This window comes from Acomys russatus, chromosome 32, assembly GCF_903995435.1.
Source record: "Acomys russatus chromosome 32, mAcoRus1.1, whole genome shotgun sequence".
NCBI lineage: Eukaryota > Metazoa > Chordata > Mammalia > Rodentia > Muridae > Acomys > Acomys russatus.
The window spans coordinates 6,258,811-6,392,038 of record NC_067168.1 but is presented as its reverse complement, the minus strand read 5'-3'; the positions used below and the strand labels follow the sequence as shown (position 1 = coordinate 6,392,038).

The 133,228-nt window shown below is 44.1% G+C and overlaps 1 protein-coding gene across 1 annotated transcript; it reads right to left on the bottom strand.

Moving 5' to 3' along the window:
- Nucleotides 1-12,321: 12,321 nt before the first annotated feature.
- On the bottom strand, nt 12,322-54,523 carry Gclc (glutamate-cysteine ligase catalytic subunit). The gene is made up of 16 exons (XM_051140071.1): nt 54,094-54,523; nt 33,747-33,859; nt 32,505-32,687; nt 29,567-29,680; nt 27,963-28,021; nt 27,735-27,868; nt 21,671-21,745; nt 21,217-21,333; nt 20,244-20,382; nt 19,707-19,819; nt 19,034-19,126; nt 18,641-18,745; nt 14,148-14,229; nt 13,965-14,068; nt 13,775-13,895; nt 12,322-12,907 (listed from the first exon to the last, which is right to left on the bottom strand). Exons 1-16 carry the CDS (start codon nt 54,241-54,243, stop codon nt 12,696-12,698), a joined length of 1,914 nt encoding a protein of 637 aa, XP_050996028.1. The 5' UTR covers nt 54,244-54,523; the 3' UTR covers nt 12,322-12,695.
- Between the last annotated feature and the right edge of the window lie 78,705 nt (nt 54,524-133,228).

Sequence of the window (133,228 nt, the reverse complement as noted above, 5' to 3'; positions counted from 1 at the left end):
GGTAGACAGCCCTGCCCCCCCCCCATGTGCCAGCTCTTTTGCACTGTATCTATTGCTGAACACTCTGACACTCCATCATCTCTAAGCACACTGGCAACATGGCGGCAACATCCACCTATGAATGATGCGACCAGGAGAGAATAATGTCATGTGACCATGAGATAGTGATTCTCCTTGTAGACTCCACAGATGCCCACAAAGGCCATGAGGAAGAAGCACAAGATACTCACAGGCAAGAGGGAGTCAGGGCTTGCTTTCTGGGATCATCCGCCGCCCCCCCTCCCCGCGCCACTGAAAACCCAGTGAGGTCTGAAACTACATGACTTGAAGTTCTCAGTCTGCCACCCCCACTGATTTCATTAAAAGTGCCTAGTGTGGACACACACCCCAGGCTTCTCTGTGTTCATGAGAGTGAGTTGATGAGGTGAAGATTTTCTGCCCCCTCAGAGGGACCAGTGGCTGGTGGAGCTGTGGCTTGTTGGAAGGGACGTGTTTGCTTTGCACCCCTACACTCCAGCAAGCGACTTCAACCGCATGAGGCACTCGCCCTTCCCTGCAGACACGGACCTTGGTCTCACAGTCCTGATGCCTCTTGCTCCAGGGAGACCATCTCCTGGCTGACTCCTCTTCTTTAGAGGAATAACGAAGCCGGGGTCAGGCTCGTGTTATGCTGGGCATCTGGCCAGATGAACAGTTCCTGCTCGAATGACTTCATCAGCCAGATATTATCACTTCTCTGTATGCGGAGAACAAGGGGAAAAAAATGGGGTCACAAAGCAGGGTTAAATTGCAGAGAATCTGTTCATTTTGATAGCAAGGAAGATTCTTTTACACACACACACACTCCGTTGAACTTTGCACAGAAGGATGATATTTTTTTTTTTTTGGCAGGAGACTCATCTATCATCTGAAGTAAGTTTACACCAAGTTACAAATTTATTGGGTAGGACATTGGTCAGCCCTTTGGAATATAAGGAAAAGTTGGACAGCTGTGGCCTCAGCCTCAGGAGTCCTGGGGCTTTCTCCCTAAGAACCGTCCACTGCCGGAAGCACTAACCTGTGCCTACATGTTGACCCACACTCTCAAAGCACAGAGCCTCAGAGCCTCTGAGGGTTCTTTCCCCGTGTTAGGCATTTGCCTCTAACCCCGTCAGCCATGACCAAGAGTCATGAAGGGAAAGCAAGACCTGAGGTTCCGATCGCCAAAGAAACCAAACCAACAGCTACAATAACAAAGACCCTATCTGCGCTGGGTGTCTACTGGACTCAGCTATAACTGAGCAAATGCTTATGATCTAGTGTGTTTGGGGGATGGGGGTGTTTATTATTTCCCCCATCAAAGCACCTGGAGAACCGTGCCTTAACCATGGTTTTTGCTGTTAGCGTAATTCCCAGGCAGGGGCTCATAAGGTCATACACAACTAAGAAAAATATGTGACATTTCTATAGTCCAGTTGTCCCTTTGTTTACAGCCATAGGAGCCAACCAGGAAAGGAGAACTGGACTGTTTATTCTCAAATGCTTGCTTTCAGGGGGCAAAGGAAATGGGAAAAACATTTGTAGACAGGCCTATTGTGTTTGCTGCTGGCTGTTGTCCAAGTCTTATGAAAAGGGCTCTCTCTCTCACCAAATAGATGCTTTGTTTCTCCCATAAGAAACTGTTTTGTCTGTCTGGAAATTGTGCCGCATTTCTTTTGTTTCAAAGGTTAACAACTCCGATGCTTGAGGCACTTGGTCCCCCTTCGGAGCAACCTGATTTTGCTGCCATTGCCAGCAGGTGAGTTCGCTGTCCCGGAAGGAAGGCTGCAGGTGTCTTGACCAGTCTTACACTGCCATCATGGGGCAGCTGCTGGGATTTCAAGGCATGTAAGTATTTATAAGTATTAAAAAGGCATAAAGTTTTGTTATAGTCTCAAAATGTCCATTTTCAGAAGTGAAAGTGAGCAACTTTACATTACATTGTCTAACTCAAATAATATTATTGGATTTACATTTATAATTTACCAAAAATCACGAGGGCGCAGCTTGTCATCTGGGAGCGTTTGGAGGGGTAGACAGCTTCTGTGTCTGGATTTTTAAAAATACGAAAACAGTCTCCAAAGATCCGTATAGTGATGTCCTGACTCCCAAATGCACTAATGCCCAGAGGGAACTTGGAGAGGTAACTGGATCTAATCTTCTATTCGTGAGGTCATAGGTGGATGGGTCATAGTATATGGGGCTGAGCTGAAAGAAGCAGGTTACAGGGAGAGTGCCGTTGAAGGCGATGTCTTCCCTCACCTCTGCTCATGCTCCCTGACTTCTGCCTGTCACAAGGTGAGCAGCTTCGCTCTAGCACATGCCCAGCCATGATGCTGCCTCACTAAAGCTCAGAAACAAGGTAGACAGAAGCCTGTGGAAACTACAGACCCAAAGAATCCTAGTGTGCTTTGTCTGTGTTTCTCAATACAGTGGAAGACTACTAACCTGACTAAACCTACAGACCAGGCATTTCAGTCGTTTAAACTATGAGTGTAGCAAACCTCTGATAGGATAGCTCTGACTTAGTGGTAGAGTACTTCCTGAGGCCCTGGGTGGTGATGGCCTTTGCTCATGAGCTTGCACACACACGCCACTGACAGAACCCATTTCACAAGGTTTTGTGTTGACTAAATGTTTCAGTCATTAGTATTTGGAAATTACTCAATGAATGGCTGCTTTGTTGCTATTATCTGACAGCAACTTTGCCTTTGAGCAACGTTATGCAGGAAGAAGACTGCTTTGGGTAGAGTTACCAGAGACCCAGTGAGGCTGGTACTCAGCATGCTGCTGGAGAGGATGCTCCAGAAAGCCTTGGGAACTTGGAAAAAAGAATTAATGGCACCAGAGATGATGCTAATTGTCAAAATGGAAATGAAATAGAAATTTTTTTTTGCCTGATTCTTTAGAATCAGGGAATCATAAAAAAAAAAAAAAAAAAAATACCTCATCCTCCTCCCTGCCAGGGAGCAACCAACCAAGTGTTTAAGTCACTTTCAAACTAAAATGTGAACTTCTGAAAGTATGACTAGAACCTAAGATTTTCCACAAGTCATCCAGTGTTTTATGTGGCATCAAGATATCACTAATGATCACCAATCAAGATTGCCTTCAACTGGGCAAGTTACTAAGTTCTTTCATCTGGCTATTAGTCCCCTTACCAGAAACGGCAATTGTGAGACCCTATTGCATAAGACTGTCAAAGATCAATGAGATGGTGGGTGTCAAACGTGTAGAACTGTGCATCACTTGTTAGCCAGTGTGAATGTCAGCAGGCATAATCGTAGACTAATACAGTTATAGGAAATAATACTAAAAAACCCATGTACTTTTGACCATATGGTCTCCAATGTATGTGGGTGTCCAGGCTGTACAGTATAATCACTGTGGTCTTACCTGTACTGTTCTTTGTGTGTTATCACACATAGTTCTGTCACTTTGGTAGGCTCACATAGTCACAATTCTAGTCAAGACACTGAGCAATTCCATCATCCACAGAATCTCTTGCACTGACCCACACACTCTAACCACACTAATTCCTCTCCTGTGGCCCCATTGTCCTGAGACTCTAGGGACCTAAATGGCACAGGGCTTTGTTTACTTCCCACGATTCAGTGGGGATTCATGAGAGATTGCAGCTCAGCTCAACAGTCCATGCCATTTGCCACTAGCTCATCTTGGATGGTACAGATGTGCCGCTGTTTGCTTACTATCCCTTGAAGGATGGCTGAGTTGCTTCTTGTGTTTGGCTACTAGGAGTAAAGCTGCTATAGGTAGGTCTTTGTGTAAACAGGAGTTTCTATCTTTCTGGGACAGACGCCTTAGAGTATAACATCTGGGTTGGACGATAATTACATGCTTACTATCAGAAACTGTCAAACTGTTTCCCGTAGTGGCTGTTACCATTGTCCTGACTAGCAAGGTAGTTATCTGTCTGTCTTTCTTTCTTTCTTTTCTTTTCTTTTTTGTTTGTTTTTTGGTTTTTGGAGACAGGGTTTCTCTACGTAGCCTTGGCTGTCCTGGACTCGATTTGCAGACCAGGCTAGCCTCGAACTCACAGAGATCTGCCTGCCTCTGCCCCCCAGAGTGCTGGGATTACAAAGGTGTGCCACCTCTCCTGGCTACTATTTTTTATTTCAGTGTTTCTCGTTGGTGCATAGCAACATTCACTGTGACACATCCTTTTGCCTTTTGGTAGCAACTAGTAGCGTTGAGCAGCTTTTCATGTGCTTATCCACTGCTCGTCTTACCTCTTTGCTAAAATATTCCTTCATATCTTTCACCTGTTTTATAATGGGATTGCAGTTCCCTAAGGAGTTTTTGTGAGCTCTCACTATCGATAGCTCTTTACGTGTTAGCTACAGAGACGCTGGATGTTTAATTTTTAGTCTAAAGTACCAACGTTGGATTGCAGCATTACCCACTTCAGTAAAGCGTACAGCAGCCACCATCCAAAGAGTGCACAGACATGTGACTCAGACCCCACATGAACTGTGGCAGTGTAGATCCACGCCCAGCTGTGATATGTTAGAAATGCGCATCATGACCATCGAGACATAGGTAAAGATGAACCTTTAACAGAAACCAATGAGACGTAACTGAGTTAATAGAGATGAGAAAGATTACGTAGCCCACACCAGGAAGAAACGTGAGTTAAAGGAAAAAGCAAAACCCAAAAGAAAACAAAAGAGGTCGGTGCACCTAGGCCTGGCTGAAGCTGCCATCATAGATGGCCGCAGATAGAATACCTCAATTAAAATGTTTCACAAATTGAGTCCTAATTAAGAGATGTGACTTAGTTAGAAAAACCAGATAGGTATGTAAAAGAATGGAAAAATGTCATATAAGTGCCAATCTGAAGAAAGCTGATATGACTATATTAATCAAAATAAAATGGCACCAGAGAGAGAAGACCCAATACCATTACAGTCAGCTGTAGTACAATTTACCAAGAAAGTGCATTTCAACCCTAGCTGCTGAGGCAGCACCCACAGGTGCGAGAGAACAACAAGAGGTAAATCTGAGAGAGTATTGAGATGTTATGCATTTGAAAAGGAGAAAATGGTGGTCTAGAGGAAACAGGTGTCAGCCGTCATATAAGAAGTCCTGGGGGGACTCGGAACCAGAGCCCCTTTCGGGACTCAGACAGGCTTTGGCTGGAGCTGCTGGGGCCGCTTCGGAGGAAGGTATACTCTAAGAGAGCACAGGCCAGCTGTGGCCGCCCAGGACTTGAGGACATAGCATCACACCTTGGCCATTTTACTGTTCAAGCAGACAAATTTGTTTTGTTTTGAATTCCAAACCAGTAGGCACCAGGATTTTTCTGCTGCGTATACCCAACAGCTCTAAACATGTCCAGCATCTCCGTCTCCCAAAATAGGCCGAGAGCATTCAAAACATGTAATTCAATTATGACACCAAGTAAACCAAGAAGAGCTCTAGGGAAATCACTAGGCCCATGTTAAAGAGATGACTAAAAATGAGAAAGCGTTTTTTTGTCACTGGCTCCTTCCCAGCACAGCTGGGGTCCTTTTCTTGTTCTGATTTCTCATTGCATTGTTGGAAACGTCTCCGATTTCAAAGGAGGCTCCTAAGAAGATGAATTTGGCTGGCTAGAGTCCTGAGGGTGTGTCACAGACAACCGAAGAGCACCCTCTGAGAGGGCAGCAGCAGAGGAAGGACAGCTCCACAGAGAAGGCTGTGTTTATTTTGAATTTCACATCCGTGTCCTCTTAGAAACACAGAGGTTAGATTTGCTATTTATCTACTCATCAAACTAGCATATAAACTTATTATGGTTTTGTTAAGAACATAGTTAAAACCATCTTTGTCTGTCTTAGAATAATGTGAGGCCTGAGCTTGCTAATGGGCAGGCTATGGGCAGTTCAGATAGAAACCTAGCCCGGACTGGCCTAGCTATGCTAATGAACTAACTCTAAGGAGGTGTGACTTGCCAGTGAGCCAGCCCAAAGCTGTGAGCCCTAGGAACAGAAAACCATGGCCGCTTCGGCCCCCCCCCCCCCATGAGATAACACAAAACTTGGACCTTTGGAAATGGTCTCTAGGACTGCACTGCTGTGCTCTCAGGACATGGCTTCCCCAGCCCTGTTTTGATACCCATCTGCAAGAGGCCTCAAGGCTCTGTGTACGGAATGTGGCTGGGCCCCCACAGGCCTGCCTGTCAGTGGTCTCACTGACATCCACCAGTGACATCCTCCTAGCCAGTCATAGCTAGACTTCAAGATGAACGTAGGCCAATCCTGCCAGCCTCCAAAGTGCCCTCACCAGAAGAGTCCCCAGTGGAACCCTGTAGCGGCATTTTTGCCCAATCAACTGTTTCTTGCTTGGTGGCAAGTCTGTTTAGCCTTTGTTTGTTTTTTTGTTTGTTTGTTTTGGAGACAAGGTTTCGCTGTGCCCTGACTGTCCTGAAACTTGCTCTATAGACCAGGCTGGCCTCGAACTCAGAGATCTGCCTGCCTCTGCCTCCCAAGTGATGGGATTAAAGGCGTGTGACACCAACCCACTCCTGTTTAACTTTTATATGTTGTGACGTTATATGGGATGTTTGTGTGAATAAACTGAGCACATTCAAAAGACAAATCCATATAAATGCTGGGTGGGCATGGCTGGTAATTCCTCTGCTCAGAAGACAGAGCTAGGACAGTCCCGGGGCAAGCTCACTAGTGACTAGCCACATGGATGAGTTCTGGCCTTGACTAAAAGACCTGCCTCGAATATGGTGGAAGAATGATCAAGGAAAATTTCCAGCATCAACCTTAGGCTTACACCACACACACACACACACACACACACACACACACACACACACACACACACACAGAGTCACATATACACACATGTATGTGGTTGCCCCCACACATGTAAAAACTCATATACACATGCACATATACACACACACACACACACACATGAAAGAACAACCTCAACAGAAATATTCACTTTGGAAACTAAGTGTGGTGGCACATTTGTAATTCCCGCACTCAGTAGGTAGAGGGGTGAGTTGGAGGCTAATTTAGGAGGAGGAGCAGGGGAAGAGGAGGAGGAGGTGGCGGCAGTTACTCCGTACATGTACCCCAGGAGGACCATGGAGTAGGTTTTGCCTTCCCCCTCTTCACTCTGTAAGTTTGACCCATTCTTTCAGTTTGCCATGGAGTGTGTAGAGTGCTCTCATCCTAGCTGTGTAGCACATTGACTCATCACCCAGATTAGGGAAGAAACCAAGCCTAGCATGCCAGAGTTGATGGCTTTCCAGCCGGTGCTGTTCCCTCTGGAGGGGACTACTAGGGATCCAGTACCACTCGCCTTTACATATTGAATCATAATTGGAGTTCACACAGTGCACGCTGTATCTATCTGGCTTCTCTCACTTGGGGACAACATCTGTTACAACAGTGTAGTTCACTTCACATCTTCCATACTTGTCTATAACACATCCCAAAGATGCTCAGAGGGAGAAGGGATTATCACATTTTGGCCTCTGCTTATCAGGCAGCTCAAGGATGCACCTTTCCCAGGCAAAGCTGGACCAAAGTCTCACTTCCAGTCCTGATTTTCCCATTGCCTTCCTGTTGCAGACTGAATGTGTATCCCCTCAAATGCTTAGCTCCCAATGGGATTTACATGGCGGTGGGACCTTAAGGAAGTAATTAGGTTCCGATGGTGGCAGCAGCCTGCGTGGATTGGATTAGTGCTATTATCAGAAGAGACCTGCACCATGAATCAGAACAGAACGGAGTTAATCTGCAAGTCAGGAAGAGCTCTCACCAGGAGCCCCACGTGCCAATGCTCGAGCCTGGATTTCCCGTCTCCAAAGCCAAGAAACAATGGGCTGTCGTGTTGTTCTGGCATCTAAACCGAGGCAACTTCTAACTTCTACTTTCCTAAGCATCATTTGGTGTGAACTCCGAAAGTGTTCACGGAGAAGACGCAATGCCTGCAGCACAGAAGAGGACGGCAGATGGTGGATCTCAGGCACTTGTCCTCAGAGGAAGATGATGATGCTAACTAATCTCAAGGGGAGTCATGGCTAGCATCTCCGACAGCCTTGTGGCCAAGCGGCTCGCCGGAAGCTACCTTCAAAAGGCCCCGGCCTCGCAGGCTCGCGGACACCTTCTTTCTCCATTAACCCTGAAGGATCTTTCACTTTTCCTTTGCAGATTCCTAGCAAACTTCCTAGCACCCCGAGACTTGGGCCTAACCATGCCCAAACCCAGATGTCTGTGACACCCAAATTTTCAATTAGGGATTGCTTTAGGAGGCCAGCAGGTGCTCAGTCTTTGAGATAGAGGCACCTTGGAAACAAGGGGAATCTCCTCATCACAAGGATATGCCCATGGGACCAAGAGGTTAGGAGCTTGTAAGAAAGGCAGTATCAAAGAGAATGCGGAGTCCAGGCTTGGCCATGGTTTTGGCATTTTTGATGTTAATTTTTATTATATTCTTTGATTATGTATAGAACATACCTTGGTCCTAACCACCTATCCATGCCTGCAGCTCTCCACAGAACCCCTTATTACATCTCCCTGCCAACTTCAGCTTTGTAACTACGTATTTGTTTTTAACTCAACTAATGCTGTCCATATGTGTGGTCATCGACTGGACCTACCAGTGACCACACTCCCAAAAAGTAACTCTCCCCCAGCCGCCTCCCCACCTGCAGCATCCGTCAGCTGCATATAGTTCCTCTGTTAGAGGCGGGGGCCTAGGAAGACCTTCCCTTCCTCTTCCTGGAATTTTGAGCTGTCTTGACTTGAGCAGGTAATTGACAGCTGCTGTGAGTTCCTGTGTGCAACAGCCATGTCACGTCCAGAGGACAGCACTTCCAGCCCTCCTTATAGTCTTATATTTTTATGATTTTTTTGCTCCTCTGAGCCCTAGGGCAGGGCTGTTGATGTAGCTATCCCATCGATAGCTGGGCACTCCACTGTTTATCCCAGCACTCCATCTGACCACTATCCATGGCAGGAAGAAGCTTCTCTGAGACCGAAGGCACCATCTATGGGTATAAAGCAGAAGGCTGACATAATGATTTAGAAAAGCAGTGCTAGGTTCTCCCCTGGGCTTTTTAACTGACCTGGCCCTGGGTTTTGAGCATCTTTACAGCATCAGGCATGCATGGACTCCCTCCTGTGGAGCAGGCCTCAAATCCAATCATGTCTTACCACTGTTGCTCCAGTGGGCACATCTGGCCTGGCAGATGGGCACTGTAGCATGCAAAGTCTAGTTTACCATCGGAGATGATTGGTGTCTTTTTCTCCCCCAGCAGCGTACACAGCCCCTTCTGGAGCTGGAAGAGCAAGCAAGCGAGCAGGGAGAGAGAGCTTCCTGGTCAGTTTAAGATTAAGTTTTCTGTGTCCTGAAGTCAGAGTGTGGACTCTTCAACAATAAGGTCTTACCGCCTTCCTGGGGGACCAAGAGCAACAGCGATGATCTGCATCAATTTGGGCTCCTCTGGGGCCTCTTGGACCAGTAACTCACACAAAGTAACCCATGCCTGGCTTGAAATTTCCACTTAATAACTTGTTTTCACAGCATTGTTCACTAATATGTGGTATATCCATCCAAACTCCTTTAAAATTATGTTGTATTAGCTTACAAACCAGTGGGGTTTCACGAAGCTTCTTAAAAAAAAAAAAATATATATATATAAATATACAAATATATATATATATTTTTTTAACCAAAGACAAGTATCTTTTGCTCATGTCAGTGTTTATGTTTATAATTCAGCTTACAACCCTGAACGCTGTGTTTGAATGGTAAAGCTCATGAGTTGTGGGCCGCACTTGCTGTCTCGGAGTGGAAGGGAAAAGCATGTGGCAGAGAACAATCTAGACACATACTGAAGGCATGTGTTGATGGTAATGCCTTGTTATTCATGTGATCTGCAGACAGACCAGCATTACATAAGGAGCTCACTAGTAACAGAGAACTGTAGACTCCACCCCAGGTTATGTAGATTAGTGTTAAGTGCTATCAAGGACCATTTTAAAAAGTTATAGCTCTCAGTGTCCTGCCTAGAGGAAAGTGAGCAAATCAAAGTTCTGTAGTGGGGGCACATCCATTCATTAATGTACTCTGCACTTGTCTTTTCCTTTATTTACAGCTAAAATTTTGATGAAAGCCCAGTACTCTAAAAGGTGCTCTTGTCTTCCATTTTAACCTTTCAAACCTGTGTACCATAATCTCGAACTAAGCACACCCATTTTCTTTCTTAAACTGTCACCGTAAATCAAACATGCTTGCAAATGTTCCTGAAGCACTCTTCTGAATGAGGTTCTTGAGCAAAATAAAATCCTTTCCTGTGCTTCCTTTGCCTGAAGAGTGCACTCTTTGAAAGCAGCTCTCCAGCTACAGGTGCTGTGGCTCTTCTTTATGGCGGGGAGCGCTGCACTTGTCTAAGTTTTGATGCTCCAAGGTGTTGACCAATAAAAACAGATTACATGAGCCAGGTGTGGTGGCGCACGCCTTTAATCCCAGCACTCGGGAGGCAGAGGCAGGTGGATCACTGTGAGTTCGAGGCCAGCCTGGTCTACAAAGTGAGTCCAAGATAGCCAAAGACAGAGAGACCCTGTCTCGAAAACAAAACATTACATGACGTTGGCGTATTAGGGATGAAGTATGAACACTGACCCAGACAGGTTGACACAACTCTGTAATGTTGGATGATGCTTTAGTGTCAGTGTCTCCAGTGTGGAATGAACCTCTCAGGCCACAGCTGGCCCAGAAGCATGAGAGGGGCTGAGAGTAAAAGATAAACTCACTTTCAAATTACAAAGCAACATATCAGCTACAGTTTAGGTCTTGTGTCACTCCAAGGGGGCTGGATGTGTATGAAAGCTACTGAGGGAGACCCATCGGGTGGCGTGAACGCTGGCTGAGGGAGGCCCATCCGGTGGTGTGAACGCTGGCTGAGGGAGGCCCATCCGGTGGGTGTGAATGCTGGCTGAGGGAGGCCCATCCGGTTGGGTATGAATGCTGACTGAGGGAGGCCCATCCAGTGGGTGTGAACGCTGGCTGAGGGAGGCCCATCCGGTGGGTGTGAACGCTGGCTGAGGGAGGCCCATCCGGTGGGTGTGAACGCTGGCTGAGGGAGATGCTTATGACTTTATTACCAGTCCTCCTCTTAGAGAATTGAAGAGCTGCAATGATGAAATGACATCACACAATCTAGCCTAGTTAAAAATCCTCCCAACCCAAGTTAGGCATATTGTCATATGCTTTTAACAGTGCTAAAGAAGTAGAGGTAGGTGGGTCTCTGAGTTCAAGGTCAGCTTGATCTACATAGTGGGTACAAACCAGCAGCCAGATGACATAGTTTAAAAAAAAACAAACAAAACTAAAGCAACAACAAAAATGTCCCCCCAACCCAAACTAAAATCCCTTGAAGCCACTCATACATGCACTATCTTTTGAATATGAATTCAATTCTTTTATTTTCTTATACTACATTTTATCCTTTTTACAACCTGGTTTACATAAGAGAACTGTAGAGAAAAAGAGGATTTTTGAAAACTTTCCAAAGTAAATGAGATATAGAGCCAACCTCAGTCTTTAAAGTTTTAAGCTGAAGCCGCTTTATTGCAATCTTTCAAAATTAGCATTACAGTGTAAATATTTATATCCATAAAGCCTGGCTTAATCTACAGTACAGTTATTTCAGATGTAGTTAATTAGTTAACAGTGAAAAAAAATAACACAAAGCTGAAGCAATCTATGAAACAAATTATTTACAATTAAACATCTAGGGTCCTGATTCACAAAAATTAGTGCATTTCATGATTGATTTGTGAGTTTTAAGGAGAAAGCAAGCAGAATGCAGAATACTCCCCAGGAAAGATCTGGAATGAAATGAATGACTGGGAGAAGACAGCCTGCCAACATGCTCACTGCAAACTAGAGAAAGAGCAGCGAGAGCCTGGCTGCTGCACTGCCTGACAGTCACTAGTGCAGCCTTCAGACAACAGGGAATGGAAGAGCAGACAGCGTTTCTGACAGAGCTCTTGGTGTGCACACAAGGAAATGACTTCCCTTTTCAGATGAAGCAGAATCACCAATATGCTCTATGCACAAACTCTGGGTCTGTATGTAGACAAATCCTGAAGCAGCTCCTTTCTAAGAACCAGCAGAGTTCAGTTCAGTGGCGAGAGCATGGGCTGCTCTGGAGAGGAGACATCACAGGTGAGGTGCCTCACACCCTCGCAGGGTCAGTGCAGTCCAGTGATTTCACATACATAGCAAAGGAGGCAACTCAAAAAAGAAAAAAACACTTCCTCGTAACTATTTTTAAGTAAATTTCAGTGAATCAGGTCCCAGGTAGTATTAAAGAAGATTTACAGTAAACATTTGAAACTCTGGAATGCAGGTATTATTGTACAATTACATTTACAAAACTGCTTAGACAGTAGTTGCTCCAGAGTAGAATTCAGAAATGTACAAGCCACTATGACTTTAGATACAATGTTATTAAAATACATTGTTAATCATAAAAATACTTTGTATACACATATACAAACTCAGATTTACCTACTGAAGGAAGCTTCTAGTTACTTCTAGCCACTGGCGCAGGTCTGGGTCTTCACAGCCTCTGAGCCGCCAGGAGTCAGTGCTGCCTCTGTCACTCACCAACAGCGACACACCCCCTTCCTACTGGACGTCTAGCTCGAAGAGTCGCTTTTGCCTCCACTGTACTTTGCTTTTCTAAATCCTGATCCGAGTAGCTCTGGACATTCACATAATTCATTTGCAATTTGGTTACATTTCAAAATGAGGCTATAGTTTATCTCATCAGTTATCACACTGTCTTGCTTGTAGTCAGGATGGGTTGCGATAAACTCTCTCATCCACCTGGCAACAGTCATCAGTTCTCCTGAAGAAAAAAATTACGTGTTTCAAGAAGTAGATATTTAATGATTAGTGAACACACGCCTCTAAAATGAGATCAGCATGACCGTGGGGTGTCACACGGCAGGGGCTTTCATTCATTCAGCAGATTCCTGCGGGGATGAATGGCAGGTCGCAGGACAGCAGCACGCACATACATACGCAGTCATACGCTATCCACAGGCCGACACTTCCAGCCCGTGAGGGGCAGAGGGTCAGCATTGCTTCTGAGAGCTGGGCTATTCCCTTCTTGGGCAGAGGGCTACAGATGATGCTGTTATGTATCGACCTCAAAGGACTCCAGGTTCCCGGCAGCGATGAGTACATGGAGCAAAAGGGGAGCTGCAGGTACAGCCTTCTGGCGGCGATGGCCTCTGCCCAGTTGCTGTCAGCATCCCCACTGAGCTGCTTCAAGTAGCAGCAAGGCCAGTGAGGTGTTGTAAATGAGATCTCAAAACTGACTCAAAGAAAGGTCCTGGGGATAGCGCACACGCACGCACGTGCCCTGTACCGAAGGAGCTGATGGCTGCACACATGCCAGTGGTACAGTCTGATTGAGCCTGACAGAAGTTCACAATGATGTGCAATACACATAGATGACACCAGACTGACACTGTAGCCACCACACCATGAAAATGCCACATTTTAAAATGCATCACTATTTCATAAGCCAGAAAGGAAGAAAAAAAAAAGTCCTCCCAGTTTACACTGGGACCCTAAGGTTGTAAAGTGTATGCAACTGTAGAGCTAGTAAAATGTGTAAAACAGCTGAAATGGGATTTACTGTCTATCAAGCATGTTACAAAACTGAACATCACAAGGAGTCAAAGAAAAGGAAACAAATCTACTATACCAGATGCTCTCTTCTTAATTAGCTTTAGGTAGTTCAGAATACTGCATCTGGTGTCCACATCTACTTCCATGTTTTCAAGATAGGAGTTCAAAATGGGGATGAGTCCAGGAAACACCCCTTCCTACAAGAAGAACACAGTATAAACTCTGCCAGCGGGCACACGCAGCGCAGAGCCCCGCTCAGGCCGTACCTTCCCGTTGATGATGGTGTCGATGCTCATGAGAGTGTACTCCTCGGCAGCCGGCTCAGCGCTGCTCTGGGCCTTGCTACACCCATCTACCACAGCGTTGCCACCTGCCAATCAAGGGGGCACAGACGAGCGTCAGCAGCTTGTTCAGCATAAACTGACCCTAGAAACCCGAACATGTGATACCTTTGCAGATGTCTTTCCTGAAGTAAAACATCCCCTGAAGGACAGCATCTCGCTTCTGTGCCACTTTCATGTTTTCATCAACCTAATGGAGAAAAACAACAACAACACAGGATTAAGTCAGAGCATCTTGGATCAAACAAGCCAGTGCCTTCACTGCTCCCCTTAGAATTCTGTTCCCTTCAGTTCTTCCCGGGAAAGGCAGACCACATGCCCCATTACAGAGTATCTGTGCAAAAACAATAGGAATTTAAGGGAAGTTTGCTTTACTAAGCAAACCAAATAGAAAGTGCACCTAAGATCCTGGCTCCCCAAGTCTCAAAGTCAATGCTCTCCCTAGACCTACGTGAGCAAAGGGCATGAGGCTGTTCGGTGTGTTCGGCGTGGCAGTCACTAATGCCGTTTTCCTACCTGATAACTCATTCATGAATTCTCAATTACTTCAATAATTTTTAAGACCTGAAGGTAAACTTTTTAAAGTATTTTAGTAGCTGCATTTTCTACAGTGTTATCTTTATCTTTCCCCCTGCCCCCGCTCCATTTTATATGTATGGGTGCTTTGTCTGCACGCGTGGCTGCCCACCATGTTTGTGCAGTGCTCTGGAGTGGTAGAAGAAGGCGTCAGATCCCATCACACTAGAATTTCAGATGGGTGTGAGCTGTCATGTGGGTGCTGGGATCTGAACCTTGGTCCTCTGAAAGAGTAGCCTGCGCTCTAACAACCGAGTGACCTCTCCAGCTCTCTGTAACGCTACCTTACATGCAGCCTCAATATATGATACAAACCCAAGCCAGAGGGCAGGGTGGAGGCCAGAATTGATGATGGGGAACCTTTCTCAATCACGGCTCTCTATGAACTTGGAACTCTTAGTTTCTGCTAGACTCGCTGGCACTGAGCCTGGGCTCCACCCAGAGAACTCAGGTTACAGGGGTGCCCCCGCCACACCCTGCTTGTGGTGAGGGTCCGCACACCGTGCCCAGTGAGCCATCTCCTAGTTACCAAGTCTTCTGTGATTATGTAAGCTCCTTCCACCTTCATTATGGAAGAATACTATTGTTACTCCTCTGATGCTTTAAAACCATAGTGCAGGACCTCCTCAATAGGACACTGAAATAACAGGCTAAAATGCAATGTCATTGCGGGCATCTCTAAGGTCCTATAATACTTGATTTTTATTAGTTTTGCCCCACCAACATACACACCATTAATTTTCCTGCCATCAGTCATTCAAGTTTCAGCTTACTTCAAGATCTACTATGAAAAGCATTTTAAACTGCCAATAGGGAGTTTTTCTTGAGTATTACATTGTTGACTTTTAGTGGGAATGCATTTTGGATAATGTCTGTTTTTGAGAAGTGAAGATTTTTCTTGACTTATTTTTATCAGTCTTCAAGGCATGTGAACAAAAGACACACTTTGGCACGACACATCTGATCTAGCCTATATGACAAAACTTGCTAACACATCATTTCCTTCCTTATGGCTCTTCAGCCAGTGATTACACAGAAGAGAGTCTTAGCACTTTACCTGTTACAGAGGGAACTGTATGGCCCTATTCCCTGCGTGGAAGGAAGCCCTGAAGCCATAAGCATCCTGTTCAAAGTATGAACAGCTTACAAATTTAGTTTCCATCTCAGGCGTTTCCTGCCCATCATATTAAATGCCTTTAAGAATGTCACCGCCCTGGCTTCTGGGGTCTCAGGTCACCAGGCCTGGGGCAGTGCCTTTACCTGCACAGCCGTCTCTCATTTCTCTCTCCTGCAGGCTGGCTTCACACTCTCTTCCTTACATCACTTTTATAATACTAAGTTTTCTTTCTTCATTTCTTGCTCTTGAGCCAGTCACTTAGAATTAACACTTTTAAAATACTGTTTATTTTTCTTTCTTTCTTTTTTAGGTTGACGGGATTTTGCTTATGAAGCCAAGGTGGCCTTGAACTTGGGATCCTCCTGCCTTGGCCTCCCCAGGGCTTGGGGTGTGAGGTTCACTATCACACCCTGCCACGGATGAGTAATGGCTAAGTATTTGCTTCTAAACCTATGTGGTGGTAAGAATCACTTACATAGACAGCAAGGGCTCCGCCAGTGAGCTTTACTCAGAGATGTTTTATTTTAAATTCAAATTGTTTGTTTGTTTGTTTAGAGTGTGTATAGGGCAACACATGTGCCACATGATACACAAATGGTAGTCAGAGGACAACTTGCAGGGGTCGGTTCTAGTGTTCCCCCACGTGAACTGCAGGGATCTGAACTCAGGCCACTGGGCTCACTGACACGCACTTTTACCCACTGTGCCGTCTTGTAGGCCTGCTTTCTTCTATCTTTTTAAAGAGATTCACTATTTTTGTGTTTTGCCTGCATGATTTTAAGTGTACTATGTGTATACAGTGCCCACTGAGGCCAGAAGAGGGTACTGGACTCCCCCAGAAGTACAGTGACAGCTGGTGGTGACGTGTGGTGCTGAGAACCAAACCCTGGTCGTCTGTAATAGCAGTTAGTGCTGTTAACTGCTGAACCATCTCACCAGCCCATTTTGTTTTAAAATAGTAGTTTTGAAAGTATTATTCTCTGAATGTCCAGCATTAGAATGTAGTTGGCCAAATCTGAATATCTGTGTCACCTCTAGACCCATGCCATGACACCCGATCCAGTGTGACAGGATAGAATCCTGGGTGGCTTTGCCCTTCTCAATGGAACAGACCGTATTCAAGATCTCAGACTACAATGAGGTGTCACTGAGTTGCACAGTCCCTGCTCCCAGCCTGCGGTCCTAGGAAAAACCACAAACAAAGGAGATCTCCCCAAAGCTAGCCAGGCCCCTCTGTCACACAGGGACAATGTGTCATTTAAGAACGAGAAAGTGGCCCCTACCACACAGCACCTGCATGCTGTGATCAGGAGCGTCTAGTCCCAAGGATGGTGAGGTACCAATTTCCACAGTTAGTACCATTCAGTTTTTGGGCACAGCAGCTTGAAGAGACTGACAATGCTAAACAGGAATTCCAGAGCACTTTTAGATTTAAACTAATTTTTCTTAGAAATCACTTAGATGGGAGCTGGCAAATGGCTCAGGGGGTTAAGGCACTTGCTGCTAAGCCTGACAATCTGAGTTCAATTCCCAAAACCCACATGGAAGGAGACAAAGAAGCAAGTCTTGTGACCTGTCCTCTGACTTTTACACATGAACCATGTGGTAAATACTGCCTCCCTGCCTCACCCAGCCACACAGCTATGGCTGTCTTGGAAGAAGGACCTCCACTGACAAACTGCCTCTATTAGAGTGGCCTGCAGGCAAGTCTGGGGGGTATTTTCTTGATCACTGATTGATGCAGGAAAAGGGGCAATCCCACCATGGATGGTGCCACCCTGGACAGATGGTCCGATGTTATATAAGAAAGGAGGTTACTAAGCAAGAAAGCCTTGAGAAATTGACTTTCCTCATGACCAAGTATGACTGAGAATCCTAAGATAAAATAAACCTGTTCTCCCAAAGTTGCTTTTGGTCATGACGTTCATCACAGTCACAGAAAGCAAACTAGGGACAGGAAAGATGAGGTCACTTCCTGGGGAGCGAACACAAACAATGCTCTTTCTATCTCTCTGGTATTACACTCAGTAAAGAAGCGATGCCAGTTCCTTCTCTCCCTGGCAGGTGTGCTGACCAAATCTCTCCTGTCAGAACACCTCTGCTGAGATAATTCCGAGCTCTGGGTTCTGGGTCAGCTGTTTCACTGAGGCCTGTCCAAGTGAGGAATCCTCTCCAGGGATATCTTTTCTTAACAGACACTTGGATGAATAGCTCACAGACTTTCGCTGGGTGGATTTGACCTAAGCAGTATACACACCCACAGTAACACAAGCCTCTGGAATTCCTGCCAGGCTTGCTATGACACAGCTGCTCCAATTCTTCTATGCCTTACTCCTTGACAGGAGTCCACGGCAGCAGAGCCCTCACTCCACTTAGTGGTTCTCCCATCCGATATTATGTCAAGAGGACCACGTCCCCAAGCCATGGCCTTGACAACCTTAAGGGCTTCTCTAAACCACACAGCTCTGTGGCCCAAGCAAGGAGATGCTTAGAAGCTTGGCTGGCAGCTTCCTTCAGAAAGCCCCTTCTCTGCTCTTCGTGGGGTGGGGATTTGTAACTCTTAACTTGGTAATCCAATGACATCACATCCTCCACCAACACGCCAAGTTTGGTTGCACTAGGACCTTCCCTAATTCTACCAGCAAGCCTACCAGTCACCCTAATTTTGACATGGTAGACCAATGAAATTGTCAGGGAGATGGCTCCACCTTGGGAGACCACCCAGCCACGTTTTTAAACAAAGTCTTGAATTCAGTCTAATGAGTAAAGCCAGAGTCAAGGCAGACACTTTTTATCCTAATGGGTAAGAGACGTCAGTGTAAAGACGCGCTGGGTCTGGAAAGCGAATGCAAGCCAGCAGTTAAGTCTGCATGGTCTGTGTTCACTGCTGTAATCACAGCGTGTTTACCTTGGACAGTGGAATGAGGAAATCCAGTTTGTAGGAGAGGATGACCCTGGTGAGCAGAACCACAAACACCACATAGGCAGAGTTCTCAAAGTCTGTTAACTGCACCTGTAGTCGGAGACCAGAAATGATAGCAATCAACCACCTGCCCAGCTCCCAGCCCTGGCCCTTCACACCACAGATTCCCGAGCACTCTCATCTTCCCTGTCTGAGGCTGCAAGCCCTCTATCCAGGCCCATGCTCTGATCTCAGCTCTTAGTAGCTTTGGAGCTGCTATTCATTCATAGGCATGCTTGGATTCTACTGCCTCTGCGTAAGCTCAGAGCCCTCCCAGAGAGCACTAGAAGGGCGGGGAGCAGCCAGGCAGCACCTTCTGAGCTGAAACCCGAGGCTCACCTCCATGGGTCGGAACTCGACTCGCCATCCGATGTCTGAGTTTGGAGGAGGAGGCTTAAACCTCATTGTCTGCCAGTTTGTGGACTGAATATTCTGTAACACAAAGAAACAGGATAAAACCATCTTTCCACACTTCTAGAACACATTTGGGTGGCATGTATTTAGTTAGGGATGAAGAATGTTTCCTGTCCATTCACACCTAAACTTCCCAATTTACAAAAACAAAAAAGTTACAACTTAAAGACTGTTGTCTGTGGCCTGTTAGAAAATGAAGTGTGTTTCCTGGACGTCGGGAAATGTCTTCAACACTTATCTTTGTGCAGTTTATGTTTTGATTTCATAGAATTGGAGAAATAACTAGTAAGAATAATAAAGAGTACTTTAAATTAATTTTTAGTTTTTTGGGGTTCTGTATTGCACTAGGTAATGAAAGATGGATTTTTGGGTGCAGTGGCAGATGCTTGTAATCGCAGCACTCAGGAGATGGAGGCAGGTGGATGTCTGTAAGTTCAAAGCCAATGTGGTCTACAGAGGGAGTCTCAGGACAGCCAAGGCTGTACAGTAAAATCCTGTCTCAAAAAAAAAAGACAGACTTGTTTTGTCATTAATCTTCACAGGCACAGAAACGAATCTGCCTCAGTTGTGGAGTGAAATACATTTGAGTAGGAGCTACCTCAAAATGGTCCGACTCGTTGGCATCATCCAGGTGTATTTTCTCTTCAAAAAGGGTGAGTGGGTCTCTAATAAAGAGGTGAGCAACGTGCTGTGCCAGAAGATGATCAATGCCTGCAAAGACAGACCGCAGGGGGCTAACTGCCAAGGGCAGGCACCATGTAGAATTCTAAGTCCACAGACTGCAGAAAGGGCGTCTAGAAGCGTAGGAAGTGCTGGGTGGTTCAGGGTTCTCACCTGGCCCAGGGTTTTATCCTATGACACTGGGGAAGAGTCGGGGCTGACTCACTCCTCACACAATGCCTGCTGGGCACTGGTGTGGACCTAGATACAGAGCTCCAAAAATTCCTTTTGCTAAAAGTCAAGAAGATCTCACAAGTATTTGCAACTTGAAACTTTAGGAACAAGCAGCCTCATAAGAAAAGTTAGAGACTTCACACTAAAAACAGAAACCAGACCAGGAGTCAGCAAAAGGTTTAAAGCGCTTTGAAGAACAACAGGTGCATTTCGGTTAACGGAGGACTGGGAGGCTGCTCACCCTCCTGTAGGAGCTGCTGGTAGATCTCTCTGTCAGTGGTCAGGCTGATGTCGTTGTACTTCTCACCACATGCAGACAGGTAGCTATCTATTGAGTCATAGCGAGATTTACTAATCCTGAAACGGTTGTTCTTCAGGGGCTGAAACAGAAGAGGTTACCTGAAATGAATGCCCACAGTCGCATAGAGCGCCCTCCTGCGGACCCATGCTCAATCCTTGAAACTCAGGTTGACACAAACGGACTTAGGTTGCTCTTCTCTGCCCTGCACACAGATGCGGAGGCGCGGCTGCCCTCCCCACCCCTTTCTCTTTCACACACCATAATAAAACTGCATGCTTATTTCTACTTAAGAGAATGTGCTCAAGAATTTGTGAATCATTATGAAAGGGCCAGAGCAGAATTGCCCCTGGTGGAAGTCTGGTCCTTCTCCTGGAGAGGCCACCTGGGATGATCCCGGGTGCCCGGCTCTCTGCAGTTGGTAGCGATGCACAATCCTGGAGTGCAGAGCTAAAGGCACACACTACTACAGCTCAGCACAGGCGAGAAACGGTACCAATGCTAACTGCCTTTACACGGCAACGCCCACGCCTCCAATGAGACAATCATCTGACAACAGATTGCACTTCCTAGCAGAAACCACTGGGTATAAAGTGCTCACACAGTGACCAGAGCCTTTGGTGACACAACCGTCAGTGTGACTGCTATAACACAAAATAGGCACTATTTTAAAAAGAAGCTACAGTTAATACAGACTTCAAGCAAAGATAAAAACTGACTTCCTAACCAAACCAACTACCCTCCTCCTCACATACCCACTTAAAACAAAGCCAGGCTCACCACCTGTATTCTCATGCATTATGAGAACACCCAGAGGTAAACATCTAAGGGAGACGTCAAAATGCCGAGTGGTTACAACACGCGCACATCACCTGTGTGGTGTAAAAGCTCTATTAAGGATTAAAGGCATTCCTACCTCCAATCCTCTCTCCTCCCGTGTTCTGTCATCAACAGATGCAGAAATCACTCCCCAGCGACAATCAATATCTGACACATAGCCTCGGTAAAATGGAGACGCAGCACTCAAAGCCATCTAAAAACACAAGTCAGCACGGGCAGGGTCAAAGTGCTGCACATTCAGGGAAGGCCCCACCTGCTCATCGCCCATGCAGCCCTGGAGGTTCTCCTGCATGCACCCCAGGTGCTGTACAAGAAAGAACGCCGTCTTGTATTTATTACAATCACACCTCTGTCACACGAGGACATACTAACAGAAGGTGAAAGGCTGGTCATACTCACACTTAGTATTAGCAGCAATAAGGAACTATAGGCTGGCTCCCCAGTTCTCCTTCTATGTGTGCATTAAATGGTACATATGGTCTCATTTTTCTACTAAGATGATTTTAAAGGAAGACACACTTTCTACTTACAACAATGGGGCAGATAGTGGCCAGCTGATCATAAAGGTATCTAGCCTCAGATATGCTGCAGGCTTGGAATGTTACCTGTTTAAGAATAAAAATTAAAACAAGTCATTATCAGGCTCCACAAGCAGTAAGTGCCACAAGTGAGGTTGGTGGAGAAAAAGGGGTGGGTGGTGGGGGGGGTCACCTCACGGATGGGAAGGTTCCAGGTATGAGCTTGGTTTAGAAGTTGTCTTGGTCGTTAAAACACTGTGTAGGTATTTTGATAGGGATTGCATTGCATCTGTAAGGTCCTTTTGGTAAGATGGCCATTTTTACTGTTAATTCTCCCAGTTCATGAACAAGGGAGATCTTTCCATCTTCCGATGTCATCTCCAATTTCCTTCTTCAGAGACTTGAAGTTTTTTTTTCATACAAGTCTTTCACTTGCTTGGTAAGAGTTACACCTAGATACTTTATATTACTTGTAGCTATCGTGAAGGGTGTAGTTTCCCTAATTTCTTTCTCAGCACAATTGTCACTTGTACACAGGTGGGCTATTGACTTTTTTGAGTTGATTTTGTACCAGCCACTTCCCTGAAGGTGTTTATCAGCTGTAGGAGTTCTCTGGTGGAATTTTGGGGGTCACTTATGTACACTATCATATCATCTATGAATATAGATAACTTGACTTCCTCCTTTCCCATTTGGATCCCCTTGATCTCCCTTTGTTGTCTTATTGCTATAGCTAGAACTTCAAGTACTATATTGAAGAGATATGGAGAGTAGGCAGCCTTGTCTGCTCCCTGATTTTAGTGGAATTTCCTTTAGTATCGCTACATTTAATTTGATGCTGACTATTGGCTTGCTGTATGTATATAGCCTTTATTATGTTTAGGTATGTGCTTTGTATCCCTGATCTCTCCAAGACTTTAAACATGAATGGGTGTTCGATTTTGTCAAATGCTTTTTCAGCATCTAAGGAGATGATCATGTGGCTTTTTTCTCTTTTAGTTTGTTTATATTGTGGATTATATTGATAGATTTCCGTATATTGAACCATCCCTGCATGCCTGGAATGAAGCCTACTTGGTCATGGTGAATGATGGATGTCCTCTGAGAATCTTCACTCAGTGGGGGATTGGGACAGATGCTGGGACTCCTTATTGCAACTACAGGTGAGAGAGATATGGTAGAATGGAGAAATAGAAGGACCCAGAGGCTGGGGGATCTGGACCCAGGGTGGCCTGCAAAAACTACTGTACCAACCAAGGACAATGCATGCAGTAAACCTAGACTCCCTAATCAGATCTAGCCAATGGACAGCTCATTCTCCAGCTGTGTAGAGAGCAGGGACTAACTCTGACATGAACTCTGGTGCCCCCTATTTGACCACTTTCCCTTGGAGGGGAGGCCTGGTGGTGCTCAGAGGAAGAGGAAGCAGGCTACCCAGATGAGACCTGATAGGCTGTGATCATATGGTGGGGAAGGAGGTCCCCTTCGGTCATAGACCTAGGGGAGGGAAATAGGGTGAAAGCGGGAGGGAGGGAGGGAGGAACGGAGGAACGAGAAGATACAAGTGAGGAATAACAATTGAGATGTAATCTGAATAAATTATTTAAATTAAAAAAACAAAGAAGTTGTCTTGGGTGAATTTAACCAGAAAATTGTATGTAACTATGTCCCACTGCACAGGGTCAACCCTCACACCATCAGTGTAAGCCAAAAACACATGACGTCAGCAAAGATAACAGAGACATGCGCAAGGCAGTAAAACTTTAGCCTCCTGTTGGCTTCTGAGAGTGGAGGGGCTCACATACATTTTGGTATAAAGAAAGGTTTGGTGACATTATGGGTAGCTTTCCAAATATACTGGAGGCAGCATGTGGGGTGCAATTGTGAAAGGAGGTAAAACCAGAAGGGAATAGGGTGAAATCACTGGTCTGAGAAGGAGAGAGCTCAGGGCTAGCAGAAGGGGCAGTGGACAGTTGAAGCAGGAAGTGGGCTCTAGGGAGTGGTGGGCAGGGCATGATGGAGAATTAGGTTTTGTTGGGTGCTCCTAGGACATAGAGGACACAGAGGTGCCGGTGCTGTGATGTGAAGGTTAGTGGGTAAGAGGTGCCGGTGCTGTGATGTGCAGGTTAGTGGGTAAGAGGTGCCGGTGCGTTGTAAGAGATGCCGGTGCGGTGATGTGCAGGTTAGTGGGTAAGAGGTGCCGGTGCTGTGCTGTGCAGGTTAGTGGGTAAGAGGTGCCGGTGCGGTGATGTGCAGGTTAGTGGGTAAGAGGTGCCGGTGCTGTGCTGTGATGTGCAGGTTAGTGGGTAAGAGGTGCTGTGCTGTGATGTGCAGGTTAGTGGGTAAGAGGTGCCGGTGATGTGATGTGCAGGTTAGTGGGTAAGAGGTGCTGTGCTGTGATGTGCAGGTTAGTGGGTAAGAGGTGCTGTGCTGTGATGTGCAGGTTAGTGGGTAAGAGGTGCTGTGCTGTGATGTGCAGGTTAGTGGGTAAGAGGTGCCGTGCTGTGATGTGCAGGTTAGTGGGTAAGAGGTGCCGTGCTGTGATGTGCAGGTTAGTGGGTAAGAGGTGCCGGTGCTGTGATGTGCAGGTTAGTGGGTAAGAGGTGCCGGTGCTGTGATGTGCAGGTTAGTGGGTAAGAGGTGCCGGTGCGGTGATGTGCAGGTTAGTGGGTGTGAGGGGATGAAAAAGTCCTGTAAGCAGCTAGGTCTCCAAGACTCTGAACTTGAGAGGGCAAAACTGAGCAGGATAGTATTTGGAGAGTTCAGACAATGCCCCAAGCTCAGGAATACTATGCAGGAAACCTCACAAGGGGCCAATAGGAACTGGAAAAAACAACAACAACAAAACCACAGGAAAAACCACCCAACTGGTTAACACAAATCCTCTAAAATAATTACCCCAAAGAAAAAAGTCTTGTTTTGCTTCACAGGGAAGGGTGGTAGTAATGGTCAAGGAATACATTGTGTGTAACAGCACAACTCTTATAACCACAAATTGGGAACAATTTTAACTTCCTCCATTATGGCTGTTCAACAATGACAGCTTTCGTTTGGTCCTGATGCAGGAAATAATTGATGTGCTTAACCCTTGAAATAACAGTGTTAAGAATTTCATGTTACTGTTAAAAATCTTAGTTCCAATGGCTTAACTGTATATCTCAATCATCTCTTATAACATCAGACAGGTTCCATGGGGACACACCTGCTGAATGACATAAGGCACCTGCCTGCTGAAGCAATTATCTAAACAACTAGGTGTCCTGATCTTCCTGGAGTTTCACTGTTAATGCTAAAGTGAGTAGCACATTTCAACTATAAGTCATGGCAAGTCATTAGCCACTATACATTAAGACAATGGGAAGCTGTGCTGTCACCATTAAGGAAAAGGGCGTCAAAGGTTACAGCAAAAATTTAAGGAGGGCTGGAGATAAGGCCACTGATAAGCGAGGTAAGGCAGCTTCATTAATGACATGAAACTTAGAAACTAACTTGTGAGGCCAGGGAGACCTCACGGGAACGTGCTTGCCTTATTAGCACTGGAACCTGAGTCTGATCCCTAGAACCCCAAGATTGGAGTGTGGTGACCGTGTGTTTATAGTCTTGGAGCTGGGGAGGCAGAGGCAGGCAGATTCATTTAGTAAGGATTCTACGTGGAATGGGGAGACTGCATAAGCAGAGCACTGTTTGCTGGCTGTGGTCCTGTCACCTTGGGGTGAGCTACAGGACTGTGTCCTGACGTTCTCTAGCCCAGAAATATGGGGCACTGTCTGCTAAGTGACAGAGGGTCATGAAAGAAAGAGGACAATAAAGAGGGGAACATGGGAAAAGATATGTTGAGATACTTTAAAAGCCTCTGAGATGAAGAAGACCCAAGTATTTCCGGATGTTGTGATGGACAGTCTGTTGAGAGCATTCTTAGTTGATCTATGTCCGTCCTGTGACTTTTAAGTATGTTACCGTGTGTTACTATCTTTGTAATGAGCACTTCCTGGATGGTGTCTGACTGACTTTTCTTAGGTAGCTTGGGACACAGCAGAGGATTCATAGGTACACTCTAGAAAACCCACCTTTAGAAAAAATCTAAGAAAAGCAGGGACTGAAATTTGAAAGCTCTGTTTATAACAAGGGCACTTATTTTAAGTCAATTTCATAACCACCTTCCTGGCTCTAGAGTTGAAACTCTATGCATATCAAGTCAGACAGAGCTTTGCTGAATATGGTGCCTTTAGTGGGGAAAGTAAAGCCCAGGGCTCTGATACCTTAACACAGACATGAGCTCAGGAAGCTCTGAAAGCTCACACAGGAGGGAACGTCACTGTGACACTCACAGGAGGTAAAGGAGGAACTATGGAAACATGGATGCTAGAAACCAAACCTGAAATGTATTTAGAATCCAGTTTTGAAGCCACAATTTTCTTAAGAAGAAGGGAAAAACCCAGAGCAGGCCGTGGCTGTTTTTGTTTATTAAATGATTCTCAAAAAGTCTGAAGAGTGAAGATTTACTTTCCTTTGAGATGGTCTCCTTATGCAGCCCAGGCTGCCCTGAACTCACAACCCTTCTGTAGTGCTGCGTCACAGACCACCACTGGCACCAGGAAGCTCACAGATTCCAAGGTGGTTAAGTGTTTCATTTTGTCGAGTTAAGAGTTCCATTAACTAGAAACATTACTTGCATTTCTTTTTGAGCTTTTCTACAATAAAGAATTTCTTCTGTCCTAGTCAGAAGATAGAGCAGGGACTTTTGCAGCTATTTGTGAATTCATCTCATTCATCACACATTATAATTATCAGTGACTACAGTTTTTAAAGTGGAATACTGTCACTGGATATGTCAGGGGAGGCAGCACTGAACTCACACCTTAAGTAGATAAGAGAGCTGTGTCTTCACCCACAAAAACATTCACCCAGCAGTAGGCCTCACTTGTTTGCATAAACCAAATGTCTTGAGAGAGAGAGAGACTGTCCCTTTGGAATGGTGTTTCAGTGACCGTGCTTCCCTGACAGAGCCTGTTCAATATTAAACCAAGGAAAGGCTGGGTTCCGGGAGCACTCACAGAATTCTGAAGCCATGTATTTTAAGTGCTAGAGTTTAATGGTCCATTCTAGAAATATTTGTATTTAAGACAGGAAAGCAGATAATGCAGTCAGAAGTCAGTCTCCTTTTAAATGAAGCATGGCCATTTCTAAAGGAACATACTAGCCTCTATTTGGAGGATACATATGTGATCCTACCTAAGCTTGTCCGTTACCATGTTATGTTATACAGCGTGGCAAAGTCTGACTCAGGCTGTCAATTTGGGTTATCTGTAGTTTTGAAAATAACAGTCTGGAAGCTTATGCGATAAACGCGTGTTCACCTGCAGCCTTGAGAGAAGAATGCCGAGTTTTGTGGCCTTTGTGTCAAGGCCAGTTTAGTCAATGAGTCAAAACAGCATGGAGCAAGCTGAGTTAACAAGTGACCATGAGCCCGTGTGGGAGTGGGAGCTCTGCTTTCCCCTTTCCGGTCCTAAGTGAGCTGGGCACAATTCTGCCAGGGGACATTAGTTATTTGGTTAGGCCCAACAAAAACTTTAACTGCGTTAAAAGAGAAATACTGCTGTATTGCCTGTGTAACTTAGCCAGGGGCAAGGCAAAGGCTTCTAAATATTCATTCATTTTAAAAACCATGAGGTAGCTTTGAATAAACATAAAAATGTAAATACTAAACAATCTTTCTCCCCTTGGATCATAAAAATCATTGGATTCTCCCACCAGAGATCTTTTTCAGAAATAAAGAGATCAGAGCCTTTATTAACATCTGCAAAGGCTGTCACCGATGGCAGTAAGAATCAGGCATCTAGAAAGGGCACTGGCAAATACTGTGCATTTTAAGTTTAGAAACAACTGCACACCTTTGTGGTAAGCTGTGAATTCTCAAAAGATAGGTACAAAAGACTTTTACTAAGACAATCTCATTTTTCAGGAAGGCAAGCTATCTTTTGAATCAAATTAAGGTGATTTTTAAACAAGAAACACGAACAAATTTAGTAAGCAGAAAGCAGAGAACTTTTAGCCTTTTCACGAACAGAAGCAATACCTGAAGACAGCAATTGCCCATCCCAAATCCCATGGCATCCATGTAAATATGGTCTGGCTTAGAAGCCTTTGATGCCTCCTCATCTTCAGGAAATGTTTCTACAAATGGAGATGGTGTGTTCTTGTCCTTGAAGACTGTATTATTCATTAAAAGAAGAAGGTAGAGTTGAGAATCAAGGGTAATGGTCCAGCATGATGCCCCAGCCCACAGCCCCTGCCCCAGACTCACTTGGCACATTGATGACGACCTTTTCTCCTCTCCTATGCCGGATGTTTCTTGTTAGGGTACTAAACAACCAAACAAAAGAAAAGGTCACAAGAACTGCCACACTACGGAATTTGAGCACATTGAAAGGAATGGAACCAAATCCTATCTCAAACTAAAACTCCAAGACAGCCTTATGGCACATGTGGCGTGCTACCCTAAAGGTTTTCTGAAAGAGGCGTGGAATACAGCAGTTCCGTGGCTCTGGGTAGGGGCCATTCTCTCCTGCTCACCTAGTTTATCCCCAAGTTCAGCTGAGGTGGTCCCAGGCAGCATAGTCTAGCTAATTCTAACACTTCTCATGAAAACCCTGGTGATTTCAGTCAACTTCAAGAACGTAGGCTTTGGTTATCATTGGAGTCTCCATCCTTCCTCACCTGCCTCAGCTCCTCAGTCTCACAGTGCTCCCCCCAGTCTCACCTGGTGTATACACTATGGCCACCGAGCACTTGCAGTGACTAGTACCAATTCAAACACACAACTTTAACAGTACAAAGAAAGGAAAATATTTCCTCAAATTTTAGAAACTGATTATAAATTGCAGTAGCACTTTAGATAAGATTAAATAAATTATAAAACAAGGTTCACTTATTTTTTATGCTAGTATGACTACTAGAAGAGTGGCCTAGCAAGAGTGGCCTAGTTTGTGACTGACATCTGTTTTGATGCCTGCTTTGACCTCTCAGTCAGTCACGACACAAGGCCCTCCTGTGTGAGCCTGTTCTGTGAGGGATTCTGGGGTTAGCTTTTGATAACTGTCACAGTCCACCTTTTCTTGCAACTTAGTACTTTTCTCTTTAAACACATAATAATGCTTTAAATTGGAAACCATACATATAATCTTTGTCTAGCAGGATGTGGTGGCGCATGCCTTTGACCCCAGTACTGCAGAGTCAGGCAAGGGGGGGATCTCTTTGTGGCCAGCCTGGTCTATATAGTGAGTTCCAAGACAGCCAAGGCTTTGTAGACAGATCCTGCCACAAACAAACAAACAAACAAACAAGCAAGCAAGCAAACCAAAGTCAGTCAGTCTCTGTCTACCTTACAAAGACTTTGAATGCCACAGATGTGCGGCCTGTAAAAGGAATAAGCTCGGAGAGTTCCTAGTGGCTCCCATGCTGGGTCAGGTGAACTCATAGGAAGAAAGCCAAGATTAAGCTGGTGCAGGACCTAAAACAACTTAAAGCTTAAGAATTAAAGTACAAACTACAGTCCCAGAAGACACAAGGATACCTGTGCTAGGTGTATACAGAATGGAACTTTGTCACAGCACACAGACTAACGTGGGCTGACGACAGATCTGGTAGTAACTTAGAGAATAAAGGAATAGGCAGAGAAAACCTCCCAATACAAGTGTTTGCAGAATTAGGACTGAAAAAGATCTGTAAAATAAGGTGCAGGAAATGCGCCAGGGACTGTCAGGACGACCCTGAAGTGAGCAAGGCAACCCTGGTGTAGGAAGCACCGTGAGCAGCTGTGTCTGCTGTCACCTCTGAACCCAGTACTTGCCTGAGAGGAAATCCTAGAGCAAACACTGCGCCCCGGAAGGCAGTCTGAGCCTCACTCACCCAAAGCGGGGGTGCTTGTTTATGGCTTCGTCTGGAAAGAAGAGAGACTTAGATGCGCCTCCTTCTTCTGGGTTGGGTTTGTGCTCCGGCAGTGTGAATCCAGGGCAGCCTAGTCTGCAGCCAAATGAGAAAGAAGCAGGTGGGAAACAGTTTAAGAACTAATTAGCGATAGTCTCACCATAATTTGCAACTGTTAAAAACATGTATTTTTCCATTACTCCCCACTCCAGAGGGCCCAGCAGTATTTCCAAACCAATGTAAGTGCTGAAAATGCTGGCCCCTTTGTGCCCCTGTTCTGTGCTCTATGGTCTTGCACTGGGGTCTCACTTATTTATTCCTGCTGATTGACTTTATCAGTGTCCATTAGGCATCTAGAAACATTGGCTCAGCTTCCCCCCACCAGAATGGAGCCTGTGGTTACAGGTGTGTTCTGAGGTGTGGGTTCCCTATGGTGCTTCTTCACTAGCTACAAATGCTCAGATTACCTTTCAAACCCACTCACTACGTTGCTCTAACCTCCGTATGAGCCTACACCAGGTCTCCTGGTTTTTGTCTCTGCAATCTCCTCAGAAATCCTTCAAGGTTCAGCAGTGTCTCCAATGTCAGTTTACACCAGTGATCCAAGTGTATTGTCTTATTTAACCTTAAGAAGAGTTCTAATTTCAAAACAGGTCTCTATAAAGCTCAAATTCCCACCTCACTTGAATAAGGCGGTTCTTCCAAGTTAGTGAAAGCAAAACAAGCTCTTGACAGGGTTTCAGATCAGCGGTAGGAACTACTAGCCCAGACTTTGTTTCAACTCCTGCCAGTCATAAAGTCATGTCCTCGTGGGCAGCCCACAACTGACACTGCTGCTCTCATCTGGAAAGTGTTTCCTGGCACCAAGGCTTTCTGGGCATTCGTGCAGCCATTGTGTGTCTTTTCTGAGCCCGTGAACTTTAAAAAACAATTAAAAAAAAAAATCTTTAGGAGAGTGATAGATATTATGCTGGGGGGAATCCTAGCTTCCTAGAACCAGGCAGAGGCCAGCAGATCTGTGTGTGTTCAAGGCCAGCCTGATATAGAGAGCAAGTTCCAGGACAGTCATGGCCATACAGAGAACCCTGTCTGGAACTGCAGACTTTCTGGATAGAACATATTATTATAACCTTTTTCTCCAGAGAGCACTTTCCATACAGAACCACTAACTGAGGCAAGAGACACAGAAGCGTTTAGCCAAAGCCTTTACACTGTGGCCCAGAAAGCACACTACCTTCAATGCTACACATTTCGTACACTGTCCTGCTCAGCCCTCTTCCCCTCCAGCAGCTTAGCTGATTCTGTCATTTTATGATCTAGCCACTTTTCCAGTGTCACCAACCAGGTCGCCAAGACAGTGCCTAGGGAGTTCCCTGTCCCCTCTCCTAGAATGCCCTGGCACTTTTGTGCCAACAGTCCAGCCAGATGAAGGCTACAAGGCAAATGCGTGACACTATCTACCCAGCCTAGGTTCTCAAGGTCTCTACTGCTTCCAGAATAACAATCAAAGTTCAAGACAGCCTGCCCAACCCCACCAGTCACCTGCTCCCCAGCTTCCTGGTCACGGCAGCCAACTTCCTGTCTTCTGCTTCCCACCACGCTGTCCTGACTCCTCTTTCCCAGAATATCCCTTCACTCCGTCTCCTGTGAAATTCCTCTAGAGCTTTGGACATGACTGCAGTCATCTTCCCTTGGAGAGGCCTCCCTCCACCCCAGAATCCATCACATAGCCATATTCACACCCCACGGCATTCCCTGACTTGTCATTACATATTTACATAATAGGTATTTGATTAATTTCCACTGTCTCCTCAGCTCTGTAGAGCAAAGCCTGCCTGGGTCTGGTACAGAACACTCAGAGTCTCTAAGTGTCTGATAATTGAGTTAAGGTTTTAATTACTATACATAGGATTTACAATAGGGAGCTTAAAAACAATAATTTCTATTTAAAATAACATCCTTCTAAGATCAGTGGTATGATTCCGAACGCCTGTGCTCTCAGAAGAAAAAGCAGCATCTGCATAGCGGGCTGTCTTAAGGCTGGGGATGCTCACATGCACAGCTCTTTGGTGGAGGAGGCAGGCGTCTAGCATGGATGAATGAGGTTTGTGAGTACAACTCCAGCCTTACATACGGGCACTAGACTTAGTGTTGGGTATTTGTGTGCCCCTTTCACTATGTTTACTTACTGTCATAACTAGATTTGGTGACAACCCCTAAGCTTCCAGCACAGCACAAATGTGACTCAGCTTGTTCAGCTAGTATCTGGCAAGAGTCCAGCCGGAGCAGCAGTGCCCAAGGTGCGTCCCGTGCTCTTGCTTATCTGCGCTGCAATCTGCCAGATTGTGAAAGTATGCTCCCTCCTCAAAGTTCAAAGGCACTCTGGGGCTGGGATCCACACGCACACTGCCTCGGTGAGTGCGAGAGGGCAGACACTCCTTTGAGAATGAACGTGCGAGTGCAACTGCTAGAGCCCAGTGATAGGAGCCCAGGAGACTGAGCCCCTCCCCAGCGAACTGGAGCCACACTCTCCCCACACTGCCAGCCAGTCCCAGTCCCAGGTCACCCCGACCCAGACCGGATGTGTACAGGCACTACCCACCAACTGGAGAGTCTATGCAATTTCTGTAGCAGCTCTAATGTAAGTGGTTCAAAGGTTAGCACAGGTCAGCTGTGAGGGTGGCCAACAGAAGACTGTAAACTTATTTAAAACATGAGACTTGGTAGGGGTAAGGGGGGTGTGGGTGCTCAGCTGTCCAGTCCCCTAACGTGAACTTTGACCATGATAGTGCCACACAATCCAATAGTACGAGCCGCCCTGAAGTGTGAGAACTGTAGAGCAGGGTGCCAGGTCACGGTGTATTTTCTCTCTCACCTCTGCTCTGACACTCCTGCTACCACACATTGATATAGAACTAACCTGGGAAAAGAAGTTATTGTACAAAGAGCCTGATTTTCTCCTAATACAGACGTAGCCTCCTTCCGGCGTTTCCTCATGTTGGCCTCCACTGTGTTGAACTCAGACATCGTTCCTCCATAGGGTTGGCCAGGCGTCCCTTCAATCATGTAGCTTCCATACTCCGGCCTCCAGAGGGTCGGGTGGCTATAGAGAAGTCATTTTAGTTTCAGCTTTTTTTTTTTCTGTAGTTCATTCAATTTTTATAAGTTTTTTGCTTGTTTTTTTGTTTTTTAAGTTACTTTAAAAAATTTAGAGGTCTTAGGTACAAATGAACAAAAGGCTATTAAAAGCTGTAAACCTTCCGTAGCTTTTTAGTACTTAAGGTTGCTAAATATATTGAGTTAAAAATATTTATAAATAACTGAAAATGCACACAGGTACTATGCCCAGGCAAAGCTAGTCCACTTTACCAGGAAGGAACCGACACCTTGCAGGCTTTCAGCTCAATGTCAAGGACCTCAAGTGCAGCTTCCCAAACAACTAACAGAAAACGGGCTGAAAAGCAGATGCTCTTGGCCCCTCTCTGCTCCTAGGTAAAGAAGTATTTAACCAGAATTTAAAAAAAAAAAAAAAAAGGTCAAGTGTGGGCGCATACCTTTAATCCCCAGCACTTGGCAGGCAGAGACAGGCAGATCCCCAAGTTTGAGACTGGCTTGGGGATAGCCAGAGCTACTCAGAGAAACCCTATTTTGAAAAACAAAAACAAAAACAAAAAAAGAAGAAAGAACTACTTAAGCATCCTGCTGCTGAAACAAAACTGCCTCCAGTTTTGTGTGGAGCTCTGCTCTGGATCTCAACCATATTTCAGAAATGTGTCTTTAAGAAGAAGGAAGTGAAGAAAAAATAAAAAAATAAAAATAATTAAAAAAAAGAAGAAGAAGAAGAAGAAGAAGAAGAAGGAGGAGGAGGAGGAAGAGGAGGAGGAGGAGGAGGAGGAGGAGGAGGAGGAGGAGGAGGAGGAGGAGGAAGTGTCCACACTGTAGCTGACTGTAGTCAGTGCTTTGAAGTGCCCGCACAGTAACTATTGTTATCCACACTTTATAGAGATGAGGAGACTGAGGCATGAAAAGGTCAGGTGACCTGTTCAAGCCTACTGACTTCCCAAGTAGACAGACCAGAACTGGATACTCTAACTGGGGACCCACGCCAACATTGCCACCTTCCGCCATCCTGCCGTCTAGAAATCTGGGTGCATCAGCTTACTTGGGGTTTATTCTTTCCCCCTTCTCCTGCAGAGTTTCAAGAACGTCTTCTCCGTGCAGGACCAACTGGACTTTTCTATTTTCATGATCAAAGGACACCAACATGTACTCCACCTGCGGGGCATAATAAAGGAAAGGGATGATCATTTTTCCAGACTTGAACTCATGACCTTCAGAAACAGAGCAGAGCCAAGTGAAGGGCGGGAGGAGTCACAGAACCCGGGGAAAGTCGTATGTGCTGTACACAGCTCTTGTATACTATAAACCCTGCAGAGCACGGTCTGTCCATAGTTCCTTGTGAGAGCATGAGAACTCATTCTCCGATCCCTCTTTTCCTCTGTTCTGCTCCACAGCCCACAGAAAAGTCAACGGGTCCATCTGACAAGTGCTAACGGAGGCACCCTCAGAGCCGGGAGGCTGGGGGCTGCACGTGCAACAAGGATGCATTTTACTGCTTGTTCCCTCAGCTGCGTCAGCAAAGAGGCGCTCTAGACGGTTGAGTCAAGATAGATTACACTTCCTGGCAGATCCTTCTACAGCCCTGTAATTCCCCACCATCCTTCAAGCACTAAACTCATAAATGCACCAATGTAAAGACATTATTTTTGAGACTCAACAATTTAGTTTTGGTATGCCACAAGTAAAGTAATTTAAGACAATTTCCTTGATCTGAAATTCAATACCATTTATTACATGTGGTAGACTACTAATCCAAAAAAAAAAAAAAAAAATCACAGGTCAAATAGCAAAGAGAGACTTTTTGTGGACAGAGTACAACTTGAACTTGCTTTTGTTTTCTCTGAAATGGCATGCTTTACAACAATGAGAGTTGGTGTGCAAAGCTAAGATTATGAATAACTATCTGCAGATGAAATAAAATAGCTACTATCTAATCTAGGTGGGAAGATGTGGAACTGGGTTATTCAAGCAAATGCTTAGCTGACTCTTCCAAGGGCAGCAGCAGATATGGCAAGCTGCTGGTCCACAAGACAAACCAGGCCCAGATAATATAATTTAGCATGGCTTATTTTTATTAAAGGGAGGAAAAAGGAAAGAAAAGGTAGATGAGACTGTATTTTCTTCTCTTGATGTTTCACATAAACTCAAGCTCACTCTTAAGCACATCCAGAAGCCAGCCCACAGCCTGTCCACTCCCTTCCGAGACTGCAGGGTTGTTGTCAGTACCTCTTCTTTAAGTGATGTGGACTTAGCTCAGTATTGGTGGGCATTTAAACCAACCACCCCACTAACTGGTTTATTGGAATTTGTTTTGTTTTTCAGACAGGGTCTCTCTTAGTTGCCCAGGCTGGCCTTGAACTCACCATGTAGCCAAAGCTGGGCTCAAACTCACAATCTTCCTGCCACAGCCTCCCTAGTACAGAAAGTATAGGCATGTACCACCGAACCAGGCAGAAGCAATAATTTAACAGGCTCTTTTGTTTTTCAGTTAAAACATACAGAGGAATAAACATTTATAAGCACAGGAAATGACATGTTGATTTAGAACACAAAAGCAAACTAACTAGCCAACTGACCACCTAAGTAAACACTTGCAGCTAATATTACTAACCATCTAATCGGCAAAATTAGGTTCCTATTAAGAATGGGTGACATACTGGTTTAGGTATGTGAAAGAGAAAGAGAAATGCTGTAAGCACTAGATCAGTGTAGTGAAAGCAGAAGGCTGAAGCATGTGGAAGGGTTGTCCCTGTAACAGACTGCCAGACAGCACCCACAGACCCAGGACTCCTTAGCTTAAGCTGTTAGAATTGAGGGTATGGGAAACTCACTCCCTGAATTGGTACTGTTGTCTCCACAGGCATGTTAAGTTGTCTGCAAATGAGCACAAGGAAAGGGTGCCTGTGACGTTTTCATACATATATCTCTCTTACAGATTAAATGTGGAACGCTACCCAGAGTCTCAGGTACTTGAACACTTGGTCCCTATTGATAGCACTGTTCTGAGAGATCATGGAGCCTCTGAGGTTAAAGTTATGGCCGGCAAAGGTGGGTCACTGGGGGCATGCCTTGAAGGTTGTATCTGCTTCCAGTTTGGTCTTGGGATCTGTGCTTCCCACCTTTATGTGTCCTATGCCAAAAGTTCCCACCTCATGGACAGACAACTCCCACTCACCATACGTTCCCACTTCATGGACAGACCACTCTCAGTTACCATGTTCCCACTATATGGACAGGCCACTCTGTCACCATAGGTCTCAATTTATGGACAGACCACCCTGTCACTATAGGTTCCCACTTCCATGGACAGACCAGGAAAGTTCTCCGTAAGTTGCTTCTGCTGGGTGGAGGGAATCTTCTTCCTTTACTCTTTGGCTGCACACATTTGCCTGGCATCACCAGTTATAAATAGCTTGAACAGATAATAAACTTTCTAAAAGAAAAACTGAGAAATAACTCTTAGTTTACTGCATCTGCACCATTTATCTGTGTGCAAAATAATCAAGAATATCTGTGGTCATTATACAAATGACTAAACTGAAATGACTGGTTCATTTCCTAGTTTTTCTGAAATCCTAAATTTTAGAAATCCTAGCCTCAAATTTAAAGCATCAAGGAAGGCAAAAGGACAAAGATCTCAAACTCATTCTGTTTTAAATCAGCCAAGTGAACAACCCTGAAGGTTCTAACAAACCAGACTCTTAATTGAAAAATAATCATCCTGTGGTTCCATCAAGCAAATAAAATAGAAAATATCAGAGTATTTACTACATGAGAAAGAAAAATTAACTTCTTTTTTATAATGCCTTTGTTTAAAAGTTCCTGAGCACTTTTCAATCTTAAGTAAGTGAACATAAAACAAAATGAGGTTTTTGTCCTCTTGCCTTTCAAAAGTAGCCCACAGAATTGCTCATTTCATTACTCTAAGCAGCACTGGTCACCTCAAAACACTAATGGAATCCCTAACCAAAATGTGGCTTGGCCCAGTCATCTAATGAATGAGTGATAAGGAAATGATATAGCAAGCCAAAGCTTTCCTATATATGACTCGAAAGCCACAATCCATGATTTACATGATACCCAGATTTCACCCCTTTCCTAACTGCTGCCTTGAATACAACAGAGAGAAACAAAGCTAAAGAGAAACTAATGCAACAGTGTGAAGGCCTTCTACGCAATTTGACTCCAAGGACTAATACTTAAGTATTACCAGTCACTGTACCAAACTGGGTCATTCTTACCCCTCAGAAACGTGGGATCAACAAGACTGGGTGCCACTGAGAAGAGAAGATGCCCAAGAACGGAAGTGTTAAATTATCAGAAAGACAAAATTCACAACAGCATAAAAGCAGAAGTACTAGATAAACACACAAAACACCTTCTCAACACCTGGGGCCAGGAGGTTACAGGGAAACAGAAATAGGAGGTGGGACAGGCCAGATGAAGAAAGATGAACATCCATGCCTTTTCTAGGAACAGAGAGATTCATCAAACGCCACTTTCTACTTCTATGTTCTTTTTAGTTGCTGCCATGGCAACTCTCAGGTATTGGGGTACTGAGGATGGACTACCATGTGTTAAAGGCTACCGGTGGGTGGGGGTGTTGTCATCAGTCTGATGGCCATCTCAGAACCAATTTCAGCCAGTCCACCCAAACAGGGACTTCTGATCCAAAGGTATACTACCCTCTAAGAGCAGGGAGATTCAGCCAGGTCACCTAGGCAGCACCTGGAGCAACTAACAACAGAAGTCACCTTACGTCAGGTTTTTCTTTTTCTGGTTTCAGTTACCCGCACTCCCAAAAGCTGTCTTTACTTCTGACAAAGATCAATTACATAACTCTTATTACAGTGTATTATAATTACTTGTTATTCTCTCACTGTGAGCAGCAGTTAAACTTGATAATACTTACGTATGTGTAGGAAGATCATATGTAGGGTTCAATGCAGTATAGACGGCTTCAGGCACCTCTGGAAGGTGGTCTTGGCAACTAACCCCAATAGTAAAGAAGTGAATATGCCAATTCTCTAACCCTTCCTGGGCCATAAGGCCAGAATCCCAGCAACATGCCATAAGCAGAATGAATGCATATGCCATTCTGAAGCAGGGGAAAAACAAAACACGTAGCACACATTAGCACCAGATGCCTATGTTCTGTAGTGCACAGATAACTCCCTACACAGAGTTTGAAACGAGGCTATCTAGCACCTATGCATTATCCTTCCATATGGAGAACAGGCCCAGTAAAAATGCTTGCTCACTTTGCTATCTTTTAAATGTACACTGCGTTCTCTATCGATTACCACTTAGATCCCTTACACTTCTGTAACTGAGAGTAATTTTTATGCCATTAGATAAACCAGTTGATTCAACAATTGAATCAAGAACAGAGAAATAAAGATCTAGTCTCTAATATCCATGAGCTGTTGAATCAAGACAAAGACACACACAAAAGACTATTATGAACCCTGCTGTATGTGTTCATGTTGCTAGGAACAACCAGACTTGACCTTAAGTCATAATGCAGGTCTGAGCAAAGATGAGCATCTTCATGTTCATGAGAAATTATACCAATAAAAATAAAGAATCTTAATTGAGGGTGATGTGAATACTCTGCAATATACTGAAAACATAACTGGCACAGAGCAAATATTTGTAGTATTAAAGGTTAAAATAACAGTAATAACATTCAAAATTGTAGGAATTATATGAATCCTGTAAGAAGCATTTACCAGTAGTACAAATTAAACTTTCCACCTCCTCTTAGTTTTTTTTATGTTGAAGGCCTTGGGGAAGGAGCTGGAGGCTGAGGCAGGCTGAGCATTTTATGAAATGCTCCCTTCTTGGTTTCTACTTGAGGTGAGTAAAGAGGAAGGTAAGCCATTTCTCTAGGATGAGTGGGAAGCTTCCAGAGAAAGATTATACTTTTGAGAAGCCTCCATTGTCAGCTTCTGTATGAATGACAACTAAGAATCTCTACACTCAAAAGTATGTATCCCATGCCACACGCACCTGACCCTGACATGTAAGGAGCCACACAGTACTAGATCTCCCTACCCTCAGTGTGTGGGAGACTGTATTCTAGGGAAGGTCAGTGTAGGAGGGCAGAATGCAATGTCTCCTATATCTTAGAGAGGTCTCCACTCACCCTCCAGAGGCAGCCTGCAGGGCCAACCCTGCCACTGTTGGCTGTCTTTTTTTAGCTAGAACCACCAGCCTTCCCCCAGAGACCCAGTTTTCTCCTTGCACCAACCCTGAACAATTCCATAGCCATTCTGATGGTCAAGGCTGTAGTGAGAACAGATGACTAAATGGTGGTTGGGAGTTCTCCCCCGGCCCCCTCCACAAAAAAAAATTAGTATTTTGTTGTATGGAGAAACTTTTCTAGATCTAAGGCATGGTCCAGCTAATACTCGTTTTTGTTGGTTTGTTTTGTTCTTTTTTCCTTCAACAAAATCCTGAGCTGAGCCAGCCTTGGTAACCCTGAAGAGCTGGGAGATGAAGCTTTTGCTCTCAAGGTTACAATACAGCTAGAAAGGCAGTCAATAACACAAGAAAACTACTTTAAGGTACTTAAAATGTATGTGGAGTGTCAGAGTCTAGCCAAATCTAGGGGTTCAGAGGCTTCCCAGAGGATGTGCCCTTTATATTAAAGCTAATTCCTAGAAGGGACACTGGCTACACAAAGGCAAGTGTCTACAGAACATTCCCTCAACATAAACAGAGCTTCCTTGAGGATGCTCTACCTCTCTGCCCAGTAGACGTAGCATGAGCTCACACGCCAAACATCGTCTCACAATAGTTCCCCTCTAAATCATAAACTCTGAACCCTGGGACTTTGCCTGGGGTCTCGAAAACAAGATTGCCTACACACAAAATATTAATAGCCCATTTTAGGGGCACACTCTCAGCCATCAAGGTGGACAGCACCATTTCCGTATCTAGCATGATACACAACCATAAAGCACCCAAATGCTACTACATTTTTAATCACTCCGTAGTTAGGTAGGGAGACTCTGAATGGCAAGACCAAGAATATTTGTGCTGAGCACAGTGAAAAACTGAGAAATCTATGGTTGTTTGAATAAGAATGGCTCCCATAGGCTCATATATTTGAATGCTTAGTCACCAGGGAGTAGAACTCTTTGAAAGGATTAGACAGATTAGAAGGTATGGCCTTTTTAAAAGAAGTGTGTTACTGGGGGTGAGCTTTGAAGCTTTAAAAGCATAAGTCAGGCTTAGGTGTCCTCTCCCTCTACCCTCCTCCCTATTTCTCCCTCCCTCCCAGTGGTCAGCAGATGAGGATGCAGCTCTCAGCTACTGCTCCAGTGCCATGTGTGCCACCACACTCCCCCCAGCACGCTGATAGTGAACTAAACCTCTGAAACTGTAAACAAGTCTATGTATATAGTGTTCTGCCTGCATATATGCCTGCAGGCCAGAAGAGGGCACCAGATCTCATTGTAGATGGTTGTAAGCCACCATGTGGTCACTGGGAATTGAACTCAGGACCTTTGGAAGAGAAGCCAGTGCTCTTAACCTCTGAGCCATCTCTCCAGCCCATGCTTTCCTTTTAAAGAGTTGCCATGGTCTTAGTGTCTCTTCACAGAAGAACAGTGACTAAGACTTAACTCTAACGCAGACATTTTCATGCCAAAATTAGAGATGGGTCAGATTTGGTTCAAGGTGGACTCTAGTGTTATCATAAGTATCAGAATTATGCATTTCTGGTCATGCTTTAGCAGTTTTGGAGTACCAAGTACAAACTACTGTGGTTTTTTGCCTGTGGTAATATGGCACTGTAAACTGATAAGATATTGTAATAAATTGCTCATGCCTTAAAAAGTAAAGATTTCCAGTGGAATCTTAAAACATCTCATGTATAATAGGACAATTGCTCCCCCTTCCTCCTTACACATACTTCAAGATATCAATTTATGCCACAGAAGTATACAATACACTCTAGGGGAAGTTTAGATATTTAGAAATCAGAATGAAGTTGGCTTCACCCTGCCGTGGTCTTTGGCTGGCGTGCAGCATGCTTGGTCAGGGCTGCAGCTTCCAGAGCTGGCCATGTTTACCTTAGAACATATTAGCTATGAATGTCGATCTCAGCACTGCGTAAGTGAACTTCTCTTGTAGGTAGACTTACCTCTCTGAGTCACTTTGGCTCACAAAGGAAATCCTCTTCATGCCTAGTTTAGTGAGAAGAGGTCCATGTGAAAAACCAAGACTTTAAAAGAGAGAAGAAAATAGGATTGCAACTCTCACAAAAGGAAAATATTATGTTTTCCATATGGTTATTTAGATTTTAATTATTATATATCTAAAGTAAAATTTCAGTTATCTAGTCTCAACTAAACATTAAAACTAGAAAGGACAAAATCTAAGAGAGAGCAGAATTCTGACCTGGACATGCAGACAGCGGCACAGAAGAAGCCATGAATGTCGGTCGCTCTCCTCCCTCATGCTTACAACTTTTCCACTTTTATTTACTAATCTATGGTTTGGGGCGTATCATGGTGCCTGTGTACACATAGATTAAATGATAATGCTTAGGAGTTGGTTTTCTCATGTCGTCATGTGGGTTCCAGGAGTCACACTTACGCTGCCAGGGTTATGGTGCCAGCAACCTTTACCCAATAAGCCACCTCTGATCTTCATGCTTAACAGATGACAGAAAACATCTATTTTCTGGGCCTCTGAATTTATGTTAGCTATTTTTTTTAAATCATGCAATTACTTTCAGCATGTTATTTTAAATTTTCTGGCATGTATGAAACCCTACTTTGTTTATGAACCAAACTAGTCTTCTTACTCAGACCTAAGAAGGAAGCCTATCAGGTTACCAAAGTGATATTTGTTTTGGCCACCACTGACTCGCAATATTATAAATATAAGTAGCCATTTACCTCAAAACAACTGTGCTTTGGAACTTTAGCATCTAAATTTAAGGACAATCAAATTCCTTAGCACTTTCCCAAACAAACTATATTCTCCTGTCAGTTCCAGTGACAAGTCTGTGGAGAGAGGCCGCTTTCAGTCAACAGGCCTGCAACAGGCAGAGCTGGAGGGGAGCTGAGGTCGCTGTCTTAAGAGTGAGAGATCTGTGAACCCTGCGGTGCAAGGGACTTTAAGGCCTTAGGTGGAAGCATGCCTGTTATTAGAGAGAACACTCATGCGTGCTCTCTGTGGGTGGCACTCCACTCCGTGCCTGAGGCACCAGAGACATGAACACATCCCCTTGTACCATTTATCTGCCTTGTCCTAAATCCTGTGAGAAGCAGGAGAAACTTGGGTGTTTTGGTTCCTAGGAACCAAATCATGCAACCAGTAACAGGGGCCCCAAACAGGTAACTCTAAAGCACCTGCTGTGCTCAGGACTCATGCCTCAGGGATAGTAATACAAGCACCCTTTCTCCCAACACACACAGTTCAGTGCCACTCTCCAAAATGTCAAGAATCTGAACACAGACACTCTGTAAATCACAACTCACATGCCCTACTCCAAAGCGGTACCTGCTGTTTGAGACTGACCACTGAATTCATCCCAGCCTGTTTTAGACAGGCTTGGGACAGGCCAAAGGTCAAGAGCCTTTGGGTTCAGCAGAGGCTGCCTAGCTGCGAAGCAAGCTCAGCCTGAGCCTTTAATGAAGGAAGGGCTGGTCCAGCCTTTGCCTTTCTTAGGGTCAGTGTGCCAGCAGACTGGCTGGGAAGGCTGCAGGCACATACTCAGCTTCTCAGCCTTTGTCCTCTGGACCGAGGATTTACTATGTACGCAATAAATAAACAGTGTCATTCTCAGACCGCTGGCATCTCACTGGCCATCTGATAATGAAGAATGCTTATGCTTAAGTGTGCCTCTATGGTTCTGACATGTCCTCGTGAGAAGTGGTACTTTATCGCATGCCTTATTATTCCTCTTTTCCTCGTTCCTCTGTGGTGAAGTCTGTACACAACACCAGTTCCTGCTGCCGGCTTGGGCAGCTACCTGGGGGGAGGGGACAGTAAAGAGAGCAGACAATCCTTTTGGAACCTGGGATCCACATGCTTCTTCACTTTGCTGTGTTTTTGTTTTGTCTTAAATAATACAAAGAAAAGAGCAACTTCATGGGACCCTGGAGAGGAAAGACACTGAACACACCGCCACCAAAGGCCGGTGCTCATTGTTTCTAGCTCCACAGCCGGAGTATTAAGTTTTCAAAAGTTGACTGCAACACCTTGGTGGTCACGGAAGGTATGGTTAATACTAGATAATATGTATTTATTGCAACAGGGAAAGAAATACAGTAATATCTCATTCAGGTGGCACAAATACTATTTCACCTGGACTTTTATTTTGGGTCTGGTCTGAAAGCTACTTATGTACAGAATATGCTAACAGGCTGACCCAGGGTCCTTCACTGTGAAGACCAATCACGCCTGTGTTCCAGACCCTTCAAAGGCTCACAGTAAAAATCCTCACTGTCCTTGCAGAAGCATCAGATCAACTGTCCTCCTCCAGCCAAGCCTTTCCACCATGCTGCAGGCACACTTGCTCTTCTGCTTCCCAAGTAACCATGCCGGGTCTCCAAAGCACTCCTATATTACCTCTTCAGGGGAACTCTGTAGGCCTCATACACTGAGCCCCCCTAAAGTGGCCACTCACACGTTAACAAATAAATTGCCTTATCTACTCTGCTTTCCCAAAAGCCCTCTTTATATAAATGCACTCTTGTCATTTAGAACACAGGCTTACAAACCTCTCCATATACATGAATGGGGATCTGCAACCAACTGTACACTCTGCTGTTAGCTGTAAGACACTCGCATGCTTTCACTTTGTATTAGGTCCTCAGATTTCTTTAGGCAGTTGCATTTATTTTTTTAGTTGTAATGAAGCAAGTCACTTGGAGTTGTGAGGGGTGGCCAGGCTGACTCCTGCTCCTTTTCACCTCAGTCCATTCAATCCATTTTTCACAGTTCATTCGGAGCCAGGCAACAAGACAGGCAAGCTCTTCAGAGCTGAGTACAGAGCGAGTGATCTCTGGGTAGGGGCTGGGAGTGAGGCGCATGAAGCCTGTGCTTTCAGGACTTCCTGACTTACTCTGCTTCATTAGAATGGTCAGCAGATCATAAGCCCTAGACATAGGCAACTCATGGCCCGTCAGCACAGGCAGGACCCCTCAAGAGTGCTAGACAATGAAGTACCTTTAGTTCCCTGTTAGGTATGTCTGAGACTTGCAGCTCTCAGAGAATGAATTCCATGAGGACCTATCTTTTACCTTTCGAGCTTCTAGCGACTGCTGCTATGGCTATCTTAAACAGTGCAGAGAAGAGCGCTGACTTCACAGATCTTTAGGCACATGCCTATCTCCATGACACCCTAAGAAAACCAGCTCCCCACTCCTGCAGTTACTTCCAATTCGATTAAAAAAAAAAAAAAATCACATCCCAGATTTTCTGTGTGTGTAGCATGTACACCTGAGGGTGCATTCATGTGTCAGTGCCTGTCTTCCATCTTGCTTGAGACGGTCTCTGCCACTTTTCTACCCTGTATGCCAGGCTAACTGGCCCATGACCTTCCAGGATTGTCCTGCCTTCACCCTCTATGCCCTTGCTAGAGAGCTGGGATCACAGATGCTTGTGCTGCTACACCTGGCTTTCACATGGGGCCTCAGGTCTTCACAATTCATGCTAAGTACTTTATTCACTGAGCCATTTCCCCAGTTCACATCTTTGATGGTTTCTAAGAGTTTCAAGGAAAATATTCAGGAGTCTCTTGATTTAGGGTTTCGGCTAATTCAGGACACCTTTTAGAAACAAAGGACTTACTTAATCTTAAAAGGGTTCTGCAAGAAAACTGCAAAGACGACAGTGGATCCGTGTGGACACTTGTGTCATCCGGAACATCTGTCTTTAGGATACTTTTGCAATCTTATTGTGGAAATTCAAACTACAAATTCCTGACCATAGCAGACACAATATAAAGAGAGCACTCCAAGAGTCCCACAGAGCAGCACAGGCCTAGGACAGAGCAGGGCCTATAGACAAGCTTCCCTCAAGAAGCTGGTGGAGCGGGCGGGGTCTGCTCCTGAGATCCAGGAAATTCCTGAAATTAGCTAAATCCATAAGTTCCTCTCTAAGATTATGGAAACAGTCAACTACTGGAGAGGAGACTGATAGGAACTGTTCCCTGCCTTCACGTCCTGCAGAAAGCCCCAAGATTGTAGCTTTAATGCGTCAACACCCAGGCTGGGTGGCCTCTGCTATGGTACAGCTGCATTCTAGCTGTCCATTTTTCTGAAAGGCATCCCTCACCCAGGCCCTTGTAAGTGGCCCTAATTAGTGCAACGGCTTGTCAGGCGGGACTTCAGTGGGATTGTTTCTTTGGTCTGCCACCTGTGCTTTATCTGGGGTGAACAAATATTTGCTCACTCCTGTTCCCCAAAGTCTCATGCAACAGCTTACAATACCACACAACTCCCTGTACAGCCTATGAAAAAGGCTTTAAAACCCGAAAAACATGAATTCAACAACACAACATGAAGAGCTATATTAAAAAGGGTCAAGGCATTAGGAAGGTTGAGAACCTTTGGTATACAGGAAGTACTCAATAAATACTCCTGAATTTGAAAGCAATCCACTATGGAAATATGGCTTTTGGAGTCTTACCATGTCAGAAAAGTTTGTTCAGATTTTCTGAAGAGCAGTTTGTGCCACTTATTTCCCTCGTTGATTAGAAGAGCCGTAGGGCTCAAACAGGCTTACTTACTTACTATATACAAAAACGTCACAAGTTTACTACTACGCATGGCTACACAATCAGAGCGTAGCCTTTGAAACACATTGCTTCAGAGAAAATGTTAAAACCCAGTCCTGACAGGGAAAAGAAATGAATTCTAATATTTGTTGTGTGTATTCCATGATCTTCAAAACTTACATGGCATTTAAAACATTTTCAAACAGTTAAAAAGTATTAAAAGCATTTGCCTAGAATACATAAAGCCCTGACTCGAATCCCTGGCACCACAAAAACAAAAGGGAACCAAAACAAACAAGAAAAACTTGACTGAGTCTTGGTTACTGGGTGTCTTAGTAGCAGGAAGACAGCCAGCTTGGACGGAGTACAGTCAAAAGAGAGCAGTCCTGGGAGGACAACAGCGCGGGCAGGCTTCCATTCCCTACCCTTAAACAAAAACTAATATAAAACCCCCAACACTCAGGAAAAGCCCTCGGGAGCTGCAGAGCCTCCTCAAGAAGCCAGTCTTACGTAAGTTAATGTTACGCAGAAGCACCAACTAAATTCTAAGTCAGGAGTGCTGAGTAGAGGATGCATAAATATGGCAGACTTTCCTCGAGTTACTCACTCAGTAACTATAACTTCTTTAAACAATCCTCCCTCAGCTGGGCAGTGGTGGCGCACGCCTTCAATCCCAGCAGAGGCGAGCAGATCTTTGTGAGTTCAAGGCCAGCCAGGTCTACCAAGGGAGTTCAGTGCAGCCAAGGCTACATAGGGAAACCCTGCCTCGAAAAACCGGGACAAAAAAAAAAAGGGATCTTCTCTCTAAATAATTATATTTCAGAAGTATTGTGAATGCATACAGGAACATATAAACAAGAAGCATCTAAGAAGGCAAAATTCACTTCTATCATTAAAAAACTGGAAGCATACTCAAAATGGGGTGTGACGGGGGTCAGCCAATGGCAGGTGACCTGAGTTGCCAAAAGCCATCATTAGAACCACACTAATTATCGTAGTTCAGTGTGTCCAGAAAAGTGAATTTAGACAGACTGAAGGATAAAAGACAAATTTAGAAAACCAGCCAGTGTATATGGCTTTACCTGTGCAAGGCAAATACATCAAAAACGAAAAAACACTACTGAGAAATTAAAGATGTAGACAAGAGATTTACTCATTCATGAGATTTAATATTGTTTAGGTATGAGTTTTCAAATTGATATGTGGACCCAACAGAGTCCTAATGAGATAAAAATCACATAAGGGTTTATTTTTTTATACAAACTGGTTCTAAAACTCCTGGAAATTCAATGTATCTACAAAGAGCAGGAGGCAGAGACAGGTGAATCTCTGAGTTCAAGGCCAGCCTGGTCTAGAGAGCTAGTTCCAGGACAGTCAGGACAACACACAGAAACCCTGCTTGAAAAACTGAAAAACCAACCAAACAAACAAAAAAACCCAATCAAACAAAAACAAGAGAGAAGGTATTTCCTGACTTCATCCTCCACAGAAATTAAAGGAGAATACTATTGGGATTAAGACAGATCAGTAGACAGTGCAACAAATACAGAAATAAAACCACACATCACAGTGATAAAGTTCACCTTTGGGAGCTTAGGAAGGCCAGTATTTCAACAAACACTGAAGCAACATTCCACATCAATACATGCCTATACACAGACACAATACACAAACTGCCTTTCTATAAAATATAGGTAGGTAGACAGACAGACAGACGGATAAATTCAGGGGGTGGGACAGGAACACAACCTGGAATCTTTGTAATGGCTATTAAGAAGTGAATTGTCTTCATTCAGACAAGACGTTAATATTCAGAGTTTACAAAAGTTGCGGAAATTAAATACCAAGGAAGTAAAACTGTCAGTCCATGAACAAAGAACTGAATAGACAGTGTTCAAAAAAGAAACGCAAATGACCAATAACTATCTTTAAAAGTGTTCGATATCTCTAGCAATCAGGAACATCCTAATTAAAACTACTTTGTGTTGGGGGATGGTCTGATGTATTTTGATGCTGATTACTGCTTGCTGTCTGTGTGACCCACCTTTTGCTTAATAAAAAGCCTCCCACCTGGGCAGGGCAAAGGAGGTAGGTGGGGCTAAGAGAGAAATTCTAGAAAGAAAAGAGACTGCCAGGAGGAGAGAAGAGAGAAAGCAAAGAGAGAAAGACTGCCATGGGTTAGTTAGGGGAGAAGCACATGGCTGGAGTAGATAAAAAAATGCGGCCCAGATGAAAAACATTAACAAGTATTTGGGATTATAGATGGGGAGGTAACTTGATAAAAGTTATGGGGGAGGAGGTCCCCCTCAGTCACAGTCATAGGTGAGGCCAGTAAGGGGAAAATGGGAGGGAGGGAGGAATGGGAGGATACAAGGGATGGGATAACCATTGAGATGTAATATGAATAAATTAATAAGATATAAAAAAAGATATTAAAAACAGAAGGCATGGGATTGAGGTAGGGATCCCATGCCTGCCCCACTATGGAAGGTAGTTTAGAGGACTGATATCTGCCCTGCCCCAGGTTAGCTAAGACTATTTTAAAATTTAACAAGTGTCTGTGTCTTGATCGATGGCTAGCTGGGTCTACAGACAATATAAATAGTACCTGTAAATTAAAAACAGTAACTTTGAGATACCACCTCTCCCCAGTCAGAATGGCTGCCATCAACAAATCTAAAACGAATACTAGAGGATGCTGTGGTGAGATGGGATCCCTTACTCACTGCTGGTGGGGATGAAAACTAATACAGCTATTGTTGAAATCAGTTTGAAGATTTCTCAAAAAATTAAAAATAGAACTACCATATGACCCAGCTATTTCACTCCTGGCTATTTACCCACAAAACTCCATCCCCTACCATAGAGACATTTCCCTGTTTACCACTGTTTTGTTTACTACAGAAAGGAACTGTAATCAACCTAATTGTCAATCAAACAGAGGAACAGATAGTGAAAAATTGATATGCATATTACGGATACATACGTACATGCTGTAAACAAAAATGTGATCACAAAACTTGTAGAAAAATGGATGGACTTAGATGAGGACATACAATCTCCAAAAGAAAATACTCTGCGTTTTCTCCCTTATATTTGGAATCTACCCAATAACATGCCAATAAATGTATATGTAAGTACAGCATAATATGTAGAAAGAGAATTTTAAAAGCTAAATATTAGGGAATAAGAATGGACTGAATGCAGGTAATGAACACAAATTACAAAAGGATATAAAACTAATTTTATTTAAATGGCATGAAACTAATTGTTTTTCTAGTTCTAGTCACTCCTAGTAGTAGATACATAGTTATTCAAGTGTCAAAATATAAAATCCAACATAAAATTTCAGGTTATGTTCTGAATAGCTATTCTGTCAGAACACGGTCCAAGAATGGAGTCATGTGAGGAGAATTCTCAATGCTTGTGAGAAAACTCCAAAAAACAAGGCAGGGTCTTATTAGCTCCATTCTCCCAGATTCCACTGCCTCTAGAGCGGTGACATCATTCTAACTGCAATATAAATTCACTGGGTCTTTGGGTCTGGTCTGATTTTGGTGTGTGACATTTTTTTTATTTGTAACAGTTTTTTTTTTAAAACAATAAAGTTTAAAATAAAATTCAGAAAAGGAAAAATGTGTTCAATAGCTTATTCTAATAAATCAATAAATGTGGTTCTGAAATGCAATTGAGATTCTGAAAACCAATCTTATCGTTTACTGTCGTTTTACTATTTTGTGTGTATGTGCATCACATGAGTGTAGTCAAGAGGGTGTTGGGGCTGGAGTTACAGGTGGCTGTGAGAAGCTATATGGGGACCAGCAATAGAACCGGGGTCCTCGGGAGAAACAAGTGCTCTTACCTGTTGAGCCATTTTAAAATTCCATCTAAGCTAATGAAACAGAATGCAAAAACAAAGCAACTAAATGTGGTATGTCTCACCCATAATGGTTATGCTAATTTAAATGAGATATAAAGTAAGGCTTGGTGACACAGGCCTTCCCTGCCCACCTGGAAGACTGAAGCAGGAGGATTACACCTTCAAGGACTGCCTTTTCAAAAAAAAATTTTTTTAATTAATTTATTCTTGTTACATCTCAATGTTTATCCCATCCCTTGTATCCTCCCATTCCTCCCCCCCCCCTCAAAATTTTAAAAAGGGCCGGGGATAGCTCAGCGGTAATGTGCTTGCTGATCACACTACTGAGGCAAAGAAGCAAACTTGGAAGAACTGGGTTTGGGGAGGACGTATTCTTTGAGAACTACTGTAATTAGTTAAGAACCTGAAGATATTTATTTTCTTTTTCCTGCATTAAAATTTTTTGTTTAAATTTTTATTAACATATATTATTTCTAAAAGGTCTCATCTTTACTACATCTGGGGCTGAGATGAGGAAAGAACAGAGATACAAATACAGAGAGGCTGAACTCAGGTAAGCTGTGCTCACGCTGATGGTGTGGCACCAAGTACAGCAACAACCAAGGACCTCCGCACTGGCGCAGGGAATTAGCTAGTCTTGTAGGAGGTCTCTGTAGGTGAGCGGTTTTAGGATGTAAAAGCACTCTACTTGTGCATGCCATCAACATTCACACTTAGACCAGAGGAAGGCTTTGCCAATTCTGAGCCTGGCCAGTTTGGGAAAGGCCTTGCCAACTTCCCATGAGTCTGAGGCTTTGGTCCTTGACATGGCTCTAGTTAAACAATACACATTCACTGGGAATTTCACTCACTCCCTGCACATCATGACATCTTTCATACATCTACTTTTTGGACTGTGTCCTGAAGAGCTCCATGACCTGCATAGCGTGAGTGCTGTGAAAGGGGATCTGGTAGCATGCCAAGCATTGCAAATGATCTAAAACTTTAGAGCCAGGTTTCAATTCTGTTACTAAGTAACTGAAAAGGCTGGGTGCAACAGATAGCAACATTAAGAACAATAAAAGTAGTAGCTATTGCTATATGCATTACAGACTTCCCAGACTAGTCTTTATTCTCTGGGAACAGTGGAGAGTAAACCAAGGGCCCTATGCAAGCTAGGAAAGAACTCTCTAACTGGATTATGTCCCTAGCTGCCCTGATTGCATCCATCCATCCATCTATCTATCTATCTATCTGTGTACACACACACACACACACACACACACACACACACACACACACACACATTTTTGAGACAGGGTCTTTCTATGTAGCCCTGGCTGTCCTGGAACTCACCACACAGACCAGAATGGCCTTGAACTCAGAGGCGACTGCCTCCTGAATGCTGGGGTTGAAGGTATATGCCCCCACGCCCAGCTTCCTCTATCAGAATTTTAAAATACAGGCACCAAGCTATAAACAAAATCTGAACCTGAATACTTCTCCTCCTCCCTTCCCACATTATCCTCGTCTGGGGATACGTAGTATTTGGTTCTTCAAGTTAGAATGTCCATTTCCCAAAGAAACAGCATAATAAATGGTGAGCAGAGTTAGGGTCTGTCATATTAAAGGTGAAATAGACATGTGTAGGAAACAAACAAAACAAAGCCAGCCATGGATCCAAGGGGCAGCCAAACAAACAAACAAACAAACACCCTATCCAAACTGTCCATACTCAACCTGTAAAAGCTTGGAGAGTAGAAAGTGAGTAAGTGGGCTCAAGACCCAAGTGTCAGCCTGGCAAACACTAACCACAGGTTCTTTCTGGTGTGCTGTGGAGATATAAACACTGTCCTTGTACATGGAGCGGGACATGTCTGAAGTGGCAGGCTCTCTTCCAAATACAACTATGACCAGTTCTAAGGTTTGGCTGTGGTTCTTCTTGTTTTTTTCCAACCAAGCCCATAGCCCCATCCTTGTAAAGCACTGGTTCTTAACCTTCCTAACACTGTGACCCTTTAATATAGTCCTCACCGTGTGGTGACCCCCAACCATAAAATTATTTTTTGTTGCCACTCTGTAACTATAATTTTGCCACTGTTACCAACTAAAATGTAAACACCTGATATGTAGGATATCTGATATGTGACCTCCAAAGGGGTCATGACCCACAGGTTGAAAACCACTGTTGTATTTGGTACCATGCCTATCCAGTGCAACACATTACACCTAAAACACTTCTACTCAGCATGGGTACCCTCATCTCCAGGGCCCATGGCGCTCGCCACGCCTCTCTCCACTTTTATCTCTTAGTCTGTTTCTGTTACTCCCCAAGGCTTCTACTTACAGGTGGTGTGTTAAGATCCTGACTGGCCTTCAGACACTCCCCTCAGTATATACAACAGGAAGTTCCGAGTGTGCTCAAGGAGGGTGCTGACTTCTGGCGACATAAGGCTGACACAACAAATCCTTAGGCACGAGGTTGCCGGAAGAAATGTAGAAGTACCGCAATTAAGGCTAAATATCTGTACCCCAAAGGTCAGAGGAGGAGAGGGAGGCCCTGGAGGAGGAGACCAAGGCTTCACTCAAGTGCCATTTCAGAAGTAACAGCAGGGTAGGGACTCTTCCTCCTTGTCTGGCAGGAACTTTTCACAATTCTAATTCTTTGTGTGCCCGGCTACTTCCAAGTAAACTCTCAACACTGAAAGGTTGGATGGAGGAAGTCAATTTATAGGTTTGTACTTAACTTATGACAGAGTATTTGCAAAAAGAAATTTGGAAATGCAGTTTCAGCACCCACTGAATGTTTGAGGAACATCCCTGATGCCATATGATGCAAGAGCAGTGTTAGCCAGGCAATTTATTATTGGAAGAGTACACCTCTGGAGTTCAACTTCTCAACAGAACCTCCCAGCATCTTTTTAGCAAGTATTAACTGACTGGGCAGGGCAGGGGTAGCACACGCCTTTAACCCCCAGCACTCAGGGGAAAAAGGCAAGACAGAGCTCTGAGTGAACTAGAGGCCAGCCTGGTCTGCCTAGGGAGTTCCAGGACAGCCAGGGTTACACAGAGAAACCCTGTCTTGAAGGGGAGAAAAGTGTTAGCTGGCTGACATGCTGGGCCCAACATTCTCCCCATACACAGACAGAATACAAGGGCACAGGGCTGCCAGTCTTCTCTACTCCCCTTAATCTTTTGTGGGGAGGAAGGCAGGCAAACATAATACCAACTCTGTATCCACCAAGCCTGTCGTGACGGAAATGCATGCACTGCATCTGAGGTCCACCTACTCCACAGCTCCTCAGCTTAGTTTACTCAGCAAGAGCAAGTAGGTAGGTAGTTGTACATGCTCTCCTTACCAACAGGGGGAGCACTTCTTTCTTTTTTAAGAGAAATAATGGGGTCTGAGAGATTCCTGGTTCCACAGAGAAAAGCCAATGAGGAAGGGGACTCTGGAGTGAACAGCTGTGCTTCATCTGTGGATGAAGATCTATCTAGAACAACAGTTACAGTGACACTAACTGCCTTTCTTTTTCTTTTCCTGGAGTACGGAGTCCTACTTAAATGTTGAATGGTTGAAAAAAAATAAATTTTTGCTTGCTCAGCAATGAAGGAGGCCACAATTACCTGCTGCCCACTATACCAGGCACATGGTTAGGACCTAGGGAAAGCAGGTGACCAAGAAAGAACGTCCCTGCCCTGTAAATGACACACAAAATGCAAATGTGTGTCAACTGTAGTAAATACACAACACACTTTACACTAAAGACTGAAGAACTCAAGTATGTTGTATCTCTTTCCTGAAAAGGTTATGTTAGACAATTTTTTTTTTGTAGAAAATGAGAATTAGTCCTTACACTTGCTTATACACTAGTCCAAGCGTAAGTCTTCCAGCTGCAGATGGCAGAGTCCTCTACCAACGTTAGATACAGAAAAACTAACTTTTTGCAAGATATTCTATCCTGGTACAGCCACACTTGGGAATTTAGCCCAAAGATGATAATACCGACTAAACGACAAATTACAGAAGTGGCATGCTATCTATGGTAACAAACGCACACTTATAAAGGGACAGACTCCTCAAAAGGTCAACTTTATGTATCTTATGTCAATTTTTAAAAAGAAAAACAGGGAATGCACAAAAAAAAAACCAAAAACAAAAACAAACCAACCAAACAACAACAACAACAACAACAAAAAAAAAACCCAACAGTTTTAGCGTTGCCGCTTTCAGGTGACTCCAAACCCAGATATTATGCACCAGTTTTTAGTCCTGGCTGGTAACGATTAGCTGCAGGATCTAACCGGTTTTACCTAACCTTTAAGTTGGAAGCATTTACAGTTAAACGAGATAAAGAAGCCTCCCGTCCTTCAGGAAGACAGCCACAAGCCCATAGATTTAGTAATCTATTTGTTTCAATGTATATCTCTAAAGTTTGCGGACAGGTGTGAGATGTGACAGCCGTTTAAAGAAAAGAACTTAGATGATGGAGGGCCGAAGCAAATGCCCCGGAGATTTGAAACCTGAAAGCAAGCCAACCGGGGCAAGTTGGTCCCGTTCACACTTAATCTCCAAAGGCGAACTGTGCGATGGGACGGCGGGAGATAGGCATACACACACACACACACACAGACAGACACAAACACACACCCCTCCCACCCAGGCCCTCACATCCCAGCCGCTTTCGTCCGGACGTGAATGAATGAGCCGCAGCCGCAGCGCCCAGCCCCGGGCCGGCGGCGGCGGGGCCGCGGGCGGCCTGGCCGAACAAAGGCGCGCGGGCTCACCTCGTCACCCCACTTGAGCACGTCCTTGTGCCGGTCCTTGACGGCGTGGTAGATGTGCAGGAACTGGAGGATGCCGTGCCGCCGCACGTGGTCGGCGTGGCGCTGGGTCTCTTCCCAGCTCAGCGGCGAGCCTTGGGACAGCAGCCCCATGGCCCCGTCCCCCTCCCGGCCGCAGCTCCGCCCTGGGGGGCGCCCTCGGGCCGCGCGGCGGGCGTCCCGTCCGTTCCCGCTCCGACTCGGACCCCGCCGCGCGGGTGACAGCCCGGGACGCGGTCTCTCACCGCCGCCCGGGGCTCGCGCACCCACGCCGGACCTGCGGCCCAGGCCGCCTCGGTAGCGCTCCACTCGGCTCCGCCGGTGTCGTGCACGGGCTTCCTACTTGCGACCCAGAGCTGCGCCGACACCGAGCATGCCCAGTTCCGCGCCTGCCGCTCCGCGCGCCGCGCTCCGGATTTTATAGGCTGCGGCGGGGGTGAGGGGGGCGGGGGGCGGGGAACAGAGCGGCGGGGCGGGGGCGGGGCCTTAGGAGGGGCGGGGCTGAGGCGTCCTCGGGTGGCCTGGCCATCTGCGAATAAGGACTGAGAAGTCTTGGTCCCAAGAGATGAATTCCGGGTCATGAAAAACAAAACAAAACAAAACAAAACAAAACAAAAACCCATTGTTTGAATTAATGAAAAGCCGACCGGATTACTTTTTAGATGGGAAAGGCCTCACGCTTACAAAACGGTGAGAGAGAGAAAAAAAAATGTGTTGTTAAAAATATTAACTTGGGAATCCGCTGATACATCTGCTCAAGTCTTTGTACCTGCATCAAGTTAGAGTAATACGTTTTAATGGATGTTTAACGGCTCCACGTGGCATGGATGTGCACAAATTTGATTGCTGGTCATTTCCATGAATCCATGTGTCTACAAGGGGTTAGGCATGTGTGTCATCATCGTAAATCCTCTAAATTAACTAATTGCCAGTGGGATCTCCGGTTGGCACAGGCATCATTCATTGTGCAGAAGAGCTCTTGTGGGGCATCTCCGGTGGGCACTGTGAGAAGTTGTCTTCAGAAGTTTCCCCACCTTCAGAACTGTACTCTTGAGTGCTGGAGGCACCAGGAACTGGATTTGGTGGCAACGAAGGGAAGATGGTACCTTGCCCCCGCGTAATTAATTGTTCAATTAATGTTTTGCAACAGGATAAATATATGCAGTAACTGGATGATCCATTCCCGTACAGAGGGCAGAGAAAATTTACTGCTACATCTTTTCTCCTAGACTGTAGTTACGCTTTTATTATGTAGTTATTTAGAGACAAGATCTCACTATGTAGCCCCAACCTGGCCTTGAACTCCAGGCAGCCATCTTGCCTGCCTCAGCCTTCTGAGTGCTGGGATTGTAGGTATGAGCTTCCACACCTGTCTTAGATTTACTATTTAAGAAACAGTAATCGCAACATCCAATAAACAGTAAGCAATGGATGCACAGTAGGAACAGTTTCTCACTGCCTTCAGTGACTATGAATGTGTCCATCAAAGGGCTTGGGACCATGGATGCTGAAGGTATGGCTGTGGTTTCCACAGTGGGGTGTATGTAAGTTAGGTGATACCTGAATCTGAGACAGATAATGACATCTATCTCTAGCAATACTGGAATTAACAACAACAACAAAACCACCTCATTCTAATTTTCCTTCCCCCCCATCCCCCCCTCAACCTCTGTTCTTTACTACCCCCTACCTTATTGTGCCGTCCCCACCAACCTTTCTTGGCCCTTAACTCTGTTCTGATCCTCCCTTCATTCGTCCTTCTTTTCTGATTTTCCACCTGACACACTCAGTTTGAGTCCTGGTTACTCTGTATTGTGCCTGAATTTGAGTGTACCTCTGCTTACACACTATGTCTGTGCGATACTGACTTTCTTTTGGAGTAGAGGTGGCAAGTGCTAGCTTCTCCGAGGGAAAGAGCTGGCATTGGGAAAAGGGGGGAAGAAACACATGTTTCACCTACATGTAAAGTATCCCGAAGACTATTTGGTTATTCTCAAAGTCTCACCTCATATTTTCATACACCTGCGGGATTCAGCATGCTGGGCACAGACCTCGAGTAACCATTAAGCGTTTGGAATGCCACTGATGTGCCTTAAACAGTGAATTTTTAGCTGTGTTAAACGTACTTGTTCTAAATACATTTCAACATTGATTTCACATCTAATTAACCCCTCACTGGAGGCTGTGACGGGACTACCACACACTTGAGGCCAGCCTAGGTCACAGCCAGACAACAACCCAACCACTAAGATTTCCTCTTTCTCTTGGTAACTGAGACACTTTTACATAAATACGGAACGAGTCAGGGAAGTGCACTCACTGCATTCTCAACTGTAAATGTTATGAAATCGAAATGCAAATGAAGTCTTCTGATGAAAATTTAGTGACTCAGGAGACACCAGAGTCGAAGACTTACTACAAAAATAAAAATATTTCCTTAAAAAAATTTAGCCAGGCAGTGGTGGCACACACTCTTTTTTTTTTTTTTCGAGACAGGGTTTCTCTGTGTAGCCTTGGCCATCCTGGACTCACTTTGTAGACCAGGCTGGCCTCGAACTCACAGTGATCGCCTGCCTCTGCCTCCCGAGTGCTGGGATTAAAGGCGTGCGCCACCACGCCCGGCTTTTTGGCACACACTCTTAATGCCTGGACTTGGGATGCAGAGGCAGGAGGGGATCTCTGTGAATTGAGGAACAGAGTGAGTTCCAGGACAGCCAGGGTTACATAAAGAAACTGTCTCAAAACAAACAAACAAACAAACAACAAAAACATATGTGTGTGTATGTTGACATGATATATATGTGTCAATGTTTATACATATTCATGTTGACACAATAGATTTCAGATAGGTTTCATTAAAATAGCCCATTATTTACATTGCCCTACCAAGATCCTTTCAGTTCTTTAAGGTGGCTACTGAGAAGTTTGACATGTCTGTGGCCGGTACTCCACTTCGTTGAAACAGAGCTAGTGCTGTAGACTTCTGTTTACTTGTTGGAAAGTACTTTCCCCACACACCTGCTGTTTTCTCAGAGAAACCATGAAGCGGTCTATGTCAACTCAGTGTCAGGAGGAAACAGATATGCACGGTTCAGTAACTGACAAGTTCTAGCGCAGTCAAATTGCGACGCGCTACCCGAACGTCCTGGGGATTTACTCTGTGATCTGAGTTGGCCTACCCTGAACTAGAGTTCACCATCGCATCCCGCCCAGGGAGCTCTCGTGCTCTAAGTCTGAATTTTCAACGCCCACTCCCATGCGAGGGTCTCAGAGTCCCGGACAACAACTTTGACGCTGGGGCACTGTGACGCCATTGGATAGATCTGCCACATTTTAAGTCAATGGCCCCTGCAGTGCCTTTAGCTGTTAAGAGCCACCGCAACGAATCAACGTTCACCAAGTGGCTCCCTTCTTGCCAGAGCTTTCTTTACACCTGCTTGTTTCCAAGATTGCACAGTACTGACTGCCCACCGGTCGGGTTCAGCTCACGAACGTATTTTTCAGCAGGCGCGGGGAGGTGGGGGGTAGGAGGGATGGTTTCTGGGGAATGCTAAAGGGAGAAAGAGCTCCCAGCTTGCAGAACCAGCTTTCCCCTCTGCCACGATCACACGCGCATCCGGGTCAGCTCTTCAGAAAGAAGAGGCTTTAGGTTCGCGGGGAACCCAAGCTAGCACGCGCATACTCCGCGCGCCCACCGAGCGAGCCAGGGGGCGAGCGAGCGAGCGGGCGGGCGCGCGCACAGGCCCCGCCCACAGGCCGCGGGAAAACCCGGACGCGGAGCTGGCACCGGGTCCCACCGCGCTAAGGGCGTCGCCGCCCGCCCGCCGTTGTTGTGGGAGCGCTGGCCACGTGACCGCCGGCCCGCCCTTCCACCGGCGCGGCGTGCCGCCTCACCGTGACTCAGCACTCTGCGCTGGCTGGCAGCCCATGAGGGTCCGGTCCCGTGCTGAGGCTGCCGCGGCTTCCACAAGGGAGGCCGTTTGTCGTAGCAGCCGGTTCGGATACGCAAACCGGGACTGCGCGTTTTTCCTCGGGCGTCACGCGCGCGATTACATCCTCCTCGTCGGCGCTTTGCTGAGATCCTGTGAGGGAAGCGGAGGCGCGGTGCCTTGGGGAGTGTATGGGGGAAAAAGCTCCCCAGGGTCAGTTAGTGCCCAATGGCCTCCAGCGTGTGTGTGTGTGTGTGTGTGTGTGTGTGTGTGTGTGTGTGTGTGTGTGTGTGTGTGTGTGTGTGTGTGTGTGTGTGTGTGTGTGTGTGTGTGTGTTTAAAATAAGCTACTCTGTGCTGCATCTGCTTTATGTCACGCGCCTCCGCTCCCTGGGGAAGCCGAAGAATGGACCTAGTTACCAGGTTTTCTCTAGGAGGTCACCGGGATCCAGTAATATGCCAACTACACCTGTGCGGAACTGAACAGTCCTCTTGTTTTCTCCTACAGCACACAGCACACACAGCCTGCCTGAGACCCTTAGTGGGATTCCAGCTGTGATAGCACTTAACTTGCACACCTCCTTTGACACACACCCTTTCTCCAAAGCTCTCAAGTTCACTAGGCAAGAGCTTAATTTTCTTCTTAATCGGTGGAAGCAGCCGGTTTCAAGTGTGTAAGGTACCCAAGTACCGATGATGTGGAAGAGGTTTGAAGTTTACCCTCCATTTTTATTATACTTAGGATTTGTTCAGACCCAAGGCGATGGAAGAGGCAGGATTTCACAGATTTGTACGATGTACTGTCAAGGGACCTCTCCGTCTTCACCGGTTAGGAAAGTCTGGAGATGACGTTTCCCTTTCATCCTAAACATTCTTGATGCCAGCACTACTAAAAGAGTTGAAGACGTGCAAATGTATTTGTACTGTGTAGTATTTGAACTCATGCTGTTGAGATGTGCTGTTATTTTCATGAAAATGCACAGCTTTTGTGATGTCATTTGAGACAGGGTTTCAAGTGACTCAGTTTAGCCAAAGATAGCCTTGAACTCCTGATCCTCCTGCCTCTACGTCTACCATCAAACACCCTGTCTCCTTTTTTTTTTTTTTTTAACTTTATTATTTTTAAAAATAATAGACATGGGTTTGTTTTCATGTAGTTACAAAGATCAGCGAGGAGTGATAAAGACCCGTAGGAAACTGTAAAATAATGTGGGAGCAAGATACGATGCTCTAAGAAGCAAGTTCTCCCAGGACATAGAGATTGATGGGTGGGATGCAGAGCACACAGGCGAGCTCCCATGCCCTATAGAATTGTTTTCTATCTAATGAGACGTTGGGGAAGGAGATAAAGGTGCCAAGATGACGATTTGGGACAGGACAGGCTGAATCTGATTAATACCATCTTTCGGTCAGAATACCGAGTGCAATTTCTGCAATTCCATATTTCTGTAAGAACTGAATTCTGTGGGTTAATTCAGCTCCTAGACGCAGTGTAGTGCAACACAGAAAATCATGCAAAAGCAAACAGCCCCCCCCCCAACCCTAACTCGGTAATAAAAACCAATGCTTTTCACCATAAGTTTATGGATAAGGAATTTAAAAGTGAGATAGTCTATAGATGTCTTTCAAGGTCACCGGAAAGTAAGACTCTTCCCGCTCCAGGAAAAAAACCAAATGTGATGTTCATGACAGATCAGGAACTATTTCCACATCCTGGGAACAAGCCAGTGTTTACATTGTCCTTGGTAGGATCGGGAACAGCCCTGTAGTTACAGGCAAGCGTGGTGAAGAAATCTTGCCTTCCTGAGTCATAATTTAGATGCAGTGGTCATAGCAGGAGCTACAGGCCCGAATATGAGGATGAATCTTAGAAAGTAAGTTATGACTGAGATTACAGCTGGCACAGTTTATTATGTAAACAAGTAGTTGCAAAATCTTTTACTGGCTAGGAAGGGAGTTGCGTAGTGAAGTGCTTGCCTATGTACGTCCCGTTCAGTCTAGGTGGAGCTAAGATCTTCCTACAAGTGGCCATTATTATTTTCTAATTTGGATTAAATATCTTCACCCATTAGCTGTGAACTGAGTAGCAGTGTTGATCTGGGCCACAGAGAACTTAATTTGAAGTGTGGCGTGTGAAATCGCATGGTTTTATGACTCAGCCCGTGGTGTTCTCATGGAGATTTCTTTGAAGGATAAGACCGGAGAAGCTAAGTGTCATCTTGAAGAACAGTATAGAGAACGCCTATTATTTCATCTATCAGACCGTGTGTTGTTTAGTTTGCCAAAAGCTTAGCTATGGCTGCTGTGATCTTGCATGCTGCAAAGCTTGCCAGACTCCTCAGAGAGTTTCCCTTTCTTCCCCCCCCCCCCCCCCCCCCCCCCCCCCCCCCACATATGTCAGCCAAGTAGAAAAGCTTTCACCACTTTCTTTCAGGTAGGGTATCTAACATCCTTCTTAAATGCAAAGTAAGGAAACAAACAAATGGATGCCTAGTACCCTTCAATAGCTCCTACTTTCTGTTAGGAATAGACAGGTCCTCCTTGTTATGTCATTGTGTGTGTGTGTGGGGGGGGGGGAGGCAGGGCTGGTGACAGTGTCCTAAACAGAGGACTTTGGCTGGGTAAACAGAAAAATTGTTATTGGGTAAACAGAGGCCTAAGGGGGGGTGATATTCCCTTTATCAGGAACCTCCCTTAATTTGCCCTAAAGGTCATCTACTTTGGGCAAGGGCATCTAGTTCCCTAGTCAAAAAGCTGCTAAATGTCATATAAAATCTACTTGTTTTTCCCACCAGTTTGCCCTTTTCCCTGTCTCCTGAGGGGTAGCTTTGGCAGTTTCATTCCCAATAAACCTTACTGTCTATCCATGGAGTGGTCCAGTTTGGTGGTTTCACTGTACCCTTGCTTATACGCTTATAAATATTGTAATTACCTAATTTGTAATATCGACAGGTCTATGAGAGATTCATAATAGAATTTATTCAGTGTTTCAAAAATAGTGTCAATTGTCACAGAATATTTTATATTATAAATTGACTTGACATACTACATTTCCCTACAAATTTCCTTGGGATGAATGAATTAATGGCATGGTTTTGATAGTTTATGCAATAATATTCTCTAGGGAGATAATGCTAAAACATGGTGCATTGAAGTTATTTTTATAAAACGATGTTTGTTTCTTCAGGGGCGAGGGAGGCAGAAATAAGCCAGAGGCCGGCTGAAAAGCCTCAAGCCTCCGAACTGGAAAGGTCCAGACAGGAAACTGGATCTAATGCTGGATCTCCTTAGGGAGAGGTCCAAAGAAGATCAGGAGGAAGGGGCTGGGGCCAAGAAATGCTACAGAGTGCAATTATCGCTGCTGAGATGTTTCCTGGGAGTACGACAGAGGTAACATAGAGGGTTAAGAACAGACTTAAACTGCTCAAGATTGTGTTGTAAAGCTATGTTTAAACAAATACAAGAGAGTCTCAGTTATTTGTGTGATAGCCAGATTTAAAAATGAGGTAAGAGAAACAAATGGGTTTAAGTAGACAATTTGGTTAAGGGAATCATCTTTTAAAATAGGAAAAGGTAAAACCATAGAATGGGATACACTTTCTCAGCAGCATCCCTGAAAGTGTGAGGTGAGCCAGGTATAATATATCACTGTTTTCCAAAAGATACAGCTAAATCAATGCAGGTAAATCCCAGAGCTGGCAGAGTGGGTTTGCCTTTGTGGACTACAAGAGTTGGTCACATTGGCCATGGGGCTTGAGTGTCATTGAAGAAAAGACAGCTGAAGGATGTCATCATTAGCATCCAGATGGAGAAGTCTACCTCTGGACTTCAGTAACCCTGATTCTGGTTGTAGCTGAGCCTGAGTGACCCCCACGGTGCCGATTTTGACTTTGGGATCCTCAGATTTGCTCCTGAACATCTCTGCTCTCATTGCTAGCCAGGGTAGAAAAGAGAACAGAAGGAACCATACATATAGTTGTCTGCCTGTGGGAGCATCCTTGGGCTGACCCTAAGACACTCCCACCAGGGAAAATTGTAAGAGCCATCTGTTGAGGTTATTTTTATAAAACTGTGTTTGTTTCTCTTAGTTTCTTCCTTAACCCAGCTATCACACAGCTAATCGAGACTCATATTTTTGTTTTAAAATGAGCTTTACAATACAGTCTTGACCCACTATGTTATTTTGACACATTCCCAGCAAGCATCCCAGTGTTATTTGTACCGTGTAGCTCTCCTGGGCACCAGCTCCTTCCTCCTGCTCTTCCTTGGACTTCTAGCCATGGCTGAATCCCCTCTCTTCTTCCTAACTCTTCCTCCCCTGGCTGACAGGAAGCCCAGCCCCATTCTTTCTCAACTCGATTGTCTATAAGCTGCGTTATTGACATTTTAGGGGGTCAATTGAGAAGCAGAGTTTACACAACATTTAGACAGGAATTCAGAATTTAAACTACACAATAACCTTAGGCCTACAGTGGTCCCTGGCACAAAATGGTGGAAGACAAAGAGAATGTAAATCTAGAATGAAAAGTACAAATAATCCTGGGTTAGGACATTTGATGACGTCAAATTTGTAAGAAATAAATAAAAAGCCATATTAATTGTATCATGCTCATAGTTGTTTGTAAATCTGGGGTGGTGCTCACAAGAAGTAGAAAGTTCTGCTGGTGAAAATGGAATCCTTATTGAAATAGTTTCTTTATCCTTTCTTCTATTTTCTACATGGAAGTAGAGATTTATCGTATTATCTTTTAATTGTATGTTTTAATTTTATTTCCAAGTTTTAGTTTGCAAGTAGTGACCAGTTTATAGTTTAGAGCTACTTTATACTCAGATATTTATATAATAATTTGCTTAAAAGGCAAAAGAAACATCCACATAGGTCTGCAAGTATTTACTTCAACTCTTAATGTCTTTTGACAGCTCAGCTTAGGTACCATGTTGCTACATGATTAAAGGATGCTGGGTTTTTTTGTTTTTTGTTTTTTTCCAGCTACTTGGAATGTATACTGTTCAAATAATGTAAAAACGGTGACTGGTGTGCTTTTGTTCTTTGCGTTTATTAATCAGTAATTCCAGTGCTCCAGAGGAGTGGTGTTAGAAACTTACGTGGCGATAGTAAACAATTACCAGACAAGGAGAAAGAGAAGCAGGGAAAGGGATAAGAAGTGCAGAAAGGGAGAGCCTGCATCAGTGGGCCAGAGCCCATGGTTATTACCTCACTCTGACATTCACAATACTAGTGTAAATGTGACCAGAATTTGGCTAAATATGTTTACCTCTCAGCCTTAGATCTGGGAACAGAATAGTAAAAGAATAATCTGCCAGGCTTGGTGTGGCATGCAGCTTTAATCCTGACACCCCGGAGGCTGAGGCAGAAGGATCCCAAGTACCGAGGCCAGCCTGAGTTACACAATGACATGGTGCTTCCAACAAACAAATAAAACTGGACATCTGAGTCTGGTCTCAGTCATTGTGCTTCTAGAACATAGCACACATAAACATGGAGAGCCGTCCCTACGAAAGAAAGCTCTTTGCAGCTATTACTGATTTAAGGGAAAAACAAAACAAAACAGGACTCTCTTATTTGTAGAGCCATATTTAGGTTATCTCAAGCAGCCTACAAGAGGAGCTCAAGCCCAGTGATAGGAAGCAGGATGAACAATGTCCTTATCTTCTGAGAGAGCTAATGGCTTAGTCCTCAGGTTGCGCAGTAAGAGCACCACAGAACATTATCACTGAAGTCTGTGGCAAGATAACGCAAAGTACTGTGCTTACTGAAGATGTGGAAAGTACTGTGCTTACGGAAGATGTAATAGCTCTTTGGGGAAAAGCAGATTCATTCTACAAGGTAATAATCTACCAAGAGGCTGAATCACCTAGTCGAATGAGCTATTTTTTACAACCCCCACCCCCGCCACCTTTGGAAAGTTTACAGACCTCAGTCAAGTACCCAGTCTCTTTGTTCCATCACTGAGCCCTTAGCGTGTGCCCCTCACTGTGTTCTGACCCTGAAGCACCTTCTCCTTTAATTACGACAGCACCCACGAAGTTGTCAGCAATTTTCCGTTTTGTAGTTGAAAAGGTAACCACTGGGTATTTAAGCATTGGGTTTTTTTGGGGTGGGGGATGGTGGGTGTTTGTCTTGGTTTTGTTTTTTAATGTTTACCTTTTCAGTAAATGACAGACTCTGAATGTGAATCCCCATCTCTGCTGCCTTGCTTCTCTACTTCCCTGGTTTCCAGTGCTTTCTTCATAGCACAGGAGAATAATAGCACTGAGCTCAGGGTTCCTCAGCAAAGCCAGTTGTCCTGGAGGTCACCTGGCTAGTGACCTTTCTTCCTTCTGTCCTTCCCGTTTTCTACAGTGCTTCTGGGAAGAGTCAGGGTCCCCCTCACCACCTGTGCTGTGCAGTTACTCTGCTTCTCCCTAACAGTCCTGTAAGCTGTGAACCCTCCTTAGGGGTCAACTACTGAGACACATACTAGAAGACAGAAGCCAAGTCAGGAATAGATTTAATGAAAATTAAGTTGCCAGCCACTGTGCTGGGAGCTGAGAGAGGAGAACAAACACAAGGCAGGGTGGCTGTCATCCTACAGGGTTGTTGGGTGACAAGGGACTGGTGTTGAAGACCTTCATGAATGAATCAGTTGAGAATGGTGTTTTAGGACAACGAGAGAGTTCTATGACAAAGAACAAAGAGAGGATGATGCAGTTAAATGGCGTGGTGGCTCGAATTGGTTTGGCTCCCACAGACTATGTGTTTGAATCTTGGACAGTGGGGAGTGGCGCTATCAGGAGGTGTGGCCTTGTTGGAGAAGGCATCGCCATGTTTAAGAATGTCTCTTTGCCAGTGGGCTTTCAGGTCTCTCTGCTCAAGCTCCACCCAGTGTGCCTCCTGCCTGCCTTCCAATCAAGAGGTAGAACTCTGGTCTCCTCCTCCAGCACCATGTCTGCTGGCACACTGCCATGTTTCCCACCATGATGACAATAGACTGAACCTCTGAAAATGTAAGCCAGCCCCAGCTAAATGTTTTCCTTTGTAAGAGTTGCCGTGGTCATGGTGTCTCTTCACAGCACTGAAGCCCTAACCAAGACAAATGGGGAGGATGTTTTTCAGAAAAGGTCTCTGTGAGAAAATGATGCTTCACATGGGAGCGTAACCTGGATACGGAACTGTGTGCATATTGATGCTTCTAGAATAATGCAACTGTTGACTTGATGGAATTATTGTTGCAATGGGAAGTTTATTTCTAGAACATACAGACATTTCCCCCACTCGTCTTAGAAGTAAGTGTCAGCTTAAAAGTGGGCATTTCTGTGTTTGCTTTAGCTGTGAAGGTTCAGGAACTGTCTTCATTGTATTTGTTACCTGTAGTAAGTGACACTCGTTACCAATCTTTATAGTAAATAGAAAACAGCTTTGTGATGGGACTTCTTGTTTCTAACATTCCTTAATGAAGCTTCAGTTATTTCCCTGTAGTAAACCCCCCCACCCTTGCTATTTGTGATATCTTGACATATCTGGGAAGAGGGAACCCCAGCTGAGGAATCTCCTCCATCAATTGTCCATGGAGGGAGTTTTCTTAATTTGTGATCGATGAGGGTGGATCCAGCATGCACTCTCTCTCTCTCTCTCTCTCTCTCTCTCTCTCTCTCTCTCTCTCTCTCACACACACACACACACACACACACACACACACACACACACACACACCAGCACTCTCCCTGGGCAAGTGGGCCTGAGAAGTACAAGAAACCCCGCTGAATGTGATCCTGGAGCAAGGCAGTGAGCAGAAGTCCTCTGTAGTCTCTCCTTCAGCTCCTGCTTCCAAGTTCCTGCCTCGGTTTCCCTCAAAGACCGGATGTGATCGATAAGCCAAATAAACCCTTTTCTCCTCAGATTGGATTTGGGGGGTGTTTTGTCCCAGCAACAGAAAGCAAATTGGAATAAGTAATCGATATGCCTGAGGTTTTTTGGGTTTTTGTTTTTGTTCTTCGAAACAGGGTCTCTCTGTGTAGCCCTGACTGTCCTGAACTCACTTTGTACACCAGGCTGGCCTTGAACTCACAGGGATCCTCCTGCCTCTGCCTCCCAAGTGCTGGGATTAAAGGCATGCGCCACCACTTCCCGGACGGTATGTCTGTTTTAATGGTATAATTGTACAGTGTGTAGATATTTCAATTTCAAAGCTTATTTCATTTCTTTAAACACTGAATGCTTTTTAAATCCTAAATACTTAAATACATAATAAAGATGGGTAGGATGACAACCTGTTAATAGTGACCACGTTAAGCACCTAGAGTGACTCCACTTTCTTTTTAAATAGACAGTTTTACTATGTAGGCATGTACTGTGTACTGCTACAATTATCTCTAGAATTTTTTTTTTTAAGTAAGAAAGAATATTGACCAAGATCTTCTATATTCTTTCTTTACCTCTGGGGAAAATCTTCATGTAAAATTGTATCATAATAAAATGTAAGGTTTTCAATGAATCTTATAACTATTAAGTATTATGTAAAAGTATCTTTTATTTGACAGATGTAGTTGTCATCTTAGAGGTTTCCTGCTTAATAAGCTCACACTTTCTAGCTCTTTCTGAACTTTCTCTGACTGGTTCAACTTAGCTGTTTTGGCTCAAAACTCCTCTCCAAGCTGGCTTCAAACTGGTTTCTCTTGGCTTCTGACTGAATTGCTCTGCTTGGCCTCAAACTCACTCTGACAATCTGTTCTAATCTTACTCCATGAATTCTCTGGCTCCTTCTGCCTTCCCCTGCAACCTGACTCTGTACAACTGTCCTGATAAAACTGCCTCCTCCCTCTCTTGCTCTCTTAAGTTGCCCCTCTTTCCTGTCCTCATGAGAATTGGATGTATTCTATCTCTCATTCTTTTGAATCTTTCACTGATTTGGCACTTTCAAACATGGCTGCTGCCTTCTACAAGCTAACCTTACCTATATAGTTTGGGATTAAGGTTGTGTACTAAGGGCATGTCTGTATTCCAGCCAGAGAGATTAAAGGTATGAGGTGTGTCTTCATTTTAGCTGATTACATAGACCTAGGAAGTCTTTGGATATGATCCCTTGCCAGAGCAGCCATGTTGTTAGATTAAAATTCCTCTACAGTATTAAATATTTTTATTTGTCAAATAACTTATAATTTGTTAGATGACAGAAATATATTTCTTTGGTTCTGACACACGTTGAAGCTTACATTTGAAAATTGGCTTTGCTTTATAACTGTTGTTTATGATTAATGTATTAGTAAAAAAAAAACACAGTACACCCCTCAAATCTTAATTAAGCTGATGCACAATTAGTACATTTTAGGTTTCACATATTTCCAATGACAAAAATATGGCATAATTTTGCTTTCCTGGTTTCATCTGTCAGGGGAAGAAAATCACTGGCTTTTTTTTTTTTTTTTTTTTTTTTTTTTTTTTTTTTTTTTTTTTTTCTGAGTCAAGGTCCTGCCTTACTTGTCTACCTAGTCTTGAACTGCCGAGCTTAAGCCATCCTCCTCTCTTCACCGTCAGAACGCTGGATTACAAGTGGAAGGCAGCATTCCTGACTCAATCAGAACTTTTTTTGTTTTGTTTTTTTTGAAACAGGTTTCTTTGTGCAACAGCTCTGGCTATCCTGGACTCAAACTCATAGAGATCCGCTTGCCTTTGCCTCCCAAGTGCAGGAATTGAAGGCATGCGGACTTGATCAGGTTTTAATATCCAACTCACCAGTGTTCTTCCAAGCACACGCCTGCCTGGCTGCAGCCTTGCCCCACCCTCCACTTCGCTACCTGGTTATGTTGTCCTGGCTAGGGGAACTTCCTCTGGGTTTCTGCACAGGCCCTTGAGCACACCTCCCTGCTGTAGTTTCCAGCCTTGGCCATTTTACTTCCTATGGCTAGAAGGACGCTCAGGGAGATTTCCTGGGTTGGCTGAAGAGTACTTACTGTGTGTAGTTTCTAGATGCCTGGTGACACCTCTTGTAGGTGGGCAAGAGGTACCTATCTCAAGTGCTTTCCCTAGGTGGTCTGAGAGCAGTTCTGAATAAAGCCAAAGGTGGTCTCCTAGTCTTTTATGGAAGGTTCTGCCTGCCATGTTTCTTTCGTCTTTCTGCCCTCCTGCACCTGCCAACATCACCTCTTCTCAGCTTCTTTCATAGACGTCAGGAGGCACAGAACATTTACAATGTTTGGTGCATAAAAAGCTCTCAGCTCACAGGGACTAGGAGTTTATATTGTAGCCAAGTATGAGCAATCATGGCTCAGGAACAGATTCAGGTTGCCCCAAGTACCATGTTCCAGGGTGGAAGTGGTAAGGTGAGACTTGATTAGTTACAGAACAGAGCAAGTAATAACTCAAGGCATTTACCAAACACATAGGTGTGGAGCATAGTTAGGCAGGTGACAGCAAAGCGGGGGAGACTCTGCTGTAGGTTTCACATGCTGTCCAAAGGCATTCTTAGCTTTTGGATTGGTGGGAGCGTTAAGCTGGACATGATGGTGCATGCCTTTAGTCCCAGCACTAGGGAGACAGAGGCAGGCAGATCTTCAAGTTTGAGGTGAGCCTGGCCTACAGAGCAATTTCCAGGACAGTCAGGGCTACACACAGAAACACCCTGTCTCAAACATCCAAAAGCAAAGCAAAAAAAAAAAAAAAAAAAAAAAAAAAAAAAAAAAAAAAAGAAAGGAAGAAAAAAGAAAGATACCAGTTGAAAAACTAAAAGTAAATCAAGATAACTAGGTTCTGGTCTATAATATTCAACTCTCCATAACCGTGAAGTGCAGTCATTTGGCCTCGTAGAATTTTTAGTACAAAGTGTGGCTTTTCTTTCTTGAAACTTCAGTTCACAACCACCTATTCTACTTTCAGTGACACACATTAGAACTCTGTCGTCTGCCACAAAGACATCCTTCCTGTCACGTAACAGTAAGTGCACGTGGGTGTGGCGACATGCCTTTAGTTGGAGTCACTTAGAAGAATCACTTGAGCCCTGCAGTTTGAACCCTACCTGAGGAATGTGGTAAGGCTGTCTACAGGAGATGGGAGGCGTTGGGGCAAGACAGTCAGTAATTGCAGGAGTAATGGCCACCGCTCTGAGTGAATAGGATTTGCTCAGGATAACAGGCCAAGGAAACCATGCTTGGGACTTGAGTCACCTGTGACTTTTCCCATATAAGGATGGAAGGACTGTTTCTTTTTGTTAATGTTTTTACCTTTTACAGAGCCTTTTAGCTGAGATAAGCATCGAGGTGGAAGTGCATCACTCTTCCAAGGGCAACAGGTTGAAATATTTTGTGTGCTTTATCACTGATTTCTCCAAAATGTTGTGAAGGGGTCAGGGTTCAAAGAAAAGGCTTCTGAGTTTTTATTTTGGCTCTTTGCTTCTATTTTTGTTTCATTTAGTTTCGAGACAGTGTCCTGTAGCACAGGCGGTCCTTGAGCTCCTTGTCCTTTCTTCTCCTCTCCCAACTGCTGAAATCTCAGGCATGTGCCACAGTGCCTGGCTCCCATTAGTTGTTTTAAATCTAAACTATCTATCATTCTCTGTCTCTGTCAACCAGGCTAACCTCAAATTCACAGAGATCTGCTTGCCTCCCAAGTACTAAGATTAAAGGCATGTACTACCACAGCCAACTTAAATCTAATCTGTTCCGTTTGGGTCTTTTGGCCCTTTCTCTACTTTCTAATATGTGCTGATCCCAGTATGTGCTCAGTTGTTTGAGTATTTCTGCCCAGTTTGTGCTCGGTTTCAGTATTTCTGCCTGTGTCGTTCAGCATGGGATTCAAATCTCAGTTACTCGAGACATGGGCTAATGTTTCCCTGTTGTTGCCAATAGTACTGTGGCTACGGTTTCAATGCCCAGGCCTTAGTCTATGACTTCCTTGTGACTTGAACGTTTAGCTACTAAAACAACACATCCGCTGTTGCTCTCCACAGCTCAACCATGGGTTAGATGTTCCTGAGGCCTTGACATGGCAGCTGATGTATCTGATAAGGGATCGTCATCGTTGTCCATCTTTTCTGAAGCGTGGCCAGCAGAACTGGAGGAGGAGGACACAAGGCACCTGGAAAACCTTCCCGTCTCTGGTGGGCAGGCAGTGGCTGAAGGAAATGTGAGACAGACAGACCTTACTGTACTCTTTACTTCTTACTCTCCCTTTGCGTGCTCTCAGCCAAAGTGTGTTTAGTCCCTGATTTTCTCAAGTTTTAAACAGATTACATCCTTCTTTATTCTGTAGTTTCCCCTGGAGTCGTGCACCCTTTGTTTGGTCTAAATTCAGCCTGTACTTGTAGAATTATTGGTGGGGAAAGTTACTAGAAGCATTTCACCTTTATGATGAGAACATCAATCAATCAAACAAACAAACAAACAAACAAACAAAAACCACACCAGTTACCAGTCTAGGTAATAAAGATCTCAATTATTAGACAGTAATAACTCTCTCTCTCTCTCTCTCTCTCTCTCTCTCTCTCTCTCTCTCTCGTGTGTGTGTGTGTGTGTGTGTGTGTGTGTGTGTTGCAAATTAAGCTCAGGGAAAATTCTAGAAAATACAGTGAGAAAGGAAGCTAATGGAAGTAGACAGGAGAGAAAATCTTAGCACAATTGACCAACTGACTCCATGGTGGAAGTTCCATTCAGGCCATAAACCATCAAAGCCCATGGTTCTGGGAAAGTCTTAAATGATCTAGCCTTGCTTTGGGGCTGTGTAGTTCAGTGTCTGGCTAACTGTCTTGTTAACTGAAGTACGTCAATTCAGAACATGGACTTTGGGCTTAAGAGCTCACCCTGAGAAAGGATCAGTGTTACACTGGGATCCTGCACACCCACTGTAGTCACTGGCTGGCTAATAAAGACTTTATATTGGCTTAAACCTATGTCTGAGCAGTCTTCTCTGGTGAATACCCTATAGCTTGTGTGTTGAAGTGAGAAAATATTTTTTTTACTACTAAATTAGTTAATTGCTCATAAAATCCAAGCTTGAAAAAAATTTCTCTCTCTCTCTCTCTCCCCCCACCCCCCCTCCCCCTCGTGTGTGTGTGTGTGTGTGTGTGTGTGTGTGTGTGTGTGTGTGTGTGTGTTGCAAATTAAGCTCAGGGAAAATTCTAGAAAATACAGTGAGAAAGGAAGCTAATGGAAGTAGACAGGAGAGCAAATTGTTATTATCTAAAACTGATGGGCCACCATGACCCGTGTATTTAAGAAAAAACACAACTATATCTTCCACTTGACAGCCAATATTTTAAGGAAAAACATGCCACATCTGTGTTTTATTCCACATTTTACCAGATTAAATTTATTTTTTTTTCCAGGAAATTCTTTTACTTAGCTTTCTTTTCTTTTCTCCCATCTCTCTACCCCCAGAGTTGCTTCATTTCTCTTTGTTAAAAGTAGAGATGAACAAATGCCATTAACTGTGTTGCGTTTTGATTGGCTTGAAAGATGATACCTGAGCTACAATGTCTGTCCTATCCTTTTTCCTACAGCAGGTTGGAAGGAGCCTGTGACACTCCCCTGCACTTGTTCAGTGTCTTTCCCCTCTACAGGATAGCTGGATGGTCTCCACTTTTATTTCAAGCTAAAATCAAGAAAAATAAGTTTTAATTGTAATATGAAAAAGTTTACAAAAAAAGTTGAGCCCTGAGGGGTAGCACTCCCATCCTCATGCTGGTTTTACACGAGTGGTTCTCCTTCAGGCGTCAGGCGTCAGAATCACGCAGAGACTGGGTTAGAACACAGTTCGCTGGACAGGCCAATCATGTTCCTGACTCGCCAATCTGGCCTGTGGCCTGGGGGGTGGAGGGTGGGTGGTGGTTGTGCTGCTAGTCCAAGGTCCAACTCTGAGCACCGCTGCCATTGTATGAATGGTTCTTACGCCTGTTTACCTCTAAGGAGCTGAAAGAGAATACCGTTGCCCCAAATTATCAGTGCTCAGATCTGCTGCCACGGAGTCCATTTTAATTGCTTATGTGTATAGGCCTTGATATCTGTATGTTATTAAAAAAAAAAAACTTTAGGGCCCTTAAGATATATCATTTTATGCTAATTTCTATTCGTCATCTAAAGCAGTGGTTCTCAACCTGTGGGTCTCCACAGTCCCTCGGGGGGGGGGGGGTCAAGTGACCCTTTCATAGGGGTCTCCAAAGACCATCAGAAAATACGGATATTCATACCATGATTCACAACAGAAGCAAAATTACAGTCATAAAGGAGCAACAAAATAATTCTACGGAGAGACTGGTCTGCTGCCACACCCCATGAGCAGGCTGTAGACACACAGAGGCCCACCTGCCTCCAGGCCACATATCTCAGATGGTAGGAGGACACCCAGAGGCCCACCAGCTGTGTAGCTTGCCCACAGCGTGAGCCACTACAACATACAAGTGTGTGGTGGACAGATGGGAGAGAAAGAGAAGTGGAACAGTTTGAGCGTCATGAAGAGAGATGGAACTAGGGACGTGAGTGTGGAGAGGGGTAGGCTGCTGTGAGTAGCCAGCCCTGTTCCCTGAGGGCATGGTGAAGCCCCAGCCCATGCTGCTGCTGAGGGCCATGTCTGGGTCTGTGGCCATGCAACCATAGAGGTCTATGTTGATGTCCGTGGTTCATAGTACCGCTAAAGATTATGTAGATGTCCTGGTCCAGGGGCTCTGGAGAACTGGCCCCACTCCCCACTGGCTGTGGAGTCCTGGAGAGCAGGTCTTGCACCTTACCTGGGCAGCACAATAGAGCTGGCCCTGAGCATGGGTGCAGGGGTGATCTCTTCTGCCTGCAGTCAGGAGAGCTGGGGCTCCAGCACCATGACAGCAGGAGAGCTGTCCCTGCCCCTCACTGGCTGCAACACCCTGGACAGTGTGACCTGCACCTCTGGGCAGCACAGTAGAGCTAGCCCTGGTGGAGGGGCCTCAGGTGAGACCACCCCAAGGATGTGAGCTGGCCTCACCATTCATCTGCTATGAAGTGACATGGGCGCGGGAGTGGTGCCCTCACCTGCCCTTACCTTTTATCACCTGCTAGTCAGGAGAGCTGCCCTGAGTTCATGAGAGCAGGCTTTGCCCCTCACTGGCTGCAGCACTTGGGATGATGGATGAGGTGGGAAGTGCTGGGAGGATGGGTGGGTGAGGTGGGCAGAGCTGCAGGGAGGGATGAGGTGGGCAGAGCTGCAGGGATGGATGAAGTGGGAAGAGCTGCAGGGAGGGATGAGGTGGAAAGAGCTGCAGGGAGGGATGAGGTGGGCAGAGCTGCAGGGATGGATGTGACTAGAGAGAATGATTGTTTCAAGGGAGAGAATCATGCTTAGAAAGGCTGGAGGAAGAAGAGTGGTAAGGCCGAGACAGCCAAGAATTCAAACAGGAGACCATATCACAATGCAAACTGTCTAGGATGAGGGCAGAGTTCCGTTTGTGTCATTCATGGCACAATTCTGTTCCTGATACCTGAAATAGCAACAGTGGCACAATAAACATTTGCTGAGTGGCACACAAATGAACAGGAAGTGGTCAGTGTGTCAAATGTGTCAGGGAATTTGAAAGGCCTCGTGGCTAAAATGATTTCATGCGAATGTTCATAAAGTGCTCAGTTCCGTGGGTTGGGGAAGTAGAAATGGTGAACCTTTCTTTGCTAATCTTTGTGGTTTGTCCCTATCTCTAAAACGACTATCAGAAAGATTAAGTGCATGTGTGAATAGGGAAAATCTGAGTAGGCATTTTTCATGAGCCAGAAACCTCAAGTTTTACTGGATTCCATGTGGATGAGTCCCATGGCCTTGAGACCCATGAGGAAAGCATCAGTCATGCAGGATGCTGCTGGTGGAAGGACTTCAGACTCAGTGGAGGAAAGGCCACCAAAGAAAGCAGGGGCGCCACTAATGGCACATGGTGTGGCATCTCCTTTTCCTCCTGAATTCTAGACAACTGAGCCTTCACCAACATTTACGGCCTTCCCAGAGACCACATTTTTGCTCCCATCTTTAGATCATTTTTCTCATCCTGTGTGATGACTAATTTTTGTTGTTTTGAGACAGAGTCTCACTATGCAAACCAGGCTGGCCTTGAACTCACAGAGATCTGCTTGCCTCTGCCTCCCTGCTGCTGGGATTAAAGGTTATGTGCTGCCACACCAGGCCTGTCTTGATTAATTGTGGATTGATGGTCTAAGTGGATCTGATATCAACTAACACAGCAGGTCTCAACCTTCCTAACGCTGTGACCCTTTAACACAGTGCCTCACGTTGTGTTGACCCTCCGACACCATAAAATTATTTCATTGCTACCTCATAACTGTAATTTTGCTGTTGTTATGAATCATACTGTAAATATCTGATATACAGGATATCTGATATATGAGCCCCCCAAAAGGGTCGAAACCCACAGGTTGAGAATAAAGGATAAGCTACTGGCCACATCTCTGAGAGATTTTCTCCATCAGGTTATTTATAGTGAGAACACCCCATCCCAAACAAAGACAGATAAAAGAAAACATTGCTTTTTTCCTGGCTTGCCTTTGTGTCTTGTTGGTGAGTCTCTTGCTAATGCTGCTTGCTACATTCCTTCACTGATAATCAGAACCCAACATCTTCCTGCTTCTAGTATCAGCTGAAGACCAATGGCTCTGAAGGAGCCCCACGTGCCTTCAGTGCTGGCTTTGGACCTCTGAGGCATCCACGCTCAGGAACTGCACAGCTCCGGGATTCTCAGCTTTTCCAGCCATTATTACACTATACGGACTGTGTCACGGAAGCCAATGTAAGAAACCTACTTCCACTGTTCTGTCCCTCTAGAGAGTCCTGAGTAGTCCCCCAACAGCCCATTCCTTCTGGTTCCTCTTTTGCTGAGGCTGAGGTCAGCATGGGAAGGAAGCCTGGGGCTGTGAGCCAGAAGACTGCCTGATGTTTAAATGTGGGCTGCTTCTCTTTTTAGAAGTCTGTGGTGGTGGTACACACCTTTAATCCCAGCGCTTGGGAGGCAGAGGCAGGTGAGTCGATGTGAGTTCAAAGTCAGCCTGATCTACAAAGCAAGTCTAGGACAACCAGGGCTACACAGAGGAACCCTGTCTCTAAAAACAAAACAAACAAACAAACAAACAAGTCTAGTCAGGGATGCTATCTTGAGAGGACTGGGGTGGAGTACCTGAGCAGGATTAGAGGAAAGATTGGAATTTGAGCCTTGGCAATTATAGAAAAAGTTTACAGTAGAAACTAGAATTATTTAATTTTAATTTTTGTGTGTATGGATGGTGTTTTGCTTGACTGCAGGCATGCCCATGCACCACATGTGTGTCCGATGCCCACAGGGGTCAAAAGAGGTATCAGACCCCTTAGAACTGGAGTTATAAATAGTTGAAAGCTACAATGTGAACCTGAGAATTGAACCTGGGTCCTCTGAGAGAGCAGCCAATCCTCTTAACCATCAAGCCATATCTCCATCCCTGAAAACCACTTTTTTTTTTTTTTTTTTTTTGAGACTATCTTTCTGCATAGCCCTGGCTGCCCTGCCCTAGAACTCACTCTGTAGAACACACTAGCCTCAAACTCAGAGATCCACCAGTCTCTCTCTCCCAGGTGCTGGGCTTAAAGGTGTGTGCCACCATGCCAGGCTTGAAGCCAGGAATTTAAGGTGGCTGTCAGCAAAAGGAAGGGAACATGACTCTGACTTCAACAAATAAGCTTCTTTTTAGGCCTCTAGTCAATTTCAGAAGCTCACTTCCCCACCACGGAGAAGTAACAGGAACAGGGTAGGGGGTCCAATCAAAGCATGGACTCCAAAGCCACCAGCTGGAGCTTTGAGCTTGTTTGGTCTACTGATTTCTGTTAAGACTCATGAATGTTTTGACTGCAACGGGGGGAATTTTGTCACTCCCTGGCGACTACATCCTCCTATACTTCTTATCTATTTATTTATTAATAGAAAGGCACGTCTTTCTTTTGATGGCCTTCCCTGGAATGTGTTTGCTATACCCAGTAGGACCCCATTGCAGGAAACTGACTTTCCCTTTCCCAGCAGGCCTCCATTGCAAATTGCTTCTTGGTTAGGGGTGGGACTCTGGGTCTGCTTCTCAGTGCTGGAATTTTTGTCTCCGTGGAAGCTGTGCAGGGCTTGTGCACGCTGTCGTGGTCTCTGTGAGCTCACGTGTGTGTCAGATCTGTTGTGACGGGAAGGAGCTGTTTGCCCGGCGTCATCCACCTCCGGCTTTTACGGTTGTCTGTCTCCTCCTCCACGCAGATCCCTGGGTGTGAAGAAAGGGGTTTGGTGAAGACATCCCGGTAGTGCTGAGCGCTTCAGAGCCGCAGAGCCTCTTGCTGTCTGCACACTGCCCAGTTGTGCGTCTCTGCCAACTACCGTCTAGTAAAGGAAGGTGCCTCTCAGATGAGCCTCTTGCTGTCTGCACACTGCCCAGTTGTGCGTCTCTGCCAACTACCGTCTAGTAAAGGAAGGTGCCTCTCAGATGAGAGCTGAGCAATGCTCTGCTCTATAGGTAGAGCAAAATGCCGTTAGGAGCCATTTTAGTGATGGGTTTCTTTAGTAGACTAATAGTAGCAGGTCTTCCCCGAGGGGCCGAGACCTACCTAGTCTGAGGTTTTTGATAAAAAATTACGCCAACAAAAATGTGCCTAAAAATCTTACCTTTCCCCCCTTGGAAATAGGGTTTCTCAGTGTTGCTCAGGAGCCCCCTGAGCAACTGGGACTTCAGGTGCATACTACCCTACCTGCTTTACCCTCTTCAAACTGTTTTTTTTTTTTTTCCTTTTGTTGGAAAAGTAAACAGAATGTGCCATCTTTTCTATCAAAGGGTTAAGTAAGACAAAACTCCATTTCTGAAAGTGGGTATTTTTGGTTTTGTTTTAAAAGAAGCCACTCAGCAGAAATTAAAATTCCTCTAGGGGCCAACCTTTTTTGTATTTTTATCTTTTAAAAATTTTAAATCAAAATACATGCTCAAGGTTTCACTTACACAGCTCAAAGCTATATTCTGCTTATCAACTGTGTTGGTTTAAGTCAGCCATTCACGTAAGTAAGGATGTGAGGCTGAACTCAGGCCACTGAGAGAGAGGTACAGTACTCCTTTGCTCTCTGCTTTGATCCCGCACAGCCACACCCCCCTGTGCAGAAGTAATGGCTTTTCACTTTGTCACGACACATTGGGTGGTGTGGTTATCTTCCTGAGACCCCTCCAGACCTATTTCCTACAGCTTGGCACCAAACGTGGAGCTCTCTTCTCTTCCATGACTAATGGTCTTGAGGGCTGATTCCTACCCTGGGAGGGGCACCCCACTATTTTGTTGTGGTGGCCCTGGCTGTGGAGACATTCCCTGTCCCCAGAACTAATGAAAACTCCAAATGAAAAGAAAATCAGCAATGCAGAGAGAAGCAGGGGCCCCCAAGAAGTACCAAGGTGACCAGTTAGCTTCTTACAGCACCAAGGTAAGAAAGTACCTTAACAATTGGAAATTTTTGGAGGATGTGACTGAGATGTCAATCTCATAATTACTCCCAAAATGGGAAACAAAAGGTGAAGGGGAATACCAGAAACTCCCAGTGCTGGGAAGTGAGAAACCCAGAAAAAGCCGAGAAAGAGAGAAATGAAGATCTCCCCCGCCCCCACCACGGTCCCATGATAGCCAGTACAATAATTACTGAGATTTTGGACCGAGAGAAGAACCTGGAAAACGGGCAGTCTTGGCACTCACTGTTTTGGTGATGGGAGGATCCTGGAGGCTGTGTGAGTGTGAAAGGGATGTGTATTTAATTGTGAATGGCGTGTGGACTCCCATCCTGTGGTTCCAGCCTATTGCAGAGGGCAAAAATGATTCTGACAAATGCAAGAAATTTCTGCTTGGAACCTAGGCGGCCTGATCTGGGGGACACCTTCAGATGACTTATGGTGACCCTCTTGGAGCAACCCAGCCAAGGGGTTATACCAATCCACCAGTAGTAAACAAGGGTTGCAGTGATGTTTCCCAAAGATTTTTCAGCTATGACATGGAGGGGGCAGTCTAGCTCTCGTCAAGACACCACAAACACAAGATAGGAAGAGAAAACCAGGCTTCCTCTTGTAATAATAGGAAGGAGGAAAGATCTTAGACTAGTAACAGTAAAACACCTCCAGCCCAGAGGGCTCGGGAGCCCCACAAGGAGACCATCAAGATTGGCAGATCTGCACCCAGCGAGGGTAGGGGGTGGGGGCTTGAGGGGGGTTGGGAGGTGGGGGGAATGGGCCCCGCACAAACTCTTGCACTAACCAAGGACAATGCATGCAGAGAACCTAGACCCCACCCCTGCTCAGATGGAGCCACTGGACAACTCATTCTCCATGGTTGTGGGAGGAGTGGGAACTGCCTCTGATGTGAACTCTGGTGCTGCCGATTGATTTGATCACCTCCCTTTGGCGGGGAGACCATGCTGGCACACAGAGGAAGGGCATGCAGGCTATCTGGATGAGACCTGATAAGCTGTGGTTAGATGGTGTGGGAGAGGAGCTCAACCCGCGCCCCCCCCCCCCCCCATTCAGAAGTCTAGCGGAAGAGGGAGGGAGAGTGGGGAATGGGAAGATAGGAGCAATAGGATAACAATGCAGATATAATATGAATAAATTATAATAAAAAACCACCCCCAGATAATCCTCTGGGGGTTCATGCTTCAGTGCTGAGGAGATAAATCCTGAACAAAATGGGAAAAAAAAAAAAAAAAAAACAGTAGCTGAAGATTGGGCCAATTTCTCAAAATATATTAATGATAAAAGTGCCAGGAATCAGCTGGAGAAAGGAGCCCATGGCCCTCTTTTCTCTGAAACAGCGACAGCAGCAGAGTAAACAAGGAAAGGGAAGTCCCCCCTTTAACTGGGCTCCCCTTGGTCACCTTCCTCCTCTTCTGGAGCCCCAGTGCCTGGACCACCAGCTTCAGCTTAGCTAAAACAATACCAGAGGGCTATCCAGGAGAGAAAGCTGGGACCTTTCAGGACTCTCCCCTTCATTGGCTCGGAGGTCTGAACTTTCATGAGGTGACTGAGGCCTCCGATAGAAGATACACAGGCAGGGAGTGCTAGTCGGTGGCATCAATTTCTTGGGCCCCAGCTCAGTTCCTGGCCTAAGCTGATGTCATTATTGAGGCTTTTCTTCTCTGATGAAGAAACTGAGATATAAGAAGGGCCACCAAAGCTATTTGGGAAAGAGTACATCTACCTGGGCAGGGTATAATGATGTCAAAGTTTATACAACAGAAACTTCCCCAGCTAACAATTTGCATGGGACCATAAGAATGAGATTCATGAAGGCCACTTGTGGCTTCTTGTAAATTCAATCGTAAGAAGGGTTAGAATATCAGGACCTTAGGCCTAGAGTATAAAAAAAAAAAAAAAAAAAGATTTAATGTACAACGGAAAGGAAGTCACAATAGATGGAATGTTGGAAGGGCAGAAAGACAGTTGAAGAGAGAAGGAAAAACATGTTATAAATGAAGAGAGAAGAGACACGTCAAGAGACAATGTCCCTCCATCTAAAAAAGAGGACTAGAAAAAAAAAATATCCCTCATGACTTTTTATGTGATTAAAAGGCATTTATGGATGTATTTTGTCATCTAAAATCTCAACTACAGGGTTAACATGCAAAGATTTTTGGCTTTCTGTGTATTTTCTTTTTTTGTCCTATGTGCCCCCCCCCCCATCATTTTGATAATGTGACTTTTTGCCTTTCCCAGGTTCCGAGTCTACAGGATAAAAGACATGCATGTGGAAGTTCAGATAAAGAGACCTGTGTCCTGTGATTTGCAACAGGAAAAAAATGGTGATTAAATGTAGAGAGGGCGTCTTAATTTGCTACAATGTGCATATGTGCAATTTCCCTCAATTTGTGTTTAGGGGAGTTAAATAGACAATAGTAAGTTAGCATGAAGGAGAACTAAGATACAGTATAAGGCTAAAGGGATAAAAACAAAAAGGAATATTTCAGATAAGGATGAATTTTGTATGAGAGTTTGTCCTGAGGAGGGAAAAAAAAAAGGTGAAGACAAAATCATAAAAGCATTTAGTCAAGTTGCAGAAAGTCTAAGTTGTGTGGTCATGGTTTGTGGAGGTTGGAACCTAAGGATGATATGATCATTAAAATTCCTACAATCTGATTGCTGATTTCGGTTGTCAGCTTAGTACACCTGGGAAGAGGAAACCTCAATTGAGGAGTCGATTTCATCAGATTGGCCTGTGGACAAGTCCATTGGAGCATTTTTTTTTTTTTTTTTTTTTTTTTTTAGGTTGCTAATTGATGTAGGAAGGTCTGGTCCTCTGTGGGTGATGCCATTTCTGTGGCTGGCTGTCATAGTACCAGAGGGTGCCATGTAAGCCACCAAAGGTGAAAAACTATCAGTAGTCCTACCCAGCTGTGAGCCACAGTGATCAATCAGAGCAGCAAGCTGTTCCTGAAGGTGCGACAGTGGCCCTCGTGTCTTGGCAGCAACCAACAGCTCTCTAATTGGACTTAAGACTCACTCAACAGCAGGGCGTGATGGCGCAGGCCTTTAATCCCAGCACTTGGGAGGCAGAGGCAGGTGGTTCGCTGTGAGTTCGAGGCCATCCTGGTCTACAAAAGTGAGACCAGGAGAGGCAAGGCTACACAGAGAGACCCTGTCTTGAAAACAAAAACAACAACAAAAAACAAAAAACAAAAAAACCCAAAAAACAAACAAAAAACCAAACAAAAACAAAAACAAACAAACAAACAAACAAACAAAGCTTACTCAACAGAAGAAACAGGATGGGACTCATACTTGGTCCTGGAGACCTAGACAACGACCTGGTGCTAGTGAGGTCATGATTTTAGAGAACCTACTTCTACTGCTTTACTAGGCCAACATTTTTTTTTACTTGCATTCTACACACTTATACTTTTACCCACAGATAAGTACAGCTCAACCCCAGTGGAGACCGTTACAGAAAACTAGAACTGGTCAAAAAATAGAAAACGAATGATCGTGGATGCCCATCTCCATTGGATATAGCTAAACTGCAGCTCCTGCACTTATGGCTCAGAGAACAGGGACAGAGAGGTGCAGAGAGACTGTAAGAGGCAGAGTGCCAGGAAGCCTGCTGTGTGCATTTGTTGTGGGGTATCCAGTCCAGAAGACTGCTCGGACATGAGTGTAAGCCAGTAGGAAGTCTGTATTAGATGGCCAGTGACTACACTGGGTGTCTGGGATCCCAGGGTAGCCCCAACCTTTTCTCGGGATGAGATTTCAAGGGCAAAAACCTTATTCTGGGTTGACATACTTCAGTTAACAAGAACAGTTAGCTGGAAGCTGAACTAGGAAGCCAAAAAGCAGGGTTAGTATATTTTAGACTTACCCCAAACTATGGACTTTGATGGATTAGGTCTTTGTTTTGGGCAGGGGTGCTGTCTACATGCTGAGTTTTATGGCCTGAATGGTATTTCCACCATGGGGTCAGTTGTGGGCAGTCTCTGCAAATACCATGGCCAGCAGAGTGTCAATCCACAGGAGGCAAGAGGGAAGTCTGGTTCAACATGACTCAGTAGCTAGTGTTGGCTCGAACGTTGAGAATTTGACACCGAGTACTTTATGTAAGTACAGAGCAATTTGGAAGAAAAGTTTTCAGCTGATAATTAACTCAACCCTGTGTGAACAATAAAGCTTAAGACATGGGTACACTGGAGTCCTTTCAAAAATACACGTGACATCCCCCATAAAGATGGGTTCTACGGATTGCCTGAGAAAAGCAAGCTCATGGTAAGTGTCTGGGTCATACACATAGGCAAAGGCTATTAACCACCTCCAGTCCCAGCCTTCTGGACAGAAAATAGATTCTATATCTGTATATTTGAAGTGACGACCCTGCACATTTAGCACACCTGGTTTCCTTGGGCGTTTCTGTAAGCACAAGGACCTTTGTGTCTCCCACACTATGAAACAGTCTGTCTTAGAAATGACTGCCTCCACAAGATCTGAGCAATGGCAGTATCAACAGACATGCCAACAAGGAAGGGTGTGTGTGATGGGGTGGTGGTGGAATCTCACCCTTAACAAAGAACTACAGGCAACAGGTGGAATCTCATAGATCTCACCCTTAGACAGAGAACTACGCAGGCAAGGAATTGTGGCAGGGTCTGAGAACACTGAAAGGCCACCGGGACTCTATCGAAATTTTAATCAGCTGAATTTTATTTAAGTTGCCGCTGACCACAATCTCCTTGGTTGGGATTGGGACTGTGGTCCTGTTTTTGTTGTTGTTGTTTTTGTGGTTGTTGGTTTTTTTGGTTTTTTGTTTCTTTTGTTTTGTTTTGTTTTTCTTTTTTCCCTTAAGGCAAAAGCCACAGTTCATTCCTATGGACCTGTATTTCTGTAGGTGGGATCCCTGCAGACAAGACATGAGATGACACCCCAGGTCTGTTGCCTTCCTGGAATTCCTGGAATGTTTTAACAGACTCAAGTTGCTGACAAGACTGGCCTCTAGTGTGGTTGTTTTGATCAAAGAATGAAGTCAGTTTAGCTGCTACATAAAGACTGCTGAGAGGGAAGATTAGTCTTCAGTACTGGGTTACCCAATGCCAAATGGCCAGTCTCAAAATTCCATACACACAAGCAACATGAAACAGACCCAACAGGTTGTAGTTATAGATTTATGTATCAAGTTTTACATGGTGGAAATTAAGAAAAATTGGAACACACACACACACACACACACACAATCAGAGAGAGAGAGAGAGAGAGAGAGAGAGAGAGAGAGAGAGAGAGAGAGAGAGAGAGAGATTTAAGAAAATCTTTGATCAAAATAACCACCCTAGAGGCCAGTCTTGTCAGCAACTTGAGTCTGTTAAAACAGTAGCACAGGCCTGAAATCCCAGATACTTGGGAAGCTGAGGTATGAAGGTCATAAGTTCAAAGCCAGGGAAGGGTACAGAATAAGTTCAAGGCCAGCCTGGGCAATCTAGCAAAACCCTATCTCAAAATAAGAGAAGAGATCTGGGGCTCTAGTTCACTAGGACTGAGGTTGCCTGGTATTCATGAGGCCGCAGCTTCTGTCCCCAGCACCAAAAGTATAAGAAGTAAGTCTGGGGTCTCAAGAAAATGACCGCACAATCCAAAGCACTCTGGCAAGGCCAAAGTTTTGGTTTTGCACAAGGATGCATAGTTATGCCAAAGTCAAGCAGGTAACCATGTCTATCAAGGGTTTGTGTTACTAATGCAAAGGGATCCTGTGCCTCACTCTGAGTGGCCAGAGCTGAGACCCATGTTCTTATGTGATTGGCTGCAGTTGGTAATCACAACGCAGTTTGGACAGAAAGCAAGCCCTTGAACACATATATTTTTTTTTTATTTCAAAAAGTGCTGATGATCCTCAGCTCCCAACTTCAAACCACTACCCAGATCTAGCCAATGGACAGGACATTCTCCACAGTTGAGTGGAGAGTGGGATCTGACTTTCACATGTACTCTGGTGCCTCATATTTGACCAAGTTCCCTGAATGGGGAGGCCTGGTGGCACTCAGAGGAAGGATAGCAGGCTACGAAGAAGAGACTTGATACCCTGTGAGCATATACAGAGGGAGGAGGTCCCCCTCAGTCACAGTCATAGGGGAAGGTAGTAAGGGGAAAATGGGAGGGAGGGAGGGATGGGAGGATACAAGGGAGGGGATAACCATTGAGATGTAATATGAATAAATTAATAAAAATTTTTTTAAAAGTGCTGACACTAGAGGAATTTGAATTTCTGCCAAGTGGCTTCCCTAAAAAATGAAAAAGAAATTAGGTGAGTTTTGTCTTATTTAATGCTTGGTTAAAAATGACAGTACCTTTTGCTTCTATTATTTCTCACAATTTCCTCCTCTTTTACAATACATTTTCTGTTCATTTATTCAGGTTAGATTTACTTTGTTTAATCTTTTTTGTCCTGTGATATTTATTGGTAATATACGCTAAGATATAGAAATGTTGGCTGTTATTGCTTCTATGTTGTTTCTTTTACTCATTGGACTAACCCTTGTGTGCACAGGCTCATATAACCTGCAACTGTCACCATGACTCCTATAGTTGTAACAGGACTGAGGTCATTCATGACCCATTTCCACTTTCCAAGCCATTATTTCATAGGACTAGAAGGATCATTTATTCCTAAAATTTTAGCCCAAAAGAATCTTTTGGGTTTTTTTGTTTTGTTTTGTTTTTTTAAAGATTTATTTTTTATTATGTATACAGTGCTCTGCCTGCATGCACAACTACAGAAGAAGGCATCAGATCTCATTATAGATGGTTGTGAGCCACCATGTGACTGCTGGGAATTGAACTCACGACCTCTAGAAGAGCAGTCAGTGCTCTTAACCTCTGAGCCATCTCTCTAGCCCCCCAAAACCTTTATAACTGTATACTGTAGAGTAAAATTTTAGTGCCTTCCACTAGCATAGTTCACATACCTACCTTTCCCACTAACATCATATCAAGTGTGATCTTGTTCTCCCAAGCATTTAGGCTGGTAGCATGCAGCTGGCTAGATGCTTGTTTAAGGGCTCTTATGGTATAATTGATAAATATTGGTTTATTATTCTACATTCTTATTCATTGTTAACCACTAAAATATAGTCAATTTAACTTCTGCAGCTGTTTGGTTCCTAGTCTTAAATTTGTTTGGAACTCCCCTAGGGACCCCTATAGAGTCAGTGTGGGCATCAAAAGACCCAGGTATTGGCCTGTTTAGCCTTGAGAGTAGCTTTGCTAAGAGGAGGGGAATTGAATGTTGTGGGCATTTGCTTCAGCATGTGCTTGGTCACACACGTGGAGGTCAGAGCACATTTGGTGTCTCCTCACTCCCATCCCCAATGCTATTTCTTTGAGAGGGTCTCTCACTGAGCAGGATGCTCACTGTTTTGGCTAGGCTAGCCAGCCAGTGACTCTGGGAGGTTACCTGTCTTACCTCACAGCCCCAGAGACATGGCTGGCTTTTTACTATGTGGGTGATGGAAATTGAAACCAAAGTCCACATCCTTGCAGGGTAAATGTTTCTAGCCACTGAGCCATTTTTCCTAGCTCCTCTTAAAACTCTTGCTGCTTAATTTACCTGCTTTGCTATAACTCATAGTAATGATTTAAAGTAAAACTATAATCTTATAATACTTCATAAGACTAGCTTAATGTCTACGAACGGCTAATGCTATTGAAGTGTTTTACCTGAGGAATTAGATGAACTCATTGTCAGCAAGCTGTCGTTTTTATTTTCTCTTGCTCACATTCTAAAGTTGAAGTTGGTGAGAGGTAATCTTTCTAGTAGGAGCCGAATGACAGATCAGCCAGCTGTCTCAGATTTTACTCTGCTATACCTAATATGGTATTAGTCAAATTTTGTTATGAGTGACTACTATTTACTGTCATTGGCTCAGCAACAGATTATCTTTCAAATGCAAAAATGACTCTGTTGAATTATACTTATTGTTTGTTCTTCAGATACTTACTCTTTTTGTTGGGCTTTAGACTGGAGACAAGTGGGTGAGGGGCCTTTTTAACCAGGTTCTCCCAGTATCCCTCAGTCCCTTCCTGGTACAGGGAACAGCTGGCATCTCTCCCGCCCCTCTGCCCCCCCCCCCCCCCCCGCATTCTTCCCTGAACTCTCCAGCCCAGGTGCAGGGGCTTTCTCTCCCACAGAGGCTCTTTACAATATAACCCAGACATTTTGCATCACTTCTTTCTCTCTTTCTGCATCCTCCCCTCTACAGCCCCTCTTTTCTTTCTCCCCCCTGCATGATGACTTCTCTGGCCCCATTCTTTTGGGCTGGTGAACCCGCCAAGAGCTGTTCCCAATAAACCTACATTTAAATACTTTAACATGTCCTGAATTAGCTCATTTCGCCAGAGAAAGAAAGAATGTTTATCACTTTTAATGCAGTGGCTCTGAGGGATACCTTAGAGGGCAAATGCTACAGCTCCTCATGTTGTGATGTCCCCAGCCATAAGATTACTTAATAACTGTAACTTTGCTCCTGTTACAAATCATAATGTAAACATTTGTGTCTTCTGATGGTCTTAGGTGACCCCTGTGAAAGGATCATTCAACTCCCCCCTCCCACAAAGGGTCATGACCCACAGGTTGAGAACCACTGTTCTAGCACGTGACAGTCACAGACGTTGGCTGGAGACCAGTCAGTTGTCTCTCTGTTGTCTTTCGTCTACCACTTTGCAACCCAGTGCCTGTTTCTGTGCTACCGTAACAACCAGGTGCCTCTGACTCACACAGAACTCTGTATTGCTAAACCAAATAGACACTTTGTAGTTTTGCCTCAACCTCCTCGCAGTATAGAGCTAGCTACCAGAACCATCTTAGAATGCAAGCCTGGTTGTGTGCTTCTCCTGTGGCTTCTCTTTAATGGCTGCACACTCAGTTGCCTTAGTGGAATTATTCAAATGTACGTCAGGGCATGTTACATATTGTGCTTAACTTTGCAACCATTGTTTCTTGACATTTCTGAGTATCTAGCCAATTTGATTTCTTTGTTTCTTTGCCAATGATCGTTGGTTTTAATAATGTATTTTTACCTTATAGCATCAAATTCTCATAGCATCATATTATTACATAAAAGTTAATGAGATGTTTCACTATTCTCCTTCCTCTTCCTCTTCCTCCCCCCCCCCCCTTCTTTTTTTTTGAGACAGGGTTTCTCCGTGTAACAGCCCTGGCCATCCTGGAACTCTTGCTTGCAGACCAGGCTGTCCTTGAACTCACAGAGATCCACCTGTTTTTGCCTCCTAGGTGCTGGAATTGAAGGTGTGCACTGCCACGCCTGGCTTGCTTCACTATTTCCTTATGATGTTTTTGAAATCTGATATAATTTATATGTTTGGCTCGCTTCAACTTTAACTAGTCATGCTTAAGTGCCAGTAGCCATGAGTGGCTTAGTGGTCACCATGTTCGACACTGTGACTTGTCACCCTCTTGGGGTTGTCAAGTGTTACGGTCTGAGAATCTGCCTCTACTTTCTACCTCCCCATTTCAAGGAATATGTGCTCCTGAACCAGTGCATAGCGTTTTGAAGGTGAAGTGCTGAACCTTTGACCCCACTCCCATTTTCATTTTCTCAGAACTTTAAGCTATTAAGATTAACCAATGTTCTGAAGGACTGAATCTACAAAGACCAGGAAGGCATGGACATACGAGAGGAGGCATATGAAAACATTTAACATATTCATCCTGTTTAAGAACAGCCTGGGCTCAAGCCATACTCCCACATCCATCCACACCAACAGGAGTTTCTAGTGCTGAGTAATTTCTCTTTCTGTTTCCCACAGCATAGTGTCTAGTGTCAATATCTACTTTGTAATTTATATCGATCATATAAATAGTACCAAATTTGTTTATCTTTATAGTTTTAGTTTTGAATTGTCTGTTTAGAGTCCAAAATTTAATTCCTCATATACATTCTTGAAGGATACTATTCCCCTCAGTAAGAACTTTCCATCCTCCTATTTGCTCAATGATTTCCCCTCAAGTTGTCTAATGTACACTGGAAGATTCTAATTTTATAGTCAAGTAGAATAATTATCTTCTTTGTTGATGGGGATGCAATAAATATAACCAAGAGGCTTAAGAGAGTGAAGAGAGATTAGCTGGTGAGCAAGTAAGGGGAGTCCTGGAAATGGTTCTCAGGGCAGAGACTCACCAACAAGGAAAACGGGAGTTTTTCTTGGAGGAAACTCGTGTATATGCATGTATAAAGGACCGATCATCACCCATGATGGTGGCACATTCCTGAGCATGCTCTGATGGAAGTCATTCATTTACTGTTTTATTTTTTAAAAGACACATTACTAGAGTCTGAGGTCTATTCTGTTGGCCTCTCCACTCAATCAGAAGAAAATAATTAGTGGAAAGAAATTGTTATCCAAAGCCATCCCCGAAGAAGACAGAGGAGCCTCAATATGTCTGGCTTGTAGAGTGCAAAGCTTTCACTGGAAAACAAGAGGAAGCATGGAAAAAAAAAAAAAAAAAGAGGCAGGAAGTCCATGTTCCAGGCAGGTCTTAGCTAGGATTGTGTCTGCTTTCCTCTTTGGCAAGAACTATACAGTGGACTTTGCTGCTCTGATCCTAGTTTACTGTAATCCATTAAGGGGTTTCTTCATTTAAAAAAGTGGTGGCCTGCAAAAGGAAAAGATGTGGAACAAGGGACTTTCAAAGGATGCTGGGTTACGCTTGAAAGCAAAGCCTCTGGGTGGAGAGTTCAGGATTTGGACGAACTGTTTACATCACCCTGAAAGGGCAAGTCTGGTTTACTCAACCGGTCAGCTGGTTCCTTATTCTCTGGAGAGCTTAATCAAAACAAAAACAATGTCTGAAGCCCAGCAGCCTGGGTGATTGTCTCTGAAAGCACCTGCTTCTCCTCCAACAGTTTCGTGGAAGAAAAGATCCCAGTTGGAACTGCCTGATGAGTTCTCATTGGATACTCATTTATTTTTAGTGGACAAGTATTTAGTTGTCTGCAACAGTTTCCTTTGCCCTTTATTTATTTGTTTTTCTTGAAAAGTTACCAAAATTAAGAAGGACTACTCTTCAAAGTCTGAATGCGCAGCTAGTACACATATGCTTTGGTGCCAGCCAATGGGTCTACAAAAGATTGAGGTGCAGTTTGAGAGGTGTGTAAGGCTGGAAAAAAACCCTGTATTGAATGATATGGAGTTTGTGGTCGGTGAGTGAGTATATGGGACACTTAGGGCCCATTTCGCACCAGCCACCGTTGTCACTCGAGACATTAGAGTAACAGCCTGGGACTTGCCCGTCCTAACAAGTCACTTAGCCGCTTGGCCTCTTGCTCTCAACAGGCCAATGAAAGAGAGCAGTGAGCAGTGAAAGCCAGCAAAAGGAGATTTATTGAGTGTGGCCACACTGGGGAGAGGACCAAAGAGGGACCACCCTGGCCCCAGTCTAGCATCAGGCTCCTAACATAAGGCTTAGTGTAAACATGAAGCAGAAGGGCTGTGTGTCTAACCAGGTCCTACCAAGATGCGGGCCATCATTATCATCCCTGCTCCAGTGCCTCCTGTAAGGTGACAAGATGTCAGAAGGGGCTGAAATCCTTTTCCAGGGGACACGCCTCCCTTCTGTTTGGTCACAGGGCCTGAGCCTTTTCTTTCTCCCAGCCTGGGACTCGGGGAAATTCCAATTTCTTGGACTCTGTCATCTCAATAGGTAACCAAAAGGAGGGACCCATGTGTCCTTTTGTTCTTGCAGGTCACCTGTTGAGACAGATGTATCAACTGGAAACACACGAGACTAACAATATCCAGGACAATCCTTGACTCAAGAGATCAGAGCTTGGGTATGACATCTAATCTTTCAGAAAAGCAATTCTTAGCTACATTCTATGCAGATCCGCAGCGTCCTTGGTTGTCGACAGCCGCAACTTGCTTGGTTATGCACTCACGCACAGACCAGCTCTTCCCACAAAGTGCCCACTTCTCTTCCTTGGGATCAGTTCATCAATAAGTTGACTATAGCTGTGATGGGTGATCTTAACTGACAATTTGATGAGATTTAGAGTCACCATGGAAACCGATCTCTGGAGAACGGAAGTAGAGGAAATGAAGTAACAGCAGGATACAGGAGCGGGTAGATGACAGGTTTGCTTTTGTTCATGTTAAGTTGAAGGGAATCATGGGTGGATATTCAGTAGACTGTTGAAGAAGTGAACCTGGGACTAGAGGCCCGAGGCTGTCCGTGAACAGCTTCTTACACTGCGGACTGCTTTCCCAGCTGAAGCCTCTTATCTTAACTGACTGTAGGACTGCGGAAAGCTTGGCATCAGTAAAAGGTTTCTGAATGTCCAACGACCAAAGGTTAATTCAAAGGCAAATGTGTAATTAATGTGTGTCTGGCAGTGCTCGCCCGTATCGGATTATATAACCTCACTACAGCCTTGGCTCTGAGCACAGAACATAGACACTTTGCATGGCACATGCTGTCACATTACGGAACACGAGTAAATGCTGCCTGAAACACTTTGACTCCAATTTGAAACTATTATATTTTGTAAAGTGCAGTGGGTTTTTTTTTTTTTTTTGTCTTTTACTGTACAAAATAAATTTGTCTATGCTTACAGAGATATAATGGTTTATTCATAGAAAACAAAGACAATATTTTCCTTTCGTTATTCTTTCGCATGTATCAAGGAGGATGTCTTTGGATTACATTGCATAATAATATTTGAGTTTGAAAGTTACTGTTTGACAATTAGTTTTTTCTTTAAAAAAAAAAAAAAAAGAGTCCATGAATTTGAGGGAGAGCAGGGAGTGGAATGTGGGAAGGTTTGGAGGAAGGTGGGGAAAGGAAGAAATGCTTTAGTTAAATTATAATCTCAAAATGTTTAAAAGAGGGGAAGTGATTAACAGGAAAAATAGATGGTGTTTGAATTGCTGACTTGGATTTCATTAAAAATATTCCATGAGTTTTGGCTTGAAAGCAGTACGGAATTTCCAATAATGTCTGAAGCACTCCTAGGACACAGTCTTCCATTTTGTACTGTGTACATAGGCAATGCAGCACTATCAGCATTTATGATTATAAAAGCAAAATATCAGTCATCTCTGAGAAATGCTGAAGATGCTGTGTGTCTGAGAGTTTCAAATATTCAGTGAAGATTTAATTCTTTATGTAAAAACAAATAAGTGAGTTTGAGTCCATCTTTAACAAATGTTCAAATTCGTATTCATACCAAAGAATTATTTTAAAATAAATTTCAAGCCAGGCTAGGGGGGTGTTGATGGCCTTTAATCCTAGCACGAGGCAGAGATAGGCTATCTTTTTTTTGAGACAGGGTTTCTCTGTGTAGCCATGTCAGTCCTGGACTTGCTTTCTAGACCAGGGTGTCCTTGAACTCACAGAGATCTGCCCGCCTCTGCCTTCCGAGTGCTGGGATTAAAGCTATATGCCTGGCAAGGCTGATATCTATGAGATCCAGGCCAGCCTACTCTGCATAGCATGTTCCAGGATAGCCAGGGCTACCCAGAGAAACCCTGCCTCAAAAAAGAAAAAATGTTTTCCTCCTAACCCTTTTGGACTTTCAAATTCCCACCAGAACATCCTCTTAAGCCCTGTTTATAGCATTCTTAATTCTTCCACATTCCTTCTCTGAATGAGTTCCTAAGTCCTAAGAACCAGTTAGTCAAGTTTCTCTCAGACATAATCCTGCCCTTGGTATCGGTTTTCTATATTAGTTACTTTTCTCACCACTAGGACACAATAGCTGGTAGAAAGCAATTTAAGGAAGGAGAGGCTTATTGTGAGTTAGTGTTTGAGAGCATATAGTCCACCATGGTGGGAAAAGCATGGTGACAGACGTACAAAGATGGCTGGTCACATTGCAGCTACAGTCAGCAGGCAGAGACCAAAGAGCAAGTGGTATCAGGACAGAAAACCTTAACATACACCACTAGTAATGCCAATTCCAGAAGGTTCTGCAGCCTTCCTAGACAGTTCCATTATCTGGGGACTAAGAATTCATGCGTATGTGTATATGAGGGACATTTCATACCCAAACACCATTTCCATCTGATTTTCCTTTCCTTTCAGGATTCCTATTAGACTTATAGGCCACAAAGGCTACATTCATTAACAACATTTTTCTTTTGTTCTTCATGTTGGGAAGAGTCTCGGTCTATTTGAGCAGCTATGATGCCTTAGACAATAACTTATAAACAATATAACTTTTGTTTTTCACAGTTCTGTAGGCTGGAAGCCCAAGATTTAATTGCAAGCGTATTTGGTATCTGCTGAGAGCTTTCTTTTTGATGGATGGCACCTTCTGTGTGTGCTCACGGTGTGGAAGGAGACAGGATTCTCTCAGTCCTTGCAGGCAAAGGCAAAGGTCTTAGTCATATAGACAGACTCCGTGACCAAATTATATCAATAAAACCTACCATTTAATACTCCCATTCTGGGGATGAGATTTCAACACATGAATGGACTATTGACTTTTCTTATGCAACTTCTCTAGGCCAGCTAATGCATATTTGGTCTCAGATAACAACATAGTTTTTAGTTGCAGAATTTCCACTTGGCTGCTGCTTTCTGCTTTCTATTGTGAGCTGAAATTTGTCCCTGGCTTACTGTATTATGTTAAGTTCTGAAATGATTTTAGAGTAGCTATGGGGGAGCTTCTATCTCTATGGCAAATACCTGAGGTAACAAATGTAAGGAGGGGAGATTTGTGTTGGCTCATAGTTTTGGAGATTTCATTCCGTGAAGCCTCTTCGCTTTGGGGGCTTGAATCAACATTGAGAATTATAGTAGGAACACATAGCAGAACTGGCCCGCTTACCTCATGGTGCCTGAGAGCAGAGAGAATATGGGTGTTGGGTCCCAATACCGTCTCAAAGGCATGCTTCTAGTAATGCAGTTTTCTCCTCTAGACTTCATCTCTCAAAGGCTGAAAGACTTCTCACAGCAACAGGCTAGTGACCAAGTCTTTAGGTTTACACTTCCACATTGCTGTTCATCACCAAAAGATGTTGGGACAGGAACTCAAGCAGGGAAGGAACCTGAAAGCAGGAGGTAATACAGAGGCTGTGGAGGGGTGCTGCTTACTAGCTTGCTTTCCATGGCGTGCTCAGTCTGCTTTCTTATAGAACCCAGGAGCACCAGCCTAGAGATGGTACCACCCACAATGGGCCGAGGCCTCCTCCCACCGAGAAAATGCCTTACAGCTGGATCTCATGAAGGCATTTTCTCAGCTGAGGGTCCTTCCTCTCTGATGACTAACTTATGTCAAGTTGACACACAAAACCAGCCAGGACAGGGTCACCTGGGGAAGAAGGCTTTCTTAACACACACACACCTATGCTCATTCATGCATCTGGTTGCTTTCGTGTTGCTCAATGAGAAAGCTTGGTGGTTGTGAAAGTGATCATATGACGGGCAGCCTTCAAATATTTACTATCTAAAGAAATACACTGTATTTTGGAAGCCTGTAACTTGTTAGTTCCCAGGGTTCTAGCTCCAGAGGAATTTGCCTTAGCATAAGTCTTGCCTGGAATCTCACTGAAAACCTAGTCAGAAGAAACCCCGGACTTTGGAGTTTTGAGTTAGTACTGAGCTGAGTTAAAGTTTTGGCGGCTATTGAGATGGGGTGCACATATTTGCATTTAGGAAGGCCACTAATTTCGGGGACAAAATTTAAATACTACGGTTTGGTACGATCTCTTTCAATTCATGTGTTGGGAAACTTGAGCTCCAAGGCAACGGTGACATGGCTGTGAGGGTTCTGCCCGCTTCAACACAGCGGTGCCATTACGGTGGGAGGAGCTTGTCTAGGCAGTGGGCTCCAGAGGAAAATGAGCCCAGGGGCTCTCTTCTCTCCTTCTTTCCCACCCTCCCTGTCATGCTCTCTCGTTCTTCCGCTTTCTGCTATGGGATGACTAAGCAGAAAGGCTTTCCTCATTAGCTAGATGCAGGGAAACTCGACTTTAGGATTTCCCAGGTACCAGAACTGTGAAAACATTTCTATTTTTAAATCCATCCATCCATCCACCCATCCATCCAGCCATCCACCCATTCATCCACCCATCCATCCACCCCTCCACTCATCCATCCATCCATCATGCAGTTCTTGGCATTCTGTTATAGTAGCACAGAATAGACGAAGATACCGAGTAAGCCAGCATATCGACTGGTGCTTTTTTTTTTTTAAATAGTATTACCAAGTTGCTCAAACCAGAAAAGTGTATCAATTTTTGCTAGTGTCTCAGCCCCTCCTCATGGAATTCAATACAATGCATTGACTAAAATACTGTGCTGCAGAATCAGAACAGTGTGGGGCTCTTGCTTAAAGGAGGATTTTTTTTTTTTTTTCAGAAACAAGAATAATTAGGTTATATGTCATTCTTTTTATGCCTATGGGTGGATGTCTTGGAGACCCTCTCACAGATACTGTCATTGTGTGCTGCCTGGAACCTTCAGAGCAGATGTGGGAAGAGGAGACATCAGGGAATAGACACGCCAAGCTATGACTTTAGCGATTTCCACCATATAGACTTCATTTGGTCTTCAAATACCTCACTTGCTTTCTCCGCAGGCCTGCCCCATCTTGAAATGTGTATTAGCATTCAACTGTCTACTTTCCATAGGGGAATTCTGCTTCAGATCAATAAATTAGCATTTAGCCCAACTTTGGGATAACAGGCAGCATAAGAGCAAAGTTTCAGATGTTTTGTTGTTTGGTTGGTTTGGTTTTTCGAGACAGAGTTTCTCTGTGTAACCTTGGCTGTCCTGGACAAGCTTTGTAGAATAGGCTGGCCTCGAACTCACAGCAATCCACCTGCCCCTGCCTCCTGAGTGCTGGGAGTGAAGGTGTGCACCACCACGCCTGGCTGCTTGTTTGTTTTGAGACAGAGTCTTGCTGTGTAGCCCAGGCTGGCCTCAGAGCCATAATACTTATTCTCCTGTCAAGTTCTGCAATTTCTGTCACATATATTATGCATGCCTGGCTCACCTAGCTTTGATGTTGCATTTATTCCTGTGGTTTGGATTGATTTGTGCTGTTGGATCCATTCTGGTCATTGGTGATTGAGGCCTAGTAGGTAGATCCTTTGTAAAAGTTATCTTTTTTTTTTTTTTTTTTTTTTGAGATTATAAGATAGTAACATCATTTCTTCCTTCCTGTTTCTTTCTATAAAACTTCCCATATACCTCTTCTTGCTCTCTTTCAAATTCACAGGCTCCCTCTTTTTTTATTAATTGTTGTTGCATACATCCATACACATATATGTAGAAGCATATAGATAGATATTCCTAAATATATAAGCACAACCTGCTCAGTGTATATGATGTTACCTGTTTGTATTTCTTTAGGCTGGCCATCTGGTTATTGGATAACCAATTGGTGTGCTCCTCCCTAGGGAAGGCTATTTCTCCTGGTAGGTGGGCTTTAATGACAAATTTATTTCTGGAAAGGGGACTCAAGTATAATTAAGGGCATTTGGATAAAAGTCAAGTTTATCAGCCTGAACAAAGATGGCTGAGGTTAGAGGCAGATTGCCATTTGTTTTAGGATCAGGCCTAGACATGGCATGTCACAAAGCAGGTGAGACATGAAGGCACTTGGGGGGTTTACCTCCATGTGACTGTTGCTATCCATCTTATTTGATACTGGGAGGCTGGATTGAAGTAGCTGAGTGTGACCAGACTGGGCTGGGCTCAGAGCATGTGTCTGTGTTGGTCAACTGGTAGGCGGCACAGTTCTAAACACTTTATAGCAGTGTCTCCACTTCCCACAGCTCTACTAAGTCAAGCAGTGTTGTTTTGTTGTACAATGCAGATAACTAAAGACTAACTAAGTTAGATGACATACTTGGGTTGATAAGTGACAGAAAGCGCTTAATCTTGTATCTGAAGTTCCTCTCCTAAGAGGCAGTTGATAAATATCATGACCAAAAGGGGAATTCACCACGAATATCATCCACTTCACGTCAAGGAATTTCCAGACCATTTAATTCAAAATAACTGAAGTCTCTGAGTGTGTATGTTGCAGATCCTAATCCAAAAGGAAGAGAGGAAGTCTGGGTTGACACATGTTTCTTGGCTGATTTCTACAGCAGAGCAGTGTCCAGGGCTAAGTAGTTCAAAGGTCAGCTATCAACTTTATTGCATCTTTGAGATTTTTCAATTAAATTTTTCTTTCTGTGTCACATTTATCCCTCTCATATGTGGTTACAAAAAACAACCAACCAAGCAAACAAACATACCAAAAAACCCAAACCAAACCAAAACAAAAAACACAAAAAACCTTTCTGGGTGACTTCCCCTAGAGACAGGGTCACACTGAGTCATAGTTTAATATATCACCAGTTCCCAGAATCTTGCAGCCTTATGGGGATTAATGTTAGTTTTTCTAGAGTAAGTAGGATTAAAAAGTTAAAATATTTCTGGGCATGGTCATCATGTTTGTCTATAATCCCAGCAAGGTAGGGATTGAAAATCTGAAGCCAGCTTGGGCTATAGAGTAGAATCCTGTCTCAAAAACCATGAATAAATGGTTTTTAACTGCAATTTAAAGTGGCAATGCTAAATAAGCATTTGGACATGAATTCTCCTTTTCAGTATTGTTGCAATTCAGACCCAAGGAGGAAGACCGGGAGAGGACTGAAGAGAATAAAATAAAGTGAGGGAAAAGGAAGATTAAATGTCTTTTGTTTTCAAGCTGGTGAAAAAAATAGGTTAATTTGCTTAAAATACGTATATACAAAGGTGCTTCATTCAATAAGCCTGCCTGTGCCACAGAAAAATTGATTAATGTGGTCATTCCATTCACTTCGGCCTAGACCTTTTCAGCAAGTTAATAATTCTCAGCCTCTATTGCATTCTATTCTTTTATTTTATTTATTTATTTTTTGGTGTGTGTCTGTTATGTGCATGTGACTGTGGATGCATGTGTGTGAAGTGCCTATGTGCATGTGTGTGCAGGTGTGCATGCCTGTGACAGTGCATCCCAAAGTGGGGATATAGGGCATGCTCCCTTACCCCCTCCACCTTCCTGTGAGGCAGGGCCTCTCACCACAGCGGGGACTTCAGTGTCAGCTAAGGTGGCAGCCAGCAAGCCCTGTCTTGGTGCTGTGGTAGTAGTTGTACCCAGGGCTATTTCCTCGCAGCAAGGTGTTTTTAACTGTTTATTCATTTCTCCAGCCTTCAGTTAGCTTTTAACTGACATATAACATACACTGTAGACTCTTTCTTGGTATTTCGAACCCTTCTCTGTTTTGTGTCATTGTAAAATGTGGTTTTCCTATTGTGCTAATGATATTAGAACTCACCCACCCCGTCCCACTCCACCACCACCCCTGACCAATTTTGGGGACCTCTTATCTACCATTCCACTGTGCTCTTTCCTTTTCCTCTGTAGCCTGTGGTGACCTCTGTTTTTTTTTTTTTTTTTTTTTTAAATTTATTCATATTACATCTCAACTGTTATCCCATCCCCTGTATCCTCCCATTCCTCCCTCCCTCCCGCATCTCCCCTACTCCCTTTCTCTCTGACTGTGACTGAGAGAGACCTCCTGACCTCTGTTATCTACCCCATACTCGGGTGCTGTCAACTTCAGTTCTCATCAATGAGTAAGAACACAGAGGGCTTGCTTCTGTCCTTGGCTTATCGCGGTGACATTTCCTCCGGCAACTTCCCTGCTCTGCTGAGAACTGTCTGCAGCAGGAAGGGATTCTTCCTCTATCCCATGAGTGACAACACTCATCTTCCTGGGCCTTTTAGTAGGCGCTGAGGGGACGGATAGATGAGTGGACCATTCCGGGCTGGACTGTCTGGTTTGGAGAACAAAGCCTGATGGCACCTCTCTTGTTAGCTGTGTCCTCTGCCTACATTTTAACCCCCTACCGTTTTTTCCTCTTGGTGTGGGGCAGAGGCCGCCTGCATTCTCCCTAGATCAGATAGCTGTTTCAAGGACTAACGCTGGGCATTGCTTTTATGTTCTTTGTATTTTCTCTACTATGTGTTATCTATGCTCTTTCTTTTATAGTTTTAATTGCTTATCACTTTAGAGTTTAGGAGATGAGGTGGCTGCTTATAGATTGGGTAAATGAAATGAGATGATTTGTTAATATAACCCAGCCCCCACAGCCCTGGTGAAGATGTATCCAAATGTAAATATTTCAGCATAAGTTCAGGTTAATGTTCTCAGAGACAGCTGTGAAGCAATAGTGCATACAGGGATTGCAGACAGAGCCCCCTCCGCCCCGCTTCCTTGCTCTCCGTTGGGCCTACTCTGAGGTGCATGTTTTGCATTTCCCTGGCAGGATTACATATTAGGATTGCTTGAACGTGTCACCATTTATCATTTTACACGAGTGATTTCACTCTAGAAGCAGCATTTAGTTTAGTTTTGTTTTTTGACTTTTGGTGTGCAGTTGTGTCTTTTCCCATGGTTGACAGAGGAACCCATTTCCTCTCTCTAGTTTGGATCCTGTCTCCTGGCCTTGACTGTTGGAACCAGAGCAAATGTTTTCTCGACAGTGTAAATCTGTGGGCACAGTGTTGACAAGTAAGGGCAGCGTCTAGACCTAGTGCTGACTGTAGAGCAGATCCTATCTTCTGTTTGACAAAATTCAACCAAAACCTGCTTCCCAGTGTCTACTGTGTTGAAAACAGAGACAGCTTGTATTACATCACCCGCTACTGTCTGCTTCACAAGCAAGCAGCGGCACTGCCATTTAAAGGTGAATTAAGAATAAAACGCCATTTCCACAAGGCTAGCCTTCTGGTCTCCAGAAAAAAGGGCAGGGGAGTGCATAAGGCATGGTGCAGACGTAGCTGATATGGAAAAAAAAAATCAAGCCTCTTAGGCTCTCAGGAGCACGAGGAGCAGTGTGCTATGAAGGCATAGAACTGTGCCTTGTTCTTTCAAAGGCTAATTGACTCTTTTTCATTTCTTTCCTGGATTTTTGAGACCAGATTTGATGATACAGCTCAGGCTAGCATGAACGAGGTGGTCCATCCAGGCTTGGCTCACCATCGTGGCTCCTCCCCATCAGTCTCTTGTGTCCTGGGCTTTCAAGAATGCAATCGCCATGTCTAGAGCACCCCCTTTTTTTCTCATAACAGATGCTTACTGAGCAGGTACCACATGCAGATGCTATTGTTGATGGTGGGAACACAGTGAGTGACACACAGATACAGCTTCCTTCCAAAGCTTGAAGGGCAGCAAGGAAGATCTGAAATAGAATCACCAAGTAACTGCACAGGACACCAGAAAGTAATAAGTAGGACTGAGAAGAGGGAGAGCCAGAGCAAAAAGGTCAGTGGAGTGAGGCTAGGTGCACACACATCATGTTAAATGACTACTTAGAGCGATTATATAGGTTGCTTCCCTTGAGGAGAGATTTGGAAAGGGGCTTGGGGATGTAGAGGATCCATCCAGGTAGCTTTCTGAAGAAAGAACATTACAGAAATAGCCAGGAGTGGTCAGGAGCTAGTAAGGATGCCAGCTGCAGAAGGGGAGTGACTGGGGCCACGGAGAGTGAGGGGGGGATGCCAAAAGTCAAACGTAGCTCTGTGTGCTCCCTCTTAGTCCTCTCCTGCCGCGACACACCCTTTGTCGACTTCTAAAACCCTTCTGGATTTTGCAGTCCTATTGTTGTGAGCATTTGAAAAAAACACATCAGTCTGTGTTAGTTACTCATCTTGCTGCTGTGAGGAAGTACGACTTAAGACAGGGCTAATCTGGGCTCACCGCTGAAGGATAGGCTCCATTATTGGGGAAGGCATGGCTGCAAAAGCTCCTGGCCACTGCCCACACCTCATTCACAGCAGGAAGCTGTGCTCAGCTCTCTCTCTCTCTCCTTCCCTGTGGAGTACTTAGGATAGGTCTTTCCACCTCAGTTCGTCTGTCCCCACGGCGATTCTCAAGCCCATGAAGTTGACACTCAAGATTAACTTTTACTTAGCCCAAACTTAAAACAGTCTCATGGTCTTAGTCTAATGAAAGACAAGCTCTCTACTTGGAATTATATAAACATATACACATATATGTATGTAATTGCTATAACTATATATAATATATCATAATATTAGGGAATTTATACACATATTTATATACATGAACTGTCTCTCTCCTCCTTCTCCTCCTCCTCCTCCTCCTCCTCCTCCTCCTCCTTCTTCTTCTTCTTCTTCTTCTTCTTCTTCTTCTTCTCTCTCTCTCTCTCTCTCTCTCTCTCTCTCTCTCTCTCTCTCACACACACACACACACACATTCCCAACTAGTTCTATGGACACTGCTTCTTTAACAGCTTTCCAAAGACAGTTTATCCTGTATCCCTCATGGCATTAGACCTGAGATGGCCTTAGGGTGGTTGTAGATAAATAGTTTTTAATCTTATTAAATTATAAGATAGATTCCTATGGTTGAAAAAAAAAATAAAAAGAAATGATGTCTGGAAACAGATGCTCTGGGTCCATGTTCTTGGTGTACCGGCTAACTGGGTGACTTTGAGAAAGCCGCTCTCAGGTTCTCACTTATAAAGTCACAGTAGTAAAAGTTAACCTTTCAGGCTTATCGTGCAGATGAAGTGTGATTGGGAGCTCCTGCAGTCTTTGCTGGGAGCTTTGCTCTGGTCCTGAGAGCAAGTTCAGGAGCTTGCATGACAAGCCAGAGAGTCCAAGAGCCGATATTCTAAAAAGTCACAGGAGAGTGAAGGACTGTGGGTAGGTGCCCAGGCTTCCGGCCCTTGCTAGGGGCGTGACTCTGAAGTAAGCTGGGTACTGTTTACCAGCTTCGCAGGAGCTCTGCACACAGCTGCTCCTCTCTGGCCTCCTTCAGGTCCTGCCTTATTTCCCTACTCTGTCCCTACTGTGCTGGCTGGTTCTATGTCAACGTGACACTAGCTAGAGTCATCAGAGAGAGAGGAGCCTCAGATGAGAAAATGCCTCCATAAGATCAAGCCTTGGGGCATTTTCTTAACTAGTGATTGATGGGGAGGGTCCCGCCCCTTATGGGTGGTGCCACCCTTGGGCTGGTGGTCCTAAGTGCTATTATAAAGCAGGCTGATCTAGCCATGAGGAGCAAACCAGTAAGCAGTATTTATTTCTCCATGGCATCTGCGTTAGCTGTTGTCTCCAGGTTTCTTCTGGGCTTGGTACCTGCCCTGACTCCTTTGATGGCAAACTCTGCTGAGGACTTATGAATTGAATAAACTCTTTCCTCCCCAAGTTTCTTTGGTCATGGTGTGGTATTTCATCATAGCACTAGTAACTCTAAGACGCCTGGTGCTTCTTGGGTTTACCTCTGAAATAAGTAGTTTTACTTTCCATCACTCTGTATTGAGGAAGGGGTAAAGAAGAGGCTGCAAAATCAGTAACAAAATTAATCTATTGTTTAAATACACTGTTAAAAATAGATTTACAGGCTGATTTAAGACGTCTTTATTTTCCTCAATGTTTTCCAACAAGCATCTGATAATAGAGCCTGTATGGCTGCTTATTCATGCATCTTTTATTTCCCCGTCCCAACGGTGGTGTTGAATTTGTGCAGGCCTCATAATCTTAATGTAGTATAGAAAACACTGCTCCTGTGAAGACATATAATAGCTATTTTTAGTTTTGCCCACAGGATATGTACATTAAATTTTCTTACCCATTGCTTTTATGGCTAAAAGGTTTTTTAAAAAAGATTTATTTATTTATTTATTTTATGTATGTTATCGTTCTGTTTTCATGCACACCAGAAGAGGGAATAAGAGTCCATTACAGATGGTTGTGACCACCATGTGGCTGCTGGTAACTGAACTCAGGACCTCTGGAAGAGGAGCAAGTGCTTGTAACCACTGAGCCATCTCTCCAGCCCCCACGGTTAAAGTTATTTAGACAGGTGGGCAGGTGAGGAAATCCAGAGAGTAGTTCCTTGATGAGCAGTATGGCTTATGGGCCATTAAATATGTTTAAATATTCAACAAATATTTAAAATAAGCAGTATTGCCTATCAATTAACATACCTAATATTCAAATTTTTATTCTTTGCCATCCCTCTGCTGCCTCAGTCTTAGGTTTGCCAAACACTAAACCATTCACATAAGGGTGAGATTTCCTTTTGCCTCCAACTCAGTTTGGCTTAGTGCGGAAGTACAAAGGCGCACATGTGCCAGCATTGTTCGACCTCAGAAGTCATGTGAAGAGGCATACCAAAAAGGCTGTGCTCCATGCAATTCCACTGATTCCACCATAAAATGGGAAAAGGTATAGACTGAAAACAGATCTTGGGCTGCCTTGCTGAGCAGGGCACCAGAGGGGCGGACTGGCTGCTCGGAGGGCAGGGAAGGCATTGGTGAGAGAGAACGAGTGCAGTAGTTCACTGCAGTGGTGGCTACCCAAGGGGATGCCTTCCTAGCTCACACAATTGTTCGCGTCAGTCCGTCAGCATTTCTCGGTGCTGCTGGTAGAGTAAATGGGCTTTAGCATTCTTAGAAAAAGGCTGCTTTTGTTATCTACAAGAAACTCAGATTAAGGGTAAAGATGCTAAGAGATTCCATCTGGTATGACAGGCCCTGTACAAGCTGAGGGCCCTCTGAACCCCGTTTTCTCTTTATCATCACAGGGTTCTCCGCATTGCTCTACTTCTTGTGGCTTATTATCTAACTTAAATCGTGCTTGTTTGGATGGCTAAAATGTGGTTTCCTTGCAAGAAACAGATTCAAGATATTAGCCAAACCTTCCGGAATTACCCAATTGCACCTGGCAGAGCAGAGGCTTTAAGACTCAAAATTACAAGGTTTCTCAAGGTTGGGCGTAAACTAGCTGTTAGTACAATCTTGGCATATTTTCTGTGTGTTCACAGGGCATGTCGGGACGGAAGCCTCCCGTTCTTATAGGGTTTCACCCACGTCCCAGTTATGCTCACTCGTCACAGCCTTGGCAAACTGGCTGCGTTTCTAAAGCACATGGCATTCCCCTAAGACTTCATGTATGTTCGAGATGTAAGTGACTAATAACAGCAAACCATTATTATCCTGTTTCTAGAGTCTATTTCACATGAATCTTTTTTTTTTTTTATAGAGGATTCTGAAAAGGTAGGATTTGGAGGCATCTTAGGCCTTTGAGATTCAAAGTGTATGCTGCTAGTCCTCATCAAAATCAAAGGTGTGGGAGGAAGGCAAAGAAAACCTTGGCTTCAGTGCAAGATCTAGATCAGAATGTGTATCTGTGTTCTATTACACCTTACTTATGTACTTATTGCGTGTACATGTATGTTTGTGTGTGAGTGTGCCCATGCCACAACACACGTGTGGAGGTTAGAGGGTAACTTGAGGAAGTCTGCCCTTCTTCCTTGTCTCAGGGGTTGAAGTCAGGTCATTCGGCTTGGTGGTGATTGCCCTCACCTGTTGAGCCATCGCATCAGCCCTGAATACATGGCTTTAAACAACAAGCCCTCTCATCTCTCACCCATGGTTCTTGTGCACACTAAATTTGAGGCACACCGGCTGTCACTCTCTGGCCTGATTCCTTACTTCCTTGGCACTCAGCTCTGCCCCAGAAAGACTGAAAAATAAAAGCCGAAGTTAGATTCAGTTTATTTTATTTTTGAACCTTAAAATCATCTTATATAATTTTTTTTACACACAATAGTGCGTGTATAAGATAAAATGAATATTGGACAAGACAAGTGATGAATCTTTCGGGCTAATATGTCATAAACAACCAAAGCACTCATGAGAGAGGCACTGTGGTTTTCATCCCAGTTCTCGCAGGAGTGGAGACCTGCTCACGCACATTCCTGATGTTGTTTGGAGGGACTGACGTACATAAATGGCTAAGTCACTCAAAGGTGGGCACCTGTCAATGTAAACAGTCATTGGTCTTATTCCTGATTCTCAAACTTTCAGGACCTGCTGCTTTTAATTTCTTCCTTTCCTATCTCAAAGTTGTCTTGGTTACCCTGAGATCTCTGCAGCACTCTATTTACATTAAGGTCATCTTTGTAAGTTCATTTAAAAGAATCTTCAAGTAATCAGACTTGGAGTATTTAGGGTCCAGAACTTTTCAAATTTAGAATATATACTTTACTCTATAATATTCTAAGTAGGCTATGGGACAGAACCTTTAGTTAAGCATCAGTATTTCTTATTTCTGTAACATATAAACATGTATAGGTAATAATATATAAATTTAATTATTATATAAAATACAATGAATATATAAAATATATTTAAACAACTTGTCCTTAAGTCACATCAAGTGTGTGTCATAAAATTGGTCACAAGATTTTACAAAATCTTGAAATTATAGATGAAGAAAAGAGAGTCTGTCTAAAACAAGTAGAAAATTAGTAATGTTTAATTTGTTTTATCTGCAGGTAGTAAGGGCTTTACAAAACCCAGTGCTTATTCAGAGCCCAGACCTCCCCACATGGTTGTTCTGTAACTTCTGTAATAGTTAACAATTGGCATGGCCAGAATATCATGCAAGGCTGAGGTGCTGCCAGGAAGCAGGTCCAGGGCCTCGCAGCCTCAGCCAGCCATCTATCACTGTGCTGCGTAACCAGCTTCGCTCCTGTCCATTCTTGGCACCCTCTGTTTTTTTAAAAGAGCCTAATTGTATCCAGGGTGCCAGACGAAGAAATGATTTGCTTTGTCTGATTGTCTTGCGGCTAGAGATCATGTGACCCCAGAGTGTCCCATGGAAGGGGACCAAGGACATGGGCTTCCCTGCTACGTGTGGAGCCCTGCCCATCTCCCCTTCTCTACTTGGTAGGAATACAAATTTAATGTCAAAGATTAGTAGCTATCTTGCACAAAGAAAAGCATTAACATTCACCTTATTCTAAGCCTCATTCTGGGTATGACAGATGCAAAAACCAGCAGTGCCTGTTGCAATCCATCAACTTTGCGGATGGCCCTTGAGCTCCTATTCTTACGGCACAGGGAAAACTTTTACTTTAAGCTTTGGGCTTTGAGTGTCTGTTATTTGTAGCTAAACACATTCCTAAGTACTATTCTATGTTACAGCCTTTCTCCCTCTTATTTTGATGTCAGTTTCCTGTAATTTACATCACTCCTGAGCATAAAGTGTGGCTCTGTAATATAGTCATTGCCACCTGTAAGTAGAAATGTCTCGGACTTGCTTTGGTTTCCAAGGTTAACCGTTAAGGCAGTATCACTTTCATTACTGATGCTTGCATCTGTTGCTCTTGTGTCCTTGCCGTACATATGTGCTCATTCGGGTAGAGTACTGCAGCCATTCTTGTAAGTCCTTGCTTAACAGAAAAACTATAGGAGATGAATCAAGCAAGTTTAGAATGATTGTTTAAAAGTAATTCAAAATCATTGCTGGGAGGTTCATATTTAGTTAAAGCATTTTTTTTTTTTTTTTCTCTCTAACAGGATCTAGCACAAAGCCTGGTTATAATAACCCAGCTCAGTTCAGTTTGGGTCAGACCAGTGCCTTAATTCAATCAGTTCCATTCCAAATTTGATATTCTTTTTTGTTTCCCAAAATGCTTGCACATTGCTGTAAATCCCTTTCTTCCTTCTATCCTTCGAATTTGATGCAACCATTGCTCCACTGTGTGTAGTTTCACCGCGTGTGACCTCTTTTACCTGTGCACCTCGTTCCTCACTTCCTGTTCTTTTGTTTCCTGGGGACACATCTCTGGGGCTCCTTATAACTAACTCTGTGCTCATTTGGCTGCAGCTTCTAGAGGATTCATCATGAGTTGGTCTTGGCTGAGGAAGCTGGGCCTCTATGCTGTTCACGTGTCCCTGTGTAAACACTCCCTTTGCCCTGTGGCTTGAAGATTTCGTAACTGTGGAGAGACAGGTCAGGAGGACTCAGAATGACACCAGCACAGTGATTCAGGTGACACCAGCACACTGATTCAGGTGACATCTCTATGTTCTTGAGGCTCTTTGTCTTCTGCCCCAGGCTAAGCCACTGCTTCTGTGCCACAGTCAGCTGCTGGGGTGGGTGGGGGTGGGGTTCAGGAGAGTTTCTCACTGCCAGAACTTTACATCCCATCTCCATGAGGTCCATTTCCCAGGCCCTGTGAATTTACTCTGGCCTGTTACCTCATGACATCAGCTGAGAGGCTCCAGATGGTTCTAATGTCTCTCTCTCTCTTTGCGTTTGGACATATATACTAAATCACTGCTATTTGTCCACCACATGTGTTTGGAAGGAAGGTACCTATATCATCAGAGTTCAATTTATTTTTTTGGATGTGAATCTGATGCAATATATTTCAATTCTTTTGTAGGATTGGTATAATAAATGTAGCAGTTAATAACTGCTTGACCTCTTGAGTGTTTATTACATATGTGATAAATATTTTATATCCATTACTCATTTCTAATTACTCACTCTCTTAAATGATTACTCATTCTGACAAACCTGCTATGACCTAGCTATTGTAGAACATAGAATATAGGCCAACTCTGCTCCTAGGTATGTGCTCCTAAGGATTACAAATATAAGCCCACAGAAGAGTTATACAGATCAAACTTCTATCAACTAACAGAATGTGCTCATTCATATAACAGAATGACATTCGCTCAATAATAAGTTCCAACACATAGTACAGCATGAATGAACCATGCAAATCTTATGTACATAAAAAAAAAAAAAAAAAACCAAACAGAAGATTTTTACATATAACTGAAGAGCAAAGAAGAGGCAAATCCAGAAACAGAGACTCGGTAACTTTGTCAGCAGCCAAGCGCCACAGTGTCACCATCGGTAGCCTGACGGATTCTTCTAATCCTGTAGGGGCCTCAAGCCAGACAAACCCCAGATGGGTGATTCAGATCCAGAGAAGAAGGCAAGACTAGTCCGTGAAAGGCAGAGCTGGGACTTCAGTGAAACTAGAGAGAGGCAAAGGCACACACAGGGCAAGGGTGGTGGATCTCAGGAAGATTGGCAGTTTATCAAAAGACACTTTACCCACAGACGTTAGGCATGAGCATTAGGCGGGAAATGCACACAGGGAAGACGGGATATACCCAAGCATGGGCATGGCCGTCGCAAGGGAGGGTCGCACAAGAGTTCTAGCTGTAACTGGTTACAAGACTTCGGAAGCTTTGGGGATTTCACATGTAAGAGGTTACTAAGTCTCCCCTTTATTTCTGGTCCCCCTTTTTGGTATCTGGGTGAGCCCAGGGGTGACTATGATGTCATATTAACATGAGAAGGAAAAACCAGGACTCACAGAGGACTTCCGCTGAGAGTCCTAGGAAACGGCAGGCTTTCAGTTTGGAAGCGAGAAACCCCTTAAGCAGTTGTTAATTGTGCTGGAATCCTTGCTTCTCATGGAGTGAGAAGCTAAAAGTGCACTCCAGGATGAAGGGCTCCTTTCCCCTTTCTCATGTCTGGACAGCTTTCCATGTCCATCCGTTCTGCCTCAAGTTTGACAATTATCTTCATTTTATAGATGAGAGAGCCCAGACATGCAAGGTCAAGTGCTTGGCTTAATGCACGCTTAGGAAGATTCCTGGCCCCTGGGATGAAGCTGTCTCTCAATCTGAGATCTGTCTGTGATCCTAGTCCACAAGGCGCTCCCTCTGACCCCAACCCCAACATCATGAACTGGAGCAGAGTTCCCAAGCTAGCTTGGGCAGGTAGAGCTCAACCCTAAGACACAGCCTGAGCAACAATGTTAATCTCTTTGGAATCAAACTGAGTTTGTTGACAGCATTGCAGCCTTGTACCACTTCACCAGCTCTAGACAGAACACTGGGTCCAGGCTTTCTGTCTCCATGACAACCATTTGACAAGGGGAGTAGCCATTTGCCTTTGATACTTTGTCCAGGTTGCAGCAGGCTTTCTGCAGGCATTTTTAGTCCTAACACCAGGGGCATTATTTATCACCACATTAGTGGTATTTTTTTAAAAAAAATATGCATTGGTCTGAGGGTGTCAGATCTCTTGAAACTGGAGTTGCGAACAGTGCTGAGCTGCTTGCCATGTGGATGCTGGGAATTGGACCTGGGTCCTCTGGAAGAGCAGGCAGTGCTCTTAACCACTGAGCCATCTCTCCAGCCCCTTGGTGATAATATTTTTTAATATTACACTTAACAACAATAGCAAAAAAAAAAAAAGTTAACTATTTCTTGCAACTGTGACTTTACAAAAGAACAAAGGAGAATGGAGATTATACGTGTGCAATAAGAGTGAATAGTGATTTTTATATACAAATAATAATGTTTAGCCTTTCTCCCCAGGTAATGTGACCAGTTAGCTCCCTCCTTTGTCAGCGTGGCTCCCATGGATACTAGAGTGCTTTTGACGTAGATTAGAGTCAGCAACAGAGAGGCCTTGGATGAGTTAGAACTTTTCTGAATCACTATTTCATGGCCTGTGAAAGGAGAGCATGAAGCTGCCTAATGTAGAAAAGCAAGGCAGAGCTGTAAAGGCGGAAAGTGCTCTGTGACTTAGCGTGTAATGAGAAGGTAGCACGGCCTCAGTGTCCTTCTCCGAGTCTGTATACTGAGACTGCAATCTTGAGGACCATCGGCACCTCTTAGAGATGATCAGGTCACGACACTGAAAGAGTAGGTTGATCTGCTCAGGCACGGTGACAACGTTTAGTTACTCTTAAGCCAATCTTTCTGTTACTTGATGTGATCCTTATGAGAAGGGCTTAAGACATTGCATTTCTTTCATAAGCACTCTCCTGTCCCATGAGGGCACTCAGGGGAGTCCCTTCCTACGATGGGGGAGAAACAATAGAAGGGTAGAAAGACTCTGGCATTGAGCATGTTTGTGAGCATGCCAAAGGACTATATTTTGCGGGTTATTGTTTTCTGAGACCCAGCACTTTAATGGAGAGACACTGGAAAGGGACACGGAAGAGCCTTCCGGGAAAGGGGGAACAGAAACATCCAGTCTTGAATTGAATGGTGGTGTACAGGTAACGTGTGTAGAGACCCTCCAACCCCACACCAGTATTTGTGGTAGGGATGCTAAGCTTTCTTCATGTATATATTGTCAGGACTCACAAAATGGTACTCTCCAAAGTGCGCGTTCGGACATGCCGAGTTGGAGGAGTAATCTTAGAGAGGATCCTTCTGAACCCCGCCCCCTCTATCCCTGACTCTCCCACAGGTACAGGAAAGGGCTTAATCTGTATTAAGAGCAGAGCCACAAAAGATCACAACTGCCTTCCGTTCTCATGAAGGAAGCACATTGTGTATCAAAGGGCATCCACACAGGGGTGGACTTTGTCCCAAGATGACATCTCTCTTTCTGGCTCATTCAGATTCCGGAGAGTCATTTTATGACCTCACTCTATCTCCAGGCCTATCCTTTCCCTTAAAGATCATTTACTATCCCTCTATATTGCCTCTATTTCCCCATTTTTTCCTGAATGAAGAAGGGTGCACAGGCTTCCCAGCCTCACTGGGTTAGTGGGGAATCACACTCCTGAGCCTTACTGAGACAGTGAGGAGTCACACTGACCTCTGGACCCCACTCGCTCAGTGGAGGCACACGAGTGCCCTTGTGTATGTACACCAGCAAACTGCTGTATCATGTCTCCCGATAGTCCATGTGTTGTCAGGTCATCTCAGTCAACATTCAGAGGTCGAAGTGAGGGGGGATTTCTCTACCTTTATACCATCTGAATAATGAGAAAGGTAATTAAAATAGCTAAATGGTCACATCTGTGTGTCCCCTGTTCACTGCAGTCGTTGTTCAAGTTTCAACTATCTTCCCTCATTTACGTTTTCTATTTCTTTTAAAAAGAATTTTTGGTTTTGTTTGTTTGTTTGTTTTGTTTATGGCACTGTGAATTAAGCCCAGATTCATGTGAATCGAGCCCAGATTCACACGCATTAGGCGAGTGCTCTGCCACTGACCTACCTCCTGAGCCCTTTTGACTTTTAGACAGGACCTCACTAGGTTGCCAAGGCTGCCCTTGAGGTCTCTCCTAGCCCAAGCGGGTCTTGGAGTTACAAACCTCCAGCATCAATCTCCTGAGCAGCTGGGATTACAGGCTTGCCCAGTCAGGCCCAGCTTTTAAAAGCTTTCACAGGAGAATATGTGCGCATACAGGTGTATCAACACCGGCGCTGGGAGGAATGTGGATAATTTATGGTGTTTTGGGTATTAAAATCTCCCTTCACTGACCTTACTCGGGGCACATTTGTTTCCTTTTTCTGCAGTCATGCATTCTCAGCACAAGGCACACTTGCTCCATTTTTCGCCCAGTGCTGCTGTGGGTGTGGCCTCAGGCTGTGACTAAGTGTACAGCCAGGCATGACCTTTAAGGATGTGATATTAGGCTTTGTCTCTTTATCTCGAATTTCTAAGCTTTAGCCCAGCGCAGCTCAGAGTAGTCACAGTGACTCAGCACGAACTTAAATTCCTAACGTAAACCAGCCGCACAGTCCCGTTGGAAGGACATGGATCATTCCCGCTGCTGTGCCATGTCTCTTTGCTTTTAGAGGAATATGGGGGGCCACCTAATACACACACAGTAACTAGAACAAACGCATTCTCTGGGTTGACCGTGTTTTCCTGCATTGGGTACAAGTGGCAAAAGAGTATGGCGGGAGTTAGTCACTTCTTTGAGATAATCAAATGAAAGGATACCTGTGGAGGGTAAAGCTGATTTCTTTTACCAACATATTCTTTACAGTGAAGTGACAGCTCCTCTCTCTCTGCAGCCTCTGGTGCCTGTGTGTCCCTCACAGTTCTGCACTGTCACCTCGCTCGTGACACTCTTAATGCCACATAGCTCCTTGGCTTTCTAAACCCACTCGAAAGCTTACTCTACCAAAGAAAAGGTCCTCTTCTTAAAATTTCCCTACTTCAGTAGTTCTCTTGGGATTTATGTAAACTCTGATTTTCTTCCCAGAGACTCTCTCCTCATGGGTTCTCTTGCACACCCAGACATGGACGTTCCCCCTAAATGATGAATGCTAGCTAAGCATTGGTTGAAGTGAGTTATGATTAAAAATAAAATATTTACTTCTGTCAGCTGAGTAAATATTTAACTTACTTAAGGATGATTATGGGCATCGCCATTTCCTGCTTTCAGGGAACCATTGTCTGCTAATAACTTGTTCTTCTGGGTTCTCCTTCCCCACCTATGAAGCTAAACAAAACATTCTAACTCTACTAAAAACAGGAAAACCAAAGCCCAGCTTTCTACAGCCAACACAGAACACTCACCCCATTGGACAAACTGCGTAACATTTCCTATAGGAATCAACCATTTCAGTGCAATTCTGACACCGTCTTCCTAGAGGTTGGATCGTGCAAGGAAAGTGCTTCTGTGAAACTGACCCGTTTGAGATACTGATCCATACAGTAGGATATCAGGACATCTCCCTACCGTTAGCTATAGACCAGGGAGCCTATCACCATCTCCATGAATTTGATTACTTTGCTAGAATGGCTCTGGTTTATTTTGTTTACTGGCTTATTGTGAAGGATATGGAAAAAGAACCAGATGGAAGTGATGCACAGGACAAGGGATGTGGGAAGAGAGGTGGGGCTTCTCTGTGCTCCCTGGTCCCACAGATGACTTCACATGTTTAGCTATGTGAAAGCTTTTTGAACACACACGTGTGTGTGTGCGTGTGTGTGTGCGTGCACATGTATGTTTCCGGCATGCATGTGTGGACACATGTGTGAAAGCTGTACATGCAGAGGCCAGAGGGTGACATCGGGTATCTTTATCTCCCTCTCTCTCCACCTTAGTCTTTGAGACAGGCTCTTTCTTATTGAACCCAGGACTTGCTATTGGTTTCACTGGCTGGTCAGTGAGCTCTGAGCATCCCCTGGCACTGTCCTGTTCAGGTGCGCTCCTCTACGCCTGGCTTTTTATGTGAGTCCTGAGAGTCAGAACTCAGCAGCAGTGTTTCAGCAGCAGATCCAGTTCACTCAGCCGTCTCAACGGCCCATTTGGATGGAGATTTCTATTGGCTCAGTTGACTAGGTTGTCTGCCACTGTAAGAGCTTAGCCTGCAGTGTCTCTCCTTTCCATAGAAAGAGAGGCTAGGGCTTAGAACGGAAAGTTCCAGCCCTCTAATAATACATACATCTTTCCGGTACCCACCCTTCCTCACTCTAATCACATCTAAGAGCCCTTACCATATCCGTCTCAGCACACAAAAGAACCTGGTCACGCCATAGATTCCAAAAGCATTTAGGAGCTGAATGTCAGGAACCAGGGAGGGAGAATGGGTACATATTTCATAATAGCATAACCACAGACACCTTACCATAAATCCCAGGTGCTCACTGGTGTGTGTGTGTACGCCCGTGTGTGTTGTCAATTAACACAAACTATGTCCAACTGGGAAGAGGTAAGTTCTGTTGAGAAAATTCTTCCATCAAATTGACCTGTAGGCAAGTGTGGGAAGCATTTTCTTGATTAATGACTGCTAATTAGTAGATGGTCCTGGGATGTATAAGAAAGCAGGTTAAAGACATCATGTAGAGCAAACCAGTAAACAGTATCTTTCCATGGCCTATGCTTCAGGTCCTGCCTTCAGGTCCTGCCTTCAGGTCCTGCCTTCAGGTCCTGCCCTCAGGTCCTGTCCTCAGGTCCTGCCTTCAGGTCCTGCCTTCAGGTCCTGCCCTCAGGTCCTGCCCTCAGGTCCTGCCTTCAGGTCCTGCCTTCAGGTCCTGCCCTCAGGTCCTGCCTTCAGGTCCTGCCCCAGCTTCTCCATAATGGACTATAAAGTATAAGGTGAGATGTTGCCCCTATAGCCCACGTTGATTTGGTCTTGGTGTTTTGTCACAGCAACGCAGAGTAAGCTAAGACACCTACTAGGCAGAATGCTTGTAAAGCAGTGGACGAAGCTTACCCATGAGAGAAGGGACTGGGCCATCTCCAGTGGCAGACTGCTGGGCTGGGACTGCAGGGGTTCTCATGCTCATCAATGTGACAGTGCCAAGTTCTGTTTGCCTCAATTGCTCTGTGGGAAAATGGGGGTGGCCATCATACTGTCCTCCTCTGTTGCCATGAAGAATAACTAGCAATGTGTGCAGAGTGAGTGCTGTATAAGCACCACCATGGCCACAGCCACTGCTGGTTTAAAGTTCGCCTTGGCATTGAACACTGAATATAGGTCCGTGATAATGGGTTACAAGAAATGCATTCTGGAATGGTGGAACCACACACCTTTATCACCTAGCTTTAACTACTATGGTGACACAAACTTCTAAAGGGGTGGAGGACAGTGAACCTGGCTCCTGCTGTAACTCTGCCCTCTTCAAAGATGTTGCTGTCTCAGGGGTAGGGGTGGGGTGAGGAACTCTTCTGATCAAAGCAGGCTTCAAGGTGTGACAACTAGTGTAATCCAAGACCTTCCTCAACCTCAATACAGGGTGTCGAGAAAAATCAGAAACATTTCAATAGAGCCTATAGGATATATATCAATATTAAATTTTCTGATTTTGATGATTGCAATGTGATTATTTTTAGAGAATGTACTTATCAGAAAACATATAATGAAATATTTAGGTATAAAGTGGCATAATGTCTACAACTTACTATCACAAGATTCAAGGGAAAGGAGTGGTGGAAAGGTGAGTGTGTGTGTGTGTGTGTGTGTGTGTGTGTGTGTAGGTGTGCATGTGTGCATGTCTGTGTGTGTGCATGGAAATGCAGAAAAGAAAGTGAAATGTGGCAAGAGATTAACATTTGATGAAAACGGTAGTGGATATTAAAGCTTCTAGCTACCATTTTTAAAAACAAATTTTCAATAATTTGAAATTATTCCAGAGTGAACAGTGGAAAAAGAACACCCGTAGTTTGGTAAATCAGAAAACTTTGACCACTGATTGAGAAATCGATGGCATTCAGGAATGACTGTCGTTTGTCAAATGGCTCGATGCTGTTATGCTAATGTTTGACGTCAAAGAGTAAATGCTGAGCACTGTGGGTAAAAGAGAAGCTGTGTGAGGCCTTCATTTCAAATTAACTGGAGTGGAGCTCTGGATGGTGACAGGATGATACTAGCAGGGGCTGTGGATATTGGTGGGCTAACAGTACTGTTCTTTCGCTTTAGTGTATGTTAGAAAATCTCTTAGTTAATAATGGCTGAGGCCTCCATTGGGGTTTTGTGCCTGTTTTTAATGCTTTTTAAAGAACACATAGCTGACAAAGAAGCATTGGAAACAGTATTTGTTGAACAAATGTGTTTCGCCTTACGATGGGGATACTAAAGCAAACATTGATGTTAATACATTTTGTTGATAACACCAAAATTTTGGCTACACATTCTATATGTATCTTAGGGAAAAAAAAAATGTTTTTATCCATCAGTCCAAGGTTTCATAATAGCTTTATTACTGATTAAAACCTTTTTCAGCTTATAATCCTCAGCCATTTGTGGCTCTAAGTGACTTTTGAGTTGCATATGTATTTTACTGTAATGAAGTTTGCCAAAGTTCTAGAGCTTCTGGGATATGTTGATAATTTGGTGACACAGAATGTGGAACTGAATACCTGATAGCGGGTGGTGCTAAGAGCGAGCCAAGAATCCCGAGGGCAAGGTTCTTCTGCCCTCCCTCTGAGACGTGACTGCTCCCTCTGAGACTAACTACAGAGTTCGCGAAACTGAGACCTTATTGAAACACATAAGGTGGGAAGGGTAGAGTATGTTTAAAATCTTACAAGTGGTGGTGTGGGCAGGCACCAGGCATCTGCTATAGTGAACACATATCTGATGGGAAAGACAGAAAAGTGAGGCGGTCCGTACGCTGTGGAGAGAGGCAGAATGGAGGCACGATGGGACGCCATGGTGGTGAGGACCAGGCTGATGTAAGTGGCCTGGGCTGCCCCTGGGGCCATGCTGATGTCCCAGGGCCTTGCTGCAGGTGAATGCCATGTCTGGTTCATCATCCTATTGCAGCAGGGGTCCATGTTGATGTCTATGGCCTGCGTTACCACCAAAGGCCATGTGGACATCCATGGTTCTACCGGGTTCCGTGTTGATGTTCATGGGCCGTGGGGCGTCCAGGAGCCATGTTGGTGTGAGTGGCCTGAGCTGCCACTGTTTGTAGTCCACGCTTCCTTAGAGGGCCTTGTCTGGGCCCACTGCCTATTATAGCCAGGGACCGAATTTGTGTTCTGTGCTGTTACCAGAAACTATGTAGCGGCCCACGCTCCATGCTCCCACTGACTGTGAAGACCATGGAGTCTCCTTTTGCAGTGGTATCAGTGACTGCAGATCTATAGTTGAGAAAGAGGCACACGGAAGGTTTCTGTGACAGGCCCTAACCCCACCTCACTCCCCCAAAAGTAGCAGCCTAACCAGGAAGCCATTGAAGAGCGCGCTTAGGAAGTATGATAAGGATGCTGAGGTTAGCTCTCCACGGTTGATGGCTTCTGGTAGGGGTGCAAGAGGGCAACAAATCAGTTCTGTTTAAGGGACAGGCCACCGAGACTTTGACCATGTTCCAGTGAGTATATAGAGAAAAGAAGTTGAACTTTTAAATTTTTTTCATTTTAAGTTGGCAGACATGGAAGGCCTGGGAAATGAGTGTGATCAAGATACATGATGTAAAATTCCCAAAGAATTAACAAAAATATTACATTGAAAAAAACCTTAGACATTTGTAAAAGAAATTTGAAAACAATTTCTACAGAAATTATGCCAATTCCGAGGTCACACTGTTGCCAATATTTGTTTTCCAAATGCGCAGTAATTCCTATTGGAATGTTTTGAGTAGAAATCATAACTTACTTGTACAGAAAGGTATGACTGTGATTCTAAGAACATTCCCGGACCAGCAAAACAGGAGAGCTGGGTCATAGGTGAAATGTCTTCAGGCAGACAAAGCTTAAATTAGAACAAGGCAAAAGTCAGTCATTATAGATTTGCCAAAAAGTCACTTATTTTATCCTCACCTAGTTCAAAAGTTGGCACCAAGCTCTCTAAATAGGGTAATGTACTTAAAGAAAACCTTTTGTTTGATTCATTTATAGGTTTGGTTTTGCCCATGATAACTTATTATCAGGTGTATTAATTAATTAATTTATTTATTTATCAAATTATTTTTATAAAACCTTCTAAAGTCTTTTTATTTATCCTCTATAGAAAATGACTTAGGAATAATCAATAAACTAGTTAAGCTTAGAAACTATAGCTAAATAGAGATAAAAGCGTGCTATTACCTTTGTGTAAGCCACTTTATATTTTTTGCTAGTTTATCAGAAGGATGATTTTAAACTTCTGTTCTGCTCAGCACATTAAAAATCAGCTGCACCTTGTAGCTCAGTGGCAGGTAGAGCCTTTGCCCAGCATGCTTCATGTCCTAGGTCCTAAATCCTCAGTATTGCCAGCGGGAGGGGGACATGCCAGGTCAGTTGGCACCTTGAATTGGAAATCAAGGCAGTTACCAAAATAAGGTGGAAGGGGAGCATTGAAAGAAGCTGGAGATACAGTGTGCAAAGCGCTCACTCTCCCTCATAGCTTGATCAAGTTAGAATTGTTTAAGAGCAGAAACTAGGCAGCCAGGGTGACCTTTAGCCAGAGAAAGCCATTGAAAAGCCAAGCGTTCCCTCTGGTGGAACAGAGTTTTCTCTGACTCTAGGACAGGTTTTTTTGTTTTTTGTCTCTGTAGGATGATGTGTCCTTGTCTGGGTAGGGCTGTGGCTTGTTTTTTTTTTTTCTTCTTCATGCTTTGAAGTGCCGCTTTCCGTTTTGCTTTATGCAGGTGTTGGTCACAGAAGTTAAACAGAATGCCCTCTTTTCAGACTGAGTAATAGCTCCATTCAGAAGTCTGTGAGACCTGGTCACAGCAGGACCAGTCAGAACAGCAGGGATTCCAGATGCCAAAGAAAAGTCCTTCCCATGAGGACTGATCCAGTGTGACCTAGACCAGGGTCGCTTGTTTGCAAGGAGAGCAAACAGATATAAGCAGACAAAGAGTGGCTTCCTGTCTCCAAATACATTTTATAGGATAGCCAAGTCTCCTATAAGCCTGTCACACGGCTCACCTCCCCAAGCATCTCTTGTGGCTATTTCAGTACTGTTCTCACATATGCTTTTCAAGCTTATTTAAAAACAGATGCACATTTGCTATATGAATGTCTTTTTTAAAGTTAAAAAAAATAAGCCAATGGTAATGAAAAGACAATGTCATTAACTTCTGCCTTCCCCATGTGCACTAGCAGGCACCTTCTCTCTCTCTCTCTCTCTCTCTCTCTCTCTCTCTCTCACACACACACACACACAATAAGAGTAAAAAACATAGGGGCTGGAGAAATGTCTTAGTGGTTAAGAATCCTTCCTGAGCTGGGTGTGGTAGCACGCCTTTAATCCCAGCACTCGGGAGGCAGAGGCAGGTGGATTTCTGTGAGTTTAAGGTCAGCCTGGTCTACAAAGGGAGTCAAGGAAAGCCAGGGTTACACAGTGAAATCCTGTCTCAAAAAACCAAAAAAAAAAAAAAGAAAGAAAGAAAGAAAGAAAGAAAAAAACAAAAACAAAACAAAACAAAAAAAAAACCAAAGCAAAATCCTCTCTGATCTTCCAGAGGATTTATTGCACCCAGGTTGGGACACACACACACACACACACACACACACACATTTTTTTAAAAGAGATTTTTCTTTTTAACCTAAGGCATTGCAAGTCATTTCATGGTCTTCTATAAAGTTCCTGCAATAAAGTTTGTGCTAATTCATACTCACTGAAGAGAGAAATGGATCCGTGTCACGTAACTTCTCTTCACGTAGATGCAGGAGTGGAGGTCGTTGTCATGAAGCTAAAGGGTAAACAGGTGATAAGGTGGCAGAATTACAAGTAAGTTAGGAGCCACTGTTGTTGGGGATCGTCAAAGGGCTCATTTTCCATTAAGACAAGTTGGCTTCAAGCCGGCTTACCTCATACCTTTTCTCTTTTACTCTGCCCACTCTCTTCCTCCTCCTATAATTAAGAACACCTAAAGCTCTCCACCCACCCCCTCAAATGCTGTGGGTCAAACCTGGGGTCCCCCACATGCTAGGCAAGTGCCCTGTCACCAAGCCACACCCTGAAAAGTTAGCGCGGATGGTGTGGAGAGGCCAGACGCAGAGCACCCTGCGTTTATCAGACGACCAAGATGACCGGTTCCTCCAATCTCTGTTCCTCGCCCTCTGTTTTGGGTTCTCACAGTTAGAGATAACTGTGCTTTGCATGATCCCCGACCTTGGCCTCTCAGTTGAAAGAAGACACTGTGACGTGCTTGGATAGCTAGCACCATTGCCACACGTCCCTTGCCTCTAACCTGTGTGGCTCTTTGATTTTCAACCAGTAAGTTTATTTGGAGAGCATGGATGGCGGTTATGATGGGTAGGAGGTTATTTGCTAGATTGGGGCAACTCATCAGTGCTTATACCAACCCGTGGGATATGAAAGTGGTGGTGAGGAGACATTAGGCATGCAAAGGTTTACATGGGAAAGATAGTGGGAGATGAAGGGAAAGGTGGGAGTCGGGGAAGGTTAATAAAAACAAGGGGTAGCCGGGCGTGGTGGCGCATGTCTTTAATCCTAGCATTCAGGAGGCAGAGGCAGGTGGATCGATGTGAGTTCAAGGCCAGCCTGGTCTACAAAGGGAGTCCAGGACAGCCAAGGCTACACAGAGAAACCCTGTCTCAAAAAAAAAAAAAAAAAAAGAAAAGAAAAGAAAAAAGAAAACAAAAACAAGGGGTTATGAAAAAAAATCACAAAGAAGCTCACTGCCCTATAAGATAATTAAAAATGTAACTTCAAAAGAGCTTAGAATGCTATGCCCTACGTGGGGAGAAAAATGCTGCTCCCAGAACTCATGGGTAGTGTATTGTGTTTTTTTAATAAAAATCACAGTGTCGTGTGAAGCATGACTCCACACGAGCTGTTAGGCTCCCAAAATAATGAAGCCTATCAACGTTGTTCTTGATTGCCCACCACACATTGACAGGATGCCGAGAACATAGCTCAGCCGAAAGCTTCCTCGGCGGTTCAGGCTGCCGCTGCCAGAGACTGCTCGTTTGTCAATGGTTCTTACTCAGCTGTGACCCCTGCGTGCTGGGTCCTGCTAACCAAAGTACAACCCATTGGCGCAATAGTGGCACGACTGTTTTTAGGGAGCAACCAATGGCTTTCTGACTGGGTTGGGGGGGCACTCTGAGAGAAGGAATACACACCTGGTTCTGTAAAGCAGATAAACACTCTATGGCTGTGGGCTGGAGAGATGACTCAGTTGTTAAAGGCTAGGCTCACAACCAAAAATATAAACACTCTATGGCTAGAAAGGTCATAGGGTCCGTGGGGCAGCCCACTACATTTAATTTTACTTTGTGTGTGTGTGTGTGTGTGTGTGTGTGTGTGTGTGTGTGTGTGTAGAAGACGATGATAGAAAGTTGCAACAAACATTTGTGTGAATCCCTCCAGCCACGCTTCATGGGACTTTGTGCCACCTGGTGGTGTTGGCAGAAGTTTCATTAGTCTTAACTGTTATTTCAGGGTCTCATATACAGATGGTTTTAATTTTCCAGTCAGTGTGGGACCATCATTCCTGGCCCATTTGTGTGTGTGTGAGCCCAAACAGACTAAAGAATGGGAAGATATTACTTTTTTCCTCCCTTAGAGGAGTCTCTAAATTCCCGCTAGCAGCTCAACTGTTTACTCCGAGCACTGTGTGAACTTAAAAAAGAAAGAAAGAAAGAAAGAAAGAAAGAAAGAAAGAAAGAAAGAAAGAAAAAAAACAACAACAACCTGTAAATTTGATTAGTCGATCGACTGCTGGGTGTGAAATGATATGGTCATATCTCCAACAGAGATCAGCATTTAATGAAGAAGATAGATATAAGCTCACATTCTGGTCTAAGGACAACAGTAAGTCACATGCACGCTGTAAGGACCTCCTGGGTTCTGTGTTGAATGAGATGAGATCTAATGCCAGCAGGCAAGCGCAGGCCCTGTCCCAGCTTCAGTGCTCTAAAAGGGACCTGTGATTAAAGCACACAGATTATCTCATGCCCGAATCATGCCCAGCATCTGAAGTTTCCCAGCTTTGCCCACGCTATTGTTCTGGTACTCATAATCCCATTATTTGTTAGCCCCGCCCCCCACCACCCATGCTGCTATCTCCAAAGCAGAGCCACATAACAGGTAATGGTAAGAACAGAATCATTTGTGTCTTTCCCAGGTGTTATTTGAGTTGGGTCTATTTCTAGTCTGGCTGCTGCCAGAGAGCTGACGTCTTAACTTCCTGATTTCTAGCTCACTCCTTGCCGGAGCTCAGTCTCCTAGGGCTGGCTCTTTGGAGAGCTCAGTTGGCACAAAATCGGACGTGTAAAACCTCACACCCAGGGGATGAACAAGGAGCAACCAGCGTATCTTAATCATGGCTAACCTAGCACCACATAAAAATGGATGCCATTTGTCACAGAGAAGGGTGGCTATGCTGGGTAAATAAATATACTACCTATCTCTCTGAGAAGTTCTTCTCTGTAGGATTTTGGGGAAATTATTTTGCTGCATGGAAAATGAGAAAAGTTACTTGGATAAGTCAGATTTCCATTGCTGTTACAAGTACCTGAGAAAAATTAACAAAAAAAAAAAAAAAAAAAAAAAAAAAAAAAAAAAAAAAAAAAAAAAGGAGGCAACAATGGCGGCTTCAGTTCATGGGCAGTGGGTTCCATTGCTGTGGGCTTAACAAAGGGCTGGATGCCATGGGGTGGGGGCAAAAAAGCTCCCAGGAAGCAGACAGGAAGCAAAGGGGAAGACTGTCTACACCTTTTCAGAGCATGCTACTGGCCACTTGCTTCCTCCCCCTACCAGCCACGTCTCCTCCTTTCTGCCACCTCCCCAAATATCCTGCACTGTGACATCACCAGCGAATTAACTCACTGATCAGAGCCTCAGAGCCCTTGGGACCCAATTACTTCCAGATCAGCAACAATACCAACCATAGCTAAGCCTGTGGGGGAAATGTCACATTCAAACCATGCTGCTCCACCCCGGAAGCCCAAAAGGCTCGCGTGCATTTCGCAATACAAAATTAATTAACTCCCCCTCCAAGAATCTCTGGTAGTCTTAGCAGTTTTAACATTTCTCAATTTAACTTAAACATTTCCTCTGCAACTAACGGTACACCTAACTGCGATTCCCCGGTCAACTTAAAGGTGAAGTTACCTCCAATGTATACATACAATGGCCCATGATAAATACGCCTGATACAAAAGGGAGGGCTAGGAGAATGCCAAGGAAGGATCAGCCCAACAAGATGGAAAACTAGAGGTAAACATTAAATTCTGTAGCTCCTTGGCCAGGTGGGAGGTGTCTGAATGACGTCATGATGTAAGCTCCCACTGTTCCAGGACATTACAGCGTCTGTGGATCTCCTTGCTAGGCGGGCAGTAACTTGGGCATCTCAACCATCCTAAGGGTGTCTATCTGTCTTAAGTTTCATCCTCACAACTTCGTGCATTGCCCTCTAGCCTTCCTATGGTCATCTCACCCTTCCTACGTGGCCGGAACCCTCCACACCCCTGAGCCTTTCCTTGAAATTGGCCGGAAGCCGCCATGGTCACACAGCCCTTATATTCTTACATGCAAACCCAGGGCACGAGCTAGTGCCTGTGGCCCATTCAAACAGCAGCCCAGGCTCCTCTGAGCCTCTAGAAGGCCAGATGGGGAATTCCGTTGGGGACCCTGCAACAAAAGGAGGCCTGGTGCTCTCTTCTCAGAGCAAAGTCTTTGAAATGAGTTAGGAGCTTTGTATAACTGAGCCCAGGACTGGGCGGATATGTGCTCAAGGCATCTCACCTCTTGTTTCAGTTCCAAATATTTGGCATCCTTTTAAGGGCTCTAATCTCTTTAGAATCCATGGCATCCTTGGCGCCAAGAACCTCCCAAGCCTCATTCTCTGGACAAAATGTATACGAACTCTTCGCTGGAGGAAAAACTGATGGTCTTTGGTCCAATTCCTAGCACATTTCCTCATTCACACCTGGATCCTCATGAGGACGTTCAGGAGGGGCTGCCTGCCTGTGAGCGCCTGTCTTCTGAGTTCTGTCATCACTGGATGCTGAGCCAACAATGCTTTCAGCATTCTAGAATTTTTCTTGCTTCACCTCCAAACTTACCCAAATTCCCTCCAATAAACACATCCCAAAGACTTCTGAACCACCTTGTCAGGAACAGTTATAGAAAGGATCCTACTTCCCCAGATCAATTTTGGGTGTTAGACTATTGACCCTGGTGACATGACACGAAAGAGAGGCAAAGCATAGACATATTTTTTCCAAGCCATGTCCCCAGAGACCTACTTCCTCCGGCAGGACCTTACCTCCTTCTCCAATACCTCCCAGCAACACTATTTCACTATAAATGTATTGAAAGAGTGTTCTATTGATTAGGAAAATATTTTGACACTTCCTAATTGGCAACTGAGCCCCTGATACATAAGCCTGTGGGGGAAACCCCATTCAAACCATAAAAGCATCCTGTTAAGGCAGATGTCCTCAATCTGTGGGGTGTGGCCCCTTTGGGGAGGTCAAAAGTCCTGTTCACAGAGGTCACTTAAGACTATTGGATGGGAGCTGGAGAGATGGCTCAAAGTTTAAGGGCGCTGACTGTTCTTTCAAAGGTCCTGAGTTCAATTTCCAGCAACCACATAGTGGCTCACAATTATCTATAATGTGATCTGATGCCCTCTTCTGGGGGTGTAGGTGTACATGCAGGCAGAGCACTGTATACATAATAATAATTAATAAATAAATCTTTTTTTAAAAAAGACTATTGGAAAACACAAGTATTTACATTACAATTTTAAAAACTAGCAAGATTACAGTCATGAAGTAGCAACAAAAATAGTTTTAAGGTTGGGGGGGAGGGGTCACACAACCTGAAGAAGTGCATTAAAGGGCCCCAGCATTAGGAAGGCCAAGGACCGCTGTGATAAAATACTTCTTAGACGAAGCTTGTGTGAGTTGCAGGATCATCCCCAACTTGGCATAAGTATGCTTGTCTTAAAAATAAGAACGATGAATACCATAGATAGGCTTGCCTTCTCATTCTACTTAAAAGCACATTTTGAAGGTTTTCCTACTCACTGTGAAAACAGAAATGGAAGGATATTTTTAAAAAAGATGTTAGGTAATGCTTCAGCAACCTAAAAATTAATTCTGTTATTAGAAATGTTTTATTTCATACTCTGTGAGCAAATGTAGGACTTAAGGAACTATTAATATATGTTGGCTCATTTCTTGCTAAGAGTCCATGCAACCTAAGAGATATTACTAAGATACCTGTGGTAGTCAGGCACATTGAAGTATGGTGTATAGCCTAATTTATCTCTTCTCACAGGGGAGAAAGAACCAGCAGATCCTTCCAGTTCTGACATGTTCTGAGACGAGTTAACCCAGAGACAGTAATGGAAAGACAGATTCAATAAAAAGAAAATAACCAACGTATTACGTAGATGTCCCTGTGGCTTAGAGGCGAGACTGGTCATTTGTGCTCGTAGGGGGAAAAACGATGAGGTCAGACAGACTGGGACAGACCAAGGCTGGCACTTTTGCTGCAGAGCCTGGAATCAATGACGATCTGATGGAAAGCCAGGCAGACAGTTCAACTGAGGCATTGATCCACAGGGGCTGGCCAGGAGGCCCCGTTAGAGGTGAGACTGTGTTCCCACAGACCAAAACAAGAGAATGGAAGGACAGGAAAGAGGATGGGCACAGGGTCCTAAAGATCTGCTCCCTGGGAGACTTGAAGACCTCTGAGGAAGTTCCGGTGTCCAGAGCTGCTTGTGTTCACCCCACTCTAGTTTGCAGCCCTAGGAAAAGGAGAGGGAAAATAGGAAGAATGACAAATTTCAGTGCAACACACACATAAAAACATCACACACAGAGAAACCCTGTCTTGAAAAACAAAACAAAAGGCATAGAAAATAAGATTTTCATGCCTTACTTTAAGTCATGAAAGAACTATTAAGTGATTTAGTGCCTTACTCTGTCATTTCCAAGATTCTAACTTCCAATAGTACTGATTTTTAGGATCCCATTCTTTTTTTTTTTTTTTAATTTATTTATTTTTTTTATTTTATTAATTTATTCTTGTTACATCTCAATGTTTATCCCATCCCTTGTATCCTCCCATTCCTCCCCCCCCCCATTTTCCCATTATTCCCCTCCCCTATGACTGTTCCTGAGGGGGATTACGTCCCCCTATATATTCTCATAGGGTATCAAGTCTCTAGGATCCCATTCTTATGAGTACTAGAACAATTCTTATTTAGACTTGACTGGGCTTTTACCAACAGGCAGCCATGCCAAGCTTTCATTTTTATTTTTTTTTAATTACTGAGCTCACATACCTGTCAAATGAATAGTGATGTTGAAAATTGTGTTGCATATTTGTAACAGCAAACGTTGTGTAGGGTTTTGGTGTTTTACAGTCTTCTTTATTATATAGCAATATAAAGGGGTAGCAATCTTTTTCTGGTAGGTTTCAACTTGTAAATGTTTTAGTCCCCGTGGGCAACATAATTCCAGCAGTGTAGTGAGACGCAGCCACAGGCGAGAAAACAAATGGAACCAATAACATCATCCTAAACAGGCAGAAATCACTCCTGTACTCAGTTGTTAGCCCATGACGTAAACAAACAGCAAATGGAAAAATAAACTTCAGTCTCTCTTTGAGCAAATTTTTCTTTTTAACTGTCCTTTACTAAAACAAGGAAGGTAGGGAGCCATTTGTTTTCAGGGCCATAAGCCATTGCTCAGGGTATTTTTTTCCGTTTGTGACTTTGATAGTAACAGTCCTAAACTGAACCCTCTTCTTGGTTTTAAGATGCAACAAGACCAGGGTATCTGGGTCCAAGTTTTCTTACAACAGATGAACTCCATTTTTTTTTTTTTTAATTCTTGCATAGAATAAAGCCCCTGGAGTCTTTGAAATAAAGCCACTAATCCATGAGCCCAAGAAACCCAATGCCCCACATTCAAATGCAACAGTAGGAAATTATAATGTAAACTGGAAAGAAAACAAATCACTGTTTTTTTCTCTCGAAACTGCTTTCTTAGTACTACATTGTCCAATATGGTATCCATAGGCATATGCAGCTTTATACTTACTTTATTTTATACTTGTTTTATTTTCACTAAGTACAATTCTAATTATGGTGCTCAGCCACATTCACATTATCTTTAGTGTGTTCATCCACAAGCAGCCTGTGGATGCACATAGTGTGTCCCATTACTTGTAAAAGATGTCTGTGGTGGAAGTCCTACAATTAAAAATACCAATGGGATACACCGAAGTTTACTTTTGGTATTGTAAATACAATAGACTATAATTAAAATTCTTTCAGGTAGCTTGTACACATAAAAGGTTAATTAAAAAAAAAAAAAACCAAGGCAAATAGAATCTCCAAGAATATAATACCAAAGAAAGAAAACCCCATGATAAAAGTTGAGTAAAGGGCTGGAATAGATTGCACAGTAGTCATTGTTTCTTCTTCTAGAGGACTCAGGTTTGAGTCTCAGCATCCACATGGTGGCTCACAACTATGTGTAACTCCAGTGCCAGGGCATTAGAAACTTTTTTTCTGACCTCCCGGGGCACCAGGTACACATATATTGCAGAAACACACAAGAAGACAAAGCACCCATACATATGAAATAAAAACAAAGAAAGCGGAAAAATAAAAATCAGAAAAAAAAAAAAAAAAAAAAAAAAAAAAAGAGTTGAGTTAAATGGTGCTGGAAGAGAAGACTCTTAGTTGAGACCCAGTGCAAATGCCTGCCCTCCTTATCTTAGAAATGAAGATGTTTCCCAGTGGGAAGAACTTGATACACTCCTAATTCTTTTTAGCTATTACCATCCTTATCATCTGCCAACAATTAAACTGATGGGCTGAAATCTTAACCCTCGCTCCTTGTGAATCAAGGGGTTGGAGACAGGATCTTTGCAAGTAGAGTCAAGTGAAAGTGAGGTCATTATGTCGGGCTCGAACCCAATATGATGATGTTTTGTTAAGAAGAAAAACTGGCCCTGGAGACCGAGAGAGTAAGGAGAATGCTGTTTGAAGACACAGAAGCACATATGGAAAAGATAATCGTGAGAAGATGGATAGAGATTGGGGTGAAGCATCTCTAGGCCCAGGGATGCAAAGGGTAGCTAGCTGATGGCTGCCAGAAACGGGGAGACTAGCACGACCGACTCTCCACATAAATGGAACCCACTTTTCAGGCTTCTTGATGTTGGGTTTGTAGCTTCCGGAACTACGAAAGAGCACAGTTCTCTGGTTTCAAGCCACCCAGCTGATGGGATCTCAGAACTCTGGCCAAAGTAATTCAAATTCTGCAGTGTGCTAGAAACGGTCTGGTCCTCGCTGTTTAGGTGTGTCAGTGCTGGAGCTCAGTTAGTAACCTGGCAGTTATGGCAGGCTATTTTTCTCTGGTTTCACTTTTTATTTATCTTTCATTAAGATAATCTGGGGCTTGTAAAAGTCAAATGGAAAGTGACCATTCTAACTTTTTTCTCCTTTTGTTGTGTGAATTCAGTGCCATTGCCAAGGGCAGTTTGGCAAGCTGTCAAGTACTGATAATATGACTGCCAAACCTGATATGTCAGCGATTGTTCTACTGTATTAGCTTTTTTGAGTACCATGAGCTCATAAAATATAACAAAGCATTGTACTGTCTAAACTCTTCTGAATATATGGCCAGCGCTCATGTAGCTCCTATTGTCTTAGTTTGTGCCTGTCAGAGGAAAAATTCTGATGTCTTTGTTTTCTTTCCATGCCTTTCCCCTTAATTTGTTCCATATTTGATGACTCAAATACAAAGAACGGCATGTACCTGGGCTAGGAGAAGCATACACGCATGCACTGGTAAAAGCTATGCTTCCATGTTACACCCTTCTAAGGGCCTCCAGATAGAGTCAAAGGTAGGGAATTTTGCAGGATGAGGCTCTATAGTGGCTAAGATGTATCGCCGTGCTCTCTAGGTATTTGACAGAGGATAAGCACTTTCATTCTTAAACTCCTGAAAGCCCCGGTGTGGAGTTAGGGGCCTGATACTATATTGCAAGATGGCCACGGCTAAGCTCATGAACTCAGGTCACCTGGCTACAAGGTCTTATCTTTATCCTTGGCTGTCTTTCTGGGTAATACTCTACACTAAGCTGAATATGGAATGTTTTCTTTACCAAAACCATGTGTCCTTGCCTGTGTCTCTTTCTCATAATTCAGAATCTGGCTCTGTAGTTTGTATCAAGATCTTTCTTGTATCTAGACAGGAGGTCTAGGGGATTTATGGATCGATAATGCCACGTGGGTCCCACATAAAGTTATGTCTTCTTCAATTAGGCTAGCTAACCAGCAATATCCCAACGCGAACAAATATTTCAAATTTAAAATAGTAAAAGTGGTTATTTGCAAGTTTATTTATTTACGTATAGAATATATATTTGGAAAGGTGTCAGGGTAGAGGGTTTAAGCCCAGTATGTCTTTAGAGGGAGCTCCTATAGTCCCACACCACCTGCTATCAAAACAGTCAAGGGAAGAAAGGCTTAGTCAGATGTCAGGCCAGCCCGCGGGGGAAAAATCGAATCAGGGTTCACCTGGAAGACGGAGTGGGGATTGAAAGTAGGATACAGAGACACGAGAAATAACGAATCAAGTCAGGAAATTTCTGATCATGATTCACTTTAATGCCAACTAGCAGGAACATATATAGGGCAAGGTCAATAGGATATATTCTAATCTTACTCACCCTAGCCCCTGGGCAAGAATACCTAAATACCTAAATAGCCTAAATCACTCCCTGTAGAACTTCCTAGTTCTCTGAGTAGTTCCCTGTAAGAACTTCCTTGATCCTCTGGGTGGTTCCAAGTTGGGATTTCCCTACTTCTTTCAAAGGCAAATAGTCCAAGGATAGCCTAGAACACAAGACCTCCTGAGGTAAAGGTCAGCTACTTGAAGGTCACAGCATACAGCCTAAGCACAGGATTTCTGACATGGCAGAATTTGGCATGGGTTCCCACAGTCAGAACTGCTGAGATGGCGCACAAGTGGTAATGGCACTGAAGTCTCTCATCTTGGCCTCTTCGGTGTGCACGTGCAGACATGGGCACACACACACACACACACACACACACACACACACACACCAAAATAAAGACTTTATTGTGTATCTGTACCATATTTCCTTTCTTCATCTATTAATGGACATGTGGTTGGTTTAGTATCTCGCCTACTGTGTCCGGTAAAGGAACAAACAAGGATGTGCAGGTGAATGTCCTGACCATTGGCTAGATCTGGGTAGGGGTTTGAAGTTTACGGCCTGTATTGTCCTTGGCTGGTGCCATAGTTTGAGCGGGACCCCTGGGCCCAAATCTGCCTATCATAATGTTCTTCTTGTAGGTCTCTCGGACCCTCTGGATCCTTCTACTTTACTATTCTCCCATGCATCTCTCATCTAGAGTCCCAATAGGATGTTCTCCCCTCTGTCCCAGTTTCCTGGTAAGTGAAGGCTTTCATGGGACATGCCCCTTGGGTTAGTAGGCAGACATAAGTGAGTATATACCATTTGACTCTTTCTGCTTCTGGGTTAACTCACTCATTATGACTTTCACATGTACTCTGGTGCCTCAGATTTGACCATGTCCCCTGGAGGGGGAGACCTGGTGGCACTCAGAGGAAGGACAGCAGGTTGCCAAGAAGAGACTTGATACCCTATGAGCATATACAGGGGGAGGAAGTCCCCCTCAGGCACAGTCATTGGGGAGGGGAGTAAGGGGAAAATGGGAGGGAGGGAGGAATGGGAGGATACAAGGGATGGGATAACCATTGAGATGTAACAAGAATAAATTAATAAAAAAAATATTTTGGAAAAAAAAAAAAAAGGATGTGCAGGTATCTCTGTGTGTGGTGACTTAGATTCCTTCAGGTACATATCCAAAATTGGTATACAGCTGGGCCATATTGCAGTTCTGTTTTTAACTTCTGAGGACTGACTTCCTTTGTGGCTGTACCAGTTACATTCCCACCAGTGGCGTAGAGCACAGCCTTATCATCATTTGCCATCTGTTTTCTTGATGGTAGCCATTCTGACTGGAGTGGGAAGGACTCTCAATGTAGTTTTAATTTGCATTTCCCAGATGACTAAGATCATTGGCCTTTTTGTCCAAATATTTAAAGTGTTTATTGGTTATTTCTATGTTCTCTTTTGAGATTTCTCCAGTTCATTTTTATTGGATTTAGGTGGGGGGGGGCTTGTAAAGGACTTTATCAATCTCCTTTTGATGATGGTCTTCTTTATTGTGTAGGCTTTTTAATCAGTTGCAATAGCATTGGTCAGTTCATGCAATTATTTTCTCAAGCCTCTGAAATCGTCTTCAGACTATCCTGGGGTAGTCAATTCAGAGAAATTTGTTTTCCTCCAGTGGTTTTAGAGTTTTGGGTTTCATCTTAAGGTCTATAATCCCTTCTGAATTGATTTTTTCCCCAGAGTTAGAGATATGGACCTACTTTTAATCTGTGTAATTTCCCCTGAACCATTTGTCCAAGAGGCTTCTTTCCCAATGTGTACTTCCCAGTGTGTACTGTAAAGACGAAGCAGAATGGCGGCTGTAGGTATGTGGGGTGCTTCTGGCTCATGTTCTTTTTTGTTTGTTTTGTTGAGGTGGGATCTCATGTAGCCCAGGCTGGTCTCGAACTTGTTATACAGCTAAGGATGACCTTAAACTCCGAGTCTTTAGCCTTCTCACCCCAAACGTTGAAATTACAGGCATGTGCCATCATGCTGGTCACAATGTCCTAAACAGAAGAACTCTGACCAGGTAAAGAGAAGGATTGTTTTTGGGTAAATAGAAGCCTAAATTCAGCCTTTCTCAGGAATCTAAGACACATCTCCCAAGGCTGGTTTCTTCAGTCTTCCCCTACAGGTCAACTGAGGCATCTAGGTCTCCTCAGTCTGAGCAGCCTGTATCAGCTTAAAGACCTTGCTGACTGTCACATAAAATCTGCTTGCTTTTCCACTTTTTTGCAGCAGATATTAGATTATTTGAGGTTTATTAAGAAAACATGGGGATAGAAGGAAAGAGGGGAGAAGGGGTACCCCAGAGAGAGAGAGACAGACAGACAGACAGACAGACAGACAGACAGAGACATAGGGAGAGAGAGGAAAAGAGAAGAGAGAAGTGAGAGAGAGAGCCACGAAGAGGGTCTGTGCTTTTATATAGCCCTGGGCAGGGCCACACCCCTGTGACAGGTAGACAATGACATCATAGGTAGGCCGACTGAATCAGAATCCTAACACTCTCTGCCCCCCTCCAATAGCCTTGTCAATTTGATCCCCTAATAAACCTTTTTTTCTACCCACAGGATGTTTTAGTTCAGTGGTTTTATTGTGTTCTTATTTCTAGTGCTGATAATCAAACCTCAGAGTTTGTGTAGCTAGGGAGGCACTTCAGCAAATGAGTGACATTGCCAGCTGTGACCTCTGTGCCATCCCACTGTTCTGCATGTCATTCTGTGCCGCTGCCATGTTGTTTTGTTCCTATAGTTCTGTGCTTTAATTAGGGATGAGATCTTGGGCATTGCTCTTCCCACTTAGGATTGTGTTGGTTGTTCAGAGTGGAAGTCTTTTGTTTTTCCATAGGAATTTTAGAATTATTCTTTCTATTCTGTGAATTTTGATGGAATTTAGATAGGAATCGCATTGGTTCTGTAGGTGGTTTTTGGTAATATACCTATCTTCATAGTGTTATTTCAGCCCCAAACCAGCATGCAGGGCGTTTCCAACTTCTAGCACTTCAGTGTACTTTTGAGTGCTTAAAAGTTTTAATTCTCGAGGTCATTTACCTCTTTGGATATAGTTCATTGCCGGATATATTAAAAGAGGCTATTATAAGAGAGACCAGCCGGGCGTGGTGGCGCACGCCTTTAATCCCAGCCCTCGGGAGGCAGAGGCAGGCGGATCGCTGTGAGTTCGAGGCCAGCCTGGTCTACAAAGCGAGTCCAGGACAGCCAAGGCTACACAGAGAAACCCTGTCTCGATAAACCAAAAATAAATAAATAAATAAATAAATAAATAAATAAAAAGAGAGACCAAACATGAACTCTTTCCGTCAACTACTATAAGCCACGTGTTTAGAACAAGGAGTCAAAATTTTTATCTTCCCACCTTGTAAGACTTTGATGCAAATGTCTTAGTCCTCTCACTGAATAAAACTGTGAGGTCAGACCACAGTCACCTGGAAAAGACACAGCCATCACCTGAGGTAGAATAAAAACCAAATGCACTTGTTGTCTTGGTGTGTGATATTCTTCACAAAAATACCCTCTTGATTGAGAATAAATGGTGCTGTGTCCAGACACTTTCTTTGTGACCCTAAACTTATTTCTTTTTCTCTTTCTTTGGTTTTTTTTGGTCTTGGTTTTGGCTTTTCAAGACAGGGTTTCTCTGTGTAGCCTTGGCTGTCATGGACTCACTTTGTAGACCAGGCTGGCCTCGAACTCACGGAGATCTGCCTGCCCTCTGCCTCTCGAGTGCTGGGATTAAAGGCGTGCGCCACCAAGGCCGGCTCCTAGACTTATTTCTGACACTATTGTGAAAGAGATCGTTCTCCAGATTGTTTTCCAATCATATTCATCCCTAATGTGTAAGAAAGCTGCTGAGACTTTTTTGTTTCTTTGAGATTCCCTATATAGCTGAGGAAGACATTAAATTAATGTTATGTTCTGATTTAGAGACATCTCTACACTACACATGACTAAAGTATGTATTCTGTAGAGTTTGTATGGGATATTCAGCAGGTACCTCATAAATTCATTCTGCCACATAACTGTGATATTCCTTTGTTGTTATTATTTTTAATCTAGGTGATCTGCATATTGATTAGATTACTGAAATCACTGGTTTTGTACTGAGGTCATTTTTTTTTTCTTAAATGCATTAGTGTTTGTTTTATGAAATTAGATATGCCAACACTTGGTCCATCTACATATAAAATGTTATATCCTCTTGATTGATTCTTCTCTTAATCAATGTGAAGTGATCTTTATTTCCTTGGCCTAAGACTGATGTGAAGTTGACTTTTCCAGGATCCTAAATTGCATTTTTTATTGAAATTAAAAAAAAAATGGTGCTTAATATTTGGAATTTGTTAAGGACTTTGTCAATCACCTTCTGATGATAGTCTTCTTATTGTGTTGTTTTTAATCCACTCAATAACAAATTTTGTAATTATTTCCTGAGCATAGACCTCAGTAAAATTCCATCTCAGTGCTTAAAAAAAATAAAAAAACGTAATTAAAAAAAAAAAATCTACATTTAGTGTGTGTGTGTGTGTTGGGGAGGAGTTGTGCATGCCGTAGTGCAAATGTGGAGGGCCAAGGACAACTCGTTGAAATTGGTTCTCTTTCTCCACTATATGTGTTCTGGGGATTGTACCCGGACCATCAAGTTTGGTGGCAAGTACCTTTACCTGCTGAGCCATCTCACTACCTCACATCACTGTCCCTTACTCTTCTCTGGCTTTACTTCCCTGTCTTTGAGCACAGGGAGTGCTGGCTGAGTGTACATACAAAGCAGACAGCACCAGGGTCCCTCAGTGTCAATTGCACCCAGCAGCTGGAAGATTGATGAATAAATAGTTCCCGAGTTGTTGAGGGCTGAGGGCCAAGCCTGGGAAAGAGCTGCACTGCAGGCCCTTGTCCCTGGAATAATTTCAGACATCCGCTAATGATTACTAGTTCTGGCCTTTGAGGAGTCACAGAGGGAAGCCGGAAGCTGAGCTCGGAGCACTACGCTCTGAATGCTTCAGGATGTGGAGTTAACACTATAAAATCAGACCGCCTGCGGCACACAGCTCCCAGAGATATACTACGAACTGTGCATGCCGTGGGCACTCAAAGTTCAGAGCTGTTAGCACTAACTATCTACAGCAGAATTAATCCCAAGCTGGTAGGCGGCACTAAGGGTTCTGTTTGTCTCAAGACAGGGCTTCTCTGTATAAGCTGTAGCTGTTCTGGACTCCCTTTTTAGATCAGACTGGCCTCGAACTCACAGCAATATGTCTGTCTCTTGCCTCCCGAGTGCTGGGATAACAGGTGTATGCCACCACGCTCTGCTCCGTTCATGGTCTTAGTTGTTCAAGATTTACTCGAAAGTGCTTGTCTGAAGACTCTGAGACTAGAAAAAGTCAATTTTGAGCCCACGGAGAAGCCAAAATTCGAGGATTGTATTCCCAATGGGTACAATGGGAAATATGCATGGGGTAGTTAGCCCATTTCAAAAAAGGAAGAATAGGGAAACTAAATAGACGGACCAGGAAGTTGTGAAACTCAGCAGGCAAAATATTACATCATAAGCTACTTGTCTGACATGCAACTGGGTTAATCCGTGGAGAGAGATTTGCTCCAACATAGATATTTTCTTGGCTATACTTTCCATGCTGCCTTCTGTTTCCACCCTCAGGATATTGGATGTGGCTGCTGCCTCTGTCTTCCCTGCAACCTTACCAGTGGAGTTTCAGCTTCATTCCTATAGGCCCAGTGTGTGGTGGGTTTTTTTTTTTTTTCAGTGTTGCAAGAGTTTTTTGTTTTTTGTTTTTGTTTTTTTTTAATTCCAGCCTAAGCTCCCAGAATGATGACTCTTGAGATTCAAAATATAATTACAAATGCCTAGGTTATATAGCTAAGCTTTTTTCTGACTGGCTTGTAACTTAAAATAACCCATTCTGCGATGTGGTTGGCTACCCCTGCTCAGGTACAATG

Excerpts from the sequence above, each read along its gene's own strand:
- Gclc (XM_051140071.1), bottom strand. The coding sequence starts at position 54,243 with ATGGGGCTGCTGTCCCAAGGCTCGCCGCTGAGCTGGGAAGAGACCCAG. Across the intron at positions 33,860-54,093 it reads TGCTCAAGTGGGGTGACGAG|GTGGAGTACATGTTGGTGTC; the intron begins GTGAGCCCGCGC and ends TATGCCCCGCAG. Across the intron at positions 18,746-19,033 it reads TCGAGTTCCGACCCATGGAG|GTGCAGTTAACAGACTTTGA; the intron begins GTGAGCCTCGGG and ends CTCCGACTACAG.